At 35.7% G+C, this 144,179-nt stretch overlaps 3 protein-coding genes and 2 long non-coding RNA genes across 5 annotated transcripts; all 5 read left to right on the top strand.

The window, feature by feature from the left end:
* Positions 1 to 19,104: 19,104 nt before the first annotated feature.
* LOC116410338 lies at positions 19,105 to 20,227 on the top strand. The gene is made up of 3 exons (XR_004222300.1): positions 19,105 to 19,173; positions 19,698 to 19,823; positions 20,160 to 20,227. It is a non-coding gene; the product is annotated as an uncharacterized LOC116410338 (long non-coding RNA).
* Positions 20,228 to 20,991: 764 nt separating this feature from the next.
* Positions 20,992 to 31,014, top strand: LOC101732541 (kielin/chordin-like protein). Its single transcript, XM_031901310.1, has 14 exons — positions 20,992 to 21,166; positions 21,513 to 21,578; positions 22,099 to 22,224; positions 22,561 to 22,626; positions 23,469 to 23,600; positions 23,947 to 24,012; positions 24,533 to 24,658; positions 24,995 to 25,060; positions 25,862 to 25,993; positions 26,340 to 26,405; positions 26,701 to 26,826; positions 27,173 to 27,238; positions 28,298 to 28,426; positions 30,926 to 31,014. Exons 1-14 carry the CDS (start codon positions 20,992 to 20,994, stop codon positions 31,012 to 31,014), a joined length of 1,431 nt encoding a protein of 476 aa, XP_031757170.1.
* A 3,094-nt stretch (positions 31,015 to 34,108) lies between these two features.
* On the top strand, positions 34,109 to 35,773 carry LOC116410337. The gene is made up of 3 exons (XR_004222299.1): positions 34,109 to 34,174; positions 35,039 to 35,167; positions 35,703 to 35,773. It is a non-coding gene; the product is annotated as an uncharacterized LOC116410337 (long non-coding RNA).
* Positions 35,774 to 49,926: 14,153 nt separating this feature from the next.
* On the top strand, positions 49,927 to 102,142 carry LOC101730562 (kielin/chordin-like protein). The gene is made up of 28 exons (XM_031901309.1): positions 49,927 to 49,933; positions 50,539 to 50,670; positions 52,101 to 52,166; positions 52,774 to 52,905; positions 53,662 to 53,727; positions 56,958 to 57,089; positions 57,846 to 57,911; positions 61,143 to 61,274; positions 62,030 to 62,095; positions 62,756 to 62,887; positions 63,634 to 63,699; positions 64,305 to 64,436; positions 65,198 to 65,263; positions 65,920 to 66,051; positions 68,397 to 68,462; positions 69,182 to 69,313; positions 70,079 to 70,144; positions 71,259 to 71,390; positions 72,156 to 72,221; positions 72,833 to 72,964; positions 73,883 to 73,948; positions 92,791 to 92,922; positions 96,550 to 96,615; positions 96,859 to 96,990; positions 97,942 to 98,007; positions 99,982 to 100,107; positions 101,291 to 101,356; positions 102,009 to 102,142. Exons 1-28 carry the CDS (start codon positions 49,927 to 49,929, stop codon positions 102,140 to 102,142), a joined length of 2,709 nt encoding a protein of 902 aa, XP_031757169.1.
* A 4,350-nt stretch (positions 102,143 to 106,492) lies between these two features.
* Positions 106,493 to 130,164, top strand: LOC108647331 (intestinal mucin-like protein). The gene is made up of 30 exons (XM_031901308.1): positions 106,493 to 106,499; positions 107,250 to 107,315; positions 107,545 to 107,673; positions 108,628 to 108,693; positions 109,344 to 109,472; positions 110,343 to 110,408; positions 110,654 to 110,779; positions 111,534 to 111,599; positions 111,788 to 111,919; positions 112,588 to 112,653; positions 113,643 to 113,774; positions 114,824 to 114,907; positions 115,597 to 115,832; positions 116,173 to 116,347; positions 117,964 to 118,208; positions 118,559 to 118,742; positions 119,201 to 119,381; positions 120,156 to 120,331; positions 120,463 to 120,532; positions 121,749 to 121,861; positions 122,154 to 122,185; positions 122,476 to 122,653; positions 123,194 to 123,298; positions 124,260 to 124,300; positions 125,547 to 125,657; positions 125,839 to 125,937; positions 126,105 to 126,233; positions 126,683 to 126,722; positions 128,217 to 128,340; positions 129,953 to 130,164. The coding sequence occupies exons 1-30, from the start codon at positions 106,493 to 106,495 to the stop codon at positions 130,125 to 130,127; spliced, it is 3,483 nt and encodes a 1,160-aa protein (XP_031757168.1). The 3' UTR covers positions 130,128 to 130,164.
* Positions 130,165 to 144,179: the final 14,015 nt, after the last annotated feature.

Genomic DNA, 144,179 nt, shown 5'->3' with positions numbered 1-144,179 from the left:
TAAAGGGGATCTTAAACCCCGAAAAAAGATTCTTTTGCATTTGTCAATTTACAATGCCATCATTCCCAATGGCATGCCTGTCCCGTCCTGTCCACAGCCATGGAGTGGTGAAGTCGTGTGAGTGAGCTTTTTTGTTGTGAAACTTGGATGATTGTTCTGTAAGCTGCACAGAATAATGCCGTTAGCTAGCATTTATATTACTAAGGCCAAGCAACTGAACAGAGAACAACTTCTTCTTGCAGATCAGGAAATAAGAAGCAGCCACAGTAGTGAAAGGGATGGAAGATGCTACAGTCTTGTATGTGACAGTAATTGTATGAAGACAAGAACTGAGATAACATGTGCTCCACCTGGACAACCTACTCCACCATGTAAGTACTTACCACTAAACAAGAGACATGTTAATAATGAGGGAGATCATAAGATGCTGGTAGCAGGAATAAGAGAAAACAATTGAATATGATATGAACATATCATATCATATTTGATTAACTAAACATGATCTCATTTTTATATGCAGATTATTATCATAATGCATCACTATATTGGTATATAATACAATGAAACATGAGAAAAGCTACATATGGACCTGGGGAAAAAGGAAAAAAAAAATATATATTACACATTGTCTTTATAAAATTCCCATTAGAAAATGACAAAAAGGGAAAAAAGAAAGTGAAGATACAGTGTCCCCTTCAGGCGACAGGCACAGGGAATGGCCTGTACTTGAGAGGGGGTGCATACATATTCCCTTCACATAGATTTATTAAAGTGTAAGAAATAGGGTTTTACGTTGTACTGAACATTATTTTGTATTCTTTTAGCAATGTCTAAATATTTTTTCTACTTTGTTTTTTATTCCAACAGCCACAACACAAGTTATAAGATGTGTCTGTCGTCATGGAGGAAGAGTGTATCTGCCAGGTAAAGCAGTCAGTGCTAGAATGCCTGTGTGCTCCTTAAAGGGGATCTTAACTCCAAAAGTTATCTACTCAAAACATACTTAGAGTGATCCTCTGAGCTCCTTTGCCGTTTTAATTCTTTTGCTATTTAAAGCGGCTTCTGAGTGTATAGCAGTTTAAGACAGTTTTCTTCTACTGGGCAGGCTTTCAGCTCAATGGCTTTTTGAAGTCCTATCGTATCGGAGACCCTAATTGTCCGAGGACTTTTTCTCTAAGCTTCCTTCGGTTCCTTTTTAGGGTTTAGATGCCAGTGGCATGCTTGTCCTGTCCTATCCTCAGCAGTGAAGACCAGCGAGTGAGCTGTTTTTTCTTTGAAATTTGGATAATTGTTCTCTAACCTGGACCCAGATTTTTTGGCATTTGTTTCTAGGCGGCATTGCTTGTACTGGCTAACTATTATATTGACATATACATACATATATACAGGTAGAGTAGGCTTTAAAAAAAAAAACATCCTAACACAGTGCCACATGACACCCACTTTCCCCCTTGAATGGAGTTTAGTATGACAGATAAATTAGCCACCTGAGTGCAGGTAAGATTTATTTATCACAGCAGATGCAGGAGAGGGATAGAGCAGTACTTTTAGATTAAAGCTATACAGAATAATGGAGTTACCTAGCACTTACTGTATATTAACAAGGGACAATTGACTAAACAGACAACTACTTTTTCTTGCAGATGAGGCCATTATAAGCAGCCACAGTAGTGAACGGGATGGAAAATGCTACAGTTTTGTATGTGACAGCAATTGTGAGAAAAAAACAAGTGAGATACCATGTACACCACCTGTACCACCTACTCCACCAAGTAAGTTCTTACCACTAAACAAGAGACGTGTTAATAATGAGGGAGATTTCAAGATGCTGGTAGCAGGGATAAACAAAAAGGATTCACTAAAAATGATCTTATCTTTATATGCAGATTATTATCATAATGCATCACTATATTGGTGTATAATACAATGAAACGTGAGAACAGTAACCTACACAGTAATCCACACAAAGAAAAGTCCCTTTACTATATTCTACTTTGTATGTGTATGCCGTGTTTAAGATAAATGACATAGGCAGGGGTATGATACAAATATATTTTTCTCCAAACATTGTTTTATATGGTATAAAACTTCCAGCGTTGCTGCTCTCCTTTTTTGCGTTACCTTAGATATCCCCTTATCTACCTAAAGACTCTTCTGAAGAAAAAAAATAGGACACTTTGTCTTAGCTTCTGTTAGTAAATGACAAAGTGGAAAAAGGTGAAGTGAATGTCCCTTTAAGGCAATGGGCTCAAGGAAATGGCTTACATTTAAGAGCGGGAAGATGCATATTCCCCTCACATAGATTTACTACAATGTGAGGAATAGGGTTTTGTTTTGCACCAAACATTATTTCCTATCCTGTTAGCAATGTGGTCTAACTAATTTTTATTTTTTCAGCCACAACACACATCAGAAGATGCGTCTGTCATCATGAAGGAAGAGTATATGTGCCAGGTAAAGCAGTCAATACTAGAATGTTCCTTTAAAGGGGATCTTAAACCCCGAAAAAAGATTTAAGCAAAAGATACTCCGAGTGATCCTCTGAGTTCTTTTGCATTTGTCAATTTACAATGCCATGATTCCCAATGGCATGCCTGTCCCGTCCTGTCCACAGCCATGGAGTGGTGAAGTCGTGTGAGTGAGCTTTTTTGTTGTGAAACTTGGATGATTGTTCTGTAAGCTGCACAGAATAATGCCGTTAGCTAGCATTTATATTACTAAGGCCAAGCAACTGAACAGAGAACAACTTCTTCTTGCAGATCAGGAAATAAGAAGCAGCCACAGTAGGGAAAGGGATGGAAAATGCTACAGTCTTGTATGTGACAGCAATTGTATGAAGACAAGAACTGAGATATCATGTACACCACCTACTCCACCATGTAAGTACTTACCACAAAACAAGAGACATGTTAATAATGAGGGAGATTTCATATGATACATATGAGATTTCATGCATACATATTCCCCTCACAAAGATTTATTCAAGTGTGAGGAATAGGGTTTTACTTTGTACCGAACATTATGTTGTATTCTTTTAGCAATATCTAAATTGTTTTCTACTTTCTTTTTATTCCAACAGCCACAACACATGTGATAAGATGTGTCTGTCGTCATGAAGGAAGAGTGTATCTGCCAGGTAAAGCAGTCAGTACTAGAATGCCTGCGTGTTCCTTAAAAGGGATCTTAACCCCAAAAGTTACTTACTCTAAACAGACTCAGAGTGATCCTCTGAGCTCCATTGCCGTTTGAATTCTTTTGCTATTTAAAGGAAAAGGAAAGTTAAAATCTATTAAGCACACTATTAAATAGTACTACTATTGCTGTGTAAAAACGCTATATTCCTGGCTTGCCTAATGAAAGATTTACAGAGAAACACATACTAGAACTTACATACTTGTTTCAGTGAACGGCACCGCCATCTTGTCCAGCATGTCTTTATGGGCTAAAAAGCACAAGGCAGCTTCCCGCTCCTGTCACAAAAATTCTGCAGCTCCCTGCTCCTGCCACAATCCCCCCAAGCTCCACAACCCCCCCAAGCTCAACAAACCCCCCCGCTCCTGCCACAAACCCTCGCCGCTCGCAGCACCTGCCCCCCGCTTCCCCCACCTGCTTGTCACAGAATTCGCCGACGCTGCATCACCATGGCAACCGGATGCTCCTGCCCTGTGCGCATGCGCCACCTGCAGTAACAAGTCGCCAAGTCTTGCAGGAGCGATGCATTATGGGAATCTTCTCTACCCAGCTCAGCATTTTTTTTTCTGTTTGGCTTCTGATCTTCTGAACGGGTGAAGTATGGGGAGACTTAAGGGCACTATTGAGAAAACTGAAGGTATGCCTGCAGCTTGGGATTAACTCTTTATTAGTGTTTCCTTCTCCTTTAAAGCGGCTTGTGAGTGTATAGCAGTTTAAGACAGTTTTCTTCTACTGGGCAGGCTTTCAGCTCAATGGCTTTTTGAAGGTCTAGAGTATCGGGGACCCTAGTTGTCCAAGGACTTTTTCTCTAAGCTTCCATCGGTTCCTTTTTTGGGTTTAGATGCCAGTGGCATGCATGTCCTGTCCTATCCCCAGCAGTGAAGAGCTGCGAGTGAGCTGTTTTTTCGTTAAAATTTGGATAACTGTTCTCTAACCTGGACCCAGATTTTTTGGCATCTGTTGCTGGACTGCATTGCTTGTACTGGCTAACTATTATATCTACATATACATACATATATACAGGTAGAGTAGGCTTTACAGAAAAAAACATCCTAACACAGTGCCACATGACACCCACTTTCCCCTGTGAATGGAGTTCAGTAGGACAGATAAATTAGCCACCTGAGTGCAGTTAAGATTTATTTATCACAGCAGATACAGGAGGGAGGTAGAGCAGTACGTTTAGATGAAAGCTATACAGAATAATGGAGTTACCTAGCACTTACTGTATATTAAAAAGGGACAAGTGACTAAACAGACAACTACTTTTTCTTGCAGATGAGGCCATTATAAGCAGCCACAGTAGTGAACGGGATGGAAAATGCTACAGTTTTGTATGTGACAGCAATTGTGAGAAAACAACAAGTGAGATACCATGTACACCACCTGTACCACCTACTCCACCAAGTAAGTTCTTACCACTAAACAAGAGACGTGTTAATAATGAGGGAGATATCAAGATGCTGGTAGCAGGGATAAACAAAAAGGATTCACTAAAAATGATCTTATCTTTATATGCAGATTATTATCATAATGCATCACTATATTAGTGTATAATACAATGAAACGTGAGACCAGTAACCTACACAGTAATCCCCACAAAGAAAAGTGGGCTCAAGGAAATGGCTTACATTTAAGAGGGGGAAGATGCATATTCCCCTCACATAGATTTACTACAATGTGAGGAATAGGGTTTTGTTTTGCACCAAACATTATTTTCTATCCTGTTAGTAATGTGGTCTAACTAATTTTTATTTTTTTCAGCCACAACACACATCAGAAGATGCGTCTGTCATCATGAAGGAAGAGTGTATGTGCCAGGTAAAGCAGTCAATACTAGAATGTTCCTTTAAAGGGGATCTTAAACCCCGAAAAAAGATTTAAGCAAAAGATACTCCGAGTGATCCTCTGAGTTCTTTTGCATTTGTCAATTTACAATGCCATCCACAGCCATGGAGTGGTGAAGTCATGTGAGTGAGCTTTTTTGTTGTGAAACTTGGATGATTGTTCTGTAAGCTGCACAGAATAATGCCGTTAGCTAGCATTTATATTACTACGGCCAAGCAACTGAACAGAGAACAACTTCTTCTTGCAGATCAGGAAATAAGAAGCAGCCACAGTAGGGAAAGGGATGGAAAATGCTACAGTCTTGTATGTGACAGTAATTGTATGAAGACAAGAACTAAGGTAACATGTACACCACCTGGACCACCTACTCCACCATGTAAGTACTTACCACTAAACAAGAGACATGTTAATAATGATGGAGATTTTAAGATGCTGGTAGCAGGAATAAGAAAAAACTATTGAATATGATATGAACATATCATATTATATTTGATAAACTAAACATGATCTCATTTTTATATGCAGATTATTATCATAATGCATCACTATATCGGTGTATAATACAATGAAATATGAGAAAAGCTACATATGGACCTGGGGAAATAGGGAAAAAAATATATATTACACATTGTCTTTATAAAATTCCCATTAGAAAATGACAAAAAGGGAAAAAAGGATGTGACGATAAAGTATCCCCTTCAGGCGACAGGCACAGGGAATGGCCTGTACTTGAGATGATGGGGTGCATACATATTCCCCTCACATTGATTTAATAAATTGTGAAGAATAAGGTTTTACTTTGTACCTAACATTAAGTTGTATTCTTCTAGCAATGTGAACATTTTTTTCTACTTTCTTTTTTATTCCAACAGCCACAACACACGTGATAAGATGTGTCTGTCGTCATGAAGGAAGAGTGTATCTGCCAGGTAAAGCAGTCAGTGCTAGAATTCCTGTGTGCTCCTTAAAGGGGATCTTAACTCCAAAAGTAACTTTCTCTAAACATACTCTTTTGCTATTTAAAGCAACTTCTGAGTTCAGCTCAATGGCTTTTTGAAAGTCTAGAGGATCGGACACCTTAATTGTCCGAGGACTTTTTCTCTAAGCTTCCATCGGTTCCTTTTTTTGGTTTAGATGCCAGTGGCATGTTTGTCTTGTCCTATACTCAGCAGTGAAGACCTGCGATTGAGCTTTTTTTTCTTTGAAATTTGGATAATTGTTCTCTAACCTGGACCCAGATTTTTTTGGCATCTGTTGCTGGGCTGCATTGCTTGTACTGGCTAACTATTACATCGACATATACATACATATATACAGGTAGAGTAGGCTTTAAAGAATAAAACATCCTAACACAGTGCCAAGTAATACCCACTTCCCCCTGAATGGAGTTCAGTATGACAGATAAATTAGCCCCCCGAGTGCAGGTAAGATTTATTTATCACAGCAGATGCAGGAGAGGGGTAGAGCAGTACTTTTAGATGAAAGCTATACAGAATAATGGAGTTACCTAGCACTTACAGTATTTTAACAAAACACAAGTAACTAAACAGACAACTACTTTTTCTTGCAGATGAGGCCATTATAAGAAGCCACAGTAGTGAACAGGATGGAAAATGCTACAGTTTTGTATGTGACAGCAATTGTGAGAAAACAACAAGTGAGATACCATGTACACCACCTGTACCACCTACTCCACCAAGTAAGTTCTTACCACTAAACAAGAGACGTGTTAATAATTAGGAAAATTTCAGGATGCTGGTAGCAAGGATAAAAGAAAAGGATTTACTAAAAATGATCTTATCTTTATATGGAGATTATTATCATAATGCAGCACTACATTGGTGTATAATACATTGAAACATGAGAAAAGTAACCTACACAGTAATCCCCACAAAGAAAAGTCCTTTTACTATAGTCTACTGTGTATGTGTATGCCATGTTTAAGATAAATGACATAAGCAGGGGTATGATACGGATATATTTTTCTCCAAACATTATTAGGAATAAATGTGATTCTCCTAAATATGGTATGAAACTTCCAGCGTTGCTGCTCTCCTTCTTTTTTGCGCTACCTTAGATATCCCCTTATCTACGTAAAGACTCTTCTGAAGAAAAAAAATAGGACACATTGGGCCTGATTCACTAAAGGGCGATAAAAATTATCGCATGCTTTTTCGCGTTAAAAAACGCAAAATAATTCGCGCGCGATTCACCATAGTATTATCGCGTGCGAAAAATCGCCATTTTCGCATGGGTTATTTCTCGCACTAGTTTTACCGTTTTGCGTTAATTTCCGCGCTGAAAAGAATACGATCGCATGATTCACTATAACTTTTGCACGCTAAATATCGCATTCGGCTATGTGAAAATTAACACCTACTACAGGCAGGCGAAAAATTATACAAAAGTACAGTAAATGATTTTTTGCAATAAAATATGGACTTACAGTGTTATTTATTCAAGTATGTGTTTCCCCTAGAGTGACGCAGCCGCCAGTTTGCAGCGAAATGTTCATTTTTAATACAGTAATTTTCTGCAAGTATTGGCGTGTATGGCTAACATGGCGTGCGTTTATTTGCGCGACTATTTCTATTTGGCTACAAGTGTTGAAATGCTTCGCCAGGCATGGATTCGCAGTGAATTTTTGGACGTGCGTTGAATTTTTTTCGCGGCGTTTTTTTTATGCGTTTCTCAAAACATTCCGCCAATGGCAAAACGCATGAAAAAATTTGCCACGCAAAAATTCACCGCACATCCAAAAATTTATACAAGCGTCAAAAAATAATAGTCACAGCAACAATTTTTCACTAAAGAAACCAGAACACATTTGCTCAACACTAGTGGCTACTATTTATAAGCATCTACTATTTATATGATACTATTTATATGCTACCATTTATATGTGGCTAATAATTATATACATCATTTATATGCGGCAACAATTTTTATACACTATTTATATGCCACCATTCATATGCGGCGATTATTCGCGTAATTTAGCGCATGTACCGGCAAATACCGCATTGAAATAGTCTTTTCGCAAGTTAAATAACGCATGCAATATCGCGCGTAAAAAAGCGCGAGTATGCTTATAGTGAATCGTGCGAAAAATCGCCAAAATTAAGACGCGGTAAAAATTTTAGCACACAATAAAAATAGCGCACGTTTTATCGCTCTTTAGTGAATCGGCCCCAACGTCTTAGCTTCTATTAGTAAATGACAAAGGGGAAAAAGGTGAAGTGAATGGCCCTTTAAGGCAATGGGCACAAGGAAATGACTTACATTTGAGAGTTGAAGATGCATATTCCCCTCACATAGATTTACTACAATGTGAGGAATAGGGTTTTGTTTTGCACCAAACATTATTTTCTATCCTGTTAGCAATGTGGTCTAACTAATTTTTATTTTTTTCAGCCTCAACACACATCAGAAGATGCGTCTGTCATCATGAAGGAAGAGTATATGTGCCAGGTAAAGCAGTCAATACTAGAATGTTCCTTTAAAGGGGATCTTAAACCCCGAAAAAAGATTTAAGCAAAAGATACTCCGAGTGATCCTCTGAGTTCTTTTGCATTTGTCAATTTACAATGCCATCATTCCCAATGGCATGCCTGTCCCGTCCTGTCCACAGCCATGGAGTGGTGAAGTCATGTGAGTGAGCATTTTTTTTTGCTGTGAAACTTGGATGATTGTTCTGTAAGCTGCACAGAATAATGCCGTTAGCTAGCATTTATATTACTAAGGCCAAGCAACTGAACAGAGAACAACTTCTTCTTGCAGATCAGGAAATAAAAAGCAGCCACAGTAGGGAAAGGGATGGAAAATGCAACAGTCTTGTATGTGACAGTAATTGTATGAAGACAAGAACTGAGATATCATGTACACCACCTACTCCACCATGTAAGTACTTACCACAAAACAAGAGACATGTTAATAATGAGGGAGATTTCATATCATACATATGAGATTTCATGCATACATATTCCCCTCACATAGATTTATTCAAGTGTGAGGAATAGGGTTTTACTTTGTACCGAATATTATGTTGTATTCTTTTAGCAATGTCTAAATTTTTTTCTACTTTCTTTTTTATTCCAACAGCCACAACACACGTGATAAGATGTGTCTGTCGTCATGAAGGAAGAGTGTATCTGCCAGGTAAAGCAGTCAGTACTAGAATGCCTTTGTGCTCCTTAAAGGGGATCTTAACCCCAAAAGTTATCTACTCAAAACATACTTGGGGGCTGATTTACTAAGACACGATTTCGAATCCGAATTGGAAAAATTCCGATTGGAAACAAACATTTTGCGACTTTTTCGTATTTTTTGCGATTTTTTCGGCGTCTTTTCGATTTTTGCGTAAAAACGTGAGTTTTTCGTAGGCATTACGAAAGTTGCGCAAAGTCGCGATTTTTTCGTAGCGTTAACACTTGCGCGCAAAGTCGCGCCTTTTTCGTAGCGTTAAAACTTAAAGGGCGCGACGTTTCGCGCAAGTTTTAACGCTACGAAAAAATCGCGACTTTGCGCAACTTTCGTAATGGCTACGAAAAACTCGCGTTTTTACGCAAAAATCGTAAAGACGCCGAAAAAATCGCAAAAAAATACGAAAAATTCGCAAAATTACCGATCATTACGAAAAAAACGCAATCGGACGCATTCGGCCCGTTCGTGGGTTAGTAAATGTGCCCCTTAGAGTGATCCTCTGAGCTCCTTTGCCATTGGAATTCTATTGCTATTTAAAGCGGCTTCTGAGTGTATAGAAGTTTAAGACAGTTTTCTTCTACTGGGCAGGTTTTCAGCTCAATAACATTTTGAAGGCCTAGAGTATCGGGGACCTCAATTGTCCAATTACTTTTTCTCTAAGCTTCCATCGGTTCTTTTTTCGGTGATGATGCCAGTGGCATGCTTGTCCTGTCCTATCCCCAGCAGTGAAGAGCTGAGAGTGAGCTATTTTTTCTTTAAAATTTAGATAATTGTTCTCTAACCTGGACCCAGATTTTTTGGCATCTGTTGGTTGGCTGCATTGCTTGTACTGGCTAACTTTTATATCTACATATACATACATATTTACAGGTAGAGTAGGCATTAAAGAAAAAAACATCCTAACACAGTGCCACGTGACACCCACTTTCCCCCGTGAATGGAGTTCAGTATGACAGATAAATTAGCCCTCTTAGTCCAGGTAAGATTTATTTATCACAGCAGATGCAGGAGAGGGATAGAGCAGTACTTTTAGATTAAAGCTATAAAGAATAATGGAGTTACCTAGCACTTACTGTATATTAACAAGGGACAAGTGACTAAACAGACAACTACTTTTTCTTGCAGATGAGGCCATTATAAGCAGCCACAGTAGTGAACGGGATGGAAAATGCTACAGTTTTGTATGTGACAGCAATTGTGAGAAAACAACAAGTGAGATACCATGTACACCACCTGTACCACCTACTCCACCAAGTAAGTTCTTACCACTAAACAAGAGACGTGTTAATAATGAGGGAGATTTCAAGATGCTGGTAGCAGGGATAAAAGAAAAGGATTAACTAAGAATGATCTTATCTTTATATGCAGATTATTATCATAATACATCACTAAATTGGTTTATAATCCAATGAAACTTGAGAATAGTAACCCACACAGTAATCCCCACAAAGAAAAGTCCCTTTACTATATTCTACTTTGTATGTGTATGCCGTGTTTAAGATAAATGACATAGGCAGGGGTTTGATACGAACATATTTTTCTCTAAACATTATTAGGAATAAATGTGATTCTCCTAAATATGGTATAAAACTTTCAGCATTGCTGCTCACCTTCTTTTTGGCTCTACCTTAGATATCCCCTTATCTACTTAAAGTCTCTTCTGAAGAAAAAAAATAGGACACATTAGGGCTGATTCACTAAAGTGCGTTAAAACGTGCACTATTTATAGCGTGAGATAAAAATTTTATCGCGTCTACATTTTCACCACTTAACGCACGACTCACTATAAGCATACTTGCGCTAATTTACGCGTGATATTGCGTGCGGCATTTACCGCATGTGCGCTTTTTAACGCCTATTATTATGTGCGCTAATAGTCGCCGCATTTAAATAGTAGCATAAAATAGTAGCCACATATAAATAGTGCATATAAATAGTAGCATATAAATACTAGCCACATATAAATAGTGCATATAAATAGTAGCATATAAATAGTAGCCACATATAAATAGTGCATATAAATAGTAGCATATAAATATTTATATGCGGCTACTATTTATATGCTACTATTTATATGTGGCAAACTGGCGGCTGCGTCACTCTAGGGCCAACACAGACTTGAATAAATAACACTGCAAAGTCCATATTTTATTGCCAAAAGCTCATTAACTGTACTTTTCTATAATTACCACCTGCCTCAAGTAGGTGTAAATTTTCGCATAGTCTATTGCGATATTTAGTGCGTCTAAGTGTTTGTGAATCATGCGTTGGTATTCTTTTCTGCGCTTATTAACGCATGCGTTAACATTACCGCATGTGGTTGCGCGCAAATTAACGCATGCGATAATACTGTAGTGAATCGCGCGCTAATTTTCGCGTCTTTTTTAACGCAAAAAAACATGCAATAAAAATTAACGCAATTTAGTGAATCAACCCTATTGTCTTGTAGCTTCTGTTAGTAAACGAGAAAGTGAAAAAAGGTGAAGTGAATGTGAAGGCAATGGGCTCAAGCAAATGGCTTACATTTAAGAGGGGGAAGATGCATATTCCCCTCACATAGATTTACTACAATGTGAAGAATAGGGTTTTGTTTTGCACCAAACATTATTTCCTATCCTGTTAGCAATGTGGTCTAACTAATTTTTATTTTTTTCAGCCACAACACACATTAGAAGATGCGTCTGTCATCATGAAGGAAGAGTGTATGTGCCAGGTAAAGCAGTCAATACTAGAATGTTCCTTTAAAGGGGATATTAAACCCCAAAAAAGATTTAAGCAAAAGATACTCCGAGTGATCCTCTGAGTTCTTTTGCATTTGTCAATTTACAATGCCATCATTCCCAATGGCATGCCTGTCCCGTCCTGTCCACAGCCATGGAGTGGTGAAGTCGTGTGAGTGATCTTTTTCGCTGTGAAACTTGGATGATTGTTCTGTAAGCTGCACAGAATAATGCCGTTATCTAGCACTTATATTACTAAGGCCAAGCAACTGAACAGAGACCAACTTCTTCTTGCAGATCAGGAAATAAGAAGCAGCCACAGTAGTGAAAGGAATGGAAAATGCTACAGTCTTGTATGTGATAGTAATTGTATGAAGACAAGAAGTGAGATAACATGTACACCACCTGGACCACCTACTCCACCATGTAAGTACTTACCACTAAACAAGAGACATGTTAATAATGAGGGAGATTTTATGATGCTGGTAGTAGGTATAAGAAAAAACGATTGGATATGATATGAATATATCATATAATATTTGATTAACTAAACATAATCTCATTTTTATATGCAGATTGTTATCATAATGCATCACTATATTGGTGTAAAATACAATGAAACATGAGAAAAGCTACATATGGACCTGGGAAAAAAGGAAAAAATATATATATATTAAACATTGTCTTCTCAAAATTCCTATGAGAAAATGTCAAAAAAGGAAAAAAGGAAGTGATGATAAAGTATCCCCTTCAGGCGACAGGCACAGGGAATGGCCTGTACTTGAGATGGGGTGCATACATATTCCCCTCGCATAGATTTATTAAATTGTGAGGAATAAGGTTTTACTTTGTACCAAACATTAAGTTGTATTCTTGTATTCTTTTAGAAATGTGTAAATTTTTTTCTACTTTCTTTTTTATTCCAACAGCCACAACACACGTGATAAGATGTGTCTGTCATCATGAAGGAAGAGTGTATCTGCCAGGTAAAGCAGTCTGTACTAGAATGCCTGTGTGCTCCTTAAAGGGGATCTTAACCCCAAAAGTTATCTACTCAAAACATACTAAGAGTGATCCTCTCAGCTCCTTTGTCATTTAAATTCTTTTGCTATTTAAAGCGGCTTTTGATTGTATAGAAGTTTAAGACAGTTTTCTTCTACTGGGCAGGCTTTCAGCTCAATGGCTTTTTGAAGGCCTAGAGTATCGGACACCCTTATTGTTCAAGAACTTTTTCTCTAAGCTTCCATCGGTTCCTTTTTTTGGTTTAGATGCCAGTGGCATGCATGTCCTGTTCTATACTCAGCAGTGAAGACCAGCAAGTGAGCTGTTTTTTCTTTAAAATTTGGATAATTGTTCTCTAACCTGGACCCAGATTTATTTGGCATCTGTTGGTTGGCTGCATTGCTTGTACTGGCTAACTATTACATCGACATATACATACATATATACAGGTAGAGTAGGCTTTAAAGAAAAAAACATCGTAACACAGTGCCATGTGACACCCACTTTCCCCCATGAATGGAGTTTAGTATGACAGATAAATTAGCCCCCCAAGTGCAGGTAAGATTTATTTATCACAGCAGATGCAGGAGAGGGATAGAGCAGTACTTTTAGATGAAAGCTATACAGAATTATGGAGTTTAGTATGACCTAGCACTTACTGTATATTAACAAGGGACAAGTGACTAAACAGAAAACTACTTTTTCTTGAAGATGAGGCCATTATAAGAAGCCATAGTAGTGAACGGGATGGAAAATGCTACAGTTTTGTATGTGACAGCAATTGTGAGAAAACAACAAGTGAGATACCATGTACACCACCTGTACCACCTACTCCACCAAGTAAGTTCTTACCACTAAACAAGAGACGTGTTAATAATGAGGGAGATTTCAAGATGCTGGTAGCAGGGATAAAAGAAAAGGATTCACTAAAAATGATCTTATCTTTATATGCAGATTATTATCATAATGCATCACTATATTGGTTTATAATCCAATGAAACGTGAGAACAGTAACCTACACAGTAATCCCCACAAAGAAATGTCCCTTTACTATATTCTACTTTTTATGTGTATGACGTGTTTAAGATAAATGACATAGGCAGGGGTATGATACAAATATATTTTTCTCTAAACATTATTAGGAATAAATGTGATTCTCCTAAATATGGTATAAAACTTCCAGCGTTGCTGCTTACCTTCTTTTTTTCCCCTTATCTACCTAAAGACTCTTCTGAAGAAAAAAAATAGAGCTTTAAAAAGAAAGAGCTTTAAAGTAATAAAAATATAATGCACTGTTGCCCTGCACTGGTAAAACTGGTGTGTTTGCTACAGTAACACTACTATAATTTATATAATAAGCTGCTGTGTAGCCATGGGGGCAGCCATTCAAGCTGGAAAAAAGGCACAGGTTACATAGCAGATAACAGATAAGCTCTGTAGAATACAATAGTGTTTTATCTGTTATCTGCTATGTGCCTGTGCCTTTTCGCCTTTGAATGGCTGCCTCCATGGCTACATAGCAGCTTATTTATATAAATTATAGTAGACACACAACTTTTTTAAATTATAGTAAACACACAACTTTTACCAGTGCAGGGCAGCAGCACATTATATTTTTGTTACTTTTATACTCTTTCATTTTTTGGTGTTACTGTTCCTTTAAGGCAATGGGCACAAGGAAATGGCTTACATTTGAGAGGGGGAAGATGCATATTCCCCTCACATAGATTTACTACAATGTGAGGAATAGGGTTTTTTATTGCACCAAACATTAATTCATATCCTGTTAGCAATGTGGTCTAACTAATTTTTATTTTTTTCAGCCACAACACACATCAGAAGATGCATCTGTCATCATGAAGGAAGAGTTTATGTGCCAGGTAAAGCAGTCAAAACTAGAATGTTCCTTTAAAGGGGATCTTAAACCCCCAAAAAAGATTTAAGCAAAAGATACTCCGAGTGATCCTCTGAGTTCTTTTGCATTTGTCAATTTACAATGCCATCATTCCCAATGGCATGCCTGTCCCGTCCTGTCCACAGCCATGGAGTGGTGAAGTCGTGTGAGTGAGCTTTTTGGCTGTGAAACTTAGATGATTGTTCTGTAAGCTGCACAGAATAATGCCACTAGCTTCCACTTATATTACTAAGGCCAAGCAACTAAACAGAGAACAACTTCTTCTTGCAGATCAGGAAATAAGAAGCAGCCACAGTAGGGAAAGGGATGGAAAATGCTACAGTCTTGTATGTAACAGTAATTGTATGAAGACAAGAACTGAGATATCATGTACACCACCTGTACCACCTACTCCACCATGTAAGTACTTACCACTAAACAAGAGACATGTTAATAATGAGGGAGATTTTAAGATGCTACTACCATTTTTAATAAGAAACAAATAACAATCTAACTTATCAACGCATATCACACTTAAGAAAAGTAAGCCACACAATAGTCCTTTTTCTATGTTTACATTGTTTGTGTTTGTCATGATAAATGACAATATTCATAGATGTCATACAAATATTTTTTGGATAAAAGAATAAAGGCAAAATGAATGAAAAAGTTTCAAATTTCTTTGTATTATTCCCATACAAAAATTACATATGAAAAAAGAAGGGAACATATAGGTCTACCTTAAAATAGTGCTTCAAGTAATAAATGTACATTACTTGAGATGAAAAAATGTATATTCCAAATGTAAATCTATTAAAATATGAGGAATATGGCTTGATATTGCACCAGACACTATTATACAGTATGTCCTGTTAGCAATATCTAATTTATATTTAATTTATTCTAACAGCAACACCAACTCCTCCAACCACCACATCATGTGCCTGTCATCACGAGGGAAGAATGTATATTCCAGGTAAAGCAGTCAATACTACTAGAATGTCTGTGAGTTCCTTGAAGGGCAACTTAACACCCTAAGAGGATTTACTGTAAACTTACAGTGACCCATTAAGCCTCTTTGCAATTTACACAAATTTTTTCTTTTAAGTTCCTTCTGAGATATAGAGGCATTGATTGTACTGTCTAACTCTAAGATACATATATAAATGGATGATTGATTGATAGATAGAATGATAGATAGATAGAGGTAGATAGATGTACTGATAGATTAGATCGATAGATGGACAGAGTCAGCTTTAATGGTGTTTTCATCTCAGTTATCTGCTACATTGCACAGTTATTTGTCCCATTGAATGAGTTCAGTATAGTAAATAAATGAGCCCCCTGAGCGCAGGTAAGATTTAGTTATCACAGAAATGCAGGAGAATAGTACTTTCATATAATAGCTATAAAGAATAATGCAGCTACTTAGAACTTATATAAAGAAAGAAAAGCAACTAAAGAGAGAACAACTTCTTGCAGGTGATGAAATATTAAGAAGTCACAGTAGAGAAAGGGATGGAAAATGCTACAGCTATATATGTGATGGCACTTGCAGGAATCCAACCCGAGTTGAGCAACCATGTGAACCTACACCACCACCACCACCACCAAGTAAGTACTTACAACTTAAAGAGGGATATGTTAACATTCAGGGAGATTTTGAGATATTAATAGCAGGAATAAGAAGAAACTATAAAATGAGGCAAAAAGGAAGAAAAATATTTTACATTGCCTAAGTAATATTCTTACACAAAAAATGGAACTTAACATACAGTGTTCCTTTATGACAGTAGGCCCAGTAAGAAATGGACATGCATTAACATGGGAAAAAATGTGTATTCCCCAACATTATGCTATTAAAATATGAGGAATTTGGCATAATTTTGAAGCAAATGTACTGTTAGCAACGTCTACTTTATTTTTTATTTATTCTAACAGCACCACCAACTCCTCCAACCACCACATCATGTGCCTGTCATCACGAGGGAAGAATGTATATTCCAGGTAAAGCTATCAATACTACTAGAATGTCTGTGAGTTCCTTAAAGGGCATCTTAACCCCCAAAAATGATTTAGTGTAAACTTAGTAAGGGTGACCCGCTAAGACTTTTTGCGGTTTAAGTTCATTTTTTCTTGTACGTGGCTTCTCAAATATAGTTGCATTGATTATACTGCCTAACTCTAATATACATATATAAATGGATGATAGATAGATAGATGGATAGTTAGATACATACATACATAGATTAATATTCTGATAAATTAGATCAATAGATGGATAGAGTCAGATTTTAATGGTGTTTTCATCTCAGAAAACTGCTACATTACACAGTCATTTGTCTCACTGAATGGAGTTCAGTATAGTAAATAAATGAGTCCCCTGAGTGCAGGTAAGATTTATGAATCACAAGAGATGCAGGTGTGGCTGGAGAACAGTAATTTCTTATAATAGCTATACAGAATAATGCAGCTACTTAGAACTTATATGAAGAAAGATTATCAACTAAATAAAAACAAATTTCTTGCAGGTGATGAAATATTAAGAAGTCACAGTAGAGAAAGAGATGGAAAATGCTACAGCTATATATGTGATGTCAGTTGCAAGCAACCAACCCGAATTGAAGTACCATGTGGACCTACACCACCACCACCAAGTAAGTACATACAACTTAACAAGGGATATGTTAACATTCATGGAGATTTTGAGATATTAATAGCAGGAATAAGAAGGAACTTTAAAATTGGGCATAAAGGAAGAAAAATTTTATAAATTGCCTAAGTAATATACCTATACAAAAACTACCTATGAAAAAAGGAAGTGAACATACAGTGTTCCTTTATGACATGGTCCCAGGAAGAAATGGACATTATTTGAAATGGGAAAATGTATATTCCCTGATGTAGAGCTATTAAAATATGAGAAACATAGGGCTTCATTTTGCAGCAGACATTATTTTATGTCCTGTTAGCAATGTCTAATTTATTTTGTATTTATACTAACAGCACCACCAACTCCTCCAACCACCACATCATGTGTCTGTCATCACGAGGGAAGAATGTATATTCCAGGTAAAGCTGTCAATACTACTAGAATGTCTGTGAGTTTCTAAAAGAGCATCTTAACCCCCAAAAGAATTTAGTGTAAACTTAGTCAAAGTTACCCGCTAAGCCATTTTTCAATTTAAAGTCATTTTCTCTTTTAAGTGGCTTCTAGGTTATTAGCAGTTTATCTCAGTTTTTTTCTACTGGGCAGGATTTTGGCCCAACCCTTTTTTAAGGGCCCAGAGTGTCAGTGACCCTAACTGTCCAAACACATTATGCACTTGCTGTATTCAAATGCAAATATATTTGAAACCGCTTAAAAAAGAAAATGTTATGTCACCTGCACTTGAGATATGAACAGCTGTTACTGGGTTGCATTGATGGTACTGTGTAACTCTAAGATACATGGATACATGGATGATAGATAGATAGATAAATGATAAATAGAGGTAGATAGATGTAATGATCGATAGATGGATAGAGTCAGCTTTAATGGTGTTTTCATCTCAGAAAACTGCTTCATAACACAGTCATTTGTCCCATTGAATGAGTTCAGTATAGTAAATAAGTGAGCCCCCTGAGTGCAGGTAAGATTTAGTTATCACAAGAGATGCAGGTGTGGCTGGAGAACAGTACTTTTATGTAATAGCTACACAGAATAATGCAGCTACTTAGAACTTATATGAAGAAAGACAAGCAACTAAAGAGAGAACAACTTCTTGCAGGTGATGAAATATTAAGAAGTCACAGTAGAGAAAGGGATGGAAAATGCTACAGCTATATATGTGATGGCAGTTGCAGGAATCCCACCCGAGTTGAGCAACCATGTGAACCTACACCACCACCATCACCACCAAGTAAGTACTTACAACTTAAAGAGGGATATGTTAACATTCAGGGAGATTTTGAGATATTAATAGCAGGAATAAGAAGAAACTATAAAATAAGGCAAAAAGGAAGAAAAATATTTTACATTGCCTAAGTAATATTCTTACACAAAAACTACTTTGAAAAAAGGAACTAACATACAGTGTCCCTTTATGACAGTGGGTCCAGGAAGAAATGACATTCATTAAGATGGATAAAATGTGTATTCCCCAACATAGAGCTATTAAAATATGAGGAATATGGCTTAATTTTGCAGCAGACATTATTATATGTCCTGTTAGCTATGTCTAATTTATTTTCTATTTATTCTAACAGCACCACCAACTCCTCCAACCACCACATCATGTGCCTGTCATCACGAGGGAAGAATGTATATTCCAGGTAAAGCTGTCGATACTACTAGAATGTCTGTGAGTTCCTTAAAGGGCATCTTAACCCCCAAAAAGGATTTAGTGTAAACTTAGTCAGAGTGACCCGCTAACCTTTTCTGCAGTTTACATTCATTTTTTCTTCTAAGTGGCTTCTGAGATATAGTTGCATTTATTGTACTGCCTAACTCTAATATACATATATAAATGGATGATAGATAGATAGATGGATAGCTAGATACATACATACATAGATTAATATTCTGATAAATTAGATCAATAGATGAATGGAGTCAGATTTTAATGGTGTTTTCATCTCAGAAAACTGCTACATTACACAGTCATTTGTCTCACTGAATGGAGTTCAGTATACTAAATAAATGAGCCCCCTGAGTGCAGGTAAGATTTATGAATCACAAGAGATGCAGGAGTGGCTGGACAACAGTAATTTCATATAACAGCTATACAGAATGATGCAGCTACTTAGAACTTATGTTAAGAAAGATAAGCAACTAAAGAGAGAACAACTTTTTGCAGGTGATGAAATATTAAGAAGTCACAGTGGAGAAAGGGATGGAAAATGCTACAGCTATATATGTGATGTCAGCTGCAAGCAACCAACCCGTATTGAACAACCTTGTGGACCTACACCACCACCACCAAGTAAGTACTTATAACTTAACAAGGGATATGTTGACATTCAGGGAGAATTTGAGAAATTAATAGCAGGAATAAGAAGGAACTATAAAATGCGGCAAAAAAGAAGAAAAACTTTTTAATTTGCCTAAGTAATATTCCTATTCAAAAACTACCTATGAACATACAGTGTTCCTTTATGACATGGGCCCAGGAAGAAATGGACATTATTTGAGATTGGAAAATATATATTCTCTGATGTAGAGCTATTAAAATATGAGAAACATAGGGCTTGATTTTGCAGCAGACATTATTTCATGTCCTGTTAGCAATGTCTAATTTATTTTCTATTTATACTAACAGCACCACCAACTCCTCCAACCACCACATCATGTGCCTGTCATCACGAGGGAAGAATGTTTATTCCAGGTAAAGCTGTCAAAACTACTAGAATGTCTGTGAATTTCTAAAAGAGCATCTTAACCCCCAAAAGGATTTAGTTTAAACTTAGTCAGAATGACCTGCCAAGCCATTTTGCAATTTAAAGTAATTTTCCCTTTTAAGTGGCTTGCAGATTTTAGCAGTTTATCTCAGCTTTATTCTATTGGCAGGATTTTAGCCCAACCATTTTTTTAAGGCTCAGAGTGTCAGTGACCCTAACTGTCCAAACACTTTATGCACTTGCTGTATTCAGTTAACCCTTGGCATGCTGACTCTCAGTTGAGTCAAATGCCTACTGTAAGCAGTCTCAAATGCAAATATATTTGAAACCGCATAAAGAGAAAATGTTATGTCACCTGCACTTGAGATGTTAACAGCTGTTACTGGGTTGCATTGATGCTACTGTGTATCTCTAAGATACATAGATAAATTGATGATTGATTGGTAGAAAGATAGATAGAGAGACCAATGATATATAGATAGATAGATGATAGATAGAAAGATAGATAAAGGTAGTTAGATGTACTGATAGATTAGATCGATAGATGGATAGAGTCAGCTATAATGGTTTTTTCATCTCAGAAAACTGCTTCATAACACAGTCATTTGTCCCATTGAATGAGTTCAGTATAGTAAATAAGTGAGCCCCCTGAGTGCAGGTAAGATTTAGTTATCACAAGAGATGCAGGTGTGGCTGGAGAACAGTACTTTTATGTAATAGCTACACAGAATAATGCAGCTACTTAGAACTTATATGAAGAAAGACAAGCAACTAAAGAGAGAACAACTTCTTGCAGGTGATGAGATATTAAGAAGTCACAGTAGAGAAAGGGATGGAAAATGCTACAGCTATATATGTGATGGGAGTTGCAGGAATCCAACCCGAGTTGAGCAACCATGTGAACCTACACCACCACCATCACCACCAAGTAAGTACTTACAACTTAAAGAGGGATATGTTAACATTCAGGGAGATTTTGAGATATTAATAGCAGGAATAAGAAGAAACTATAAAATGAGGCAAAAAGGAAGAAAAATATTTTACATTGCCTAAGTAATATTCTTACACAAAAACTACTTTGAAAAAAGGAACTAACATACAGTGTCCCTTTATGACAGTGGGTCCAGGAAGAAATGACATTCATTAAGATAGATAAAATGTGTATTCCCCAACATAGAGCTATTAAAATATGAGGAATATGGCTTAATTTTGCAGCAGACATTATTATATGTCCTGTTAGCTATGTCTAATTTATTTTCTATTTATTCTAACAGCACCACCAACTCCTCCAACCACCACATCATGTGCCTGTCATCACGAGGGAAGAATGTATATTCCAGGTAAAGCTGTCGATACTACTAGAATGTCTGTGAGTTCCTTAAAGGGCATCTTAACCCCCAAAAAGGATTTAGTGTAAACTTAGTCAGAGTGACCCGCTAACCTTTTCTGCAGTTTACATTCATTTTTTCTTCTAAGTGGCTCCTGAGATATAGTTGTATTTATTGTACTGCCTAACTCTAATATACATATATAAATGGATGATAGATAGATGGATAGCTAGATACATACATACATAGATTAATATTCTGATAAATTAGATCAATAGATGAATAGAGTCAGATTTTAATGGTGTTTTCATCTCAGAAAACTGCTACATTACACAGTCATTTGTCTCACTGAATGGAGTTCAGTATAGTAAATAAATGAGCCCCCTGAGTGCAGGTAAGATTTATGAATCACAAGAGATGCAGGAGTGGCTGGACAACAGTAATTTCATATAACAGCTATACAGAATGATGCAGCTACTTAAAACTTATGTTAAGAAAGATAAGCAACTAAAGAGAGAACAACTTTTTGCAGGTGATGAAATATTAAGAAGTCACAGTGGAGAAAGGGATGGAAAATGCTACAGCTATATATGTGATGTCAGCTGCAAGCAACCAACCCGTATTGAACAACCTTGTGGACCTACACCACCACCACCAAGTAAGTACTTATAACTTAACAAGGGATATGTTGACATTCAGGGAGAATTTGAGAAATTAATAGCAGGAATAAGAAGGAACTATAAAATGTGGCAAAAAAGAAGAAAAACTTTTTAATTTGCCTAAGTAATATTCCTATTCAAAAACTACCTATGAACATACAGTGTTCCTTTATGACATGGGCCCAGGAAGAAATGGACATTATTTGAGATTGGAAAATATATATTCTCTGATGTAGAGCTATTAAAATATGAGAAACATAGGGCTTGATTTTGCAGCAGACATTATTTTATGTCCTGTTAGCAATGTCTAATCTATTTTCTTATTATACTAACAGCACCACCAACTCCTCCAACCACCACATCATGTGCCTGTCATCACGAGGGAAGAATGTTTATTCCAGGTAAAGCTATCAAAACTACTAGAATGTCTGTGAATTTCTAAAAGAGCATCTTAACCCCCAAAATGATTTAGTATGATCTTAGAATGACCTGCCAAGCCATTTTGCAATTTAAAGTAATTTTTCCTTTTAAGTGGCTTCTAGACTTTTAGCAGTTTATCTCAGCTTTATTCTATTGGCAGGATTTTAGCCCAACCATTTTTTTAAGGCTCAGAGTGTCAGTGACCCTAACTGTCCAAACATTTTATGCACTTGCTGTATTCAGTTAACCCTTGGCATGCTGACTCTCAGTTGAGTCAAATGCCTACTGTAAGCAGTCTCAAATGCAAATATATTTGAAACCGCTTAAAAGAGAAAATGTTATGTCACCTGCACTTGAGATGTGAACAGCTGTTACTGGGTTGCATTGATGGTACTGTGTATCTCTAAGATACATAGATAAATGGATAATTGATTGGTAGAAAGATAGATAGAGAGACCGATGATAGATGATAGATAGATAGATAGATAGATAGATAGATAGATAGATAGATGATAGATAGAAAGATAGAGAGATAGAGGTAGATAGATGTACTGATAGATTAGATCGATAGATGGATAGAGTCAGCTTTAATGGTGTTTTGATCTCAGAAAACTGCTTCATAACACAGTCATTTGTCCCATTGAATGAGTTCAGTATAGTAAATAAGTGAGCCCCCTGAGTGCAGGTAAGATTTAGTTATCACAAGAGATGCAGGTGTGGCTGGAGAACAGTACTTTTATGTAATAGCTACACAGAATAATGCAGCTACTTAGAACTTATATGAAGAAAGGCAAGCAACTAAAGAGAGAACAACTTCTTGCAGGTGATGAAATATTAAGAAGTCACAGTAGAGAAAGGGATGGAAAATGCTACAGCTATATATGTGATGGCAGTTGCAGGAATCCAACCCGAGTTGAGCAACCATGTGAACCTACACCACCACCATCACCACCAAGTAAGTACTTACAACTTAAAGAGGGATATGTTAACATTCAGGGAGATTTTGAGATATTAATAGCAGGAATAAGAAGAAACTATAAAATAAGGCAAAAAGGAAGAAAAATATTTTACATTGCCTAAGTAATATTCTTACACAAAAACTACTTTGAAAAAAGGAACTAACATACAGTGTCCCTTTATGACAGTGGGTCCAGGAAGAAATGACATTCATTAAGATGGATAAAATGTGTATTCCCCAACATAAAGCTATTAAAATATGAGGAATATGGCTTAATTTTGCAGCAGACATTATTATATGTCCTGTTAGCTATGTCTAATTTATTTTCTATTTATTCTAACAGCACCACCAACTCCTCCAACCACCACATCATGTGCCTGTCATCACGAGGGAAGAATGTATATTCCAGGTAAAGCTGTCGATACTACTAAAATGTCTGTGAGTTCCTTAAAGGGCATCTTAACCCCCAAAAAGGATTTAGTGTAAACTTAGTCAGAGTGACCCGCTAACCTTTTCTGCAGTTTACATTCATTTTTTCTTCTAAGTGGCTCCTGAGATATAGTTGTATTTATTGTACTGCCTAACTCTAATATACATATATAAATGGATGATAGATAGATGGATAGCTAGATACATACATACATAGGTTAATATTCTGATAAATTAGATCAATAGATGAATAGAGTCAGATTTTAATGGTGTTTTCATCTCAGAAAACTGCTACATTACACAGTCACTTGTCTCACTGAATGGAGTTCAGTATAGTAAATAAATGAGCCCCCTGAGTGCAGCTAAGATTTATGAATCACAAGAGATGCAGGAGTGGCTGGAGAACAGTAATTTCATATAACAGCTATACAGAATAATGCAGCTACTTAGAACTTATGTTAAGAAAGATAAGCAACTAAAGAGAGAACAACTTTTTGCAGGTGATGAAATATTAAGAAGTCACAGTGGAGAAAGGGATGGAAAATGCTACAGCTATATATGTGATGTCAGCTGCAAGCAACCAACCCGTATTGAACAACCTTGTGGACCTACACCACCACCACCAAGTAAGTACTTATAACTTAACAAGGGATATGTTGACATTCAGGGAGAATTTGAGAAAGTAAAAGCAGTACTAAGAAGGAACTATAAAATGCGGCAAAAAAGAAGAAAAACTTTTTAATTTGCCTAAGTAATATTCCTATTCAAAAACTACCTATGAACATACAGTGTTCCTTTATGACATGGGCCCAGGAAGAAATGGACATTATTTGAGATTGGAAAATATATATTCTCTGATGTAGAGCTATTAAAATATGAGAAACATAGGGCTTGATTTTGCAGCAGACATTATTTTATGTCCTGTTAGCAATGTCTAATTTATTTTCTATTTATATTAACAGCACCACCAACTCCTCCAACCACCACATCATGTGCCTGTCATCACGAGGGAAGAATGTTTATTCCAGGTAAAGCTGTCAAAACTACTAGAATGTCTGCGAATTTCTAAAAGAGCATCTTAACCCCCAAAATGATTTAGTATGATCTTAGAATGACCTGCCAAGCCATTTTGCAATTTAAAGTAATTTTCCCTTTTAAGTGGCTTCTAGACTTTTAGCAGTTTATCTCAGTTTCTTTCTACTGGGCAGGATTTTAGCCCAACCATTTTTTTAAGGCTCAGAGTGTCAGTGACCCTAACTGTCCAAACACTTTATGCACTTGCTGTATTCAGTTAAGCCTTGGCATGCTCAAATGCAAATATATTTGAAACCGCATAAAGAGAAAATGTTATGTCACCTGCACTTGAGATGTGAACAGCTGTTACTGGGTTTCATTGATGGTACTGTGTAACTCTAAGATACATAGATAAATGGATGATTGATTGGTAGAAAGATAGGTAGATAGATAGATAGATAGATAGATAGATAGATAGATAGACCGATGATAGATAGATAGATAGATGATAGATAAAAAGATAGATAGAGGTAGATAGATGTACTGATAGATTAGATTGATAGATGGATAGAGTCAGCTTTAATGGTGTTTTCATCTCAGAAAACTGCTTCATAACACAGTCATTTGTCCCATTGAATGAGTTCAGTATAGTAAATAAGTGAGCCCCCTGAGTGCAGGTAAGATTTAGTTTTCACAAGAGATGCAGGTGTGGCTGGAGAACAGTACTTTTATGTAATAGCTACACAGAATAATGCAGCTACTTAGAACTTATATGAAGAAAGACAAGCAACTAAAGAGAGAACAACTTCTTGCAGGTGATGAAATATTAAGAAGTCACAGTAGAGAAAGGGATGGAAAATGCTACAGCTATATATGTGATGGCAGTTGCAGGAATCCAACCCGAGTTGAGCAACCATGTGAACCTACACCACCACCATCACCACCAAGTAAGTACTTACAACTTAAAGAGGGATATGTTAACATTCAGGGAGATTTTGAGATATTAATAGCAGGAATAAGAAGAAACTATAAAATGAGGCAAAAAGGAAGAAAAATATTTTACATTGCCTAAGTAATATTCTTACACAAAAACTACTTTTAAAAAAGGAACTAACATACAGTGTCCCTTTATGACAGTGGGTCCAGGAAGAAATGACATTCATTAAGATGGATAAAATGTGTATTCCCCAACATAGAGCTATTAAAATATGAGGAATATGGCTTAATTTTGCAGCAGACATTATTATATGTCCTGTTAACTATGTCTAATTTATTTTCTATTTATTCTAACAGCACCACCAACTCCTCCAACCACCACATCATGTGCCTGTCATCACGAGGGAAGAATGTATATTCCAGGTAAAGCTGTCAATACTAGTAGAATGTCTGTGAGTTCCTTAAAGGGCATCTTAATCCCCAAAAATGGTGTTTTTTCTCAGAAAACTGCTATATTACACAGTCATTTATCTCACTGAATAAGTTCAGTATAGTAAATAAATGAGCCCCCTGAGTGCAGGTAAGATTTATGAATCACAAGAGATGCAGGTGTGGTTGGAGAACAGTAATTTCGTATAATAGCTATACAGAATAATGCAGCTACTTAGAACGTATATGAAGAAAGATAAGCAACTAAACAGAGAACAACTTCTTGCAGGTGATGAAATATTAAGAAGTCACAGTAGAGAAAGGGATGGAAAATGCTACAGCTATGTATGTGACATCAGTTGCAAGCAACCAACCCGAATTGAACAACCATGTGGACCTACACCACCACCACCAAGTAAGTACTTACACCTCATCAAGGGATATGTTAATGTTCAGTAAGATTCTGAGATATTAATAGCAGGAATAAGAAGGAACTCTAAAATTGGGCAAAAAGGAAGAAAAACCTTTTAAATTGCCTAAGTGATTTTCCCATACAGAAACTACTTATGAAAAAAAGAAGTGAACATACAGTGTTCCTTTATGACATGGGCCCAGTAAGAAATGGATGTTATTTGAGATGGGCAAATGTATATGCCTTATGAAGAGTTATTAAAATATCAGCAATATGGCTTGATTTTGCAGTAGACATTATTTTTTTTCCTGTTTGCAATGTCTAATTTATTTTGTATTTATACTAACAGCACCACCAACTCCTCCAACCACCACATCATGTGCCTGTCATCACGAGGGAAGAATGTATATTCCAGGTAAAGCTGTCAATACTACTAGAATGTCTGTAAGCATCTTAACCCCCCAAAAGGATTTAGTGTAAACTTAGTCATAGTGACCTGCTAAGCCATTTTGCAATTTAAATTCATTTTTTCTTTTAAGTGGATTCTGAGTTATTAGCAGTTTACTTCTAATGGGCAGGATTTTATCCCATCCATTTAGAGTATCAGTGACCCTAACTGTCAAAGCACTTTATACACTTGCTGCATTCAGTTAACTCTTGGCATGTTTAAAATAGAAAATATTATGTAACTTGTATTTTCCTGTGAAATTTCAATCATTTTTTTCTATCCTGCACTTTTTAACACCTAGGGGCACATTTACTAATCCACGAATCCGAATCACGAATGGGAAAAAATTGTATTGGAAACGAAAATTTCGGAAGATCGCAAATATCACGAAAATGCTTACAAAAAATCGTATTAGTCATGATAATATCATATTGGCGATCCGAAAGTCACAAAATTTTCGTACCGAACAATTGTAAACAGCGGTAAAACCTTTCCGATTTTTTCGTGCAAACGTCCGAAAAAGTCGTGCGCCGTACGAAAAAGTAGTGCGCCGTACGAAAAAGTCGTGCGGACGCCCGAAAAAATCAGCAAAAATACGCTCGGAGTGTTCGCATGAACGCTCGAGCGTTCGTGCCTTTGCAAATGTGCCCCCTAGTATTGGATTGCATTGATTCTACTATCTAACACTTAAATAGCCCTTAAATTCATAGTTAAATGGATCATAGATAGAGTCAACTTTAATTCATCTTACAATCTGATAAATTTCTCTGGCACTTGTCTCATTGAATTGCATTCAGTACAATAAATAAATGTGCCCCATTAGCAGATAATATTTATTTATCACAGCAGATGCATAACTTTTTTTGGATAACTTTTTCTCTAGCCTGCATCCAAAATGATTGCAACTGTTACTGGACTGCATTGCTCATGCCTGATAACTTACAATTGCTACATACTAGGATATTACCATTAACTAAAACTGATTTTAATAAGGACAAGCAACTAACCAGATAATTTTTTTTGCAGGTCAGGAAATAGTAAGAAGTGATAGTAGAGAAAAGGATGGAAAATGCTATAGCTATGTATGTGATGGCACATGTAAGAAAACCACCCGAATTGAGAAACCATGTATACATACACCACCAACACCACCACGTAAGTACTTTCCAGTAAACAAGAGACATTGTAGCACTGAGGGAGATTTAAAATACTAATAGCAAAGATGAGGCTGTGAGTAGCCTCGGTATCTGGTCTTCAGTGACTACTACTATTGTTTGGCCCATTTATCTAATCAAATACCCAGAGATGATAGAAAGGCAGTAACATAGTAACAACCTTAAAGGAACAGTAACACCAAAAAATCAAAGTGTATAAAGGGAACTACAGTATAATGTACTGTTGCCCTGCACTGGTGCAACTGGTGTATTTGCTTTAGAAACATTACTATAGTTTAGTAAATGAAGCTGCTGTGTAGCCATGGGGGCAGCCATTTAAAAGAGAAAAGGCACAGGTTACATAGAAGATAACAGATAAGTTCTGTACAATACAATGGTGTTTTATCTGTTATCTGCTATGTAACCTGTGCCTTTTCTCCTTTTTCCAGCTTGAATGGCTGTCCCCGTGGCTACACAGCAGCTTTTTATATAAACTATAGAAGTGTTTCTAAAGCAAATGTCCAAATTTTACCAGTGCAGGGCAACAGTGCATTGTATTATGATTACTTAAAAACATTTTTATTTTTTGGTGTTACTGTTCCTTTAATGTCAATATATAACCTGCCTAATCTGCAGATCCAGAGGAAGGCAAAAAACCCTCTCTGAACCCTCTTTAATTTGCCGCAGAGGTGGAAAAAATTCCTTCCTGACTCCAAAATTGCAATCCACTCCTTGGATCAACTTGTACTAAGAGCTATATCCCATAACCCTGTATTCCCTCAATTGCTAAAAAGTTATCCTACTCCTTCTTGAAGCTATATAATGTGTCAGCCAGTAGGACTGGTTTGGGGAGGAAATTTCACAACTTCACAGCTCTCACAGTAAAAAATCCTTTCCAAATTTTTAAACAGAACCTCCTTTCTTCTAAATAGAGTGGGTGCCCTTCTGTCAGTTGGAAGGGCCTACTGGTAAATAAAGCATTAAAGAGATTATTATATGATTCCCTTATATATTTGTACATAGTAATGATATCACCTCTTAAGCACCTCTTCTCCAGTGTAAACAAAGGTAACTTGGCAAGTCTTTCTTCATAACTGAGAATTTCCATACCCTTTACCAGCTTAGTTGTCTTTCTCTGGACCCTCTCTATTTCAATAATGTCCCGTTTGAGCACTGGAGACCAAAACTGAACAGCATATTCCAGATGGGGCCTTACCAGTGCTCTGTAAAGGGGAAGAATAACACCCTCCTTCCATAAATCGATGCCCTTTAAATACAGCTCAAAACCTTGTTTGCCCTTGCAGCTGCTGCCTGGCATTGCTTGCTACAGCCAAATTTATTATCTACAAGGACTCCAAGGTCCTTCTCCATTATGGATTTGCCTAGTGCAGTCCCATTAAGGGTAAAAGTGGCTTGTAAATTTTGACATCCTAGGTGCATGACCTTACATTTATCCACATTAAATCTCATCTGCCACTTAGTCTCCCAGATTTCAAGTTTGTCAAGATCCTGCTGCAAGGATGCCACATCATGAATAAAAATGAGCATGCTGCAAAGTTTTGTGTCATTTGCAAACACTGATACATTACTTATAATACCCTCCCTTAAAGAGGACCTGTCACCCAGACATAAAAAGCTGTATAATAAAAGCCCTTTTCAAATTAAACATGTAACCCAAAGTCATTTTTTTATTAACACATCTATACCCATTATATAAGCATTTAAAAGTCCCAGCAGTCAATCATATATTGCCTGACCCGCCTCTATGCCTTAGGCATAGAGGTGGGGCAGACAGTTATTTTCACTTTCAATTCAGAACTTCTTAGATATCACTGCACTCCTCATATTCCCCCTCCCTCCTCACCATGTAACTGTGTAACCAGTGCATGGATATGGTTATCAGGTCCCCCCATACTGGCACAGAAACAAGATTTTAGCAGGATACACAACTTGCCTTAATAACAGTGTCCACAAAATGCCTGCCTGTTTTCTGCAATTGTGAATTCCAAGGCTGAAGGAAATAAGTTTAAAATAATTTATATAGTGTAATTGAAGTTTATTTTGCTTGATAAACACAATAGAAAAGAATTTGTAATTATTTCTTAGGGTGACAGGTCCCCTTTAAGACATTTAAGAACAAGTTAAACAACACGGGCAGAAAGTTTGTGGCCAACCAGCCAGCCTAAAGTTACAGGTTTGGCAAAACTTATTGATTAGCTAATCAACAACACCTGGGCAATCAGGAAAAGGAGAAAATAATTACACATTGTTTTAAAAATATTCCCATTAAAAAACTATAATGGCGCAAAGAGGAAGTAAACATACAGTGTCCCTTGAAGATAATGGGTACAGGGAAATGGATAGTATTTGCGATTGGGAAAATAGATAATTCCCTCACATAGATTTATTTAAATATGAGAAAGATGGTTTTATTTTGCACCAAACATTATTTCATAATTCTGTTACAAATGTCTAATTTATTTCTGATTTATTTCCACAGCAAAAACACCCCCTACAGTCACAGTCACAGAATGTGCCTGTCATCACGAGGGAAGAGTGTACATGCCAGGTAAATCACACCTCACTTGAATGTCTGCATGTTCCTTAAAAGAAATCTTAACACACAAACCGTTTTTCAGGCATATTTATAAAATTTGAATTTGTGATTCTTTAAGTATTTTATCTAAAACACTTGAAACTCACCAAACTTGAATGTGCTCTTATTTATTTAAAAAAATGTTAATCTTGATAAACATGCTCAGACAACTGCAGTGAGTAAGTTTAGTTGAATTCAATGTTTGGTTTAGATATCATTTTTTATTATTTTTTTGCAGTAATAAGATTTTGGAAGATTTTTGTTTGGATGATATCTTTGCACACATAGATAATGAATACTTCTACTCAGAGCAAGGGTCCAAAGCACCAGTGGTGCAGGAAGGGCTAGTATCCTGTTGTTAATTTACAATGCTATCATATGCAGTGGCATGCCTGTCAAGTTCTATCTATAACTGTAGAGTGTTCCCCTTGAAACTTGAATAACTTTAACTCTAGCCTGCACCCAAAATAATTGCAGCCATTACTTAACTTCATTTCTCATGCTTGATTACTTATGTAATCTAATGAAATCTATCATTTGTCTATTGATCTATCAATCTATCAATCTATCTATCTATCATCTATCTATATATCTATCTGTCTATATCAATCCAGATAGAGTAGGCTATATTAATATATTTTTCTGAACATGGTGTAACATTACATACCCTTTTCCAAGTGAATGGATTCAAGTAGGATAAATAGATCAGCCCCCTGAGTTCAGATAATATTTATTTATCACATCAGATGGAGGAGAGGCAGTGGAACAGTACTTTTATAGAATAGCTATATACAAGGATAATGCCATTAACTAAAACTAATATTAACAAGGACAAGCAACTAACCAGAGAACTTCTTTTTGCAGGTCAGGAAATAGTAAGAAGTGACAGTAGAGAAAAGGATGGAAAATGCTATAGCTATGTATGTGACAGCACATGTAAGAAAACATCCCGAATTGAGAAACCATGTATACATACACCACCAACAGCACCACGTAAGTACTTACCACTAAACAAGAGACATGGGCAGAATGTTTGTGGCCAACCAGCCAGCCTAAAGTTACAAGTTCGCAAAACTTGGCAAGATAATCAACAAGATCTGGGCCAGTGATCCCCAACCATTGGCTCAGGGGCAACATATTGCTCACCAACCCCTTGGATGTTGCCTCAAAGCAGATGCTTATTTTTCAATTTCTGGTAAGGAGGCAAGTTTTGGCTGCATAAAAACCAAGTATAATGACAAACAGAGCCTTCTGTAGGCTGCCAGTCCACATAGGGTCTATTAAGTAGCCAATTATAGCTCTTATTGGCACCACAGGAACCTTTTTCATGCTTGTGTTGCTCTCCAACAATTTTTCTATTTAAATGTGGCTCACGGGTATTAAAGGTTGGGGATCCCTGACCTGGGCAATCAGGAAAAGGATAAAATAATTACAGATTTTTTTAACAATATTCCCATTAGAAAAGTACAAGGTGCAAAGAGGAAGAAAAACATACAGTATCCCTTGAAGACAATGGGTACAGAGAAATGGACAGTATTTGTGATTGGGAAAATAGATATTACCCTCACATAGATTTATTTAAATGTGAGAAAGAAGGTTTTATTTTGCCCCAAACATTATTTTATAATTCTGTTACAAATGTATAATTTATTTCCACAGCAAAAACACCCCCTACAGTCACAGTCACAGAATGTGCCTGTCATCACGAAGGAAGAGTGTATATGCCAGGTAAATCACATCACAGTCTAATGCCTGCATGTTCCTAAAAGAAATCTTAACACACACAATGTTTTTGGGGTATATTTATAAAAATTCAATTTTATGATTCTTCAAGTTTTTTTATTTAAAACACTTGAAAACTCAACAAACTTGAATGTACTCTTATTTATTTAAAAAAATGTTAATCTTGATAAACATGCTCACAAAACCACAGTGAGAAAGTGTAGATGACTTCAATGTTTGGTTTAGATAATTTGCAATTATAAGATTGTGGAAGATTTTTGTTCTAGTGATATATTGACACACATGGATATTGCATACGTCTACTCAGAGCAAGGGTACAGGGAACTAGCGGTGCAGGAAGGGTTAGCATCCTGACTGTTGATAATTTACAATGATATAATTTGCAGTGGCATGCCTGCCAAGTTCTATCCATAGCTCTAGAGTGTTAAATACCTTTAAGTGAGCTTTTTCCCCTATGAAATTTGGATAACTTTTTCTCTAGCCTGCATCCAAAATGATTGCAACTGTTACTGGACTGCATTGCTCATGCCTGATAACTTATGTAATCTAATAAAATCTATCTATCTAATTATCTATCAGTCTAATTGATCATCTATCTATATATTTATATCAATCCAGATAGAGTAGGCATTATCGATATATTTTTCCGAACATGGTGTAACATTATACACACTTACAAAAAAATGGGTTCAAGTAGGATAAACAGATCAGCCCTCTGAGGGCAGTTAATAATTATTTGTCACAGCAGACGGAGGAGAAGCAGTGGAACAGTACTGTTATACAATTGCTATATACTAGGATATTACCATTAACTAAAACTAATATTAATAAGGACAAGCAACTAACCAGATAATTTTTTTTGCAGGTCAGGAAATAGTAAGAAGTGACAGTAGAGAAAAGGATGGAAAATGCTATAGCTATGTATGTGACAGCACATGTAAGAAAACATCCCGAATTGAGAAACCATGTATACATACACCACCAACACCACCACGTAAGTACTTACCACTAAACAAGAGACATATAAGCACTGAGGGAGATTTAACATACTAATAGCAGGGATGAGAACAGACTTAAGCAAACTGTGAGGAGCCTAGGTATCTGGCCTTTGGTGACTACTACTATTGTTTGGACCATTTATCTAGTCAAAGCCCCAGAGATAAAAAGACAGTAGAACATGAGCAGAACAATGGGTACAGGGAAATGGACAGTATTTGCGATTGGGAAAATAGATATTCACCTCGCATAGATTTATTTAAATGTGAGAAAGATGGTTTCATTTTGCACCAAACATTATTTCATAATTCTTTTACAAATGCCTAATTTATTTCTGATCTATTTCCACAGCAAAAACACCCCCCACAGTCACAAAATGTGCCTGTCATCACGAGGGAAGAGTGTATATGCCAGGTAAATCACACCTCACTTGAATGCCTGCATGTTCCTTAAAGGAAATCTTAACACACAAAATGTTTTTGGGGCATATTTCTAAAAATTCAATGTTGTGATTCTTCAAGTTTTTTTTATTTAAAACACTTGAAAACTCAGCAAACTTGAATGTGCTCCTATTTATTTAAATAATGTTAATCTTAATAAACATGCTAAGATAACTGCAGTGAGTAAGTTTAGATGACTTCATTGTTTGGTTTTGATATCATTTTTAGTTATTTCTTTGAGTGATATCTTGACACAAATGTATGTTATATACTTCTACTCAGAGCAAGGGTCCAGGGCACTAGTGGTGCAGGAAGGGTTAGGATCCTGACTGTTGATAATTTACAATGCTATCATTTGAAGTGGAATGGCTGTCAGTTTCTATCCATAGCTGTAGAGTTTTCACCATGAAATAAGGATAACTTTTTCTCTAGCCTGCACCCAAAATGATTGCAGCTGTTACTGGACAGCATTGCTCATGCCTGATAACTTAAACAATCTAATGAAATCTATCTATCTATATATCTAATCTATCATCTATTTATTTATCATCTATCTATCTATATATCTATCTATCATCTGTCTAATCTATCCTCTATCTATTTATCTATCTATTTATATCAATCCAGATAGAGTAGGCTTTATTAATATATTTATCTGAACATGGTGTAACATTACATACCCTATTCCAAGTGAATGGATTCAAGTAGGATAAATAGATCAGCCCCTGAGGGCAGATAATATTTATTTAGGCAGTGGATCACTACTTTCATACAATAGCTATATACTAGGATAATGCCAACAAGGAAAAGCAACTAACCAGAAAACATTTTTTTTCAGGTCAGGAAATAGCAAGAAGTGACAGTAGAGAAAAGGATGGAAAATGCTATAGCTATGTATGTGACAGCACATGTAAGAAAACATCCCGAATTGAGAAACCATGTATACATACACCACCAACAGCACCACGTAAGTACTTACTGCTAAACAAGAGACATGTAAGCAATGAGAAAGATTTAACATACTAATAGCAAGGATGAGAAAAGACTTAAGCAGGCTGTGAGAAGCCAAGGTATCTGGCCTTCGGTGACTACTACTATTGTTCAGTCCATTTATCTAGATAAAGCCCCAAAAATGATAGAAAGACAACAGAACATGAGCAGGAAGTTTATGGCCAACCAGCCAGCCTAAAGTCATAGGTTTGGCAAAACTTAAGGGTTAGCTAATCAACAACACCTAGGCAATCAGGAAAAGGAGAAAATAATTACACATTGTTTTAAAAATATTCACATTAGAAAAGTACAAAGGTGCAAAGAGAAGGTAAACATACAGTGTCCCTTGAAGACAACGGGTACAGGGAAAAGGACAGTATTTGCGATTGGGAAAATAGATATTACCCACATAGATATATTTAAATGAGAGAAAAATGTTTTTTATTTTGCACCAAATGTTATTTCATAATTCTTTTACAAATGTCTAATTTATTTCTGATCTATTTCCACAGCAAAAACACCCCCTACAGTCACAGTCACAAAATGTGCCTGTCATCACGAGGGAAGAGTGTATATGCCAGGTAAATCATACCACACTCATATGCCTGCATGTTCCTTAAAGGAAATCTTAGCACACAAAGAATTTTTGGGGCATATTTATAAAAATTAAATTTTGTGATTCTTCACCTTATTTATTTAAAACACTTGAAAACTCACCAAACTTGAATGTGCTCTTATTTATTGAAAAAATGTTAATCTTAATAAACATGCTCAGATAACTGAAGTTACTAAGTTTAGATGACTTCAATGTTTGGTTTAGATATCATTTTTAGTCATTTCTTTGTAATAATAAGTTTGTGGAAAATTTTCGTTTGAGTTAATTCTTGACACACATGGATATTGTATACTTCTACTCAGAGCAAGGGTCCAGGGCACTAGTGGTGCAGGAAGGGTTAGGATCCTGACTTTTGATAATTTACAATGCTATCATTTGCAGTGGCATGCCTGTCAATTTCTATTCTTAACTGTAGAGTGTTAAAGAACATTTAGTGAGTTTTTTTTAATGAAATGTTGATAAATGCCTGATAACTTATGTAATTTAATTAAATCTATTTATCTAACTATCTAACTATCATCTATCTATCTATCTATATCAATCCAGAGAGAGTAGGATTTAATAATATATTTATCTGAACATGGTTCAACATTACATACCCTTTTCCAAGTGAATAGATTCAAGTAGGATAAATAGATCAGCCCCTGAGGGCAGATAATATTTATTTATCACAGCAGATGAAGGAGAGGCAGTGGAGCAGTACTTTTTTACAATAGCCATATACCAGGATAATGCCATTAATTAAAACTAATGTTAACAAGGACAAGCAACTAACCAGAGAACTTATTTTTGCAGGTCAAGAAATAAGAAGAAGTGACAGTAGAGAAAAGGATGGAAAATGCTATAGCTATGTATGTGATAGCACATGTAAGAAAACATCCCGAATTGAGAAACCATGTATACATACACCACCAACACCACCACGTAAGTACTTACTGCTAAACAAGAGACATGTAAGCACTGAGGGAGATTCAACATACTAATAGCAGGGATGAGAACAGACTTAAACAGGCTGTGAGGAGCCTAGGTATCTGGTCTTTGGTGACTGCTACTATTATTTAGTCCATTTATCTAGTCAAAGCCCCAGAGATGATAGAAAGACAGTAGAACATAAGCAGAAGACAATGGGTACAGGGAAATGGACAGTATTTGCAATTGGAAAAATAGATATTCCCCTCACATAGATTTATTTAAATGTGAGAATGATGGTTTCATTTTGCACCAAACATTATTTCATAATTCTATTACAAATGTCTAATTTATTTCTGATCTATTTCCACAGCAAAAACACCCCCTACTGTCACAGTCACAAAATGTGCCTGTCATCACGAGGGAAAAGTGTATATGCCAGGTAAATCACACCTCACTTGAATGTCTGCATGTTCCTTAAAGGAAATGTTCACACACAAAATGTTTTTGGGGCATATTTATAAAAATTCGATGTTGTGATTCTTCAAGTTTTTTATTTAAAACACTTGAAAACTCACCAAACTTGAATGTGCTCTTATTTATTTTAAAAATGTTAATCTTAATAAACATGCTCAGATAACTGCAGTGAGTAAGTTTAGATGACTTCATTGTTTTGTTTAGATATCATTTTTAGTCATTTCTTTGAGTGCTATCTTGACACACATGGATATTGTATACTTCTAATCAGAGCAAGAGTCCAGGGAACTAGTGGTGCAGGAAGGGTTAGGATCCTGGCTGTTGATAATTTACAATGCTATCATTTGAAGTAGCATGCCTGTCAATTTCTATCCATAGCTGTAGAGTTTTTTCCCCATGAAATGTGTATAACTTTTTCTCTAGCCTGCACCCAAAATGATTGCAGCTGTTACTGGACTGCATTGCTCATGCCTGATAACTTATGTAATCTAATGAAATCTATCTATCTATGCATCGTATCTATCATCTATCTATTTATCATCTATCTATCTATCTATCTATCTATCTATTTATCTATCTATTTATATCAATCCAGATAGAGTAGGCTTTATTAATATATTTATCTGAACATGGAGTTACATTACATACCCTCTTCCAAGTGAATGAATTCAAGTAGGATAAATAGATCAGCCCCTGAGGGCAGATAATATTTATTTAGGCAGTGGATCACTACTTTCATACAATAGCTATATACTAGGATAATGCCATTAACTTAAACTGATATTAACAAGGACAAGCAACTAACCAGAGAACTTCTTTTTGCAGGTCAGGAAATAGCAAGAAGTGACAGTAGAGAAAAGGATGGAAAATGTTATAGCTATGTATGTGACAGCACATGTAAGAAAACATCCCGAATTGAGAAACCATGTATACATACACCACCAACAGCACCACGTAAGTACTTACTGCTAAACAAGAGACATGTAAGCACTGAGAGAGATTTAACATACTAATAGCAGGGATGAGAAGAGACTTAAGCAGGCTGTGAGGAGCCAAGGTATCTGGCCTTCGGTGACTACTACTATTGTTCGGTCCATTTATCTAGATAAAGCCCCAGAGATGATAGAAAGACAATAGAACATAAGCAGAAAGTTTATGGCCAACCAGCCAGCCTAAAGTTACAGGTTTGGCAAAACTTAAGGCTGATGCCACACGTGTTATTTTTACGCTGCGTATTTTCTCAGCCTAAAACCGACGCACAAGCCACACAGCCCCTGACTATGGCGTTTTTCTAGCCTAGTACTGGTGACGTAGCAAATCCCCTTTCCATGGTGCTAATAGTGCGAAATAGTAAAAAAAGCCGCATATTTTCGCAAGGTCTGGCAGCTGCCTTTGTGTATACATAGGAATAGCTTGCTGTGCAAATACTGGCATATTTCGGCAAACGCTTGAAAAATCCGTGGTAAGGCATTTTCTAGCGCATTTACACATTGTGTGGTTTGCTTCGAGTCTTTTCAAGTTATTTCTATGGATGATGATATTGTGCGTTTTTCAGCCGCCGAGAAAATTAGAAAATATGCAGTGTAAAAATGCAACATCTGGCATCAGCCTAAGGGTTAGCTAATCAACAACACCTGGGCAATCAAGAACAGGAGAAAATAATTACTCATTGTTTTAAAAATATTCCCATTAGAAAAGTACAAAGGTGCAAAGAGAAGGTAAACATACAGTGTCCCTTGAAGACAATGGGTACAGGGAAAAGGACAGTATTTGTGATTGGGAAAATAGATATTCCCCTCACATAGATATATTTAAATGTTAGAAAAATGTTTTTATTTTGCACCAAATGTTATTTCATAATTCTTTTACAAATGTCTGATTTATTTCTGATCTATTTCCACAGCAAAAACACCCCCTACAGTCACAGTCACAAAATGTGCCTGTCATCATGAGGGAAGAGTGTATATGCCAGGTAAATCATACCACACTCGAATGCCTGCATGTTCCTTAAAGGAAATCTTAGCACACAAAGAATTTTTGGGGCATATTTATAAAAATTAAATTTTGTGATTCTTCACCTTATTTATTTAAAACACTTGAAAACTCACCAAACTTGAATGTGCTCTTATTTATTGAAAAAATGTTAATCTTAATAAACATGCTCAGATAACTGAAGTTACTAAGTTTAGATGACTTCAATGTTTGGTTTAGATATAATTTTTAGTTATTTCTTTGTAATAATAAGTTTGTGGAAAATTTTCGTTTGAGTTAATTCTTGACACACATGGATATTGTATACTTCTACTCAGAGCAAGGGTCCAGGGCACTAGTGGTGCAGGAAGGGTTAGGATCCTGACTTTTGATAATTTACAATGCTATCATTTACAGTGGCATGCCTGTCAATTTCTATTCTTAACTGTAGAGTGTTAAAGACCATTTAGTGAGTTTTTTTAAATGAAATGTTGATAAATGCCTGATAACTTATGTAATTTAATGAAATCTATTTATCTAACTATCTAACTATCATCTATCTATCTATCTATATCAATCCAGAGAGAGTAGGATTTAATAATATATTTATCTGAACATGGTGTAACATTACATACCCTTTTCCAAGTGAATAGATTCAAGTAGGATAAATAGATCAGCCCCTGAGGGCAGATAATATTTATTTATCACAGCAGATGAAGGAGAGGCAGTGGAGCAGTACTTTTTTACAATAGCCATATACCAGGATAATGCCATTAATTAAAACTAATGTTAACAAGGACAAGCAACTAACCAGAGAATGTATTTTTGCAGGGCAGGAAATAGTAAGAAGTGACAGTAGAGAAAAGGATGGAAAATGCTATAGCTATGTATGTGACAGCACATGTAAGAAAACATCCCGAATTGAGAAACCATGTATACATACACCACCAACACCACCACGTAAGTACTTACTGCTAAACAAGAGACATGTAAGCACTGAGGGAGATTTAACATACTAATAGCAGGGATGAGAACAGACTTAAACAGGCTGTGAGGAGCCAAGGTATCTGGCCTTTGGTGACTGCAACTATTATTTAGTCCATTTATCTAGTCAAAGCCCCAGAGATGATAGAAAGACAGTAGAACATAAGCAGAAGACAATCGGTACAGGGAAATGGACAGTATTTGCAATTGGGAAAATAGATATTCCCCTCACATAGATTTATTTAAATGTGAGAATGATGGTTTCATTTTGCACCAAACATTATTTCATAATTCTATTACAAATGTCTAATTTATTTCTGATCTATTTCCACAGCAAAAACACCCCCTACTGTCACAGTCACAAAATGTGCCTGTCATCACGAGGGAAAAGTGTATATGCCAGGTAAATCACACCTCACTTGAATGTCTGCATGTTCCTTAAAGGAAATGTTCACACACAAAATGTTTTTGGGGCATATTTATAAAAATTCGATGTTGTGATTCTTCAAGTTTTTTATTTAAAACACTTGAAAACTCACCAAACTTGAATGTGCTCTTATTTATTTTAAAAATGTTAATCTTAATAAACATGCTCAGATAACTGCAGTGAGTAAGTTTAGATGACTTCATTGTTTTGTTTAGATATCATTTTTAGTCATTTCTTTGAGTGCTATCTTGACACACATGGATATTGTATACTTCTAATCAGAGCAAGAGTCCAGGGAACTAGTGGTGCAGGAAGGGTTAGGATCCTGACTGTTGATAATTTACAATGCTATCATTTGAAGTAGCATGCCTGTCAATTTCTATCCATAGCTGTAGAGTTTTTTCCCCATGAAATGTGTATAACTTTTTCTCTAGCCTGCACCCAAAATGATTGCAGCTGTTACTGGACTGCATTGCTCATGCCTGATAACTTATGTAATCTAATGAAATCTATCTATCTATGCATCGTATCTATAATCTATCTATTTATCATCTATCTATCTATCTATCTATCTATCTATCTATAATCTGTCTAATCTATCCTCTATCTATTTATCTATCTATTTATATCAATCCAGATAGAGTAGGCTTTATTAATATATTTATCTGAACATGGAGTAACATTACATACCCTCTTCCAAGTGAATGAATTCAAGTAGGATAAATAGATCAGCCCCTGAGGGCAGATAATATTTATTTAGGCAGTGGATCACTACTTTCATACAATAGCTATATACTATATTACATTAACTTCAACTGATATTAACAAGGACAAGCAACTAACCAGAGAACTTCTTTTTGCAGGTCAGGAAATAGCAAGAAGTGACAGTAGAGAAAAGGATGGAAAATGTTATAGCTATGTATGTGACAGCACATGTAAGAAAACATCCCGAATTGAGAAACCATGTATACATACACCACCAACAGCACCACGTAAGTACTTACTGCTAAACAAGAGACATGTAAGCACTGAGAGAGATTTAACATACTAATAGCAGGGATGAGAAAAGACTTAAGCAGGCTGTGAGGAGCCAAGGTATCTGGCCTTCGGTGACTACTACTATTGTTCGGTCCATTTATCTAGATAAAGCCCCAGAGATGATAGAAAGACAATAGAACATAAGCAGAAAGTTTATGGCCAACCAGCCAGCCTAAAGTTAGAGGTTTGGCAAAACTTAAGGCTGATGCCACACGTGGCGTTTTTACGCTGCATATTTTCTCAGCCTAAAAACGCCGTACAAGCCACACAGCCCTTGACTATGGCGTTTTTCAGCCTAGTACTGGTGACATAGCAAATCCCGTTTCCATGGTGCTAATAGTGTGAAAAAACGCCGCATATTTTCGCTAGGTCTGGCAGCTGCCTTTGTGTATACATAGGAATAGCTTGCTGTGCAAATACTGGTGTATTTCGGCAAACGCTTGAAAAATCCGTGGTAAGGCACTTTCTAGCGCATTTACGCATTGTGTGGTTTGCTTCGAGTCTTTTCAAGTTATTTCTATGGATGATGATATTGTGCATTTTTCAGCCGCCGAGAAAATTAGAAAATATGCAGTGTAAAAATGCCACGTCTGGCATCAGCCTAAGGGTTAGCTAATCAACAACACCTGGGCAATCAAGAACAGGAGAAAATAATTACTCATTGTTTTAAAAATATTCCCATTAGAAAAGTACAAACGTGCAAAGAGAAGGTAAACATACAGTGTCCCTTGAAGACAATGGGTACAGGGAAATGGACAGTATTTGCGATTGGGAAAATAGATATTCCCCTCACATAGATATATTTAAATGTTAGAAAAATGTTTTTATTTTGCACCAAATGTTATTTCATAATTCTTTTACAAATGTCTGATTTATTTCTGATCTATTTCCATAGCAAAAACACCCCCTACAGTCACAGTCACAAAATGTGCCTGTCATCACGAGGGAAGAGTGTATATGCCAGGTAAATCACACCACACTCGAAAGCCTGCATGTTTCTTAAAGGAAATCTTAGCACACAAAACATTTTTGGGACATATTTATAAAAATTCAATTGTGTGATTCTTCACCTTATTTATTTAAAACACTTGAAAACTCACCAAACTTGAATGTGCTCTTATTTATTGAAAAAATGTTAATCTTAATAAACATGCTCAGATACCTGAAGTTACTAAGTTTAGATGACTTCAATGTTTGGTTTAGATATCATTTTTAGTTATTTCTTTGTAATAATAAGTTTGTGGAAAATTTTTGTTTGAGTTTATTCTTGACACACATGGATATTGTATACTTCTACTCAGAGCAAGGGTCCAGGGCACTAGTGGTGCAGGAAGGGTTAGGATCCTGACTTTTGATAATTTACAATGCTATCATTTGCAGTGGCATGCCTGTCAATTTCTATCCTTAACTGTAGAGTGTTAAAGAGTTTTTTTTAAATAAAAGATAATATTTATTTATCATAGCAGATGGAGGAGAGGCAGTGGAACAGTACTTTTATACAATTGCTATATACCAGGATAATGCCATTAACTACAACTAATATTAACAAGGTCAAGCAACTAACCAGAGAATTTCTTCTTGCAGGTCAGGAAATAGTAAGAAGTGACAGTAGAGAAAAGGATGGAAAATGCTATAGCTATGTATGTGACAGCACATGTAAGAAAACATCCCGAATTGAGAAACCATGTATACATACACCACCAACAGCACCACGTAAGTACTTACTGCTAAACAAGAGACATGTAAGCACTGAGAGAGATTTAACATACTAATAGCAGGGATGAGAAAAGACTTAAGCAGGCTGTGAGGAGCCAAGGTATCTGGCCTTCGGTGACTACTACTATTGTTTGGCCCATTCATCTAGTCAAAGCCCCAATGATGATAGAAAGAAAATAGAACATGAGCAGAAAGTTTGTACCAGCCTAACGTTAAAGGTTTAGCAAAACTTAATGGCAAGCTAATGAACAACACCTGGTTATATTTTGCACAAAACATTATTTCATCATTCTGGTGTCTAATGTCTAATTTATTTCTGATCTATTTCCACAGCAAAAACACCCCCTACAGTCACAGTCACAAAATGTGCCTGTCATCATGAGGGAAGAGTGTATATGCCAGGTAAATCACACCTAACTTGAATGGCTGCATGTTCTTAAAGGAAGGCTTAACCTAAAGAAAATTTCATAACCCAACCTGTCTTAGCACTTATTAAGCACTTCCTGTATCCAGTTATTCTCAGTTTAGATAAAGGCCTGACTGTCTTAAACTCCAAAAATCCTGATTAAAACAGAAACTATATGCAATTTTCAAAAAAGTTTAGAAATGCAAACTAAGTTTTGATCAATTCAATTTTTGGCTTTAAATCTTCTTTACATAAATAGTAAATCAGTCTTATTTAACATTAGTAACTATAAAAATCACTTTATATATATATATACAGTATATATATATATATATGTATATATATATATATATATATATATATATATATATATATATATAAAAGATATATAGATATATAGATGTAAAGATACAAATGTATTTAACAACTAGTAATAACAATAGGTTGTGAATAATCTTTCTTTGATTTGTCACAGTAGATGCAGGGGAATAGTAGTTTTCTACAATATCTAATTAGGCAGCTACTTGGAACTTTTATAAAAATAGACAAGCAACTAAATAGACAACTACTTCTTGTAGGTGATGAAATAGCAAGAAGCAACAGCAGAGAGAGGGATGGAAAATGCTACAGCCATGTATGTGATGAGACTTGTAAGAAGACATCCCGAATTGAGACACCATGTGAACGTACACCACCACCAAGTAAATACTTATTACTAGACAAGTGACACATTAACAGTGAGGGAGATTAAAGGTTCTAATAGAAGGGATGAAAAAAATCTACTATATACAAAGGGTCTAATCTTTCTGTACATATTTTTTTATAATGAACCACTAAATTGTTGTGTAGTACAATAACATGTAAAAAAGTAAACCACATAATCATTGTTACACAGAATAAAAATTCTTTCATAACAACTTAGTTAATTGGTGTTAAGCTGTGCAGAACAGTGGGGTGTAGTTTCCCTTTATTTGCAAATTGTCTTAGAATACTGCTCTCTTCAATACACCGAAAGTCAATTTTAAAGGAATACTGTCATGGGAAAACATTTTTTTCCCCAAAATGCACCAGTTAATAATGCTTCTCTATCTGGATCCTGCATTGAAATACATTTGTTGGTTCATGAATAAACTTTGAAATGGTAGAGTGAATTTGTTGCTATGTAAACAAAGTAATTTAGAAATAAAAAGTGCACCATAAAAATTATAACAAAATACCACAATATTAATGGGCAGCGTTGTGTCCTGCAAGGTTGCATTAGAAATATTAAGAAAGACTATAGAACCATAATAGAAATGTTGTGGCCGGCCAGCCAGCCTGATAGACAATTATAGGTAAGGAAAAAACACAACTAAAAAAATGAAAAATGATTACATATCGTCTCACAAATATTGCAATTAGAAAAAATGCATATTCCTCTAACATATATTAATTAAAATATGAGAAGTATGGCTTTACTTTGCTCCAAATATCATTTCATATCCTGTTAGCAATGTCTAATTTATCTCTCATTTATTCTAACAGCAACAACACCCCCACCAACCACCACAACATGTGCCTGTTATCACGAGGGAAGAGTGTATATGCCAGGTAATGCAGTCAATACTAGAATGTCTGCATCTTCCTTAAAGGGAGGGTTAACATAAACAAATTTTGTTTAAAATTACTCAGAGTTACCCTCTGACCCCATTGGCAATTTACATTCAATTTTCTGGGATAATAGCAGTTTAAGAAGGTTTTCTTCTACTTGGTGGGCTTTCAGCTCAAGAGATTTTAAAAGGCCCAGAGTGTTAGTCACCCAACCTGTCTTAGCACTTTTTATGCACTTCCTGTATGCAGTTATTCTCAGTTTAGCTGTGGGCCTGCCACAAACAGTCCAAAACTGCAAATATCATGCTTAATACAGAAAATGTATGCAACTTTAAAAAATGTTCAGAGATACACACTGAGTAAGTTTTGATCAATCAAGAAATCATATAAAATTAGAAAATTGAGAAATTACTTTATATATATATATATATACTACTTCTTGCAGGTGATGAAATAGCAAGAAGTGACAGCAGAGAAAGGGATGGAAAATGCTACAGCCATGTATGTGATGAGACTTGTAAGAAGACATCCCAAATTGAGACACCATGTGAACGTACACCACCAACACCACCACCAAGTAAATACTTATTACTAGACAAGAGACATAGTAACAGTGAGGGAGATTTAAGGTACTAATAGCTGGGATAAGAAAAATCTACTAAATACAAAGGGCCCGATTCACTAAAGTGCGATAAAATGTGTACTATTTATAGCGTGCGCTAAAAATTTTATCGCGTCTTAATTTTCGATTCACTATAAGCATACTTGCGCTATTTTACGCGTGGTATTTCATGCAATATTTTTGTTGCGACAAATAGCGTGCGCAGTATTTTTCACATGCACGCTATTTATCGCATGCGCTAATTGTCGCGACATTACGTACGCGACAATCGGCAGCATAAAACTGGCAACATTTTGCCCTGGGAGAGCACAGAGTGCTAGAGAGGTGCTGTATAAATGTTTATTTGCAACCCCCCCGCCCTAAAAACCAATAAATATATAAGTAAGAAAAAAAAAGAAGTGCTAGAGTTATCACACTCGGCAGAAAATACGCTACGTACTAATTAACGCAAGTTATTGCCCACGACTATTATTTTTTGAAGCCTTTGTCAATTTCTGGACGTGCAGGGAATTTTTGTGTGGGGAATTTTTTTATGCGTTTTGCCATTGGCGGATTGTTTTGCGAAACGCATGAAAAAATTTGCTGGAGAAAAATTCGCTGCACGTCCCAAAATTTGCTGCGAATCCATGCCTGGTGAAACATTTCATCACTTGTAGCCGCATATAAATAGTCGTGCAAATGAACGCACGCCATGTTAGCCATACACGCCAATACTTTCGTAAAATTACTGTATTAAAAATGACCATTTCCCTGCAAACTGGCGGCTGCATCACTCTAGGGGAAACACATACTTGAATAAATAGCACTGCAAAGTCCATATTTTATTGGCAAAAGCTCATTTACTGTACCTTTCTATAATTATTATACCTAGTAATGTATTTTGTGCAACTAAAGATTTACCGCTATTGTACTGTATAATATCGCGACGAAATATTCACCGCTATTATACTGTATATTTTGGCGACAACATATTCACCGCTATTATACTGTATATTTTGGCGACAACATATTCACCGCTATAGTACTGTATATTTTGGCGACAACATATTCACCGCTATAGTACTGTATATTTTGGCGACAACATATTCACCGCTATAGTACTGTATATTTTGGCGACAACATATTCACCGCTATAGTACTGTATATTTTGGCGACAACATATTCACCGCTATAGTACTGTATATTTTGGCGACTAAATATTTACCACTATTGTACTGTATATTTTGGTGACAAAATTTTTACTACTATTGTACTGTATAATACTAGCGAAATTCCATACATGCCAAGACTTTAGTAAAATTGAGTAAAAAGACACATACTTAAATAAATAACACTGTAAGTCCATATTTTATTGGCAAAAACTAATTTACTGTACTTTTCTATAATTTTTCGCCTTCTTGTAGTAGGTGTTAATTTTCGCATAGCCGAATGCGATATTTAGCACGCCTAAATTATAGTGAATCATGCGATCGTATTCTTTTCAGCGCGGAAATTAACGCATGCATTAAAACTAGCCCGAGAAATACTGCATGTGAAAATGGCGACTTAACGCACGCGATAATACTATGGTGAATCGCGCGATAATTATCCCGACTTATTTAACGCAAAAAAGCATGCAATAATTTTTATCGCACTTTAGTGAATCGGGCCCAAAGGGTCTAATCTTTCTGTACTTATTGATGTTATACTGAACCATTAAATTGCTGAGTAGTACAATAACATGAAAAAAGTCAGCCACATAATCATTGTTACCCAGAAAAAAAATCCCTTTTTAATAACAGCTAAGTTAATTATGGTCAAGCAGTGCAGTAATTTGGGGTTTAGTGTCCTTTTATTTGCAAATTGTCTTAGAATACTGCTGTCTTCATCACACCAAAGTCAATTTTATAGGAATACTGTCATGGGAAAAGATTTTTTTTTTTTTTAAATGCAGCAGTTAATAATGCTTCTCTATTACAAATATGAAGAAAGACTATAGAACCATGACAGAAATGTTGTGGTCAGCCAGCCTGAATAGCAGTTATAGATTAGGAATAAAACACAATAAAATAATGAGAGGAATAAGCTAAAAATGAAAAATTATTACATATCATCTCACAAATATTGCAATTAGAAAACTACAAAGGAATTAAAGGAAATTAAGACACAGTGTCGCTTTAAGATAAATGGTACAGGGAAACAAACCATATCTAAGAGGGGGAAAATGCATAATCCCTTAACATAGATTGATTTAAATTAGTGAATTATGGTTTTACTTTGCACTGAACATTATTTCATATCCTGTTAGCAATGTCTAATTTTTCTCTCATTTATTCTAACAGCAACAACACCCCCTCCAACCACCACAACATGTGCCTGTTATCACGAGGGAAGAGTGTATATGCCAGGTAATGCAGTCAATACTAGAATGTCTGCATCTTCCTTAAATGGAGGCTAAACATAAAAAAAGTTGTTTAAACTCACTCAGAGTGACCCTCTGAGCCCTTTGTCAATTTACATTCATTTTTAATTTTAAGTGGCTTCTTGCATAATAGCAGTTTAAGAAAGTTTCCTTCAACTGGGTGGGCTTTTAGCTCAAGAGATTTATAATGGCCCAAAGTATTAGTGACCCAACTGTCTTAGCACTTTTTATGCTCTGTCTGTATCCAGTTATTCTCAGTTTAGCAGAAGGCCTGCTACTACAGATGGTTTAAAACTGCAAATATCATGCTTAAAATGGAAAATATATGCAACTTTCAAAAATGTTCAGAGATGCACACTCAATAATTTTTTATAAATCAAGAAATCAGTCTAATATAAAATTAGAAACTTTAGAAATCCCTTTATACACACACAGATATATATATATATATATATATATATATACACGGATACAAATGATTTTAACAAATTATGATAACAAGAGGCTGTGAATAATCTTTTTTTTATTTGTCACAGTAGATGCAGGGGAACAGTACTTTTCTACAATATCTAATTAGGCAGCTACTTGGAACTTTTATGAAAATAGACAAGCAACTAAATAGACAACTACTTCTTGCAGGTGATGAAATAGCAAGAAGTGACAGCAGAGAAAAGGATGGAAAATGCTACAGCCATGTATGTGATGAGACTTGTATAAAGACATCCCGAATTGAGACACCATGTGAACGTACACCACCAACACCACCACCACCAAGTAAATACTTATTACTAGACAAGAGATATATTAACAGTGAGGGAGATTTAAGGTACTAATAGCAGGGATGAGAAAAATCTACTAAATACATAGGTTCTAATCTGTCTGTACTTATTTGTGTTATAATGAACCACTAAATTGCTGTGTAGTACAATAACATAAAAAAGTCAACCACATAATCATTGATGCACAGAATAAAAATCCCTTTTTAATAACAACTGAATTAAATGGGTTTGAGCAGTGCAGTACAGTGGGGTTCAGTGTCCCTTTATTTGCAGATTGTCTTAGAATACTGCTCTCATCATCACACCAAAAGTAAATTTTAAAGGAATACTGTCATGGAAAGGCATGTTTTTTTTTTTTTTTTAATGCATCAGTTAATAGCGCTTCTCTTTTAGAAATATGAAGAAAAACTATAGAACCATGACAGAAAGATTGTGGCCAGACAGCCTGAAAGACAGTTATAGGTTAGGAATAAAACACAATTAAAAAAAATGAGAGGAATAAGCTAAAAATGATTACATATTATCTCACAAATATTGCAATTAGAAAACTACAAAGGAATAAAAGGAAGTTAAGACACAGTGTCACTTTAAGATAAATGGTACAGGGAAACAAACCATATCTAAGAGGGGGACATGCATAATCCCTTGATTTAAATTAGTGAATTATGGTTTTACTTTGCACTGAACATTATTTCATATCCTGTTAGCAATGTCTAATTTATCTCTCATTCATTCTAACAGCAACAACACCCCCTCCAACCACCACAACATGTGCTTGTTATCATGAGGGAAGAGTGTATATGCCAGGTAATGCAGTCAATAGTAGAATTTTTGTTTCTTCCTTAATGGTGTGCTTAACATTACAAAAATTATTGTAAACTCACTCAGAGTGACCCTTTGAGCCCTTTGTCAATTTACATTCATTTTTAATTTTAAGTGGCTTCTGGCATAATAGCAGTTTAAGAAAGTTTCCTTCAACTGGGTGGGCTTTTAGCTCAAAAGATTCATAATGGCCCAGAGTATTAGTCACCACACCTGTATTAGCACTTTTTATGCACTTCCTGTATCCAGTTATTCTCAGTTTAGCTGAGGGCCTGCTACAGTCTAAAACTGCAAATATCATGCTTAAAACAGAAAATGTATGCAACTTTCAAAAATGTTCATAGATACACTAAATTTTGATCAAACAAGAAATAATTCTTATATAAAATTAGAAACTCTAGAAATCACTTTTTATGTATATGGATACAAATGCATTAAACAACTTGTAATAATAGGCAGTGAATAATGTTTCTTTGATTTGTCACAGTAGACACAGGGGAACAGTACTTTTATACAACATCTAATTAGGCAGCTTCTTGGAACTTATATAAATATAGACAATCAACTAAATAGACATCTACTTCTTGCAGGTGATGAAATAGCAAGAAGTCACAGCAGAGAGAGGGATGGAAAATGCTACAGCCATGTATGCGAGGAGAATTGTAAGAAGACATCCCGAATTGAGACACCATGTGAACGTACACCACCAACACCACCACCAAGTAAATACTTATTACTAGACAAGAGATATATTAACAGTGAGGGACATTTAAGGTACTAATAGCAGGGATGAGAAAAATCTACTAAATACAAAGGGTCTAATCTTTCTGTACTTATTGATGTTATACTGAACCATTAAATTGCTGAGTAGTACAATAACATGAAAAAAGTCAGCCACATAATTATTGTTACCCAGAAAAAATCCCTTTTTAATAACAGCTAAGTTAATTATGGTCAAGCAGTGCAGTAATATGGGGTTTAGTGTCCTTTTATTTGCAAATTGTCTTAGAATACTGCTGTCTTCATCACACCAAAGTCAATTTTATAGGAATACTGTCATGGGAAAAGATTTTTTTTTTTTTTTTTTTTAAATGCATCAGTTAATAATGCTTCTCTATTACAAATATGAAGAAAGACTATAGAACCATGACAGAAAGGTTGTGGTCAGCCAGCCTGAATGACAGTTATAGATTAGGAATAAAACACAATAAAATAATGAGAGTGTAGCCCTCTTTTGCTACTGCATGAGATCTAGCACGCATTCACTGGCGTGTGGTGCTACAGGAGTCCTGTGCCTCCGCTATATAGAAGGGCAGGTACACTGATAAATGGCGTGCCTCCACCCAGGGCCGGGACAGGTTGGACTGCGGTACCCCTCCCTTGGAAACTTCTCTGATCCACAACACACAAACACAGGAAAGGTTGATGGATTTATTGGCAGGACGCTATACCTTTAAATTAGCAGAGATAGATACAGCCTGCCAGCAGGGGCAACCTCACTCACATAACATACAGTAGGTGGTACTTTCTGAACCGCTGAGGGGATTCCCCCACTTATGTGGCAAGTGCTTCAGAGTCTTAGAACTCCCTTTGGCTTTCCATGCCCTGAGAAGAGCACGCTTTGTTCTTCAGAGCCCTGTACAGGACCCCCTTTCCTTCCGCACCCTAAGAGAGCACGCTTTCTGCCACTGGGGGGTTCCCAATTACTTTATTATACAGAGCACTGTGTGAGCTACCAACACCTTGCTTGTCTATCTGCTTCCTCGTTCCCAGCAGCATCCTCTTCTCTCACTTCCTTCCTGTCAGCTCACACAGGGGGTGGGGGCTCCTCCTCCTTGCACAGTAACAACACAGAGGAGAGACAAGTATACACAGCTCCCCTACAAGAGGAATAAGCTAAAAAGGAAAAATGATTACATATCATCTCACAAATATTGCAATTAGAAAACTACAAAGGAATAAAAGGAAGTTAAGACACAGTGTCGCTTTAAGATAAATGGTACAGGGAAACAAACCATATCTAAGAGGGGGAAAATGCAAAATCCCTTAACATAGATTGATTTAAATTAGTGAATTATGGTTTTACTTTGCATTGAACATTATTTCATATCCTGTTAGCAATGTCTAATTTTTCTCTCATTTATTCTAACAGCAACAACACCCCCACCAACCACCACAACATGTGCCTGTTATCACGAGGGAAGAGTGTATATGCCAGGTAAAGCAGTCAATAGTAGAATTTTTGTTTCTTCCTTAATGGTGTGCTTAACATTACAAAAATTAGTGTAAACTCACTCAGAGTGACCCTCTGAGCCCTTTGTCAATTTACATTCATTTTTAATTTTAAGTGGCTTCTGGCATAATAGCAGTTTAAGAAAGTTTCCTTCAACTGGGTGGGCTTTTACCTCAAAAGATTTATAATGGCCCAGAGTATTAGTCACCCAACCTGTCTTAGCACTTTTTATGCACTTCCTGTATCCAGTTATTCTCAGTTTAGCTGAGGGCCTGCTACAGTCTAAAACTGCAAATATCATGCTTAAAACAGAAAATGTATGCAACTTTCAAAAATGTTCATAGATACACACTAAATTTTGATCAAACAAGAAATAATTCTTATATAAAATTAGAAACTCTAGAAATCACTTTTTATGTATATGGATACAAATGCATTAAACAACTTGTAATAATAGGCTGTGAATAATGTTTCTTTGATTTGTCACAGTAGACACAGGGGAACAGTACTTTTATACAACATCTAATTATGCGGCTTCTTGGAACTTATATGAATATAGACAATCAACTAAATAGACAACTACTTCTTGCAGGTGATGAAATAGCAAGAAGTGACAGCAGAGAGAGGGATGGAAAATGCTACAGCCATGTATGCGAGGAGAATTGTAAGAAGACATCCCGAATTGAGACACCATGTGAACGTACACCACCAACACCACCACCAAGTAAATACTTATTACTAGACGAGATATATTAACAGTGAGGGACATTTAAGGTACTAATAGCAGGGATGAGAAAAATCTACTAAATACATAGGGTCTAATCTTTCTGTACTTATTGATGTTATACTGAACCATTAAATTGCTGAGTAGTACAATAACATGAAAAAAGTCAGCCACATAATCATCGTTACCCAGAAAAAAAATCCCTTTTTAATAACAGCTAAGTTAATTATGGTCAAGCAGTGCAGTAATTTGGGGTTTAGTGTCCTTTTATTTGCAAATTGTCTTAGAATACTGCTGTCTTCATCACACCAAAGTCAATTTTATAGGAATACTGTCATGGGAAAAGATTTTTTTTTTTTTAAATGCATCAGTTAATAATGCTTCTCTATTACAAATATGAAGAAAGACTATAGAACCATGACAGAAAGGTTGTGGTCAGCCAGCCTGAATGGCAGTTATAGATTAGGAATAAAACACAATAAAATAATGAGAGGAATAAGCTAAAAATGAAAAATGATTACATATCATCTCACAAATATTGCAATTAGAAAACTACAAAGGAATAAAAGGAAGTTAAGACACAGTGTCGCTTTAAGATAAATGGTACAGGGAAACAAACCATATCTAAGAGGGGGAAAATGCAAAATCCCTTAACATAGATTGATTTAAATTAGTGAATTATGGTTTTACTTTGCACTGAACATTATTTCATATCCTGTTAGCAATGTCTAATTTTTCTCTCATTTATTCTAACAGCAACAACACCCCCACCAACCACCACAACATGTGCCTGTTATCACGAGGGAAGAGTGTATATGCCAGGTAATGCAGTCAATACTAGAATGTCTGCATCTTCCTTAAATGGAGGCTAAACATAAAAAAAGTTGTTTAAACTCACTCAGAGTGACCCTCTGAGCCCTTTGTCAATTTACATTCATTTTTAATTTTAAGTGGCTTCTTGCATAATAGCAGTTTAAGAAAGTTTCCTTCAACTGGGTGGGCTTTTAGCTCAAGAGATTTATAATGGCCCAAAGTATTAGTGACCCAACTGTCTTAGCACTTTTTATGCTCTGCCTGTGTCCAGTTATTCTCAGTTTAGCAGAAGGCCTGCTACAGATGGTTTAAAACTGCAAATATCATGCTTAAAATGGAAAATATATGCAACTTTCAAAAATGTTCAGAGATGCACACTCAATAATTTTTTATCAATCAAGAAATCAGTCTAATATAAAATTAGAAACTTTAGAAATCACTTTATACACACACAGATATATATATATATATATATACGGATACAAATGATTTTAACAAATTATGATAACAAGAGGCTATGAATAATCTTTTTTTCATTTGTCACAGTAGATGCAGGGGAACAGTACTTTTCTACAATATCTAATTAGGCAGCTACTTGGAACTTTTATGAAAATAGACAAGCAACTAAATAGACAACTACTTCTTGCAGGTGATGAAATAGCAAGAAGTGACAGCAGAGAAAAGGATGGAAAATGCTACAGCCATGTATGTGATGAGACTTGTATAAAGACATCCCGAATTGAGACACCATGTGAACGTACACCACCAACACCACCACCACCAAGTAAATACTTATTACTAGACAAGAGACATATTAACAGTGAGGGAGATTTAAGGTACTAATAGCAGGGATGAGAAAAATCTACTAAATACATAGGTTCTAATCTGTCTGTACTTATTTGTGTTATAATGAACCACTAAATTGCTGTGTAGTACAATAACATAAAAAAGTCAACCACATAATCATTGATGCACAGAATAAAAATCCCTTTTTAATAACAACTGAATTAAATGGGTTTGAGCAGTGCAGTACAGTGGGGTTTAGTTTCCCTTTATTTGCAAATTGTCTTAGAATACTGCTCTCATCATCACACCAAAAGTAAATTTTAAAGGAATACTGTCATGGGAAGGCATGTTCTTTTTTTTTTTTAATGCATCAGTTAATAGCGCTTCTCTTTTAGAAATATGAAGAAAAACTATAGAACCATGACAGAAAGATTGTGGCCAGACAGCCTGAAAGACAGTTATAGGTTAGGAATAAAACACAATTAAAAAAAATGAGAGGAATAAGCTAAAAATGATTACATATTATCTCACAAATATTGCAATTAGAAAACTACAAAGGAATAAAAGGAAGTTAAGACACAGTGTCACTTTAAGATAAATGGTACAGGGAAACAAACCATATCTAAGAGGGGGACATGCATAATCCCTTGATTTAAATTAGTGAATTATGGTTTTACTTTGCACTGAACATTATTTCATATCCTGTTAGCAATGTCTAATTTATCTCTCATTCATTCTAACAGCAACAACACCCCCTCCAACCACTACAACATGTGCCTGTTATCACGAGGGAAGAGTGTATATGCCAGGTAATGCAGTCAATACTACAATTTTTGTTTCTTCCTTAATGGTGTGCTTAACATTACAAAAATTAGTGTAAACTCACTCAGAGTGACCCTTTGAGTCCTTTGTAGAGATGTAGCGAACTGTTCGCCGGAGAACTAATTCGCACTAAAATCGGGTGTTCGCAAGTTCGCGAACTTTTAGCGAAGTTCGCAATTTTGGGTTCGCCTTAGCTGGAGCCAAATTTTGACCTCTCACCCCAGAGCCAGCAGATACATGGCAGCCAATCAGGCAGCTCTCCCTCCTGGACCACCCCCAGACCACTCCCTTCCATATATAGACCGAAGCCCAGCAGCCATTTTACATTCTGCCTGTGTGTGCTTGATGAGTTAGCATAGGGAGAGAGCTGCGCAGGGGTTTGAGGGACAGTTTAGGTAGCTTTGCTGACTAGTAATCTACTTTCTACTGCTCTGTATGTAGCTGCTGTGGGCAGCTGTCCTGCTGATCATCTGCTATAACCCAATAGTCCTTGTAAGGACTGCTTTTATTTTCTGATTACTGTTACTCTAGTCTTCTTTTCATTGTGTACTGCAGCTCCGTCTGTGTGTGTTGGAGACAGGTGTGCTGCTCATAGTAGTGCACCAGCACCAACCACACATTCACATCATTTTTTTTATTTGTGTTTTTTTACTTTGCTACTGTAATTTATAGAGCCCAGCGATGTTTTTCCACCAGCAATAATATATTCCGTATCCAGTACTGCGGCGTTTTGTCTTTGCATGTGAACCGGCTGTAACCTTTACACGACTTGATTGGCATGTAGACGCCGGACGTTTTAAAGCAGTTTATTACACAAGTTTAGAAATGTAGTGTGATTTCTGCCCTTTACAGCATTAAACGCAACTCTGTGTCAACAACGTATTTTTCAGAGAAATTTTTGCCCTTGATCCCCCTCCTGCATGTCACTGTCCAGGTCGTGGCACCCTTTAAACAACTTTAAAATCCGTTTTCTGGCCAGAAATAGCTTTTCTAGGTTTTAAAGTTCGCCTTCCCATTGAAGTCTATGGGGTTCGCAAAGTTCGCAAAAGTTCGCACTTTTTGGTGGAAGTTCGCGAACGGGTTCGCGAACTTTTTTTGTGAGGTTCGCTACATCTCTAGTCCTTTGTCAATTTACATTCATTTTTAATTTTAAGTGGCTTCTGGCATAATAGCAGTTTAAGAAAGTTTCCTTCAACTGGGTGGGCTTTTACCTCAAAAGATTTATAATGGCCCAGAGTATTAGTCACCCAACCTGTCTTAGCACTTTTTATGCACTTCCTGTATCCAGTTATTCTCAGTTTAGCTGAGGGCCTGCTACAGTCTAAAACTGCAAATATCATGCTTAAAACAGAAAATGTATGCAACTTTCAAAAATGTTCATAGATACACACTAAATTTTGATCAAACAAGAAATAATTCTTATATAAAATTAGAAACTCTAGAAATCACTTTTTATGTATATGGATACAAATGCATTAAACAACTTGTAATAATAGGCTGTGAATAATGTTTCTTTGATTTGTCACAGTAGACACAGGGGAACAGTACTTTTATACAACATCTAATTATGCGGCTTCTTGGAACTTATATGAATATAGACAATCAACTAAATAGACAACTACTTCTTGCAGGTGATGAAATAGCAAGAAGTGACAGCAGAGAGAGGGATGGAAAATGCTACAGCCATGTATGCGAGGAGAATTGTAAGAAGACATCCCGAATTGAGACACCATGTGAACGTACACCACCAACACCACCACCAAGTAAATACTTATTACTAGACGAGATATATTAACAGTGAGGGACATTTAAGGTACTAATAGCAGGGATGAGAAAAATCTACTAAATACATAGGGTCTAATCTTTCTGTACTTATTGATGTTATACTGAACCATTAAATTGCTGAGTAGTACAATAACATGAAAAAAGTCAGCCACATAATCATCGTTACCCAGAAAAAAAATCCCTTTTTAATAACAGCTAAGTTAATTATGGTCAAGCAGTGCAGTAATTTGGGGTTTAGTGTCCTTTTATTTGCAAATTGTCTTAGAATACTGCTGTCTTCATCACACCAAAGTCAATTTTATAGGAATACTGTCATGGGAAAAGATTTTTTTTTTTTTAAATGCATCAGTTAATAATGCTTCTCTATTACAAATATGAAGAAAGACTATAGAACCATGACAGAAAGGTTGTGGTCAGCCAGCCTGAATGGCAGTTATAGATTAGGAATAAAACACAATAAAATAATGAGAGGAATAAGCTAAAAATGAAAAATGATTACATATCATCTCACAAATATTGCAATTAGAAAACTACAAAGGAATAAAAGGAAGTTAAGACACAGTGTCGCTTTAAGATAAATGGTACAGGGAAACAAACCATATCTAAGAGGGGGAAAATGCAAAATCCCTTAACATAGATTGATTTAAATTAGTGAATTATGGTTTTACTTTGCACTGAACATTATTTCATATCCTGTTAGCAATGTCTAATTTTTCTCTCATTTATTCTAACAGCAACAACACCCCCACCAACCACCACAACATGTGCCTGTTATCACGAGGGAAGAGTGTATATGCCAGGTAATGCAGTCAATACTAGAATGTCTGCATCTTCCTTAAATGGAGGCTAAACATAAAAAAAGTTGTTTAAACTCACTCAGAGTGACCCTCTGAGCCCTTTGTCAATTTACATTCATTTTTAATTTTAAGTGGCTTCTTGCATAATAGCAGTTTAAGAAAGTTTCCTTCAACTGGGTGGGCTTTTAGCTCAAGAGATTTATAATGGCCCAAAGTATTAGTGACCCAACTGTCTTAGCACTTTTTATGCTCTGCCTGTGTCCAGTTATTCTCAGTTTAGCAGAAGGCCTGCTACAGATGGTTTAAAACTGCAAATATCATGCTTAAAATGGAAAATATATGCAACTTTCAAAAATGTTCAGAGATGCACACTCAATAATTTTTTATCAATCAAGAAATCAGTCTAATATAAAATTAGAAACTTTAGAAATCACTTTATACACACACAGATATATATATATATATATATACGGATACAAATGATTTTAACAAATTATGATAACAAGAGGCTATGAATAATCTTTTTTTCATTTGTCACAGTAGATGCAGGGGAACAGTACTTTTCTACAATATCTAATTAGGCAGCTACTTGGAACTTTTATGAAAATAGACAAGCAACTAAATAGACAACTACTTCTTGCAGGTGATGAAATAGCAAGAAGTGACAGCAGAGAAAAGGATGGAAAATGCTACAGCCATGTATGTGATGAGACTTGTATAAAGACATCCCGAATTGAGACACCATGTGAACGTACACCACCAACACCACCACCACCAAGTAAATACTTATTACTAGACAAGAGACATATTAACAGTGAGGGAGATTTAAGGTACTAATAGCAGGGATGAGAAAAATCTACTAAATACATAGGTTCTAATCTGTCTGTACTTATTTGTGTTATAATGAACCACTAAATTGCTGTGTAGTACAATAACATAAAAAAGTCAACCACATAATCATTGATGCACAGAATAAAAATCCCTTTTTAATAACAACTGAATTAAATGGGTTTGAGCAGTGCAGTACAGTGGGGTTTAGTGTCCCTTTATTTGCAAATTGTCTTAGAATACTGCTCTCATCATCACACCAAAAGTAAATTTTAAAGGAATACTGTCATGGGAAGGCATGTTCTTTTTTTTTTTTAATGCATCAGTTAATAGCGCTTCTCTTTTAGAAATATGAAGAAAAACTATAGAACCATGACAGAAAGATTGTGGCCAGACAGCCTGAAAGACAGTTATAGGTTAGGAATAAAACACAATTAAAAAAAATGAGAGGAATAAGCTAAAAATGATTACATATTATCTCACAAATATTGCAATTAGAAAACTACAAAGGAATAAAAGGAAGTTAAGACACAGTGTCACTTTAAGATAAATGGTACAGGGAAACAAACCATATCTAAGAGGGGGACATGCATAATCCCTTGATTTAAATTAGTGAATTATGGTTTTACTTTGCACTGAACATTATTTCATATCCTGTTAGCAATGTCTAATTTATCTCTCATTCATTCTAACAGCAACAACACCCCCTCCAACCACTACAACATGTGCCTGTTATCACGAGGGAAGAGTGTATATGCCAGGTAATGCAGTCAATACTACAATTTTTGTTTCTTCCTTAATGGTGTGCTTAACATTACAAAAATTAGTGTAAACTCACTCAGAGTGACCCTTTGAGTCCTTTGTAGAGATGTAGCGAACTGTTCGCCGGAGAACTAATTCGCACTAAAATCGGGTGTTCGCAAGTTCGCGAACTTTTAGCGAAGTTCGCAATTTTGGGTTCGCCTTAGCTGGAGCCAAATTTTGACCTCTCACCCCAGAGCCAGCAGATACATGGCAGCCAATCAGGCAGCTCTCCCTCCTGGACCACCCCCAGACCACTCCCTTCCATATATAGACCGAAGCCCAGCAGCCATTTTACATTCTGCCTGTGTGTGCTTGATGAGTTAGCATAGGGAGAGAGCTGCGCAGGGGTTTGAGGGACAGTTTAGGTAGCTTTGCTGACTAGTAATCTACTTTCTACTGCTCTGTATGTAGCTGCTGTGGGCAGCTGTCCTGCTGATCATCTGCTATAACCCAATAGTCCTTGTAAGGACTGCTTTTATTTTCTGATTACTGTTACTCTAGTCTTCTTTTCATTGTGTACTGCAGCTCCGTCTGTGTGTGTTGGAGACAGGTGTGCTGCTCATAGTAGTGCACCAGCACCAACCACACATTCACATCATTTTTTTTTATTTGTGTTTTTTTACTTTGCTACTGTAATTTATAGAGCCCAGCGATGTTTTTCCACCAGCAATAATATATTCCATATCCAGTACTGCGGCGTTTTGTCTTTGCATGTGAACCGGCTGTAACCTTTACACGACTTGATTGGCATGTAGACGCCGGACGTTTTAAAGCAGTTTATTACACAAGTTTAGAAATGTAGTGTGATTTCTGCCCTTTACAGCATTAAACGCAACTCTGTGTCAACAACGTATTTTTCAGAGAAATTTTTGCCCTTGATCCCCCTCCTGCATGTCACTGTCCAGGTCGTGGCACCCTTTAAACAACTTTAAAATCCGTTTTCTGGCCAGAAATAGCTTTTCTAGGTTTTAAAGTTCGCCTTCCCATTGAAGTCTATGGGGTTCGCAAAGTTCGCAAAAGTTCGCACTTTTTGGTGGAAGTTCGCGAACGGGTTCGCGAACTTTTTTTGTGAGGTTCGCTACATCTCTAGTCCTTTGTCAATTTACATTCATTTTTAATTTTAAGTGGCTTCTGGCATAATAGCAGTTTAAGAAAGTTTCCTTCAACTGGGTGGGCTTTTACCTCAAAAGATTTATAATGGCCCAGAGTATTAGTCACCCAACCTGTCTTAGCACTTTTTATGCACTTCCTGTATCCAGTTATTCTCAGTTTAGCTGAGGGCCTGCTACAGTCTAAAACTGCAAATATCATGCTTAAAACAGAAAATGTATGCAACTTTCAAAAATGTTCATAGATACACACTAAATTTTGATCAAACAAGAAATAATTCTTATATAAAATTAGAAACTCTAGAAATCACTTTTTATGTATATGGATACAAATGCATTAAACAACTTGTAATAATAGGCTGTGAATAATGTTTCTTTGATTTGTCACAGTAGACACAGGGGAACAGTACTTTTATACAACATCTAATTATGCGGCTTCTTGGAACTTATATGAATATAGACAATCAACTAAATAGACAACTACTTCTTGCAGGTGATGAAATAGCAAGAAGTGACAGCAGAGAGAGGGATGGAAAATGCTACAGCCATGTATGCGAGGAGAATTGTAAGAAGACATCCCGAATTGAGACACCATGTGAACGTACACCACCAACACCACCACCAAGTAAATACTTATTACTAGACGAGATATATTAACAGTGAGGGACATTTAAGGTACTAATAGCAGGGATGAGAAAAATCTACTAAATACATAGGTTCTAATCTTTCTGTACTTATTGATGTTATACTGAACCATTAAATTGCTGAGTAGTACAATAACATGAAAAAAGTCAGCCACATAATCATCGTTGCCCAGAAAAAAAATCCCTTTTTAATAACAGCTAAGTTAATTATGGTCAAGCAGTGCAGTAATTTGGGGTTTAGTGTCCTTTTATTTGCAAATTGTCTTAGAATACTGCTGTCTTCATCACACTAAAGTCAATTTTATAGGAATACTGTCATGGGAAAAGATTTTTTTTTTTTAAATGCATCAGTTAATAATGCTTCTCTATTACAAATATGAAGAAAGACTATAGAACCATGACAGAAAGGTTGTGGTCAGCCACCCTGAATGGCAGTTATAGATTAGGAATAAAACACAATAAAATAATGAGAGGAATAAGCTAAAAATGAAAAATGATTACATATCATCTCACAAATATTGCAATTAGAAAACTACAAAGGAATAAAAGGAAGTTAAGACACAGTGTCGCTTTAAGATAAATGGTACAGGGAAACAAACCATATCTAAGAGGGGGAAAATGCAAAATCCCTTAACATAGATTGATTTAAATTAGTGAATTATGGTTTTACTTTGCACTGAACATTATTTCATATCCTGTTAGCAATGTCTAATTTTTCTCTCATTTATTCTAACAGCAACAACACCCCCTCCAACCACCACAACATGTGCCTGTTATCACGAGGGAAGAGTGTATATGCCAGGTAATGCAGTCAATACTAGAATGTCTGCATCTTCCTTAAATGGAGGCTAAACATAAAAAAAGTTGTTTAAACTCACTCAGAGTGACCCTCTGAGCCCTTTGTCAATTTACATTCATTTTTAATTTTAAGTGGCTTCTTGCATAATAGCAGTTTAAGAAAGTTTCCTTCAACTGGGCGGGCTTTTAGCTCAAGAGATTTATAATGGCCCAAAGTATTAGTGACCCAACTGTCTTAGCACTTTTTATGCTCTGCCTGTGTCCAGTTATTCTCAGTTTAGCAGAAGGCCTGCTACAGATGGTTTAAAACTGCAAATATCATGCTTAAAATGGAAAATATATGCAACTTTCAAAAATGTTCAGAGATGCACACTCAATAATTTTTTATCAATCAAGAAATCAGTCTAATATAAAATTAGAAACTTTAGAAATCACTTTATACACACAGAGATATATATATATATATATATATATATATATATATATACACACACAGATACAAATGATGAACAAATTATGATAACAAGAGGCTGTGAATAATCTTTTTTTTATTTGTCACAGTAGATGCAGGGGAACAGTACTTTTCTACAATATCTAATTAGGCAGCTACTTGGAACTTTTATGAAAATAGACAAGCAACTAAATAGACAACTACTTCTTGCAGGTGATGAAATAGCAAGAAGTGACAGCAGAGAAAAGGATGGAAAATGCTACAGCCATGTATGTGATGAAACTTGTATAAAGACATCCCGAATTGAGACACCATGTGAACGTACACCACCAACACCACCACCAAGTAAATACTTATTACTAGACAAGAGACATATTAACAGTGAGGGAGATTTAAGGTACTAATAGCAGGGATGAGAAAAATCTACTAAATACATAGGTTCTAATCTGTCTGTACTTATTTGTGTTATAATGAACCACTAAATTGCTGTGTAGTACAATAACATAAAAAAGTCAACCACATAATCATTGATGCACAGAATAAAAATCCCTTTTTAATAACAACTGAATTAAATGGGTTTGAGCAGTGCAGTACAGTGGGGTTTAGTGTCCCTTTATTTGTAAATTGTCTTAGAATACTGCTCTCATCATCACACCAAAAGTAAATTTTAAAGGAATACTGTCATGGGAAGGCATGTTTTTTTTTTTTTTTTAATGCATCAGTTAATAGCGCTTCTCTTTTAGAAATATGAAGAAAAACTATAGAACCATGACAGAAAGATTGTGGCCAGACAGCCTGAAAGACAGTTATAGGTTAGGAATAAAACACAATATAAAAAAATGAGAGGAATAAGCTAAAAATGATTACATATTATCTCACAAATATTGCAATTAGAAAACTACAAAGGAATAAAAGGAAGTTAAGACACAGTGTCACTTTAAGATAAATGGTACAGGGAAACAAACCATATCTAAGAGGGGGACATGCATAATCCCTTGATTTAAATTAGTGAATTATGGTTTTACTTTGCACTGAACATTATTTCATATCCTGTTAGCAATGTCTAATTTATCTCTCATTCATTCTAACAGCAACAACACCCCCTCCAACCACCACAACATGTGCCTGTTATCACGAGGGAAGAGTGTATATGCCAGGTAATGCAGTCAATACTAGAATTTTTGTTTCTTCCTCAATGGTGTGCTTAACATTACAAAAATTTGTGTTAACTCACTCAGAGTGACCCTTTGAGCCCTTTGTCAATTTACATTCATTTTTAATTTTAAGTGGCTTCTGGCATAATAGCAGTTTAAGAAAGTTTCCTTCAACTGGGCGGGCTTTTAGCTCAAGAGATTTATAATGGCCCAAAGTATTAGTCACCACACCTGTCTTAGCACTTTTTATGCACTTCCTGTATCCAGTTATTCTCAGTTTAGCTGAGGGCCTGCTACAGTCTAAAACTGCAAATATCATGCTTAAAACAGAAAATGTATGCAACTTTCAAAAATGTTCATAGATACACTAAATTTTGATCAAACAAGAAATAATTCTTATTTAAAATTAGAAACTCTAGAAATCACTTTTTATGTATATGGATACAAATGCATTAAACATCTTGTAATAATAGGCTGTGAATAATGTTTCTTTGATTTGTCACAGTAGACACAGGGGAACAGTACTTTTATACAACATCTAATTAGGCAGCTTCTTGGAACTTATATGAATATAGACAATCAACTAAATCGACAACTACTTCTTGCAGGTGATGAAATAGCAAGAAGTGACAGCAGAGAAAGGGATGGAAAATGCTACAGCCATGTATGCACTGAGAATTGTAAGAAGACATCCCGAATTGAGACACCATGTGAACGTACACCACCAACACCACCACCAAGTAAATACTTATTACTAGACAAGATATATTAACAGTGAGGGAGATTTAAGGTACTAATAGCAGGGATGAGAAAAATCTACTAAATACAAAGGGTCTAATCTTTCTGTACTTATTGATGTTATAATGAACCATTAAATTGCTGTGTAGTACAATAACATGAAAAAAGACAGCTACATAATCATTGTTACCCAGAAAAAAAATCCCTTTTTAATAACAGCTAAGGTAATTATGGTCAAGCAGTGCAGTAATTTGGGGTTTAGTGTCCTTTTATTTGCAAATTGTCTTAGAATACTGCTGTCTTCATCACACCAAAGTCAATTTTATAGGAATACTGTCATGGGAAAAGATTTTTTTTTTTTTTTTTTAAATGCATCAGTTAATAATGCTTCTCTATTACAAATATGAAGAAAGACTATAGAACCATGACAGAAAGGTTGTGGTCAGCCAGCCTGAATGGCAGTTATAGATTAGGAATAAAACACAATAAAATAATGAGAGGAATAAGCTAAAAATGAAAAATGATTACATATCATCTCACAAATATTGCAATTAGAAAACTACAAAGGAATAAAAGGAAGTTAAGACACAGTGTCACTTTAAGATAAATGGTACAGGGAAACAAACCATATCTAAGAGGGGGAAAATGCAAAATCCCTTAACATAGATTGATTTAAATTAGTGAATTATGGTTTTACTTTGCACTGAACATTATTTCATATCCTGTTAGCAATGTCTAATTTTTCTCTCATTTATTCTAACAGCAACAACACCCCCACCAACCACCACAACATGTGCCTGTTATCACGAGGGAAGAGTGTATATGCCAGGTAATGCAGTCAATACTAGAATGTCTGCATCTTCCTTAAATGGAGGCTAAACATAAAAAAAAGTTGTTTAAACTCACTCAGAGTGACCCTCTGAGCCCTTTGTCAATTTACATTCATTTTTAATTTTAAGTGGCTACTTGCATAATAGCAGTTTAAGAAAGTTTCCTTCAACTGGGTGGGCTTTTAGCTCAAGAGATTTATAATGGCCCAAAGTATTAGTGACCCAACTGTCTTAGCACTTTATATGCTCTGCCTGTATCCAGTTATTCTCAGTTTAGCAGAAGGCCTGCTACTACAGATGGTTTAAAACTGCAAATATCATGCTTAAAATGGAAAATATATGCAACTTTCAAAAATGTTCAGAGATGCACACTCAATAATTTTTTATCAATCAAGAAATCAGTCTAATATAAAATTAGAAACTTTAGAAATCACTTCATACACACACAGATATATATATATATATATATATACATATATATACGGATACAAATGATTTTAACAAATTATGATAACAAGAGGCTGTGAATAATCTTTTTTTTATTTGTCACAGTAGATGCAGGGGAACAGTACTTTTCTACAATATCTAATTAGGCAGCTACTTGGAACTTTTATGAAAATAGACAAGCAACTAAATAGACAACTACTTCTTGCAGGTGATGAAATAGCAAGAAGTGACAGCAGAGAAAAGGATGGAAAATGCTACAGCCATGTATGTGATGAGACTTGTATAAAGACATCCCGAATTGAGACACCATGTGAACGTACACCACCAACACCACCACCAAGTAAATACTTATTACTAGACAAGAGACATATTAACAGTGAGGGAGATTTAAGGTACTAATAGCTGGGATGAGAAAAATCTACTAAATACATAGGTTCTAATCTATCTGTACTTATTTGTGTTATAATGAACCACTAAATTGCTGTGTAGTACAATAACATAAAAATGTCAACCACATAATCATTGATACACAGAATAAAAATCCCTTTTTAATAACAACTGAATTAAATGGGTTTGAGCAGTGCAGTACAGTGGGGTTTAGTTTCCCTTTATTTGCAAATTGTCTTAGAATACTGCTCTCATCATCACACCAAAAGTAAATTTTAAAGGAATACTGTCATGGGAAGGCATGTTTTTTTTTTTTTTAATGCATCAGTTAATAGCGCTTCTCTTTTAGAAATATGAAGAAAAACTATAGAACCATGACAGAAAGATTGTGGCCAGACAGCCTGAAAGACAGTTATAGGTTAGGAATAAAACACAATTTAAAAAATGAGAGGAATAAGCTAAAAATAAAAAATGATTACATATCATCTCACAAATATTGCAATTAGAAAACTACAAAGGAATAAAAGGAAGTTAAGACACAGTGTCACGTTAAGATTAATGGTACAGGGAAACAAACCATATCTAAGAGGGGGAAAATGCATAATCCCTTAATATAGATAGATTTAAATTAGTGAATTATGGTTTTACTTTGCACTGAACATTATTTCATATCCTGTTAGCAATGTCTAATTTTTCTCTCATTTATTCTAACAGCAACAACACCCCCTCCAACCACCACAACATGTGCTTGTTATCACGAGGGAAGAGTGTATATGCCAGGTAATGCAGTCAATACTAGGATTTTTGTTTCTTCCTTAATGGTGTGTTTAACATTAAAAAAAAATTGTGTAAACTCACTCAGAGTGACCCATTGAGCCCTTTGTCAATTTACATTCATTTTTAATTTTAAGTGGCTTCTGGCATAATAGCAGTTTAAGAAAGTTTCCTTCAACTGAGCGGGCTTTTACCTCAAAAGATTTATAATGACCCAGAGTATTAGTCACCCAACCTGTCTTAGCACTTTTTATGCACTTCCTGTATCCAGTTATTCTCAGTTTAGCTGAGGGCCTGCTACAAACAGTCTAAAACTGCAAATATCATGCTTAAAACAGAAAATGTATGCAAATTTCAAAAATGTTCATAGATACACACTAAATTTTGATCAAACAAGAAATAATTCTTATATAAAATTAGAAACTCTAGAAATCACTTTTTATGTATATGGATACAAATGCATTAAACAACTTGTAATAATAGGCTGTGAATAATCTTTCTTTGATTTGTCACAGTAGACACAGGGGAACAGTACTTTTATACAACATCTAATTAGGCAGCTTCTTGGAACTTATATGAATATAGACAATCAACTAAATCGACAACTACTTCTTGCAGGTGATGAAATAGCAAGAAGTGACAGCAGAGAAAGGGATGGAAAATGCTACAGCTATGTATGCGAGGAGAATTGTAAGAAGACATCCCGAATTGAGACACCATGTGAACGTACACCACCAACACCACCACCAAGTAAATACTTATTACTAGACAAGAGACATATTAACAGTGAGGGAGATTTAAGGTACTAATAGCAGGGATGAGAAAAATCTACTAAATACAAAGGGTCTAATCTTTCTGTACTTATTGATGTTATACTGAACCATTAAATTGCTGAGTAGTACAATAACATGAAAAAAGTCAGCCACATAATCATTGTTACCCAGAAAAAAAATCCCTTTTTAATAACAGCTAAGGTAATTATGGTCAAGCAGTGCAGTAATTTGGGGTTTAGTGTCCTTTTATTTGCAAATTGTCTTAGAATACTGCTGTCTTCATCACACCAAAGTCAATTTTATAGGAATACTGTCATAGGAAAAGATATTATTATTATTATTTTTTTTTTTTTTTAAATGCATCAGTTAATAATGCTTCTCTATTACAAATATGAAGAAAGACTATAGAACCATGACAGAAAGGTTGTGGTCAGCCAGCCTGAAAAGCAGTTATAGATTAGGAATAAAACACAATAAAATAATGAGAGGAATAAGCTATAAATGAAAAATGATTACATATCATCTCACAAATATTGCAATTAGAAAACTACAAAGGAATAAAAGGAAGTTAAGACACAGTGTCGCTTTAAGATAAATGGTACAGGGAAACAAACCATATCTAAGAGGGGGAAAATGCAAAATCCCTTTACATAGATTGATTTAAATTAGTGAATTATGGTTTTACTTTGCACTGAACATTATTTCATATCCTGTTAGCAATGTCTAATTTTTCTCTCATTTATTCTAACAGCAACAACACCCCCACCAACCACCACAACATGTGCCTGTTATCACGAGGGAAGAGTGTATATGCCAGGTAATGCAGTCAATACTAGAATGTCTGCATCTTCCTTAAATGGAGGCTAAACATAAAAAAAGTTGTTTAAACTCACTCAGAGTGACCCTCTGAGCCCTTTGTCAATTTACATTCATTTTTAATTTTAAGTGGCTTCTTGCATAATAGCAGTTTAAGAAAGTTTCCTTCAACTGGGTGGGCTTTTAGCTCAAGAGATTTGTAATGGCCCAAAGTATTAGTGACCCAACTGTCTTAGCACTTTTTATGCTCTGCCTGTATCCAGTTATTCTCAGTTTAGCAGAAGGCCTGCTACTACAGATGGTTTAAAACTGCAAATATCATGCTTAAAATGGAAAATATATGCAACTTTCAAAAATGTTCAGAGATGCACACTCAATAATTTTTTATCAATCAAGAAATCAGTCTAATATAAAATTAGAAACTTTAGAAATCACTTCATACACACACAGATATATATATATATATATATATATATATATATATATATATATATATATATATATATATATATATATATATATATATATATATATATATATATATATACGGATACAAATGATTTTAACAAATTATGATAACAAGAGGCTGTGAATAATCTTTTTTTTATTTGTCACAGTAGATGCAGGGGAACAGTACTTTTCTACAATATCTAATTAGGCAGCTACTTTGAACTTTTATGAAAATAGACAAGCAACTAAATAGACAACTACTTCTTGCAGGTGATGAAATAGCAAGAAGTGACAGCAGAGAAAAGGATGGAAAATGCTACAGCCATGTATGTGATGAGACTTGTATAAAGACATCCCGAATTGAGACACCATGTGAACGTACACCACCAACACCACCACCAAGTAAATACTTATTACTAGACAAGAGACATATTAACAGTGAGGGAGATTTAAGGTACTAATAGCAGGGATGAGAAAAATCTACTAAATACATAGGTTCTAATCTGTCTGTACTTATTTTTGTTATAATGAACCACTAAATTGCTGTGTAGTACAATAACATAAAAAAAAGTCAACCACATAATCATTGATACACAGAATAAAAATCCCTTTTTAATAACAACTGAGTTAAATGGGTTTGAGCAGTGCAGTACAGTGGGGTTTAGTGTCCCTTTATTTGCAAATTGTCTTAGAATACTGCTCTCATCATCACACCAAAAGTACATTTTAAAGGAATACTGTCATGGAAAGGCATGTTTTTTTTGTTTTTTTTATGCATCAGTTAATAGCGCTTCTCTTTTAGAAATATGAAGAAAAACTATAGAACCTTGACAGAAAGATTGTGGCCAGACAGCCTGAAAGACAGTTATAGGTTAGGAATAAAACACAATTTAAAAAATGAGAGGAATAAGCTAAAAATGAAAAATGATTACATATCATCTCACAAATATTGCAATTAGAAAACTACAAAGGAATAAAAGGAAGTTAAGACACAGTGTCACTTTAAGATAAATGGTACAGGGAAACAAACCATATCTAAGAGGGGGAAAATGCATAATCCCTTAATATAGATAGATTTAAATTAGTGAATTATGGTTTTACTTTGCACTGAAGATTATTTCATATCCTGTTAGCAATGTCTAATTTATCTCTCATTTATTCTAACAGCAACAACACCCCCTCCAACCACCACAACATGTGCCTGTTATCACGAGGGAAGAGTGTATATGCCAGGTAATGCAGTCAATACTAGGATTTTTGTTTCTTCCTTAATGGTGTGTTTAACATTAAAAAAAATTTGTGTAAACTCACTCAGAGTGACCCATTGAGCCCTTTGTCAATTTACATTCATTTTTAATTTTAAGTGGCTTCTGGCATAATATCAGTTTAAGAAAGTTTCCTTCAACTGAGCGGGCTTTTACCTCAAAAGATTTATAATGGCCCAGAGTATTAGTCACCCAACTGTCTTAGCACTTTTTATGCACTTCCTGTATCCAGTTATTCTCAGTTTAGCTGAGGGCCTGCTACAAACAGTCTAAAACTGCAAATATCATGCTTAAAACAGAAAATGTATGCAAATTTCAAAAATGTTCATAGATACACCAAGGGGCTGATTTACTTACCCAAGAACAGGTCGAATGGAGTCCGATTGCGTTTTTTTCGTAATGATCGGTACTTTGCGATTTTTTTCGCATGTTTTGCTATTTTTTCGGATTCTTTACGAATTTTTCGGATCCAATACGATTTTTGCGTAAAAACGCGAGTTTTCCTATCCATTACGAAAGTTGCGTAAAAAGTTGCGCATTTTGCGTAGCGTTAAAACTTACGCGAAAAGTTGCGCATTTTTCGTAGCGTTAAGTTTTAACGCTACGAAAAATGCGCAACTTTTCGCGTAAGTTTTAACGCTACGAAAAATGCGCAACTTTTTACGCAACTTTCGTAATGGATACGAAAAACTCGCGTTTTTACGCAAAAATCGTATTGGTAACGAAAAATTCGTACAGAATCCGAAAAAATCGCAAAACATACGAAAAAGTCGCAAAATGTTCGTTTTCAAGTCGGAACTTTTCCAATTCGGGTCGGATTCGTGGGTTAGTAAATCAGCCCCTAAATTTTGATCAAACAAGAAATAATTCTTATATAAAATTAGAAACTCTAGAAATCACTTTTTATGTATATGGATACAAATGCATTAAACAACTTGTAATAATAGGCTGTGAATAATGTTTCTTTGATTTGTCACAGTAGACACAGGGGAACAGTACTTTTATACAACATCTAATTAGGCAGCTTCTTGGAACTTATATGAATATAGACAATCAACTAAATCGACAACTACTTCTTGCAGGTGATGAAATAGCAAGAAGTGACAGCAGAGAAAGGGATGGAAAATGCTACAGCCATGTATGCGAGGAGAATTGTAAGAAGACATCCCGAATTGAGACACCATGTGAACGTACACCACCAACACCACCACCAAGTAAATACTTATTACTAGACAAGAGACATATTAACAGTGAGGGAGATTTAAGGTACTAATAGCAGGGATGAGAAAAATCTACTAAATACAAAGGGTCTAATCTTTCTGTACTTATTGATGTTATACTGAACCATTAAATTGCTGAGTAGTACAATAACATGAAAAAAGTCAGCCACATAATCATTGTTACCCAGAAAAAAAATCCCTTTTTAATAACAGCTAAGGTAATTATGGTCAAGCAGTGCAGTAATTTGGGGTTTAGTGTCCTTTTATTTGCAAATTGTCTTAGAATACTGCTGTCTTCATCACACCAAAGTCAATTTTATAGGAATACTGTCATAGGAAAAGATATTATTATTTTTTTTTTTTAAATGCATCAGTTAATAATGCTTCTCTATTACAAATATGAAGAAAGACTATAGAACCATGACAGAAAGGTTGTGGTCAGCCAGCCTGAATGGCAGTTATAGATTAGGAATAAAACACAATAAAATAATGAGAGGAATAAGCTATAAATGAAAAATGATTACATATCATCTCACAAATATTGCAATTAGAAAACTACAAAGGAATAAAAGGAAGTTAAGACACAGTGTCGCTTTAAGATAAATGGTACAGGGAAACAAACCATATCTAAGAGGGGGAAAATGCAAAATCCCTTAACATAGATTGATTTAAATTAGTGAATTATGGTTTTACTTTGCACTGAACATTATTTCATATCCTGTTAGCAATGTCTAATTTATCTCTCATTCATTCTAACAGCAACAACACCCCCACCAACCACCACAACATGTGCCTGTTATCACGAGGGAAGAGTGTATATGCCAGGTAATGCAGTCAATACTACAATTTTTGTTTCTTCCTTAATGGTGTGTTTAACATTAAAAAAATTAGTGTAAACTCACTCAGAGTGACCCTTTGAGCCCTTTGTCAATTTACATTCATTTTTAATTTTAAGTGGCTTCTGGCATAATAGCAGTTTAAGAAAGTTTCCTTCAACTGGGTGGGCTTTTAGCTCAAGAGATTTATAATGGCCCAGAGTATTAGTCACCCAACCTGTATTAGCACTTTTTATGCACTTCCTGTATCCAGTTATTCTCAGTTTAGCCGAGGGCCTGCTACAAACAGTCTAAAACTGCAAATATCATGCTTAAAACAGAAAATGTATGCAACTTTCAAAAATGTTCATAGATACACACTAAGTTTTGATCAAACAAGAAATAATTCTTATATAAAATTAGAAACTCTAGAAATCACTTTTTATGTATATGGATACAAATGCATTCAACAACTTTTAATAATAGGCTGAGAATAATCTCGCTTTGATTTTTCACGGTAGACACAGGGGAACAGTACTTTTATACAACATCTAATTAGGCAGCTTCTTTGAACTTATATGAATATATACAATCAACTAAATAGACAACTACTTCTTGCAGGTGATGAAATAGCAAGAAGTGACAGCAGAGAAAGGGATGGAAAATGCTACAGCCATGTATGCGATGAGGATTGTTTGAAGACATCCCGAATTGAGACACCATGTGAACGTACACCACCAACACCACCACCAAGTAAATATTTATTACTAGACAAGAGACATAGTAACAGTGAGGAAGATTTAAGGTAATAATGGCAGGGATGAGAAAAATCTACTTAATACAAACAGTCTAGTTTTTCTATACTTATTTCGGTTATAATGAACCACTAAATTACTGTGTAGTACAATAACATGTAAAAAAGTCAACCACATAATTATTGTTACACAGAATAAAAATTCCTTTTTTTTAGTTAATTAGGCTCGAGCAGTGCAGTATAGTGTGTTTAGAGTCCTTTAATTTGCAAATTGTCTTAGAATACTGCTCTCTTCAACACACCAAAAGTCAATTTTAAAGGAAAACTGTCATGGGAAGGCATGTTTTTTTTTTTTCAAAATGCATCAGTTAATAGCGCTTCTCTAGCAGGATCCTGCACTGAAATACATTTGTTGGTTCACAAATAGTATTTGAAATGGTAGCCTGAATTTTTTGCTATGTAAACAATGTACTTTAGAAATAAAAATTGCACTATAAAAATTATTACCACAATATTAATGAGCAGCACTGAGGTCCTTCAAGGTTGCATTAGAAAAATTAAAAAAGACTATAGAACCATGACAGAAACATTGTGGACAGACAACCTGAAAGATATTTATAGATCCAGAAAAAAAATGCAATTAAAGAAAAGGGGGAATAAGGCAAAAAGGAAAAATGAATACATATCGTCCCAAAAATATTGCAATTAGAAAACTACAAAGTAATATAAGGAAGTTAAGATACAGTATCCCTTTAAGACAAATGGTATAGAGAAACAGACCATATATAAGAGGGGGAAAATGCATATTTCCCTAACACAGATTGATTAAAATATGTGAAGTATGGTTTTACTTTGCTATAAATATCATTTCATATCCTGTTAGCAATGTCTAATTTATTTCTCATTTATTCTAACAGCAACAACACCCCCTCCAACCACCACAACATGTGCCTGTTATCACGAGGGAAGAGTGTATATGCCAGGTAAAGCTGTCAATACTAGAATGTCTGCATCTTCCTTAAAGAGATTCTTAAAGTAATCATTTTTTGTGTAAACTCACTCAGAGTAACACTCTAAACCTTTTGGCAATTTACATTCATTTTTAATTTTAAGGGGCTTCTGGGATAATAGCAGTTTAAGAAAGTTTTCTTCTACTGGGTGGGATTTCAGCTCAAGATATTTTTAAGGGCCCAGAGTATTACTCACCCAACCTGTCTTAGCTGATCAATCAAGAAATCATTCTTATATAAAATTAGAAACTATAGCCATCAACTATATATATATATTTATATGGACACAAATGCATTCAACAACTTGTAATAACAAGAGGTTGTGAATAATCTTTCTTTGATTTGTCACAGTAGATGCAGGGGAACAGTACTTTTATATAATATATAATTAGGCAGCTACTTGGAAAATAGACAAGCAACTAAATTGACAACTACTTCTTGCAGGTAATGAAATAGCAAGAAGTGACAGCAGAGAAAGGGATGGAAAATGCTACAGCCATGTATGTGACGAGACTTGTAAGAAGACATCCCGAATTGAGACACCATGTGAACGTACACCACCAACACCACCAAGTAAATATTTATTACTAGATAAGAGACATATTGATGAACAACATGAACAACTAAATTGCTGTGTAGTACAAAAACATGTAAAAAAAGTCAACCACATAATCATTGTTACACAAAATAAAAATTCTTTTTTAATTACAACTGAGTTTCTTGTGGTTGAACAGTGCAGTACAGTGGGGTTTAGTGTCCCATTATTTGCAAATTGTCTTACAATACTGCTCACTTCAACACACCAGAAGTCTATTTTCTAAATTTTTTTTCAAAAAGGCATCAATTAATTGCACTTCTCTAGCACAATCCTGCATTGAAATACATTTGTTGGTTCACAAATAAAATTTGAAATGGTAGCCTTAATTTTTTGCTATGTAAACAATGTAATTTAGAAATAAAAATTGCACTATAAAAATTATGACAATGTACCACAATATTAATGGGCAGCACTGAAGTCCTGCAAGGTTGCTTTAGAAATATTAAGAAAGACTATAGAACCATGACAGAAAGGTTGTGGCCAGCCTCAAAGACAATTACAGGTTAGGAAAAAAACACACACAAAAATATAGCAAAAAAGAAAAATGATTACATATTGTCTCACAAATACTGACATTAGTAAACTACAAAGGAATAAAATGAAGTTAAGAAACAGTGTCCCTTTAAGACAAATGGTACAGGGAAACAGACCATATCTAAGAGGGGGAAAATGCATAATGCCCTAACATAGATTGGTTAAAATATGTGAATTATGGTTTTACATTTTACCTAATATTATTTCATTTCTTGTTAGCAATGTCTAATTTATCTCTCATTTATTCTAACAGCAGCAACACCCCCTCCAACCACTACATCATGTGCCTGTCATCACGAGGGAAGAGTGTATATGCCAGGTAATGCAGTCAATACTAGAATGTCTGTTTCTTCCTTAACGGTGTGCTTAACATTACAATATTTTGTGTAAACTCACTCAGAGTGACCCTTTGAGCCATTTGGCAATTTAGATTAATTTTTAATTTTAAGGGGCTTCTGGCATAATAGCAGTTTAAGAAAGTTTTCTTCTACTGGCCGGGCTATCAGCTCAAGAGATTTTTAAAAGCCCAGAGTATTCGTCACCCAACCTGTCTTAGCACTTTTTATGCACTTCCTGTATCCACTTTTTCTTAATCTAGCTGAGGGCCTGCTACACAAACTGCAAGTATCATGGTTAAAACAAAAAATGTATGCAACTTTCAAAAATGTTCAGAGATGCACACTGAGTAAGTTTTGATCAATCAAGAAATCATTCTTATATAAAATTAGAAACAATAGAAATCACTTTATATATATATATATATATATATATATATATATATATATATATATATATATATATATATATATGACTACAAATGCATTCAACAACTTTTAATAACAATAGGTTGTGAATAATATTTCTTTGATTTGTCACAGTAGATGCAGGGGAACAGTACTTTTATACAACATCCAATTAGGCAGCTACTTGGAACTTATATGAAAATAGACAAGTAACTAGACAACTACTTCTTGCAGGTGATGAAATAGCAAGAAGTGATAGTAGAGAAAAGGATGGAAAATGCTACAGCCATGTATGCGATGAGACTTGTAAGAAGACATCCCGAATTGAGACTCCATGTGAACGTACACCACCAACACCACCACCAAGTAAATATTAATTACTAGACAAGAGACATATTAACAGTAAGGGAAATTTAAGGTACTAATAGCTGGAATGAGATAAATCTACTAAATATAAATGGTCTAATTTATCTATACTTATTTTTGTTATGAACCACTAAATTGCTGCGTAGTCCCATAATATGTAAAAAAGTCAACCACATAATCATTGTTACACAGAATAAAAATTCCTTTTTAATAACAACTGCATTAATTAGTGTCGAGCAGTGCAGTATAGTGGGGTTTAGTGTCCCTTTATTTGCAAATTGTCTTAGAATACTGCTCTCTTCAACACACTAAGGGGCTGATTTACTTACCCACGAACGGGTCGAATGGAGTCCGATTGCGTTTTTTTCGTAATGATCGGTACTTTGCGATTTTTTCGTATGTTTTGCGATTTTTTCGGATTCTTTACGAATTTTTCGGATCCAATACGATTTTTGCGTAAAAACGCGAGTTTTCCTATCCATTACGAAAGTTGCGTAAAAAGTTGCGCATTTTGCGTAGCGTTAAAACTTACGCGAAAAATGCGCAACTTTTCGCGTAAGTTTTAACGCTACGCAAAATGCGCAACTTTTTACGCAACTTTCGTAATGGATACGAAAAACTCGCGTTTTTACGCAAAAATCGTATTGGATCCGAAAAATTCGTACAGAATCCGAAAAAATCGCAAAACATACGAAAAAGTCGCAAAATATTCGTTTTCAAGTCGGAACTTTTCCAATTTGGGTCGGATTCGTGGGTTAGTAAATCAGCCCCTAAAAGTCAATTTTAAAGGAATACTGTCATGGGAAAACATGTTTTTTTTTAAATGCATCAATTAATAGCACTTTTCTAGCAGGATTCTGCATTGAAATATATTTGTTGGTTGATGAATAAAATTTGAATTGGTAGAGTGAATTTGTTGTTATGTAAACAATGTAATTTAGAAATAAAAAGTGCACCCTAAAAATTAGGACAAAATACTACAATATTAATAGGTAGCACTGAGGTCCTGCAAAGTTACATTAGAAATATTAAGAAATACTATAGAACCATGACAGAAAATTTGTGTCCAACTAGCCTTAAAGACAGTTACAGCTTGGGAAAAAAAGACAATTAAAAAACATACAAAAAAAGGCAAAAATAAAAAATTACACATTGTCTCATGAATATAGACATTAGAAAACTACAAAGTAAAGGAAAACTACAAAGTAAGGAAGTTAAGTGTTCCTTTGGCTCAGTGATACAGGCCATATTTAAAAGAGGGAAAATACATATTTCCCTTCCCCTAATTAAAATGAAAATGTGAGAAATTTGGTTTTACTTTGCTCCAAACATTATTTCATATCCTTTTAAAATGTCTAATTTATTTATAATTTTTTTTCTAACAGAAACAACACACCCTCTAACCACCACAACATGTGCTTGTCATCATGAGGGAAGAGTGTATATGCCAGGTAAAGCAGTAAATACTAGAATGTCTGCATGATCCTTAAACGGAGTCTTAACCCAAAAAAAGATTGTGTAAACTCACTCAGAGTGACTCTCTGAGCAATTTAGCAATTTTCATTCATTTTCAATTTTAAGGGGCTCCTGGGATAAAAGCTATTCAAGAAAGTTTTCTTCTACTGGGAGGTCTTTCAGCTCAGGTTTTTGTAGGCCCAGAGAATTAGATGCCCTACTTGTCTAAGAACCTTTTATACACTTCCTGTATCTGGTTAACCCTTGACTGGCTGACTCTCGGAACAGTCTAAAAATTCAAATATTTTTCTGAAACCTCTTAAAAAAGAAAATGTATGCAACTTGCAAAAAATGTTCAGGCAAGCAGTGAGTAAGTTTTTATCAGTTACAGTTTTCACTTCAGTTCTGCCTTATATAAATAGAAATCAGTATATATGGGTAAAAATGTATTAAACAATTTGTAATAACAATAGGTTGTGAATAATCTGTCATTGATTATCTTGTCATTTATTGCTATTGTATACTTTTAGTCAATGCAAGTGTCTATAGCAGCAGTGGAGCAGTTAGACAGAGGATCCTAACTGTTTCTCTATCTGTCTATCATCTATCTATCTATCTATTTATCTGTCTGTCTAACTATCTCAATCCGGATAGCGTAGGCTTTAATAAAATATTTATCTGAACAGAGTATAACATTACATACCCTTTTCCAAATGAATGGATTCAAGTAGGATAAGTAGATCAGCCCCCTAAATGCAGATAATATTTATTAATCACAGCAGATGGAGGAGAGGCAATGGAACAGAACTTTTATACAATTACTATATACTAGGAAAATGCTATTAACTAAGATTAATATTAACAAGAACAAGCAACAAACCAGAAAACATCTTCTTGCAGGTCAGGAAATAGCCAGAAGTGACAGTAGAGAAAAGGATGGAAAATGCTATAGCTATGTATGTGACAGCACATGTAAGAAAACATCCCGAATTGAGAAACCATGTATACATACACCACCAACACCACCACGTAAGTACTTACTGCTAAACAAGAGACATGTAAGCTCTGAGGGAGATTTAAAATACTAATAGCAGGGGGAGAAGAGACTTAAGCAGGCTGTGAGGAGCCTTGGTATCTGGCCTTCGGTGACTACTATTATTGTTTATTATTTAGTCAGAGATTAATTAGCCCCAGAGATGATAGAAAGACAATAGAAGACAATACAAGCTAATCAAAATTACCTGGACAATCAGTAAAAGTAGAAAATAATTACACTTTATTTTAACAAAATTCCCATTAGAAAAGTACAAACTCGCAAAGAGGAAGTAAACATAGAGTGTCCCTTGAAGACAATGGGTACAGGGAAATGGACAGTATTTCCAATTGGGAAAATAGATGAATAAATGTCTAATTTATTTCTGATTTATTTCCACAGCAAAAACACCCCCTACAGTCACAGTCACAGAATGTGCCTGTCATCACGAGGGAAGAGTGTATATGCCAGGTAAATCACACCACACTTGAATACCTGCATGCTCCTTAAAGGAAATCTTAATACCCAAAACGTTTTTGGGGCATATTTATAAAAATTTAATTTTGTCATTCTTCAAGTTTTTTATTTAAAACACTTGAAAACTCATCAAACTTGAATGTGCTCTTATTTATTTTAAAAATGTTAATCTTGATAAACATGCTCGACAACTTCAGTAAGTTTAGATGACTTCAATGTTTGGTTTAGATAACATTTTTAGTTATTTTTTTTGCAAAAATAAGATTGTAAAAGATTTTTGTGATATCTTGACACAAATTGATATTGCATACTTCTACTCAGAGCAAGAGTCCAGAGAACTAGCAATGCAGGAAGGGTTAGGATCCTGACTGTTGTTAATTTACAATGCTATCATTTTCAGTGGCATGCCTGTCAAGTTCTATCCATAGCTGTAGAGTGTTAAAGACCTTTAAGTGAGCTTTTTTCCCCTTCAGACCTTTAAGTGAGCTTTTTTCCCCTTTAGCCTGCACCCAAAATGATTGCAGCTGTTACTGGACTGCATTGCTCATGCCTGATAACTTATGTAATCTAATACAATCTGTCTATTTATCTGTCTAATCTATCATCTATCTAGCTATTTCAATCCAGATAGAGTAGGATTTAATAATATATTTATCTGAACATGATGTGATATTACATACCCTTTTACAAGTGAATGGATTCAAGTAGGATAAATAGATCAGCCCAGAGTGCAGATAATATTTATTTATCATAGCAGATGGAGGAGAGGCAGTGGAACAGAAGTTTTATACAATTGCTATATACTAGGATAATGCCATTAACTAAAACTAATATTAACAAGGACAAGCAACTAACCAGAGAACTTCTTTTTGCAGGTCAGGAAATAGCAAGAAGTGACAGTAGAGAAAAGGATGGAAAATGCTACAGCTATGTATGTGACAGCACATGTAAGAAAACATCCCGAATTGAGAAACCATGTATACATACACCACCAACAGCACCACGTAAGTACTTACCCTTAAACAAGAGACATGTAACCACTGAGAGAGATTTAACATACTAATAACAGGGATGAGAAAAGACTTTAGCAAGCTGTGAGGAGCCTAGGTATCTGGCCTTCAGGGACTACTACTATTGTTTGGCCCATTTATCTAGTGAAAGCCCCAGAGATGATAGAAAGACAAAAAAAAATGGGCAAAAAGTTTATGGCCAACCAGCCAGCCTAAATTTAAAAGTCTGGAAAAACCTAATGGCAAGCTAATCAACAAGACCTGGGCAATGGGAAAAAGAATAAAATATTTACACATTGTTTTAACAACATTCCCATTTAAAAAGTACAAAGGTGCAAAGAGGAAGTAAACATGCAGTGTCCCTTGAAGACAATGGGTACAGGGAAATGGACAGTATTTATGATTGGGAAAATAGATATTCCCCTCACATAATTTATTTAAATGTGAGAAAGATGGTTTTATTTTGCACAAAACATTATTTCATTATTCTGTTACAAATGCCTAATTTATTTCTGATTTATTTCCACAGCAAAAACACCCCCTACAGTCACAGTCACAAAATGTGCCTGTCATCACGAGGGAAGAGTGTACATGCCAGGTAAATCACACCACACTTGAATGTCTGCATGTCCCTTAAAGGAATTCTTAACACACAAAAAGTTTTTTGGTCATATTTATAAAAATTCAATTTTGTGATTCTTCAAGCTTTTATTTAAAAAACTTGAAAACTCACCAAACTTGAATGTGCTCTTATTTATTTAAAAATCTTAATCTTTATGAACATGCTCAGATTAAAACTAATATTAACAAGGACAAGCAACTAACCAGAGAACTTCTTTTTGCAGGTCAGGAAATAACAAGAAGTGACAGTAGAGAAAAGGATGGAAAATGCTATAGCTATGTATGTGACAGCACATGTAAGAAAACATCCCGAATTGAGAAACCATGTATACATACACCACCAACAGCACCACGTAAGTACTTACTGCTAAACAAGAGACATGTAAGCACTGAGTGAGATTTAACATACTAATAGCAGGGATGAGAAAAGACTTTAGCAAGCTGTGAGGAGCCCAGGTATCTGGCCTTCAGTGACTACCACTATTGTTTGGCCCATTTATCTAGTCAAAGCCCCAGAGATGATAGAAAGACAAAAAAAACATGGGCAAAAAGTTTATGGCAAACCAGCCAGCCGAAATTTAAAAGTCTGGAAAAACCTAATGGCAAGCTAATAAACAAGACCTGGGCAATGAGAAAAAGGATAAAATAATTACACATTGTTTTAACAACATTCCCATTAGAAAAGTATAATGGCACAACGAGGAAGTAAACATACAGTGTCCCTTGAAGACAATGGGTACAGGGAAATGAACAGTACTTGTGATTGGGAAAATAGATATTCCCCTCACATAATTTATTTAAATATGCGAAAGATGGTTTTATTTTGCACAAAACATTATTTCATTATTCTGTTACAAATGTCTAATTTATTTCTGATTTATTTCCACAGCAAAAACACCCCCTACAGTCACAGTCACAAAATGTGCCTGTCATCACGAGGGAAGAGTGTACATGCCAGGTAAATCACACCACACTTGAATGTCTGCATGTCCCTTAAAGGAAATCTTAACACACAAAAAGTTTTTTGGTCATATTTATAAAAATTCAATTTTGTGATTCTTCAAGTTTTTTATTTAAAAAACTTGAAAACTCACCAAACTTGAATGTGCTCTTATTTTTTTAAAAATCTTAATCTTTATGAACATGCTCAGATTAAAACTAATATTAACAAGGACAAGCAACTAACCAGAGAACTTCTTTTTGCAGGTCAGGAAATAGCAAGAAGTGACAGTAGAGAAAAGAATGGAAAATGCTACAGCTATGTATGTGACAGCACATGTAAGAAAACATCCCGAATAGAGAAACCATGTATACATACACCACCAACAGCACCACGTAAGTACTTAACGCTAAAAAAGAGACATGTAAGCACTGAGTGAGATTTAACATACTAATAGCAGGAAGGAGAAGAGACTTAAGCAAGCTGTGAGGAGCCTAGGGATCTGGCCTTCGGTGACTACTACTATTGTTTGGCCCATTTATCTACTCAAAGCCCCAGGGATGATAGAAAGACAATAGAACATGGCAGAAAGTTTGTGGCCAACCAGCCAGCCTAAAGTTTCAGGTTTTGAAATACTTAATGGCAAGATAATCAGCAAGACCTGAGCCATCAGGAAAAGGAGAAAATAATTACAATTTGTTATTAACAACATTCCCATTCAAAAAGTACAACGGTGCAAAGAGGAAGTAAACATACAGTGTCCCTTGAAGACAATGGGTACAGGGAAATGGACAGTATTTGCGATTGGGAAAATACATATTCCCCTCACATAGATTTATTTAAATGTGAGAAAGATAATTTTTTATTTTGCACCAAACATTATTTCATAATTCTGTTACAAATGTCTAATTTGTTTCTGATTTTTTTCCCACAGCAAAAACACCCCCTACAGTCACAGTCACAAAATGTGCCTGTCATCACGAGGGAAGAGTGTATATGCCAGGTAAATCACATCACACTCAAATGCCTGCATGTTCCTTAAAGGAAATCTTAACACACAAAATGTTTTGGGGGCATATTTATTTTAAATTAAATTTTGTGATTCTTTAAGTTTTTTATTTAAAACACTTGAAAACTTACCAAACTTGAATATGCTCTTATTTATTTTAAAAATGTTAATCTTGATAAACATGCTCAGACAACTGTAGTAAGTTTAAATGACTTCAATGTTTGTTTTAGATATTATTTTTAGTTATTTTTTTGCAACAATAAGATAGTGGAAGATTTTTGTTTGATTGATATGACACACATGGATATTGCATACTTCTATGGCACTAGAGGTGCAGGAAGGGTTAGAATCCTGACTGTTGTTAATTTACAATGCTATCATTTGCAGTGGCATGCCTGTCAAGTTCTATCCATAGCTGTAGAGTGTTAAAGACCTTTAAAATGATACTGACACAAAAAAAAATTCTTATAAAAAATTATGAACCTACTTCTAAACTTACCTATAGGTCATGTTGACTGTTTTTTCCTAAAAGTCCTTTTTCTCTACATAAATCTTACTGAAGATCCTGAACCCGACTGTCTGGCAGCCTGACTGTAGCTTCTCAATCTGTCAAAATGACTACATTATAAACTAGGAGGATTCAGCTTGCCGTTTGCTTCAAAGAGTTCCCTCTCCCTCCCTCCCACCCTTGCATCTCATTGTGAACTAGATAGCAGGCAGGCTTGATCTTTATGTTGCCTGCCTGCTTCAAAGGGCTGCCCCCTCTCTGCTCTTTGCACAAAAAATTTAAATAGCAGGCCAGCTTAAGCATTCCCGTGCTTGCCTGCCTGCTTCTAAGGGCTCTCCCTCCCCCTCCCCATTACACATAGATAACGGAGCTGAGCTTGTCACACACCGGCTGAAAGCAGAATGGGCATTGCAGGTTTGTGATTGGGCATATTTATTGACTTGGGAGGCATTTAAATTAAAACCCAAAAGAAGGGAACAAACATGGCTGCTCTGTGGGTCTGTAATTCGTGCTACCATAATTATGAAGTGAAAAAACTTTGCAGACTTAGTTTATAAGGAATTTAAAGCTGATACAAATTAAAACACAACAGGTGTAAAAAAAAATAAATTTAGTGGCTGTCAGTATCACTTTAAGGGAGCTTTATTCCCCATGAAATGTGGATAACTTTTTCTCTAGCCTGCACCCAAAATGATTGCAGCTGTTACTGGACTGCATTGCTCATGCCTGATAACTTTTGTAATCTAATTAAATCTATCTATCTATCATCTATCTATCTATCTATCTATCTATCTGTCTGTCTATCTATCTATCTATCTATCTATCTATCATCTATCTATCTATCTATCTATCTATCTATCTATCTATCTATCTATATCAATCCAGATACAGTAAGCTTTCATAATATATTTATTTGAGCACGGTTTAACATTACATACCCTTTCCAAGTGAATAGATTCAAGTAGAATAAATAGATCAACCCCCTAAGTGCAGATAATATTTATTTGTGACAGCAGATGGAGGAGAGGCAGTGGAACAGTACTTTTATACAGTTGCTATATACTAGGAAAATGTCATTAACTCAAACTAATATTAACAAGGACAAGCAACTAACCAGAGAACTTCTTTTTTCAGGTCAGGAAATAACAAGAAGTGATAGTAGAGAAAAAGATGGAAAATGCTATAGCTATGTATGTGACAGCACATGTAAGAATACATCCCGAATTGAGAAACCATGTATACATACACCACCAACAGCACCACGTAAGTACTTACTGCTAAACAAGAGAGGGAGTTTTAACATACTAATAGCAGGGATGAGAAGAGACCTAAGCAGGCTGTGAGGAGTCTAGGTATCTGGCCTTCGATGACTACTACTATTGTTTGGCCCATTTATCTAGTCAAAGCCCCAGAGGTGATAGAAAGACAATAGAACATGAGCAGAAACTTTATGGCCAACCGACCAGCCTAAAGTTACAGGTTTGGCAAAACCTAATGGCAAGCTAATCAACAACACCTAGGCAATGAGGAAAAGGAGAAATTAATTACACATTGTTTTGACAATATTACCATTAGAAAAGTACAAAGGCGCAAAGAGGAAGTAAACATGCAGTGTCCCTTGAAGACAATGGGTACAGGGAAATGGACAGTATTTGCAATTGGGGAAATAGATATTCCCCTCACATAGATTTATTTAAATGTGAAAAAGATGGTTTTATTTTGCACCAAACATTATTTAATTATTTTGTTACAAATGTCTAATTTATTTCTGATTTATTTCACAGCAAAAACACCCCCTACAGTCACAGTCACAATCACAAAATGTGCCTGTCATCACGAGGGAAGAGTGTATATGCCAGGTAAATCACACCTCACTTGAATGCCTGCATGTTCCTTAAAGGAAATCTTAACACACAAAACTCTTGAAAACTCACCAAACTTGAATGTGCTCTTATTTATTTAAAAAATGTTAATCTTAATAAACATGCTCAGACAACTGCAGTGAATAAGTTTAGATGACGTCAATGTTTGGTTTAGATATTATTTTTAGTTATTTTTACATACATATAGATATTGCATACTTCTACTCAGAGCAAGGGTCCAGGGCACTAGCAGTGCAGGAAGGGTTAGGAAGAGCCCTCTATGCAGACCATGAATTACTCTTGCGTTACTGATGATAGCAGGAAACAAACCTCTGAGATTAGATGTATTGGCACTTATAATAATCAATGGACAAGTATAAAGGCCATCATGGGCAAATTTTGGGATGTGATTAGAGGTGACCAAGACCTACATAAGATACTACCAAATCAACCATCCATAGTGGCCCAGAGAGCAGTGAGCCTAGCTGACCTTCTAATTCACAAACGAAGTTCACCAACACATTTCCTCACCCCAACAATAGGCTCTTACAAATGCCACAAATGCGAGGCCTGTCAGTATATGCTACCAACAAAAAACTTTCCGAATACTGCATATACTTATAAAATTAGACAATTTATTAATTTCTGTACATCAGGGTAATTTATGTGGGTCTATGCAGCTGCTCTAAGATGTATGTAGGAAATACTTTCAGATAACTATGTAAGAGGGTCCTAGAGCATATTGGGACCATTATACACAAAAAGGATACCCCCCTAGATAGACATGTATGTGACTTCCATCAATCAGACTCAAGAGCAATCTTATTTTTTGGCATTGAGAAAATTAAATTAGGTTCAAGTAAAGGTGATATAGACAAATTGTTATTTAAAAAAGAGTGCCAATGGATATACAGACTCAGGACAAAGTCTCCATTTGGCCACAACGAAGGTTTTACGTTTACCCCCTTTATAACAAACACCTAGTGACAATCAGAATGCTGGCAGTGCATCCTTCTGATTTAATGTGAGGGCAAAATTTTGATAGAGGCTAAGACTCACAGTTTTTTATATAAATTCTATTCTTTCCTAATCCTATGTAATCAATAATGTATGCATTTATTCATTTATTATTGATATAGTGGGGTTTGCAAACTCTGAAGCATAATAAAATTCATGTAATGATATCCAGGGTTTAATTAGTGGTATTCATTAGTCCGTAACGACTTACAGAGGGCACAGGACAAGTTCCATTAGCATAATGTAGATGTCACAAGCAGCAGAGTACTTATAGGTCTAATAGAATGAGACCGCAGATCCCCTGATGAAGTCATGCGAGAACGTGATGGAACACATTGGGTTACACTAGGTAGAACGCAGGAAGGAGCCTCAGTTACATAGTGATCGGGCTGGTGGGACGCGACTCGTGATAGACTCTCTAGGCAGGGGGATTGCTTGGTGTTTGTGCAGGAGGAAAGGGGCGCCAGAGATTTAGAAGGACAGCGCAGTGCGACATAGCAACGGCTCCTGATAGCCGATTGTTTAATTAGCAGCGGTATTGGCTGCCGTCTTCCCGCGCTTCCTCTTGTGCATGTGCAGCTTTTGATAGCTGTGGGAGAATGGTAATGGGGCGCTGAGGTGGCTCTTGATAGCCACACCGTTTGTTTTATACACACAGAGATCAGAGCTGAAAAGCTCTCATTAACGGTCCTGACTTTGAGTAATTGTAAGTGCCAGAAACCATGCGTGCACAGCCTGTGACTTAGGTGAGAAAGCTGTGGGGCAGCTAATTGGGGAGTAGGGATCAAGCTGTGCACTGTGTGTGACCAGTAGTTTACTAAGGCACTGTGTTTCTCTCCTACTATTATCCTCTCAAGTTTTGATAGGATATTTGGGGTTTGTCCCTCAATGTACATAGAGTGTAATATAAATTAAATTAGCTCCTGTGCATTCTAAACTGGATCAAGCTCTTAGGTAAATGAACTCCAAACACTGAGATATACTGTAAAGTATATCGCAGTGTCCAGTACTTACTTAATTGTGTTTTTAATTTTAAATATTTATATTTATCATTAATTAATTCAGGTCTCATGAGGTTTGTGTAATTTGATTTTATGAATTTAACAATAAAAGTTAAGTCTTAAAAGCACTAAATTTAACTTACTTTGGTTTTAATATTTATTTATGCAGATGGAGGAGAGGCAGTGGAACAGTACTTTTATACATTTGCTATACTCTAAGATAATGCTATTAACTAAAACAAATATTAACATGGACAAGCAACTAACCAGAGAACTTCTTTTTGCAGGTCAGGAAATAGCAAGAAGTAATAGTAGAGAAAAGGATGGAAAATGCTATAGCTATGTATGTGACAGCACATGTAAGAAAACATCCCGAATTGAGAAACCATGTATACATACACCACCAACAGCACCACGTAAGTACTTACTGCTAAACAAGAGACATGTAAGCTCTGAGGGAGATTTAACATGCTAATAGCAGGGATGAGAAGAGACTTAAGCAAGCTGTGAGGAGCCTAGGTATCTGGCCTTCGGTGACTACTAATATTATTTGGCCCATTTATCTAGTCAAAGAACCAGAGGTAATAGAAAGACAATAGAACGTGAGCAGAAACTTTATGGCCAACCAGCCAGCCTAAAGTTACAGGTTTGACAAAACTTAATGGCAAGCTAATCAACAACACCCGAGCAATAAAGAAAAGGAGAAAGTAATTACACATTGTTTTAACAATATTCCCATTAGAAAAGTATAAAGGCGCATAAAGAGGAAGTAAACATACAGTGTCCCTTGAAGACAATGGGTACAGGGAAATGGACAGTATTTGCAATTGGCAAAATAGATATTTCCCTCACATAGATTTATTTAAATATGAGAAAGATGGTTTTATTTTGCCCAAAACTTTATTTCATAATTCTGATTCTGATTTATTTCCACAGCAAAAACACCCCCTACAGTCACAGTCACAAAATGTGCCTGTCACCACGAGGGAAGAGTGTATATGCCAGGTAAATCACACCACACTCAAATGCCTGCATGTTCCTTAAAGGAAATCTTAACACCCAAAACGTTTTTGGGGCAGATTTATAAAACTTCAATTTTAGGATTCTTCAAGTATTTTTTTAAAACACTTGAAAACTCACCAAACTTGAATGTGCTCTTATTTATTTTAAAAATGTTAATCTTGATAAACATGCTCAGACAACTGCAGTGAGTAAGTTTAGTCGAATTCAATGTTTGGTTTTGATTAAATTTTTAGTAATTTTTTTGCAATAATAAGATTATGGAAGAGTTTTGTTTTAGTGATATCTTGACACACATGGATATTACATACGTCTACTCAGAGCAAGGGTCCAGGGCACTAGGGGTGCAAGAAGGGTTAGGATCCTGACTGTTGTTAATTTACAATGCTATCATTTGCAGTGGCATGCCTGTCAAGTTCTATCTTTAACTGTAGAGTGTTAAATACCTTTAAGTGACCTTTTTTCCCCATAAAATTTGGATAACTTTTCCTCTAGCCTGCACCCAAAATGATTGCAGCTGTTACTGGACTGTATTGCTCATGCCTGATAACTTGTGAAATCTAATGAAATCTATTTATCATCTATCATCTATCTATCTATCTATCTATCATCTATCTATATCAATCCAGATAGAGTAGGCTTTATTAATATATTTATCTGAACATGGTGTAACATTACATACCCTTTTCCAAGTGAATGGATTCAAGTTGGATAAATAGATGAGCCCCCTGGGTAGATGATATTTATTTACCATAGCAGATGGAGGGGAGGTTAGTGGAACAGTAATTTTAAACAATTGCTATATACAAGGATAATGCCATTAACTAAAACTAATATTAACAAGGACAAGCAACTAACCAGAGAACTTCTTTTTGCAGGTCAGGAAATAGCAAGAAGTGACAGTAGAGAAAAAGATGGAAAATGCTATAGCTATATATGTGACAGCACATGTAAGAAAACATCCCGAATTGAGAAACCATGTATACATACACCACCAACAGCACCACGTAAGTACTTACTGCTAAACAAGAGACATGTAAGCACTGAGGGAGATTTAACATACTAATAGCAGGGATGAGAAGAGACTTAAGCAGGCTGTGAGGAGTCTAGGTATCTGGCCTTTGAAGACTACTACTATTATTTGGCCCATTTATCTAGTCAAAGCCCCAGAGGTGATAGAAAGACAATAGAACATGGGCAGAAACTTTATGGCCAACCAGCCAGCCTAAAGTTACAGGCTTGGCAAAACTTAATGGCAAGCTAATCAACAACACCTACGCAATGAGGAAAAGGAGAAATTAATTACTCATTGTTTTGACAATATTCCCATTAGAAAAGTATAAAGGCGTAAAGAGGAAGTAAACATACAGTGTCCCTTGAAGACAATGGGTACAGGGAAATGGACAGTATTTGTGATTGGGAAAATAGATATTCCCCTCACATAGATTTATTTAAATGTGAGAAAGATGGTTTTATTTTGCACAAAACATTATTTCATTATTCTGTTACAAATGTCTAATTTATTTCTGATTTATTTCCACAGCAAAAACACCCCCTACAGTCACAGTCACAAAATGTGCCTGTCATCACGAGGGAAGAGTGTACATGCCAGGTAAATCACACCTCACTTAAATGCCTGCATGTTCCTTAAAGGAAATCTTAACATACAAAACCTATGAGGGACATAATAATAAAAATTCAATTTTGTGATTCTTCAAGTTTTTAATTTCAAACACTTCAAAATTCACCAAATGTTAATCTTGACAAACATGGGCAGACAACTGCAGTGAGTAAGTTTAGATGACTTCAATGTTTCATTTAGATATCATTTTTAATTATTTTTTAGCAATAATAAGATTGTGGAAGATTTTTGTTTGAGTGATTTCTTGACACACATGGATATTGTATACTTCTACTCAGAGCAAGGGTCGAGGGCACTAGTGGTGCAGGAAGGGTTAGGATCCTGACTGTTGATAATTTACAATGCTATCATTTTCAGTGGCATGCCTGTCAAGTTCTATCCATAGCTGTAGAGCGTTAAAGACCTTTAAGTGAGCTTTTTTCCCACGAAATGTGGATAACTTTTTCTCTAGCCTGCACGCGAAATGATTGCAACTCTTACTCATCTGCCTAATCTATCATCTATCTATCTATTTATATCAATCCAGATAGAGAAGGCTTTAATAATATATTATATTACATACCCTTTCCCAAGTGAGTGGATTAAAATCGCACAAATAAATCAGCCCCGAGTGCAGATAATATTTATTTATCACAGCAGATGGAGAAGAGGCAGTAGAATATTGCTTTTATACAATTGCTATATACTAGAACAGTACTGTCCAACTTCTGTGGTACCGAGGGCCGGAATTTTTTTGGCCTACATGGTGGAGGGCCGATAATGGAAGCCAGTTTTGACCACTCCCCTTTTTTAAACCCCACCCACTTCAAACTACACCCATGTTATCACAAGAGCTTTTAAGACTATCCCCACATTAATGGTGGCAACACAGCAAAAACCCAATGGTTGGTGCTCACTGAAGGGATATCACCCTTTATTCATATGTGAAAGAATTATATTAAGCCATATTAAGAAATACGCTTAAATTTATATGCCTCCTCCTCCTCTTTGGATAGCATAGCAACCCCCAGCATATATTTACACACCTTAGGGACCATATAATGACTATTTACAAATGCTAACAAACGTCCAGAATAAACCCTTGCCAGGTTCACCTCCCACAGGCAGCATAGGGCAGGCAGAGTAAGGCACACACAGGCAACATAGGGGATGCATAGGGCAGGCAGAGTACTGCCTGCCCTACTCTGCCTGTGTGTGCCATACTCTGCCTGCTCTATGCTGCCTGTGTGTGCCATACTCTACCTTCCCTATGCTGCCCATGTATGCCATACTCTGCCTTTCCTTATGTTGTCTGTGTGTGCCTTACTCTACCTTCCCTGTGCAGCATACACAGGCAGCATACAGTGACACAATGCTGGATGTGTCAGAGGCAATGTCTGAGGTGTGAACAATGTGGGTGATTACAGCCTGAGGCGTGAACAATGCAGTCATTAAAAGGTGTGAACAACACAGGGGATTACATGTTTAAACAATACAGGGGGATTACAGCCTGAATCCATGCAGGGGGCCACTTAATCTCAATACTGATACCATTTAAATCTTACACAAATGTAAGACATCAAAGCAGCCAGACAGGTGGGGGGCTACACAGAGAGGGGTCACGGCTGCATGTGGCCCACAGGCCGCCAGTTGGACAACCCTGTACTAGAATAATTCCATTAACTAAAACTAATATTAACAAGGACAAGCAACTGACCAGACAACTTTTTTTGCAGGTCAGGAAATAGCAAGAAGTGATAGTAGAGAAAAGGATGGAAAATGCTACAGCTATGTATGTGACAGCACATGTAAGAAAACATCCCGAATTGAGAATCCATGTATACATACACCACCAACACCACCACGTAAGTACTTACCGCTAAACAAGAGACATGTAAGCAATGAAGGTGATTTAACATACTAATAGCAGGGATGAGAAGACACTTAAGAAGGTTGTGAGGAGCCTTGGTATCTGGCCTTCGGTGGCTACTACAATAATGTGCCCCATTTATCTAGTCAAAGCCCCAGAGATGAAAGAAAGACAATGAAACATGGGTAGAAAGTTTGTAGCCAACGAGACAGCCTAAAGTTATAAGTTTGGCAAAACATAATGGCAACAAAATCAACAACAACTAGGCAGTGAGGAAAAGGATAAAATAATTACTCATTGTTTTAACAATATTCCCATTAGTAAACTACAATGGTGCAAAGAAAAGGTAAACATACAGTGTCCCATGAAGACAATGGGTACAGGGAAATGGACAGTATTTAGGATTGGGAAAATAGATATTCCCCTCACATAGATTTATTTATATGTGAGAAAGATGGTTTTATTTTGCACAAAACATTATTTCATAATTATGCTACAAACGTCTAATTATTTCATATTTATTTCAACAGCAAAATCACCCCCTACGGTCACAGTCACAAAGTGTGCCTGTCATCACGAGGGAAGAGTGTATATGCCAGGTAATGCAGTCAATACTAGAATGTGTGCATCTTCCTTATAGGAAGGCTTAACGTAAAAAAAATTGTATAACCCAACCAGTCTTACCACTTTATATGCACTTCCTGTATCCAGTTATTCTCAGTTAAGATGAAAGCCTGCTATAGACAGTTTAAAACAAAAATCCTGATTAAAACAGAAAATGTATGCAACTTAAAAAAATGTTTACAGATACAAACTGAGTAAGTTTTGATCGCTATGATTTTTAGCTTTAAATCTTCTTTAAATCAGTTGAAATCAGTCTTATAAAACATTAGAAACAGAAACAGAAAAAATCACTTATTTGATATATATATATATATATATATATATATATATATATATATACAAATGTATAGAACTACTTGTAATAACAAGAGCTTGTGAATATTCTTTCCTTGATTTGTCACAGTAGATGCAGGGGAACAGTACTTTTATACAATATCTAATTAGGCAGCTACTTGGAACTTATATGAAAATAGGCAAGCAACTAAATAGACAACTACTTCTTTTAGGTGATGAAATAGCAAGAAGTGACAGCAGAGAAAGGGATGGAAAATGCTACAGCCATGTATGTGATGAGACTTGTAAGAAGACATCCCGAATTGAGACACCATGTGAACGTACACCACCAACACCACCACCAAGTAAATACTTATAAGTAGACAAGAAACATATTAACAGTGAGGGAGATTTAAGGTACTAATAGCAGGGATGAGAAAAATCTACTAAAAACATAGGGTCTAATCTTTCTGTACTTTTAATTGTTATAATGAACCATTAATTTACTGTGTAGTACAATAACATAAAAAATGTCAACCACATAATCATTGTTACACAAAAATAAAAAATTGAAAGTCACTTTTAGAGGAATACTGTCATGGGAAAACATGTTTTTTTTTCTCCAAAATGCATCAGCTAAAGATGCTTCTATAGCAGGATCCTGCATTAAAATACACTTGATGTATTTACAAATAAAATGTGCTATGTAAACAGTGGGATTTAGAAATTAAGGCATGCAAAATCGATTTAAGAAGAACTACCCCTTTAATACCACAATATTATTGGGCAGCACTGAGGTCCTGCATTACAAATATTAAGGAAGACTATAGAACCGTAACAGAAAGGTTGTGGCCGGCCAGCCTGAAAGCCAGTTACAGGTTGGGAAAAAAACACAATTAAAGGAACATGGAGAAGAAGGCAAAAAGGAAAAATTATTACTTATTGTCTTAGAAATATTGCCATTAGAAAACTACAATGGTAAAAAGGAACTAAAGATACAGTGTCCCTTTAAGAGAAAGGGCACAGGGAAACAGGCCATACTTAAAGCGGACCTGTCACCTTAAGAAATAATTTCAAATTGTTTTCTATTGTGTTTGGCAAGCAAAATAAACTTTACTTACACTATATAAATTATTTTAATCTTATTTTCTTCAGCCTTGGAATTCACAATTGCAGCAAGCAGGCAGGGGCCATTTTGTGGACACTGTTATCAAAGCAGGCATTGCATCCTGTCAAAATCTTTTTTCTGTTCCAGTATGGGGGACCTGATGTCCATGCACTGGTTACACAATTAGATGGTGAGGATGGAGGAATGTGAGGAGAGCAGCAACATCTAGAAGTTCTGAATTGAAAGTGAAAGTAACTGTCTGCCCCACCTCTATGCCTAAGGCATAGAGGCGGGGCAGGCATTATATGATTGATATGAAATTCTTTTATAATGGGTTTGGATGTGGTAATAAAAAAATATTTTGGGTTTCATGTTTAATTTGAAAAGGACTTTTATTATACAGCTTTTTATGTCTGGGTGACAGGTCCACTTTAAGAAAGGGATTTATTTGCAAATTGTCTCAAAATACTGCTCTCTTCAACACATCGAAAGTCAGATTTAAAGAAACACCATCATGGGAAAACATGTTTTTCCCCCCAAAATGCATCAGTTAGAAATGCTTCTCTGGCAGGATCCTGCATTGAAATACTCTTGTTGTATTTATGAATACAATTTGAAATGGTAGAGTCAATTTGCTGCTGTGTAAACAGTGTAATTTAGAAATGAAAGGGCACGATAAAAATTATGACAAAATCCGTTTAAAAAGAACTACCCCTTTAATTCCACAATATTAATGTGCAGCACTGAGGTTCTGTAATGTTGCATTAGAAATATTAAAAAAAAAACTATAGAACTGTAACAGAAAGGTTTGTGGCCTGCTATCCTGAAAGCCAGTTACAAGTTGGGAAAAAACTGAAAAAATGGGGAAGAAGGCAAAAAGGAAAAATTATTACATATTATCTCAGAAATATTGCCATTAGAAAACTACAATGGAAAAAAGGAAGTTAAGATACAGTGTCCCTTTAAGACAAAGGGCACAGTGAAAAAGGCTGCATTTAAGAGAGGGAAAATGCATATTCCCCTAATATAGATTGATTAAAATGTGAGAAATATGGTTTTACTTTGCTCCACACATTATTTCATATCCGTTTAGCAATGTCTAATTTTTCTCTCATGTATTCTAACAGCAACAACACCCCCACCAACGACCACAACATGTGCCTGTTATCACGAGGGAAGAGTGTATATGCCAGGTAAAGTAGACAATACTAGAATTTCAGTGTCTTTCTTAAAGGGAGGCTTAACCTAAAAAAAGATTGTGCAAACTCACTGAGTGACCCTCTGAGCCCTTTGGCAATTTAGATTCATTTTTAATCTTTAGGGACTTCTGAGATAATAGCAGATTAAGAAAGTTTCTTCAACTAGGTGGGCTTTCAGCTCAAGAGTTTTTTTAAAGGCCCAGAGTATTAGTTACCCAACCTGTCTTAGAACTTTTTATGCACTTCCTGTATGCAGTTATTCTCAGTTGAGCCAAAGGCCTGCTACAAACAGTTTAAAATTGCAAATATCCTGCTTAAAACAGAAAATGTATGCAATCTTCAAAACAATGAGACACACCCTGAATAAGTTTTGATCAATTTGATTTTTGGCTTTAAATCTCCTTTAAATAAATAGAAATCAGTCTTTTATAAAATTAAAACTATAGAAGTTACTATATATATATATATATATGGATACAAATGCATCCAACAACTTGTTAGAACAAGAGGTTGTGAATAATCTTTCATTGATTTGTCACAGTAGATATAGGGGAACAGTACTTTTATATAATATCTAATTAGGCGGCTACTTGGAACTTATATGAAAATAGACAAGCAACTAAATAGAAAACTACTTGTTTTAGGTGATGAAATAGCAAGAAGCGACAGCAGAGAAAGGGATGGAAAATGCTACAGCCATGTATGTGATGAGACTTGTAAGAAGACATCCCGAATTGAGACACCATGTGAACGCACACCACCACCACCACCACCACCAAGTAAATAGTTATTACTAGACGAGAGACATATCAACAGTGAGGGAGATTTAAGGTTCTAATAGCAGGGATGAGAAAAATCTACTAAAAACAAAGGGTCAAATTTTTCTGTACTTGTTGTTATAATGAACCATTAAATTGCTGTGTAGTACAATGACATGTAAAAAAAAAAGTCAACCACATAATCATTGTTACACAATATAAAAATGCCTTTTTAATAACAACTGAGTTAATTGGGGTCGAGCAGTGCAGTACACTTGGGTTTAATGTCCCTTAATTATTTGCAAATTGTCTCAGAATACTGCTCTCTTCAACACACCGAAAGTCAGTTTTAGAGGAATACTATCATGGGAAAACATGTTATTTTTTCCAAAATGCATCAGCTAAAGATGCTTCTATGGCAGGATCCTGCATTAAAATACACTTGATGTATTTACAAATAAAATTTGCTATGTAAACAGTGTGATTTAGAAATTAAGGCATGCAAAATCCCTTTAAGAATAACTAGCCCTTTAATACCACAATATTAATGGGCAGCACTGAGGTCCTGCATTAGAAATATTAAGGAAGACTATAGAACCGTAACAGAAAGGTTGTGGCCGGCCAGCCTGAAAGCCAGTTAAAGGTTGGGAAAAAACCACAATTAGAAAAACATGGGGAAGAAAGAAAAAAGGAAAAATTATTACATATTGTCTCAGAAATATTGCAATTAGAAAACTACAAAGGTAAAAAGGAAGTTAAGATACAGTGTCCCTTTAAGAGAAAAAGCACAGGGAAACAGGCCATATTTAAGAGAGGGCAAATGCATATAGATTGATTAAAATGTGAGAAATATGGTTTTACTTAGCTCCAAATATTATTTCATATCCTGTTAGCAATGTCTAATTTATCTCTTATTTATTCTAACAGCAACAACACCCCCACCAACCACCACAACATGTGCCTGTTATCACGAAGGAAGAGTGTATATGCCAGGTAAAGCAGTCAATACTCGAATATCAGAAAAAAAACACTTATAATAAATATATATATATATATATATATATGGATACAAATGCATCCAACAACTTGTAATAACAAGAGGTTGTGTATAATCTTTCATTGATTTGTCACAGTAGATGCAGGGGAACAGTACTTTTATATAATATCTAATCAGGCAGCTACTTGGAACTCATATGAAAATAGACAAGCAACTAAATAGACAACCACTTCTTTTAGGTGATGAAATAGCAAGAAGCGACAGCAGAGAAAAGGATGGAAAATGCTACAGCCACGTTTGCAACGAGAATTGTAAGAAGACATCCCGAATTGAGACACCATGTGAACGTACACCACCAACACCCCCACCAAGTAAATACTTATTACTAGACAAGAGACATATTAACAGTGAGGGAGATTTAAGGTACTAATAGCAGGTTGAAGAAAAATCTACTAAATACAAAGGTTCTAATCTGTCTGTACTTATTTGTGTTATAATGAAACATTAAATTGCTGTGTAGTACAATAACATGTAAAAAAATTCAACCACATAATCATCGTTACCCCAAATTAAAATCCCTTTTTAATAAAAACTGAGTTAATTGGGGTTGAGCAGTGCAGTACAGTTGGGTTTAGCGTACTTTTATTTGCAAATTGTCTCAGAATACTGCTCTCTTCAACACATCAAAAGTCAGTTTTAAAGAAACACCGTCATGGGAAAACATGTTTTTCCCCCCAAAATGCATCAGTTAGAAATGCTTCTCTGGCAGGATCCTGCATTGAAATACACTTGTTGTATTTATGAATGCAATTTGAAATGGTAGAGTCAATTTGCTGCTATGTAAACAGTATAATTTAGAAATGAAAGGGCACAATAAAAATCATGACAAAATCCCTTTAAAAAGAACTCCCCCTTTAATACCACAGTATTAATGTGCAGCACAAAGGTTCTGTAATGTTGCATTAGAAATATTAAGAAAAACTATAGAACTGTAACAGAAAGGTTGTGGCCTGCTATCCTGAAAGCCAGTTACAAGTTGGGAAAAAACTGAAAAAATGGGGAAGAAGGCAAAAAGGAAAAATTATTACATATTATCTCGGAAATATTGCCATTAGAAAACTACAATGGTAAAAAGGAAGGTAAGATACAGTGTCCCTTTAAGACAAAGGGCACAGTGAAAAAGGCTGTATTTAAGTGAGGGAAAATGCATATTCCCCTAATATAGATTGATTAAAATGTGAGAAATATGGTTTTACTTTGCTCCAAACATTACTTCATATCCTGTTAGCATTGTCTAATTTATCTCTCATTTATTCTAACAGCAACAACACCCCCACCAACCACCACAACATGTGCCTGTTATCACGAGGGAAGAGTGTATATGCCAGGTAAAGCAGTCAATACTAGAATGTCTGTGTCTTACTTAAAGGGAGGCTTAACCTAAAAAAAGTTTGTGTAAACTCACTCAGAGTGACCCTCTGAGCCCTTTGGCAATTTAAGATTCATTTTTAATCTTTAGGGACTTCTGCGATAATAGCAGATTAAGAAAGTTTCTTCTACTAGGTGGGCTTTCAGCTCAAGAGTTTTTTTAAAGGCCCAGAGTATTAGTCACCCAACCTGTCTTAGCACTTTTTATGCACTTCCTGTATCCAGTTATTCTCAGTTGAGCCAAAGGCCTGCTACAAACAGTTTAAAATTGCAAATATCCTGCTTAAAACAGAAAATGTATGCAATCATCAAAAAAACGAGACACACCCTGAATAAGTTTTGATCAATTTGATTTTTGGCTTTTAATCTCCTTTAAATCAATAGAAATCAGTCTTATATAAAATTAAAAATATAGAAGTTACTATATATATATACATGGATACAAATGCATCCAACAACTTGTAATAACAAGAGGTTGTGAATAATCTTTCATTGATTTGTCACAGTAGATGCAGGGGAACAGTACTTTTATATAATATCTAATTAGGCGGCTACTTGGAACTTATATGAAAATAGACAAGCAACTAAATAGAAAACTACTTGTTTTAGGTGATGAAATAGCAAGAAGCGACAGCAGAGAGAGGGATGGAAAATGCTACAGCCATGTTTGCAACGAGAATTGTAAGAAGACATCCCGAATTGAGACACCATGTGAACGCACACCACCACCACCACCACCACCAAGTAAATAGTTATTACTAGACAAGAGACATATTAAAGGTTCTAATAGCTGGGATGAGAAAAATCTACTAAAAACAAAGGGTCAAATTTTTCTGTACTTGTTGTTATAATGAACCATTAAATTGCTGTGTAGTACAATAACATGTAAAAAAAAAAGTCAACCATATAATCATTGTTACACAATATAAAGATGCCTTTTTAATGACAACTGAGTTAATTGGGGTCGAGCAGTTTAGTATAGTTGGGTTTAATGTCCCTTAATTATTTGCAAATTGTCTCAGAATACTGCTCTTTTCAACACACTGAAAGTCAGTTTTAGAGGAATACTATCATGGGAAAACATGTTATTTTTTTCCAAAATGCATCAGCTAAAGATGCTTCTATGGCAGGATCCTGCATTAAAATACACTTGATGTATTTACAAATAAAATTTGCTATGTAAACAGTGTGATTTAGAAATTAAGGCATGCAAAATCCCTTTAAGAAGAACTAGCCCTTTAATACCACAATATTAATGGGCAGCACTGAGGTCCTGCATTAGAAATATTAAGGAAGACTATAGAACTGTAACAGAAAGGTTGTGGCCGGCCAGCCTGAAAGCCAGTTAAAGGTTGGGAAAAAAACACAATTAAAAAAACATGGGGAAGAAGGCAAAAAGGAAAAATTATTACATATTGTCTCAGAAATATTGCCATTAGAAAACTACAAAGGTAAAAAGGAAGTTAATATACAGTGTCCCTTTAAGAGAAAAAGCACAGGGAAACAGGCCATATTTAAGAGAGGGCAAATGCATATAGATTGATTAAAATGTGAGAAATATGGTTTTACTTAGCTCCAAACATTATTTCATATCCTGTTAGCAATGTCTAATTTATCTCTTATTTATTCTAACAGCAACAACACCCCCACCAACCACCACTACATGTGCCTGTTATCACGAAGGAAGAGTGTATATGCCAGGTAAAGCAGTCAATACTCGAATGTCAGAAAAAAAACACCTATAATATATATATATATATATGGATACAAATGCATCCAACAACTTGTAATAACAAGAGGCTGTGAATAATCTTTAATTGATTTGTCACAGTAGATGCAGGGGAACAGTACTTTTATATAATATCTAATTAGGCAGCTACTTGGAACTCATATGAAAATAGACAAGCAACTAAATAGAAAACTACTTCTTTTAGGTGATGAAATAGCAAGAAGCGACAGCAGAGAAAGGGATGGAAAATGCTACAGCCATGTATGTGAAGAGAATTGTAAGAAGACATCCCGAATTGAGACACCATGTGAACGTACACCACCACCACCAAGTAAATACTTATTACTAGACAAGAGACATATTAACAGTGAGGGAGATTTAAGGTTCTAATAGCTGGGATGAGAAAAATCTACTAAAAACAAAGGGTCAAATTTTTCTGTACTTGTTGTTATAATGAACCATTAAATTGCTGTGTAGTACAATAACATAAAAAAGTCAACCACATAATCATTGTTACACAAAATAAAAATGACTTTTTAATAACAAAGTTAATTTGGGTTGAGCAGTGCAGTACAGTTGGGTTTAGTGTCCCTTTATTTGCAAATTGTCCCAGAATACTACTCTCTTTAACACACCGAAAGTCAGTTTTAAAGGAATACTGTCATGGAAAAACATGGTTTTTTTTTTCAAAATGCATCAGTTAGAAATGTTTCTATGGCAGGATCCTGCATTAAAATACACTTGGGGGCGTATTTATTATGCTGTGTAAAACTAATTCGCCAAAAAAACGGAGTAAAAAGCTGTGTTAAATTAAATCGAAAAGATTGCCATCTGAACGCTGGATATTACGCCGGATATTACGCTGTTATTTTCCAAAAAACGTGTAAAACAATTACGCCGATTTTATTCCGTTTTCACGCCATTTTTACATGGCGAAGTCTAGCGATGTGTGGTGAATTTTCTCGCCGTTTTTTACACAGCATAATAAATATGCCCCTAGATGTGTTTACAAATAAAATTTGAAATGTCAGAGTAAATGTGTTGCTATGTAAACAGTGTGATTTAGAAATTAAGGCATGCAAAATCCCTTTAAGAAGAACTACCCCTTTAATACTACAAAATTAATGGGCAGCACTGAGGTCCTGCATTAGAAATATTATAGAAGGCTATAGAACCATAACAAAAAGGTTGTGGCCGGCCAGCCTGAAAGCCAATTACAGGTTGGGAAAAAACACAATTAAAAAAACATGGGGAAGAAGGCAAAAAGGAACAATTATTACATATTGTCTCAGAAATATTGCCATAAGAAAACTACAAATTTAAAAAGGAAGTTAAGATACAATGTCCCGTTAAGAGAAAGGGCACAGGGAAACAGGCCGTATTTAAGAGAGGGAAAATGCATATTCCCCCAACATAGATTGATTAAAATGTGAGAAATATGGTTTTACTTTGCTCCAAACATTATTTCATATCCTGTTAGCAATGTCTAATTTATCTCTCATTTATTCTAACAGCAACAACACCCCCACCAACCACCACAACATGTGCCTGTTATCACGAGGGAAGAGTGTATATGCCAGGTAATGCAGTCAATACTAGAATGTCTGTGTGTTACTTAAAGGGAGGCTTAACCTAAAAAAAGATTGTGTAAACTCACTCAGAGTGACCCTCTGAGCCCTTTGGCAATTTAAGATTCATTTTTAATCTTTAGGGACTTCTGCCATAATAGCAGATTAAGAAAGTTTCTTCTACTAGGTGGGCTTTCAGCTCAAGAGTTTTTTTAAAGGCCCAGAGTATTAGTCACCCAACCTGTCTTAGCACTTTTTATGCACTTCCTGTATGCAGTTATTCTCAGTTGAGCCAAAGGCCTGCTACAAACAGTTTAAAATTGCAAATATCCTGCTTAAAACAGAAAATGTATGCAATCTTCAAAACAATGAGACACACCCTGAATAAGTTTTGATCAATTTGATTTTTGGCTTTAAATCTCCTTTAAATAAATAGAAATCATTCCTATATTAAAATTAAAAATATATAAGTTACTATATATATATATATATAGATACAAATGCATCCAACAACTTGTAATAACAAGAGGTTGTGAATAATCTTTCATTGATTTGTCACAGTAGATGCAGGGGAACAGTACTTTTATATAATATCTAATTAGGCGGCTACTTGGAACTTATATGAAAATAGACAAGCAACTAAATAGAAAACTACTTGTTTTAGGTGATGAAATAGCAAGAAGCGACAGCAGAGAAAGGGATGGAAAATGCTACAGCCATGTATGTGAAGAGACTTGTAAGAAGACATCCCGAATTGAGACACCATGTGAACGCACACCACCACCACCAAGTAAATAGTTATTACTAGACGAGAGACATATTAACAGTGAGGGAGATTTAAGGTTCTAATAGCAGGAATGAGAAAAATCTACTAAAAACAAAGGGTCAAATTTTTCTGTACTTGTTGTTATAATGAACCATTAAATTGCTGTGTAGTACAATGACATGTAAAAAAAAAAGTCAACCACATAATCATTGTTACACAATATAAAGATGCCTTTTTAATGACAACTGAGTTAATTGGGGTCGAGCAGTTTAGTATAGTTGGGTTTAATGTCCCTTAATTATTTGCAAATTGTCTCAGAATACTGCTCTTTTCAACACACCGAAAGTCAGTTTTAGAGGAATACTATCATGGGAAAACATGTTATTTTTTTCCAAAATGCATCAGCTAAAGATGCTTCTATGGCAGGATCCTGCATTAAAATACACTTGATGTATTTACAAATAAAATTTGCTATGTAAACAGTGTGATTTAGAAATTAAGGCATGCAAAATCCCTTTAAGAAGAACTAGCCCTTTAATACCACAATATTAATGGGCAGCACTGAGGTCCTGCATTAGAAATATTAAGGAAGACTATAGAACCGTAACAGAAAGGTTGTGGCCGGCCAGCCTGAAAGCCATTTAAAGGTTGGGAAAAAACCACAATTAAAAAAACATGGGGAAGAAGGCAAAAAGGAAAAATTATTACATATTGTCTCAGAAATATTGCCATTAGAAAACTACAAAGGTAAAAAGGAAGTTAAGATACAGTGTCCCTTTAAAAGAAAAAGCACAGGGAAACAGGCCATATTTAAGAGAGGGCAAATGCATATAGATTGATTAAAATGTGAGAAATATGGTTTTACTTAGCTCCAAACATTATTTCATATCCTGTTAGCAATGTCTAATTTATCTCTAATTTATTCTAACAGCAACAACACCCCCACCAACCACCACAACATGTGCCTGTTATCATGAAGGAAGAGTGTATATGCCAGGTAAAGCAGTCAATACTAGAATGTCAGAAAAAAAACACTTATAATATATATATATATATGGATACAAATGCATACACCAACTTGTAATAACAAGAGGTTGTGAATAATCTTTCATTGATTTGTCACAGTAGATATAGGGGAACAGTACTTTTATATAATATATAATTAGGCAGCTACTTGGAACTCATATGCAAATAGACAAGCAACTAAATAGACAACTACTTCTTTTAGGCGATGAAATAGCAAGAAGCGACAGCAGAGAAAGGGATGGAAAATGCTACAGCCATGTATGTGAAGAGAATTGTAAGAAGACATCCCGAATTGAGACACCATGTGAACGTACACCACCACCACCACCAAGTAAATACTTATTACTAGACAAGAGACATATTAACAGTGAGGGAGATTTAAGGTACTAATAGCAGGTTGAAGAAAAATTTACTAAATACAAAGGTTCTAATCTGTCTGTACTTATTTGTGTTATAATGAAACATTAAATTGCTGTGTAGTACAATAACATGTAAAAAAATTCAACCACATAATCATTGTTACCCCAAATTAAAATCCCTTTTTAATAAAAACTGAGTTATTTGGGGTTGAGCAGTGCAGTACAGTTGGGTTTAGCGTACTTTTATTTGCAAATTGTCTCAGAATACTGCTCTCTTCATCACATCGAAAGTAAGTTTTAAAGAAACACCATCATGGGAAAACATGTTTTTCACCCCAAAATGCATCAGTTAGAAATGCTTCTCTGGCAAGATCCTGCATTGAAATACACTTGATGTATTTATGAATACAATTTGAAATGGTAGAGTCAATTTGCTGCTATGTAAACAGTATAATTTAGAAATGAAAGGGCACGATAAAAATCATGACAAAATCCCTTTAAAAAGAACTCATATTTAGTTACATAGTTACATAGTTACATAGGGTTGAAAAAAGACCAGTGTCCATCAAGTTCAACCCATCCAAGTAAACCCAGCACACCTAACCCACACCTACCAATCTATACACTCAAGTACATAAACTATAAATACAACCACTAATACTAACTGTAGATATTAGTATCACAATAGCCTTGGAAATTCTGTTTGTTCAAGAACTCATCTAGGCCCCTCTTAAAGGCATTAACAGAATCTGCCATTACCACATCTCTAGGAAGGGTATTCCACAACCTCACTGCCCTTACCGTGAAAAACCACCTACGCTGCTTCAAATGGAAGCTCCTTTCCTCTAATCTATAGGGGTGACCTCTGGTGCATTGATTGTTTTTATGGGAAAAAAGAACATCCCCATCTTCCTATAATTCCCTCTAATGTACTTGTACAGAGTAATCATGTCCCCTCGCAAGCGCCTCTTTTCCAGAGAAAACAACCTCAACCTCGACAGTCTCACCTCATAGTTTAAATCTTCCATCCCCTTTACCAGTTTAGTTGCACGTCTCTGCACTCTCTCCAGCTCATTAATATCCTTCTTAAGGACTGGAGCCCAAAACTGCACTGCATACTTAAGGTGAGGCCTTACCAGGGACCTATAAAGGGGCAAAATTATGTTCTCATCCCTTGAGTCAATGCCCTTTTTTATACAAGACAGCACTTTATTTGCTTTAGTAGCCACAGAATGACACTGCCTGGAATTAGACAACTTGTTATCTACAAAAACCCCTAGATCCTTCTCCATTAAGGAAACCCCCAACACACTACCATTCAGTAGATAGTTCGCGTTTATATTATTCCTACCAAAATGCATAACTTTGCACTTATCAACATTGAACCTCATTTTCCAGTCTGCTGCCCAGTTTTCTAATTTTGTCAAATCGCTCTGCAAAGCGGCAGCATCCTGCATGGAACTTATAGTTTTGCACAATATTGTGTCATCAGCAAAAATAGAAACAGTACTCTCTATGCCCACCTCCAGGTCATTAATAAACAAGTTAAAAAGCAAAGGACCAAGAACTGACCCATGCGGTACTCCCCCTTTAATACCACAATATTAATGTGCAGCACTGAGGTTCTGTAATGTTGCATTAGAAATATTAAGAAAAACTATAGAACTGTAACAGAAAGGTTGTGGCCTGCTATCCTGAAAGCCAGTTACAAGTTGGGAAAAAACTGAAAAAATGGGGAAGAAGGCAAAAAGGAAAGATTATTACATATTATCTCGGAAATATTGCCATTAGAAAACTGCAATGGTAAAAAGGAAGTTAAGATACAGTGTCCCTTTAAGACAAAGGGCACAGTGAAAAAGGCTGTATTTAAGAGAGGGAAAATGCATATTCCCCTAATATAGATTGATTAAAATGTGAGAAATATGGTTTTACTTTGCTCCAAACATTATTTCATATCCTGTTAGCATTGTCTAATTTATCTCTCATTTATTCTAACAGCAACAACACCCCCACCAACCACCACAACATGTGCCTGTTATCACGAGGGAAGAGTGTATATGCCAGGTAAAGCAGTCAATACTAGAATGTCTGTGTGTTACTTAAAGGGAGGCTTAACCTAAAAAAAGATTGTGTAAACTCACTCAGAGTGACCCTCTGAGCCCTTTGGCAATTTAAGATTCATTTTTAATCTTTAGGGACTTCTGAGATAATAGCGGATTAAGAAAGTTTCTTCTACTAGGTGGGCTTTCAGCTCAAGAGTTTTTTTAAAGGCCCAGAGTATTAGTCACCCAACCTGTCTTAGCACTTTTTATGCACTTCCTGTATGCAGTTATTCTCAGTTGAGCCAAAGGCCTGCTACAAACAGTTTAAAATTGCAAATATCCTGCTTAAAACAGAAAATGTATGCAATCTTCAAAAAAATGAGACACACCCAGAATAAGTTTTGATCAATTTGATTTTTGGCTTTAAATCTCCTTTAAATAAATATAAATCAGTCTTATATAAAATTAAAAATATAGAAGTTACTATATATATATATATATGGATACAAATGCATCCAACAACTTGTAATAACAAGAGGCTGTGAATAATCTTTCATTGATTTGTCACAGTAGATGCAGGGGAACAGTACTTTTATATAATATCTAATCAGGCGGCTACTTGGAACTTATATGAAAATAGACAAGCAACTAAATAGAAAACTACTTGTTTTAGGTGATGAAATAGCAAGAAGCGACAGCAGAGAAAGGGATGGAAAATGCTACAGCCATGTATGTGAAGAGACTTGTAAGAAGACATCCCGAATTGAGACACCATGTGAACGTACACCACCACCACCACCACCAAGTAAATAGTTATTACTAGACGAGAGACATATTAACAGTGAGGGAGATTTAAGGTTCTAATAGCAGGAATGAGAAAAATCTACTAAAAACAAAGGGTCAAATTTTTCTGTACTTGTTGTTATAATGAACCATTAAATTGCTGTGTAGTACAATGACATGTAAAAAAAAAAGTCAACCACATAATCATTGTTACACAATATAAAGATGCCTTTTTAATGACAACTGAGTTAATTGGGGTCGAGCAGTTTAGTATAGTTGGGTTTAATGTCCCTTAATTATTTGCAAATTGTCTCAGAATACTGCTCTTTTCAACACACCGAAAGTCAGTTTTAGAGGAATACTATCATGGGAAAACATGTTATTTTTTTCCAAAATGCATCAGCTAAAGATGCTTCTATGGCAGGATCCTGCATTAAAATACACTTGATGTATTTACAAATAAAATTTGCTATGTAAACAGTGTGATTTAGAAATTAAGGCATGCAAAATCCCTTTAAGAAGAACTAGCCCTTTAATACCACAATATTAATGGGCAGCACTGAGGTCCTGCATTAGAAATATTAAGGAAGACTATAGAACCGTAACAGAAAGGTTGTGGCCGGCCAGCCTGAAAGCCATTTAAAGTTTGGGAAAAAACCACAATTAAAAAAACATGGGGAAGAAGGCAAAAAGGAAAAATTATTACATATTGTCTCAGAAATATTGCCATTAGAAAACTACAAAGGTAAAAAGGAAGTTAAGATACAGTGTCCCTTTAAGAGAAAAAGCACAGGGAAACAGGCCATATTTAAGAGAGGGCAAATGCATATAGATTGATTAAAATGTGAGAAATATGGTTTTACTTAGCTCCAAACATTATTTCATATCCTGTTAGCAATGTCTAATTTATCTCTTATTTATTCTAACAGCAACAACACCCCCACCAACCACCACAACATGTGCCTGTTATCATGAAGGAAGAGTGTATATGCCAGGTAAAGCAGTCAATACTAGAATGTCAGAAAAAAAACACTTATAATATATATATATATGGATACAAATGCATACACCAACTTGTAATAACAAGAGGTTGTGAATAATCTTTCATTGATTTGTCACAGTAGATGCAGGGGAACAGTACTTTTATATAATATATAATTAGGCAGCTACTTGGAACTCATATGAAAATAGACAAGCAACTAAATAGACAACTACTTCTTTTAGGCGATGAAATAGCAAGAAGCGACAGCAGAGAAAGGGATGGAAAATGCTACAGCCATGTATGTGAAGAGAATTGTAAGAAGACATCCCGAATTGAGACACCATGTGAACGTACACCACCACCACCACCAAGTAAATACTTATTACTAGACAAGAGACATATTAACAGTGAGGGAGATTTAAGGTACTAATAGCAGGTTGAAGAAAAATCTACTAAATACAAAGGTTCTAATCTGTCTGTACTTATTTGTGTTATAATGAAACATTAAATTGCTGTGTAGTACAATAACATGTAAAAAAATTCAACCACATAATCATCGTTACCCCAAATTAAAATCCCTTTTTAATAAAAACTGAGTTAATTGGGGTTGAGCAGTGCAGCACAGTTGGGTTTAGCGTACTTTTATTTGCAAATTGTCTCCGAATACTGCTCTCTTCATCACATCAAAAGTCAGTTTTAAAGAAACACCGTCATGGGAAAACATGTTTTTCCCCCCAAAATGCATCAGTTAGAAATGCTTCTCTGGCAGGATCCTGCATTGAAATACACTTGATGTTGTATTTATGAATACAATTTGAAATGGTAGAGTCAATTTGCTGCTATGTAAACAGTATAATTTAGAAATGAAAGGGCACGATAAAAATCATGACAAAATCCCTTTAAAAAGAACTCCCCCTTTAATACCACAATATTAATGTGCAGCACTGAGGTTCTGTAATGTTGCATTAGAAATATTAAGAAAAACTATAGAACTGTAACAGAAAGGTTGTGGCCTGCTATCCTGAAAGCCAGTTACAAGTTGGGAAAAAACTGAAAAAATGGGGAAGAAGGCAAAAAGGAAAAATTATTACATATTATCTCTGAAATATTGCCATTAGAAAACTACAATGGTAAAAAGGAAGTTAATATACAGTGTCCCTTTAAGACAAAGGGCACAGTGAAAAAGGCTGTATTTAAGAGAGGGAAAATGCATATTCCCCTAATATAGATTGATTAAAATGTGAGAAATATGGTTTTACTTTGCTCCAAACATTATTTCATATCCGTTTAGCAATGTCTAATTTATCTCTCATTTATTCTAACAGCAACAACACCCCCACCAACCACCACAACATGTGCCTGTTATCACGAGGGAAGAGTGTATATGCCAGGTAAAGCAGTCAATACTACAATGTCTGTGTGTTACTTAAAGGGAGGCTTAACCTAAAAAAAGATTGTGTAAACTCACTCAGAGTGACCCTCTGAGCCCTTTGGCAATTTAGGATTCATTTTTAATCTTTAGGGACTTCTGCGATAATAGCAGATTAAGAAAGTTTCTTCTACTAGGTGGGCTTTCAGCTCAAGAGTTTTTTTAAAGGCCCAGAGTATTAGTCACCCAACCTGTCTTAGCACTTTTTATGCACTTCCTGTATCCAGTTATTCTCAGTTGAGCCAAAGGCCTGCTACAAACAGTTTAAAATTGCAAATATCCTGCTTAAACAGAAAATGTATGCAATCTTCAAAACAATGAGACACACCCTGAATAAGTTTTGATCAATTTGATTTTTGGCTTTAAATCTCCTTTAAATAAGTAGAAATCAGTCTTATATAAAATTAAAAATATAGAAGTTACTATATATATATATATATGGATACAAATGCATCCAACAACTTGTAATAAGAAGAGTTTGTGAATAATCTTTCATTGATTTGTCACAGTAGATGCAGGGGAATAGTACTTTTATATAATATCTAATTAGGCAGCTACTTGGAACTCATATGAAAATAGACAAGCAACTAAATAGAAAACTACTTCTTTTAGGTGATGAAATAGCAAGAAGCGACAGCAGAGAGAGGGATGGAAAATGCTACAGCCATGTATGTGAAGAGAATTGTAAGAAGACATCCCGAATTGAGACACCATGTGAACGCACACCACCACCACCACCAAGTAAATAGTTATTACTAGACGAGAGACATATTAAAGGTTCTAATAGCTGGGATAAGAATAATCTACTTAAAACAAAGGGTCAAATTTTTCTGTACTTGTTGTTATAATGAACCATTAAATTGCTGTGTAGTACAATGACATGTAAAAAAAAAAAGTCAACCACATAATCATTGTTACACAATATAAAAATGCCTTTTTAATGACAACTGAGTTAATTGGGGTCGAGCAGTTTAGTATAGTTGGGTTTAATGTCCCTTAATTATTTGCAAATTGTCTCAGAATACTGCTCTCTTCAACACACCGAAAGTCAGTTTTAGAGGAATACTATCATGGGAAAACATGTTATTTTTTTTTCCAAAATGCATCAGCTTAAGATGCTTCTATGGCAGGATCCTGCATTAAAATACACTTGATGTATTTACAAATAAAATTTGCTATGTAAACAGTGTGATTTAGAAGTTAAGGCATGCAAAATCCCTTTAAGAAGAACTAGCCCTTTAATACCACAATATTAATGGGCAGCACTGAGGTCCTGCATTAGAAATATTAAGGAAGTCTATAGAACCGTAACAGAAAGGTTGTGGCCAGCCAGCCTGAAAGCCAGTTAAAGGTTGGGAAAAAACCACAATTAAAAAAATATGGGGAAGAAGGCAAAAAGGAAATATTGCCATTAGAAAACTACAAAGGTAAAAAGGAAGTTAAGATACAGTGTCCCTTTAAGAGAAAAAGCACAGGGAAACAGGCCATATTTAAGAGAGGGCAAATGCATATAGATTGATTAAAATGTGAGAAATATGGTTTTACTTAGCTCCAAACATTATTTCATATCCTGTTAGCATTGTCTAATTTATCTCTTATTTATTCTAACAGCAACAACACCCCCTCCAACCACCACAACATGTGCCTGTTATCATGAAGGAAGAGTGTATATGCCAGGTAATGCAGTCAATACTAGAATGTCAGAGAAAAAACACCTATAATATATATATATATATATATATATATATATGGATACAAATGCATCCAACAACTTGTAATAACAAGAGGTTGTGAATAATCTTTCACTGATTTGTCACAGTAGATGCAGGGGAACAGTACTTTTATATAATATCTAATCAGGCAGCTACTTGGAACTCATATGAAAATAGACAAGCAACTAAATAGACAACTACTTCTTTTAGGTGATGAAATAGCAAGAAGCGACAGCAGAGAGAGGGATGGAAAATGCTACAGCCATGTATGTGAAGAGACTTGTAAGAAGACATCCCGAATTGAGACACCATGTGAACGTACACCACCACCACCAAGTAAGTACTTATTACTAGACAAGAGACATAGTAACAGTGAGGGAAATTTAAGGTTCTAATAGCTGGGATGAGAAAAATCTACTAAAAACAAAGGGTCAAATTTTTCTGTACTTGTTGTTATAATGAACCATTAAATTGCTGTGTAGTACAATAACATAAAAAAGTCAACCACATAATCATTGTTACACAGAATAAAAATGACTTTTTAATAACAACTGAGTTAATTTGGGTTGAGCAGTGCAGTACAGTTGGGTTTAGTGTCCCTTTATTTGCAAATTGTCCCAGAATACTACTCTCTTTAACACACCGAAAGTCAGTTTTAAAGGAATACTGTCATGGAAAAACATGTTTTTTTTTTTCAAAATGCATCAGTTAGAAATGTTTCTATGGCAGGATCCTGCATTAAAATACACTTGGGTGCGTATTTATTATGCTGTGTAAAACTAATTCGCCAAAAAAACGGAGTAAAAAGCTGTGTTAAATTAAATCGAAAAGATTGCCATCTGAACGCCGGATATTATGCCGGATATTACGCTGTTATTTTCCATAAGTTCCGGTGGAAGAAAAAACGTGTAAAACAATTACGCCGATTTTATGCCGTTTTCACGCCATTTTTACACGGCGAAGTCTGGCGATGTGTGGTGAATTTTCTCGCCGTTTTTTACACAGCATAATGAATATGCCCCTAGATGTGTTTACAAATAAAACATATCATGTTAGCAATATCTCATTTATCTCTCATTTATTCTAACAGCAACAACACCCCCACCAACCACTACAACATGTGCCTGTTATCACGAGGGAAGAGTGTATATGCCAGGTAAAGCAGTCAATACTACAATGTCTGTGTCTTCCTTAAAGAGACGCTTAACCTAAAAAAAGATGTGAATAATCTTTCATTGATTTTTCACAGGGAAAACAGTACTTTTATACAATATCTAATTAGGCAGCTACTTGGAACTTATTTGAAAATAGACAATCCACTAAATAGACAACTACTTCTTTTAGGTGATGAAATAGCAAGAAGTGACAGCAGAGAAAGGGATGGAAAATGCTACAGCCATGTATGCGAGGAGAATTGTAAGAAGACATCCCGAATTGAGACACCATGTGAACGTACACCACCAACACCACCACCAAGTAAATACTTATTACTAGACAAGAGACATATTCACAGTGAGGGAGATTTAAGGTACTAATAGCAGGGATGAGAAAAATCTACTAAATAGAAAGGGTCTAATCTTTCTGTACTTATTTTTTTATAATGAACCACTAAATTGCTGTGTAGTACAATAACATGTAAAAAAGTCAACCACATAATCATTGTTACACAAAATTAAAATCTCTCTTTAATAAAACCGAGTTAATTGGGGTTGAGCAGTGCAGTACAGTTGGCTTAGTGTCCTTTTATTTGCAAATTGTCTTAGAATTCTGTTCTCTTTAACACACTGAAAGTTAATTTTTAGGAGAACTACCCCTTTAAGACCACAATTTTAATGGGCAGCATTGAAGTCCTACAAGAGTATACCCTGAAAGACAGTTACAGTATGGGGAAAAATACAATTAAAAAACACCTTTTCTCATTTATATAGATATTAGAAAACTACAAAGTAAAAAAGGAAGTTAAGATACAGTGTACCTTTAAGACAAAGGGTACAGGGAAACAGGCCATATTTAAGAGAGGGAAAATACATATTTCCCTTCCCTTAATTAAAATGATAATGTGAGATGTTTGGTTTGACTTTCCTACAAACATTATTTTTTATCCTTTTTATAATGTCTAATTTATTTATATTTTTTTCTAACAGAAACAACACCCCTTCTAACCACCACAACATGTGCCTGCCATCACGAGGGAAGAATGTATATGCCAGGTAAAGCAGTAAATACTACTAGAATGTCTGCATGATCTTTAAATGGAGTCTTAACCCCCAAAAAAGATTGTGTAAACTCACTCAGAGTAACTGTCTGAGCCCTTTGACAATTTTCATTCATTTTAAGGGGTTTCTGGGATTGAAGCAGTTTAAGAAAGTTTCCTTCTACTGGGAGGGCTTTCAGCTCAGGTTTTTGAAGACCCAGAGAATTAGATGCCCTACTTGTCTAAGCACTTTTTATGCACTTCCTGTATCCAGTTAATCCTTGACTCTCAGTTGAGCCGAATGCCTGTTACAGTCTAAAAATTCAAATACCTTTCCGAAACTGCTTTATACAGAAAATGTATGCAACTTGCAAAAAATATTCAGACAAGCAGTGAGTAAGTTTTTATCAGTTACATTTTTGGCTTCAGTCCTGCCTTATATAAATATAAATCAGTATATATGGGTAAAATGTATTCAACAACTTGTAATAACAATAGGTTGTGAATAATCTGTCATTGATTATCTTGTCATTTATGGCTATTGTATACTTTTAGTCAAAGTTAGAGTCTAGGGCATGAGTGGAGCACTTAGGCAGAGGATCCTGTTTCTCTATCTATCTATCTATCTATCTATCTATCTATCTATCTACTATCTATCATCTATCTATCTATCTATCATCTATCTATCTATCTATCTATCTATCATCTATCATCTATCATCTATCAACTATCTATCTATCAACTATCTATCTGTCTGTCTATCTATATTTATACACAGATAGAGTAGGCTTTAATTATGTTTTTATCTCAACACTCTGCTACATTACATAGTCCCTTTCCCCAGTGAAAAGAGTTTAGTAGGATAAATAGAGTCCCCCTGAGTGAAGTTATGGCTTATTTGCAACATGCAGGTGAACAGAACTTTTATATAATAGTTAACAATGCAGCTACTTAGAACTTATTTGAAAATAGACAAGCAACTATATAGACAATTTCTTCTTGCAGGTGATGAAATAGCAAGAAGTGACAGTAGAGAAAGGGATGGAAAATGCTACAGCCATGTATGTGATAAGACTTGTAAGAAACCAACCCGAATTCAGACACCATGTGAACGTACACCACCAACGCCACCATCAAGTAAATATTTATTTATTATTTATTAAAAAAAAGACGCAGGTGACTAGAAAAAAACACGGGCGACGAAAACAATCGCATGACAAATGCGTTTTGCGAATTTTTCGCTGTTTCACGAATTTTATGGCCAGTTCGCGAATTTTATGGCGAAGCGAAACTAGTGATAGTGATAATGTATTAAAGTATGTTGGAATTTGTAGACCAGCCATAACTGAGTAAAGTGGTCTTGAGCGCACTGCGCAGTAGAGTTTAGTGTCCCTTTATTTGCATATTTTTTTACAATACTGCTCCCTTCAACACACTAAAAGTTCATTTTAAGGAGAACTACCCCTTTAATGAAACAACATTAATGGCATGTGTTGAGGTCCTGCAAGGTTCCATAAGAAATAATAAGATTTTGCTATCTGGGAACTGGCAAAAAATTTTCGTGAAATTTTGGCAGAAGAGGAAATTCTTTACAAATGCAGTTACTTGAAGTTGCTAGAATTACTATGAAAATTCCTGTGAGTGCCGTCACATCTTCTGTATATTATATATTTTAACGTATGCTGGTATCTGTAGTCCAGCAACATTAGGGCCTACATTTTCTTGCATCTATAATTTAGTTTTTGGTTATTAAAATTGATGCATTGTTTTCCATGTGTAATTAAGCTTTATGTCAACCAATATAGATAACTAGGGAGTGCAGTGGGGAAGCTTTGCAGTAGGAATTAGTGTCCCTTTAAGGCACACTCATTTATTATGAAGTTTTACTTACTATGACACTTTCCTCACAGCCTTCCTATATAAAATGTGTGTAGTTCAGCAGAATACCATGGTTGCCATATTTTTATTGTATCTCTTTTGCGCAGGTTGTGAGGAGCATAGGTAATTTTTCCTCCTGTGACCCGTACTGTTTATTGGCCCATTTATCTAGCCAAAGCCTGAGGGACTATAGAAAGACTATAAAACCGTGAAAATTATTACAATCCAATGAATATGGGTTTATCTTACATCATTTTATCCTTGTAGCAGTCTCTAAAGTGTTTATATTTTGTAATTCATTCTAACAGCAAAATCTGTGACAACAACCCCTCCAGTCACAACACACGGCACAAAATGTTCCTGTCATCATAATGGAAAAGTGTATATGCCAGGTAAATTAGCTAAATATATGGAAAGCTGTGGTATACATACATTTAGCATTATGTCATAATGAGTTGTCTTAAATGATTTTTGTTTGGTTGATTGATGCTTCTAGTCAGAGCACTTGTAGTGCAGGAAGGTTCTCATTTGTTAAGAAAAGAGTTTTCTACAAATATTATATCTGTGACATTTAAGCTAGTTAATTTACTCTGTAAAGAGAGAGTAGGCTTTAATAATTTATTTATCATAGCAGATGCAGAAGAGGCAGTATAAAAGTATTTTTTATACAAGAGCACTAGATCATCTGTAATCACCTATCATAATATGTAGGCAAACTTTTTTACAATTCTGCTGAAGACAGTCATTTTTTGACACCAGAAAAAAATCCAGAGATCATTATTATGTTCCCATTGTCTTTTACATCTACCAACCCAATTTAAAGCCTCCTCTGTCTGATAAGAAGTCCTCTGGTTGCCTTGTTTGAAATAATTTGGTAATATGGACTTTTTTATAACTAGATAGCTTTGTAGCAGAGCTAAAAGGGCTGCAACTGCAATGTCATTTTACTTCCTATTGAATCTACTGCATTTGGCTTAAATTTTAACATTTCACAATATTTTCAGCAAAGTTAAGTTGGCCAGTTTTACTTACTTTTACTAGTAACAAAGACAAGCAACTAATAGAAGGACATATTTTGCAGGTGAGGAAGTAACAAGAAGTACAGTTCTTGGTAAATGCTACAAAGTCATATGTGACGGCAGTTGTGGGGAGATACCGGCAATTGAGATACCTTGTACAACAACACCAACAACTACACCAACTACAACTAAAACAACTACACAAACTACAACACCATCAAGTACTCCTAAAACAACCACCAAGCCAACCACCAAGCCCACCACCATCACTACAATAAGTACAGCTACGCCATGTGTGGTAAGATTTGTATACTGATATCCAAAACCATCATATGAGTGACTGTATTTAAGTTGGATTGCAGAATAATGAATGCAGCTGCTACTTGCTAATCTGCTGCTACATATATATATATATATATATATATATATATATATATATATACACAGTATATATATATATATTAAATGTGGTGCCCATGTAAACTTAGAAACAAAGAGAGGACAAAATCATAGATGGTAAATTTGTGGTAGCTAGAACATGCTCTTTCCATTACAAGTTGATCCAACTAGTAAGTGATAGGAGTGTTTAAAATGCTGTTATGCTAATTTCTTTGTACTCACTTTTCTTACATCTACAGCCACATACAAGCTGGCAGGTTTTTAATTGCACCAAAGCAGTATGCAATTCAGCGGGTCATCTAGACATTGTTCAGAAATCTTGCACACCTCCACCAGCAATTACCTGTGCCAATAAAATGAAGCCAATTGCTGTTCCTGATGATGACTCCTGTTGCTGGCATTGGGAGTGTCCTTGTGAGTATATACCTAAATGATAAAAGTCAAAACCTTGGGGGTGTATTTAAAAGGCCATTTTATTATGATTTAGATGGTAAAATAGAAAATAATGTTATCAAGTTCATCACACTAAAATAAAATAATGTCAACATTTATTTAAAAATTATTTTTAAACATTTTCAAATTGTTGAAACAAAAATGTGGCAGAATTATTATTATTATTATTATTATTATTATTATTATTATTATTATTATTATTATTATTTTTTTTTTTTTTTTTTTTTTTTTTCTTGGGGTGTAGAAATATGTACATCAACCAAACAATCTATTTTTCTATTTTGATAATTAATAGAATAGGTTCCAAGATATGCTCCTCATAAACACTGTATAAATTGCAGCTTTCTTAAGGTATTCATTTGCCTACTGAAACCATGTTTACCATATTTAATGCTGGCATAACCACACTAGAAAGAGGAAAAGCACAGGCAGCATATGAGGTTCAGATGGAGTCCATTATTACAATTAAGCAAAATGTTAATCTTTTATTTATATGAAAGGATTCTTATTTTCTGTTTAAATAATAAAGGATATTATTATGCCCTGAAAAGTCTACTGCCCACAAACCAGGGAGCCAGTGTTCGGAACATTCAAGGAAAGGATTCTTTTTAAAATTTTAAACATCTAAAATCCCCCCCCCAAGATTTTCCTATAGAAATACTGGTGCCTTAATTCATTTTTGGGGCAAATATATATAAATACAGGGAGTTCCCAGTACACGTGGCATACATTTTTTCAAAATCCTGCCACTTTGCTCATTAATTTCATGGTTTGAATTTATTGTACTTCACAAGTCAATGTCAATTCCATAACTGATAAAAGCTACCAAGATATTTGCACTCATGTACAATTTCAGGGCAGATCTATATCCAAGGTACCAAGTGAAATGCAAATAACCTGTTTCTACTAGTGTACTGTATTTTTGAGATATATTTTCGTAATAAAATCTGAGCAGAAATGGTTTTTGTTGACCCCCAAGAAAAATTTGCTTGGTTGATTGGCCACATCCTTCCTTAAAGTGTAGTAAAATGACAGTTGTGAAGAAGGGAAGTAGAGTTGTATGAAGAAGAAAACAATATAAGTTAGTCTTTTAGAATATAAAAAATTCAGCAACACCTCTGCATAAAATAATGACACGCTCAAGTTCAAATTCAAAATTGTTCATTCCTCTATTAATATTACCATTAAGAAAGTACACATTTAAGTTCTGCATTCATTTTGAATGATTAACATGCATTTGTTATGAGTGCTGAAATATGAAAAGTGCATAAATCCATAAATTAGGGATGTACCAAGTTCAGGATTCAGCTACGATTTGGCCTTTTTCAGCAGGATTCGGGTTTGGCTGAACCGAATCCTGAAAATCGCATGACTTTTTGTTAAATAAACACGAAAGTTGAACATTTTTCATGACGCACAAAGCGCGGTTCTCTTTAACCCTTACTTAAACAGGATTTGGTATTGGGCTGAATCTTTTGCAGAAGAGTAGATTTGGTGCATCCCTACCATAAATCTCACATTAGACCTCTGATAATTTGTCAGCTTTCCAACTTATCTAAATCAGTATTTTTTTTTAGGCGTGTGTAGTGGTTGGGGAGATCACCATCTTACCTTTGATGGAACCTATTATGCATACCAAGGAAGTTGCTCCTACGTTCTTATGGAAGAAATTGTGAAAACAGTTGATAACTTTGGCATTTACCTCGACAATTATGACTGTGGAGATAAATCTGGTATTAACTGTCCACGCAAACTAACTGTACGTCATAAAACTCGGGAAATTACAATTTCACCCAAAACAGTCTCGCCTATAAGCTTAGAGGTAAGCAATAGCTATATTCCTCTTTAGGAACCCGGTGACAATGTAGCCACTCAGTTGTACACAAAAAAAATGTTGGATATGCCCAAACATTGTACCACATATGCATCCATTAAATAAATATTTAAACTCATATGCTTAAGGGCTAATGTAGGAATATCATTTCATGGCCAAATCATTGAGCTAAAAAAAAAATTGTAAAACTAATTTAGCAAATCCTGCCAGGCACTTAGCACACACCCTTAGCTCTTTGCAGTTCTGCTTTCAATCAGTAGTAAATGACCACTTGTGGCTTTTGTGTGGATATTTTATGGGATAACATGATTTTACAGCATTTTAATTTTCTATCCTAGACTCATGTAAATGGAAATCTTGTATTGCTTCCATACACAAAATATGGAGTAAACATTTACCAATCTGGAGTATATTTAGTAGTTGAAATACCAGAGCTGCACACCAATGTCACTTATAATGGTTTGACCTACACTGTTGAGATGCCATATGGAAAGTTTTATAACAACACACATGGACAATGCGGTAAGTAACAGCATAAAGTTGAAGCTATAACACCAGAGACTGGTAAATATTTACCATCCTTAATGGTATTACAGCCTTGTTCACAAACACACAGTGGGTGTGTAAATTCTGTTCAAACTCATTTAAACTTTGTGAGTTCTCCTTGTTAATTTGTTTCTGAGAGATTTACCACATTTGTTATAGATCTTCATTTTCCATTTCTTTTTCTTGTTATATAAATTGTATAACATAATGCAGTATTGGCCACACTGAGAATGTGTGATGTGGCCATCAGCAGTTGTGCATTTTGTACTCAGTAAATGCCTCAGTAAACTCACCTATGCCTGTATATGCAGAATTCACTGTTGTGCAATGCCGCTGTGATATATGGTTAAAATAAATGTATTGTAAATGATGGTTTATCAAGAATGTGCATTTTCCAAAATAGTGTAACATAATTTCACTGTTTTTTTTCTTAGGTACTTGCACCAACAACCAAGCTGATGATTTTATGATGGCTAATGGTAAAATTACAACTAATGCTGTAGCTATGGCTGATTCTTTTATGGTGCATAACCCAGACAAGCCTCGATGCAAGAGCATTCCTCCAGTACATCCTAAAATTTGCAAATCTACTCTCTGCGATCTTATCATGGGACCGTAAGAATTGTTTTGAGATTCATTTATAATTAGTTTCTTAAATAATAAGAGCATTGTGATTGTACCCTTAGCTATTAAGTGGTAATAGGAAAAAAAATGTATTGTGAAAGGTTACTGAGTAAAGAAAATATCTTCCCAAGTTTTATGGAACCTGGAACATATTGAAATTTTAAAAGATGCTTATTGTTTGTTTTTGCTGGCTCTTAGGAACAAAAACAGTTTTAGTATTTGTGTTTGGGAAGCCTACTAGCTATAAGTAGTTCTTAGGCAACCAATAACTTTAGAATTGCTTTTTTTTTTTTTGCTCTCTAGCAATTCAGACTGTCCCTGTTTATCCATTTTAGTCTATGGAAACACCATGAGATAATCTTTGTGTTCAACTCTTGGTCCTTCCTGTTCACCCTATACACAAATTAACCTTGTATTATGGTTGCCTCTTCCAGTATGAGGGGGAAAGGGGGGTTGAAGGTAAAAAGAGGGGGGACTGAATGAAAAATAGAAAGATGAAGATAAATGGGAAAGGAGGGAGAAATGTAAAGATCCAAAAGACAGGGTAAAGACAAAATGATATTTAAATCAGGCCAGTGAACAAAGAAGATAAAGGGCCATTGAATAGGATAAGAAGGCATTTGAGTTGAGTTAGAACATTATTTTGAAGATTAAACCTGTGGTCTAAGGTTTTACAGCAGGCAACCCTTTCCAGATGAACAATACTAATTAAACATGATTGCACATTTTCGGGTGAACTAAATCTATTTGGTATTTTTTTTAAAGGGTTTTCCAAAAATGCCATGCGTTCCATTCACCAGAACCTTTCTACCAAGCCTGCCTTTTGGACAACTGCAATAAGGCCAACTCAAACAATGAATGTACAAGTTTACAACATTATGCTTCAATCTGCGGTGATCAAGGTGTCTGTATTCAGTGGAGAAGCCATGCCTCAACTTGTCGTAAGTTTCCTATTCAGCTCTTGCTCATTAGGTCAAAACCCATCACTAAATATGGTTAAAGTGTACAAATATTCAGTAGAAGCATCTACTTCATGATAAGAGCAATAATTTATACCTCTCTCTTGTTCTAGCATTTACTTGTCCTTCTAACAAAGTGTATGATGCATGTGGCCCGGCTCTCCCCATAACCTGCCAAACAATGTAAGTAGCCATTTCTGTGTGATAGATTCTGGAAATAAAATGGTAAAACCTTCCATTTTGTATAATGTAATTTATGAAGTTCTATAAATATCCTAAATGACACTGCATCAATAAGAAATTGTTTTTTCGGCAAGTTTTCAAAGCAGTGTATAAAACAGCTTTATAAAACAGTTAGAACTGTCTGACCTCTATAACTTCTTACATGTTCCTAACTGTTCAAAAGCAACAACAATAACACACATGAAAGATGAAATTATCAAAGTGAAAAAAACAGTGAAGAAAAAAATTATCTGACCTTTGCTTCTTTACAAATGTATCCATAGAGTGCAGTTTATTGATGTTGCCCACATTAAAGGAATACTGTCATGGGAAACCATGGTGTTTTTCAAAACGCATAATAGTTAATAGAACTTCTACCAATCCTGCATTGAAATCTGTTTTTCAAAAGCACAAAAAGATTTTTTTATATTTATTTTTAAAACTACACATGGGGCTAGCCATATTCTTCATTTTTCCAGGGTACAACAGCCATGTGACCTGTGCTCTAATACACTTCAGTCACACTTTACTGCTAAGCTGCAATTTGAAGTGATATCACCTCTCCCTCCCTTCCCCCCCCCCCCAGCAGCCGATAAGCAGAGCAGTGGGAAGGGAGCAATATTGCAGCTCCCAGTAGATATCAAAATTGCACTCAATAGTAAGAAATCCAAGTCCAGCTTGGGACTCCTCCAGTTACATAGTATAACATAGTATAGAGTATGAGAAACAATAAGTTTCCTTAAAGCAGTTCTTATGTGTGGCGCTGGCTCCTTTTGAAAGCTCAGACTCATACACAATGCACTGCCTACACATCAATATTACAGCTAATAAAAATATATATTTGTTGGATCAAAAATAAAATTTTAAATTGTAGAGTAAATTATTTGCTATGTAAACTGTAATTTAGAAATCAAAAGTACACTATAAAAATCATGACAGTAACCCTTTAAGAACAGGTGAACTGATTTATTGTTAGACATAATTAGCAAAGAGTTATTCTAATTTTTTTTTCTACATAATTGATCCCATTAGTATTTTTGGGGCAATAGGAGTCAGATTTGTGCCCATCATTGTCTTAATGCATATGCCATCAGGAGCATTACTTCACCAACCCACTGCCTTTAGTTTAGGGTAAAATATTCTGCTGCATTTCTGAATCTGTGTGATTTTTTTTCAGGCCAGCAGATGCGATAGCACAGCAAAATGATATACGTGTTGTGGAAGGATGCTTCTGTGCCAAAGGCAGCATGCCATTTACCACGTCAACTGATGTCTGCGTAAGCGACTGTGGTGAGTATATGTACTGTCTTATTCAAGCAGGTTAACCTATCTAGAGGACTCAATGTACAGGAAACAGGTTCATATCTTATTTGTAGTGTAAAAATATGGGTACAATCCACCATATTTTTTAAAGTTTTTGCCATGCCCTGTACATAAAAGAATTGTAGGCTTTCCCCTAATGAATAAAACATTAAATGTGTTTGGCAAAGCTGTAAGGGGTGAGGGAGTCTGGTAGGCACTATTTCCTGTCCCCTACTTGGATATTCCTTCATTGTTGTAAACTGTTTTTTTTGTCTTCCAGGGTGTATTGGGCCAGACAATGTTCCCCGCAAGGTATTCATTTTTAACTTTTGGATGCATACATAAGAAAACACGTACGCCTGTTTTATGGGCATTTGCCATCATTTTGCTGAGCCAGGTGGTAATATAGAGTCAGATAATAATATAAACTGTGTAGAAGTGTATACTTTATACTATATTTACTTAAACTGCTCCTATTAATCTGTAAAGAGAAATTACCTAAACTACATGTCAATATTCTGACCTGGCTTTGTTTGCAAAAGTTTTAGAGTTGTACCTTTTTAATAGTTATAAGTGTTAAATACTGTTCTCACTCTTTGCAGTATGGAGAATCCTTTGAGTTTAACTGTGAAACCTGCACATGTTTGGAGGGTGGTAGTGGAATAACCTGCGAGAGACAACAGTGTCATCATGTACGAAATGAGGAGTGTACTCGGGAAGGTTTCTACCGAGTGACTGAAATCAGTCCTACAAACAAGTGTTGCGAAGAAACTGTATGCAGTAAGTATTCAGTACACTATTATCCTGTTATGTCCAGCAAACATTTGGCAATCCTGTAATCTGCAGGATTACAGTTAATCCAGAAATAGAGAAAACACATTGATCAGTTATACAAATGCTGCAAATTTGATTGGCCAGTTTGGTCAGTTGTGACCATGCTGCCCATTCACCTGGTCATTAATACTACCCCAGAGTTTTGGTTTCAGAAGACCCCTTTCTAGTGTTTTACCTGCCAATGCGCATTGTTGGTGGATGGATTGTGTAGTGGCAGATAAGGACAGGAAGAGGACCAGGAAAGCAGTTTCTGTCTGTCCTTTGCTATTGCCTACTCAGTTTGCAAGATAATAATGTTCTGAAACAATGTATTAAAACTCAGCTCCCCTCTAATCAAGACTCCAGATCCTATTATTTATTTCTTAATGTTCTTATTTTTAATTAAAATAAGTATATGTGAGGTTTGAAATTCAGTGCAGATTATACCAAATTCATATCAAACCAATATGCTTTAAAACATAATTTTTCTAATAATCTTGTTTGAAGGATGTGACCCAAGTCGGTGCCGAAATGCCTTCCCAAAATGTGGACCTGGATTTGAACTTAAGGGTGGCATCAAAGAAGGGCACTGTTGTCCTACTTATGTTTGTGGTAAGTTTATTGTAAAATGAATGCACGTTATTGAAAGTAAATAAACTGTATCTTTGGAATCAACTATATATCCAGTAATAGAAGACAAATAGGGAAAAAAAACATAACATTTAATCAGTTTTGCACTCTGAACTACCAGTCATGGTCTGATTTGTGTAGCAATCTAGTCTTAAAATCAAGGCAAACACCATAGCTGAGGGCTTTGAGTCTAGAAAGGGGAACAGTAGAATCAGTTCGGAAGAGCAGTGGATGAGAAAGTAGAGAAAATAGGGGGAGAAGTGGGTGAGGATGGGGAGGAGGAAATTCAGTCAAAATATGGGAAATGGGTATATGGGGAAAATAGATAAGATTTCTGTGAAGGATATATGAAATAGGCTCGAAGAAGCTGTGGGGAGAAAATGACAGATTTTTTTTAAAAAAGTGGGAATATGTTGGGAATAAATAATGGAAAGTTTTGTAGCTAAAGAAACACTAGTAGAAACAATTGTGAAAATAAGTGAAGAAGAATGTTTTGGTATAGAATAGAGGATAGAAGATCGTAGGGATTTAGGGAAAATGCAGGGAGAAGGAAGTGTGGCGCCTTTTTGTAAATTCTTTTGTTACTATAGTGAAGTTTTTGGTCAGAAGAAATCTTATTGCTGAATTATCTTCCATGTGTATGTAATTAAGTTTTTCATTAACTTATAAAGATAATTTTATACAGCTGTGAGACAGTTTTATAGTTGGGTTAAGATCCCCTTTAATATAAGAGGGATATCATTATTTATAGATCAAGAAAAGAACATTGATTTAAAGGTTTTAAATATAGCCTGTGAACACTAGATATTCTTTCTAGTGTGTCCTATAACAACTTTATGCCACTTCATGCCACTGTATTTGTGGGACACCACATGTTTGGACTTATGTAACGTATAAAAGTAAAATCAAACAACTAATGCATTCATGCATGTATTTCTTCCAGAACCAAAACAAGTTTGTGTTAGTGGAAACGCTGAATACTTGGTAAGTGATAAGTAAAAAAAAAACTAAGCCCACTAAAGTTAAGACATCTATCATAGCTTTTGGCAAACCAATTTCAGTGTGAAATTGGGAGTTTATACAAGTAAAGATCCTGGACAAAACTAAAGGCATACTACCACATCCAACATATTATGGTCCTTGCAGGTGAGATCATTAGAATACCAGTACACAACCAGTGTCGGAATGGGACCCCAGGTGCCCCCCAGAAAACCTTAGACCATGTGCCCACTCTCCAAACTATTTTTCCTTCTTTCCTCACTCACCATCTTTATTCTCCTATTATTTTTTAATTACATGCTAGCACCTTCCATCTACAGTATTTTTCCTCTTTGTTCCCATTCTGAAATAGGGAATGACCATGAAGTAGGAAAAATGGTTAGCAGCAGGAGGGCCCACTGACACCTCGGACCACCGGGAGTTATCCTGGTTTGCCAGTCCGACACTGTACACAACCCTTTTCCTTCAACACCAGTTGTGACACATTTTTCAGCAGAAATGCTTTATGCGGTACTGTTTTTCTGTGCACTGATAATCTAATCATCTACCTTGCAAGAATGACCTTCAATTTTCCTGTTTAGCTCCAGAAATAACAAAACCAGAGTTAAGTTAAGTTAAGAAGCATGACTTGACTGAAAGTGTAAACTCCAGTTTAACAGTAGCAATTTGGCTAAATGACATACAATAATATAAAATGTGGTTTTAAAATATACAAACCCTTTCATTTTGGCTGTTACATATCATCATACAATCCTGTAAAACATTATACGGCCCAGAAGTGCAAAATCTAAGGCACTAGGGCTTATGCACTTGAGTGTCAGCACTGTAGTTCCTATGCCCTATGGCCCTATGGCAGAAAAGCATTCAAAATCATTTTTTTTATTTAACTGATGGCAATTATTTTTAAAGTTGCAATGAGTAAACATTTACTAAAGAAGCATTATTTTTTTTCATTTATAAAACACCATAATATTTTGCTGTTGTACAATAGATTAGATTTACATACAAAAACAACCAATACAAGAGGTAAAGCGGCCCTTAAGTATCATATTATTTTATTGTACTTCTTTAGTAATTTTTAGGCATTTGGTAATATAGTTACATTTTTAAGCTGTAATGTGGTGCATTATGGGTGTTTTAAGAGTCAATGTTTCACTACCGTGGCCTGAAAATATATATGTATATTTGCACCAGATCTGATGTTTTCTATTTTTTTTTTGTTTTCCTACAGCCTGGGTCTCATGTTTACTCAGATAACTGTGAGAACTGTATCTGTGCACAAGATGGAAACAACTTTACAATAGCCTGCAACCCAATTGTCTGCAACATACACTGCCCAGCTGTAAGTAGCATGCAATGAGCATTACAATGTTTTCGTAATGGCAAGGGCCATCCCTGTCCTGTTGTTATACACTATTTACTGTATTAAAGTAATGGAAGTAATCTCTCTCATACAAATGAATACTATAATGGAAATGTGAAAAGTGTACATGTTTATTAATAGTGTTGATTTATTTCAACAGGGTTTTAAGGTGAAGAAAAACTCCCCATCTGACTGTTGTGGTACCTGTCAGCAAACCAATTGTGTGGTGAATTATGATGGCTCCTACAGGCTTATGAATGTAAGATTGTCATAGCTTGTTCCATTGTAGCAAAATTACCTGCCCATAATGTATATGTAATTAAAGTTTGTTTGTTTGTATTCATTATTTTTTTCATTGTCAAGTAAAAATGTATCATCATCAAAATCATACAATTTATCCTACTTTATTTTTGTCTTATAATTTAGCCTGGAAATGAACTGCCTTCAATGAATGATAACTGCACAATGTACAAATGCTCATTAATCAATGATCAGTTCATCACCACTGTCTCACAAATCTCTTGCCCCTCATTAAATGAAGAAGACTGTGAGCATGTAAGTAATCTATATTCGCCATGAGCCATAATACATAATTACACTTAAGACTTCACAAATTAAGCTAGTTGGTTAAAGAACATATCACAAATCATATCACATATCATATTTAAATGCAATAGGAACAAGCATTCATTATATGTAGCATACCTAAATGAATATTTTCTGTAAGCTGCCAGCATTCCTATATTGGACTGTATTTTGTCCAGCTGAAAAGCCAGGCATTATGAGGCACTTTTGTAAATAATGACTGCATTAGTATTAAGAATTTTTTTAACAATCTGGCCTTTATTCTGTGTGGTTTGTGAATCTGATGTTCTCTTTAGTCAGAAGGCCGTAACTTTAATTCACTTACTTATAATCCACAATTGTAAGGCCATTGTAAAAAATATTGCACGTGATAAATGTTATAAATGTTATTCACACTAATATTTTTCCCCCAATACCAGGGAAGCATTCATCTTTCACCCAATGGATGCTGTCAAACATGTAAGTTCTTTATAAATTTATTGTATGTGATTTTATATGTTTCCATACCTTTTCATTTTTTTTAACATCCTTTGTAAAATGATTTTATTAAAAAAAAGTGCCTTGAACAAAGCAAAGGGCAATAACATGTCTTTGTGGTTACGTGACTTGCAGTCTCCAAACAAATTAAGAGCACTCTATGAAAATCATAGTAAAGGGTCTAATATGTCTGGAATCTGAGCATCAGTTTGCCCCCATGAGAGTGCATTCTATTAACTTTATTATTTTTTTATTTATTAAAAAAGGCAAGATCTTACAGCTTTCTTGAAAATTAATGAAACAATGACCTTTTTCACAATGGCAATTATTCAGTTCAAGTTGGTTAGCAAGTGTGAAAAGAACAGATTTTTCCCATGTTTTTGAAAATGATAAATTATTTTGCCCTTGTAATAAATGAAGTAAATCACTTTTCCCTTGTTCTCTCTGAGAACTCTACACTAACAGAAACAATACATTTTGCCGCACACGGGCAAGTTTCCCCAATATTGGACTAATTGCCTCGAATGTGGCTAATCATTTTGCACTCATCTGATTAGCTTACAAGTCAATACAAATAACGTTTCACTCTATGTTATCTGTTTGTGTAGGTAGTCAACAGCTAAGACAAGAAAAGCTGTGTTATCATTTTTAGCTGCATTTACATGAGAGATTATTGTCACAAAATATTTCTTTAGGAGCTCACAAACTATCCTTTGGAATGTATAACTGGACAATTTGTGTGGCCAACTAAAACATGACAGGATATCAGTCATGGAGTACTGGAGGGTCCAATGTGGCTCCCAGTATTCTCTGTTTTCTAATTGCCAATGCGTGACTCAATGGACAGTAGACAACTTTATCTTATATTATTTGAATGAAACAAAGCAAAGCAAGCATGAATTGCAAAGTAAAAATAAATAAAAAGTAAGACTGTCAGCCTTCTATTATGGACTAAAAGAGAAACCATATTAAATGGTTGTGAAGTGAATAACAGGGAGATTAAGAATATAGTACAGGTATAGGACCCATTATCCAGAATGCTCGGGACCAAGGGTATTCCGGATAAGGGGTCTTTCCGTAATTTGGAACTCCATACCTTAAGTCTACTAAAAAATCTACAAAACATTAATTAAACCCAGTAGGATTGGTTTGCATCCAATAAGCATTATTTATATCTTAGTTGGGATCAATTGCAAGTTACTGTTTTATTTTTACAGAGAAAAAGGAAACCAGTTTTAAAATTCTAAATTATTTGATTAAAATGGAGTCTATGGGAGACAGGCTTTCCGTAATTCGGAGCTTTCTGGATAACGGGTTTCCGGATAAGGGATCCCATACCTGTACTACAAAATGTATATAAGCTGTTTGTTACACTTAGTTAAATATAAGCTGTTTGTTACACTAAATATCATATATAATGTTGGATGCAATAAATACAGTAAGTCCTTCTTTAAATGTAATGTAACCATACTACAGGTATCCAAAAGAGAAGCTCCTGCAAGATACAGGCAGTTGATGATTACTTGACCTACCAAGGGTGCACATCAGTGAGAAGACTCAGAATGTCTCGCTGTGAAGGATCCTGTGGAACCTTTTCAATGTAAGATGAAATTGTTACATAAACTGAATATAGACTATGATTAGATACATATATGGTGTCAATGACTTTGGAGCAAATTTATCATCATTTTAATTTTTACTTTTAACAGCTTCGAAATTTTCAAATTTTCAATATTTATTAAACACAAAAAAAACTTTGAATATGAAAAATGTGGCATCTAAAAGTTTTCAACTTCATGTAAAAATCAATAGAAGTTGTATTAGCAAAATTCAAGCTATTTTATTTTTTAATTTGAGTTTTCGAGATCAATTTAAAATTTGTCAAATTCATTGAAAATGATGGGGAAATATGATTCTGGGTTCAAATTGTTTTATCTCATTTTTACACAAATGAGTTTTTTTAATTCATTTTACATTTTTGAGTTATTTTAAATTGGCCTCCCCATGTCCAGCTGTTTGGCATTATTACCAAGTTCGTAATGATTTTTTTAGACCTATTTGTGGCTCTTGCATTCACCAAATTCATTGCAAATGAGGTTAGATTTATTATTTTTGCTAATTGTACATTACCTTATATTCAGGAGTTATTTTCTTGTCTTAGTAAATATACCCTTGTCTATCCCTGGCATGACCTGCCTGTTAAAGGAACAGTAACACCAAAAACTGAAAGTGTATAAAAGTAATTACAGTATAATGTACTGTTGTCCTGCACTGGTACAGCTGGTGTGTTTGCTTCAGAAAAACTACTATAGTTTATATAAATAAGCTGCTGTGTAGCCATGGGGGCAGCCATTCCAAGGAGAAAAGGCACAAGTTACTGTAAGATATAACAAGCCAGTGTCGGACTGTCCTGCTGGGGTTCTGGGACATTTCCCTAGTGGGCCCTGGTCTTATTGAACCCTTTGCCCTTTCTGGAGCACAGAGTTAATCTTTCCAGCTCTTTTTGCCTTTAATTTATTCCTGAGAGTGAGAAAGCTATGAATGAATTCGTTTTGGAGTCTGTGATGGGGGTCAGGGAAATGACTGAGGCTAAATTTATCACCACAGATAAGCAGGAGATTCCAAGTTGGCCATTAAATACATAGAGCTGGCATGTAGTATTTCACTGGCTGTTGGGGCCTTGATATCAGGTTCTGGTTGGCCCATGGTGTCCTAATCTGACACTGTGACAAGTTTATGCAACATAGGAAATTCCCTTTATTTTTTACAATTCTGCTGGAGGGTATAAAAGACCCTTAGTTGTTGAAGATGCTGAGGCAAATGCGTAAAAATGTGCCATTTTTGCCACACAGAGCAATAGAAGGATAATTTTTTAAAAAGTCTTAAGTTTGCCCACATCCAGTAACCCACAGCAACCAATCAGAACAACTGACCACTAAATTGTACCTGTTGGTTTGTCTTTAAGGCTTACACAAGTAACAAACTTGAGACTATTTATTACAGTCCCCCTTAAGTGGCTGTCATTGCATACTGTAGGTTAGTTAGTAAGTAATTTAGTAGAGGCAGAAGATATTTGTTTATGCAGAGGGGTTTGCAAATATCCCATGAGCTGTTTTTAAAATAAAAAGTGAACAACGGGGATATGGAAGAGAACATGTCTGTGTAAGACCATGGTGATTTGAGAGTAACATCAATGTATGTCCTCTGTATAGGTACTCTTCTGAACAACGGGCTATGTCCAAAAAGTGTTCTTGCTGCCAAGAGGTTCAGACTGCAAGAAATAAAGTCAAGCTGCAGTGCCCCGATGGAAGAATAATTGATCATGAGTACATTGATGTGCTGGAGTGCAAGTGTGCTGGCACCAAATGTCATGATGGAAACGTCTAGTATAAACATTTAAATCTTTAAGGAGGTATTTAAATTATATAGAAAAAAAATTAAATTATTCAATAATTACTTTACTTTCAAATAAATTTATTGTTAATTTGTAAAATGATGAATAACTTTGCCTCCTAAAATAAAGTACATTCTGATGCATTGCAAACAAGAGTCTGAAAGATTTATTCTTGTGCTTCTTGTAACACTGGTATAACTGTAATCTTCTAGGTCAGTCCTTATACATATATGAAATGGAGGGTTAAGAGTTGTGCAAAGTTTATGTATGGGAAGTGACCATTCTTGGAGAAGGCAGTTGTATCCTATCAGGAGCTTGTTGCTAGGTTGTTGCCATGAGGTAGAAGATGCTAAGGTGCTTCCTACTCCTAAATAGTACTGAGTGGACGCTGCTTTCATCCCAGCTGACCATGCATAACTCGCAGAAAAGTTATTGACTTGCTGGAGTTGCCATTCTGTTCACTAACATGCTATGTGAGTGGTTTTCTATTAAAAGAAGTGAAATGTGATCTTATTGGAGAACAACTGAAAAAGATTCAATATGAAAGAGAGCACAAAAAAGAAGGAGGGACAGTTCAGGCAGAAATTTTACTGGAGTAAATGAGAGTGCATAATAGTAAAATTGTGGGGAATTAGAACAATACAGTATATATTCACCTTTCCACCCCTAATATATATATCTCTGGCAGAGCACAGCATGCAGGGGAATAAAAGACAGAGGTATCGCTGATCCGTTCATAAAATCTAGCAGACATTTAAAAGGGGCCCTTATAAGTTTGGGAACCTTAGGCTGGCCTTGTTAACATGGCTAGAAATTCTAGTGGTACATTAATATTGTTTTGCTTTCAACTGATTAAGAATGGAAGGAAATAACATAAATTTATGTACCACTGGAATTGGCCCTGTTTATAACTTTGGAAAATGCACAGAACTGTTGGCATGTCTGTTAATTGATATGCCCTTTATCAGTTTCATTTAGTAATTTTACTGGCATGTCTGGGGTTAATATGCCCTTTATCAATTTAATGTAGTCATACTGGCATGTTTTAAGTTAATATGTCCTTTATTCTCTATTTAGTGATTATACTGGCACATCTGGGGCATGTAAAGTGGGTGTGGCATGTGTGGACTTGGTCACAAAGCAGGCGTGGCCAAAAAAATTTGCCACAGTACCCGCGTCACATATGTTTGTCCCTCTTTCTCTTAATGAAATGTTGGGAGGTATGGAGTCATCAGGCACAGCAGCTGCAGTCGGGTCAGATGTGTGGGCGGTGCAGGAAGTGAGGGGGGAGCTCAGGAAGGGAGAGGAAGAGCAGCAAAAGCCTGACACATAGAATCTACGTGTTTGGCTTTTCCCATGGGGCCCCTGGGTGATCGCGTCCCAGGGGCCACTATTTATCCCCATCTGCTCATTCTCTAGGGGGTTCTTTACCGTGCACTCATTCTCTGCACTCAGATTAAGCGGCGAGCGCAGAGAACAAGCGCAAGATAAAGAAAACGTAGCTCCTACGCGTTTGGCGCTTAACATCTTTTTATGCCAGCATGTAGGAGCTACGTGCTTGGCAGGGAAATGGTTAATAAAAACCTGTTCCAACCCTTTGTTCTAAACTCTTCACTACCTCTGTGAGGTGCCCCAACACTTACCATTTGGTAAACTCCTCTCCTGATTGCGGTGCTCTCCACCCACCCTGATAGCACAGCTGCCTACCCAAACACCATCCTTGATTGCATAGCTGCCCACCCCTGATCATACACTTTAAACTTTGCAATTTCTCAGCATGTTTGGCATTTTTAACCCACAACTGAACTGCTTACTTGCTGTCATTCCACTGTTTCTGTGTGCAGTTCCAACACCTAATGTGCCTGCTAGGTAACAACATTATACAGTGTTTTGCTGCTCAGTAATTCCTTATGCTTTTTATTATTCAAATTAATTATAAATTGCTGTTTACCTCCAACCTCATATTTCTGTATATATAACTATAATAGAGGAAATGGACCCTGAGACTTATGGGAGGAGATAAAGGGCACAAAAATTAAGTACACACATATCTATATATGAATTCTAGTGTATTTATTTTTAATATCAGTTAGTGGGAGGTATCTTTAGCTTTTCTATGATGAACAATGACTTTTGTTTATATCTCACTACCGTGCATCAGTAAAATCTTTACCAAGCCCAACTTTTAGCCACACCCCAAATACAATTACCAAAAAAATAAAAACCAAGCCATTAAAATGTAGACATAAATAAGATTGCTGCAGAAATGGGCAATGAGTACTCCAGTAACCCCACACATGCCAATAAGATCACTGCATAAATGGAATGATTAAAAGTATTCCCTCACCTAGACTTGCACAAGCAGAATACCACAAACTTGTTCTTGTTTCCCAGTGTTCCAGTGTTTGCTTTCCTACCTTTGCTGAGCTAAAACTTCTGTAAAACATTCTGTAAGAAGTTGCTACTTACAACTTCTGATCACTCTGTCACAGTCAAATCTAGTGTGACTGGAAGGTTCAAGCAGCAGCGGACGGTGGGCAGTGGCACATTTACACTACAATCTGGGACTGTGGATTCTGAAGTGAAAATCAAGACTGTATGGGGTTCCACTTATCCCAAGTATATTTTGTCTACAAAAATGCAAAAAACAATTCCTAGTGCACAGAATTAATGCGTGGTTATATAAACTGGTAAAAAAAATCAATTTAGTGAACAAAAGGTTATCATTATACTACAAACTCTATTCTGACAGCTATTCCCATTATGATAATAGGCGTAATATCCCCTCCCCTAAAGAATATACACACATATCATATGAATGATGCACCCAGAATAAGAAAAGCACTACTGCATCTGATTAGCATCCACACACACAAACATACAACTGTACAGATTTTAGTGCATTAGCCGCAATTGTGTCAGGCACATCTCCTGCAATTTTGTCTTAAAATAACTGATGCAATATCACATAATAATAGGAGAAGGCCAAACACTGGAGCCTAACAATCATCTACAAAGCTTATTAGGTCACTACTATGGAAATGATATGGAAAAATTATGTAAACTTTTACAACTTTCTATTGTAGTGTAATGATGTAAATCAGCCGTTAGCCCTGGAGGTGGATCTTATGTTAGATGGGTATGTACTGTACTCATTTGTGTATTTATAAGTGTCTCACATATACGGAGTTACATTGCTACTATAAATATCTGTTTGGTATATTGTACTTTACCAAGGGCCCCCTTACCCATAAGTAGTTATGCTGCTAATGTTAGGGGGAGTTTAATATGATGCAGATCTTGTGTTTTATTGACTTGTCAATTGTTAATGAGGGGATATTAGGCCTATTAAAATTATGGGTTAAGAGATAATAGCGTCTTACCTCAACTAGTTATCATATAAATGTTTTTGGTTTTGTTTTCTTTAAAACTCATTGTCAGGAACAAAATCCCTAGAAACATCATTATATTAGTTGTGTGCCACAACATTAGTACAGCAATAGATTTTCCATGGACAGCTGTTGAATTGGGACTGCATTGGGACTGCAGACGTTAACTGTGTGTGTTTGAAGAGCTTGGGGCTGCAGGGGTTAAGTCTCTGTGCATGTTTGAAGAGCTTGCTGTTCAGCCTATGAGAGCCTTTTAGAATTTCTGCACCTTAGCCAGGGCCAATCAGCACACAGCATAGGTTTTAAGCCCAAACTATTCTTCCCTCCCTGCCAGATCAGTTTGGTTCCTATAGTGGGGGAGAAGGGGGAATCAACATATTGTATAGCACATATTAAAACAGTGGAAAGTGTAGCATGGTTGGGAACACCATAGAAGGAAAGTATATCCCTCCCAGAATCCTCTATGAAGCAGCACAAAGGGCCGTGAAATTAAGGGTCTGTGCAGCTGTGAGGGCTGATTAGCCTCACCTGTAGTTAAAAGGTGTGCTCCAAGGGTAGTGTCTACTCTGTTCTGGGGGAGAGGTGAGACACTGGAGATGCAGTATGGAACTTATCCTGTTTGGGGAAAATTGTGTTTGGGACCTGTTGGGGACTGTACAGTTACCTCTGAGAGCCTTAAGAAAATGTGTCCACAGAGGTGGATGGCCTAGTAGCAAGGACCAGTTACTGTATGCTGCCCTAAAGACTGAGGGACTGAAGTGCAGCTGCTTCTGAGAAAGCTCAGGAATCCTACAAAAGACTGTGAGTGTAGCCTGCATTTCCCTATATTGGCTTATTCTGCCCAAGTGTTATTCAGCAAGACTGCTACTTTTGGGTTGTATTTGGCATATCAGCTGTATGAACTTTTATTTGCTGTCAAGCCTGCTGTGTTAAATAAACTCACACCAGAATTCAGCTGGAACCTCTGTATACCTGCCTCTTACCTATGTGAAAGAAGTTGCCGCTTCTACCTAAAGAGCTAAATCCCCACAAAAGAAAGACCAGTAAATGGACTCAAATTAAAACCTGTGTGTTATTGGGTAATAAACCTACTTGCCTCTTACTGGTTCAGTAATTTGACTGACAGTGTTGTTTCACAGAACTGATATTTTATGTTATACCTTGCTCACATCTGGTGGGCCAGCTCAAAAAATGTAGGGTATTTTCTGTAGTTCAAATATCTAGAGGTTGCCCTCCTGCTGTTTGTAAACTACAGATTGATTAAAAATGAGACATAACTGTTTGTTGCATTATTATGGAGTTCATATAAAAAGTTTATTGGGGGGACGGCAAGCTTTTTTCAACACATATAATACATGAATACATAAACATTTCATAATTTTTTTTGTAACTGATACACAATTCACAGAAATCTATGGCAGCAGTAAACACATATGTTCAGGTTGGGAGTAGTGATGGGCAAAATGGTTCACCAGGAATGGATTTGAGGCGAATTTTGTCATTTCGCCATCGGCAGATTGTTTTGTGAAATGGGTGCAATAATTTGTTTTCCAAATTTACACAGTTTCAGTCACAGCAGTATTTCCCACAGCAGAAGACAGAATAGGACAGCATACACCTAAGCAGAGGGAAAGGAGCACTGGAGCAGGATACCTTGCTAAATGTAGCTCAGATTGAAATAAAGGCTGGAAGTGTCCTTTCATTCTCCCACAGGGAGTGATCATAGTACTGACTGACTCCATGTGTCGTTGTGCTCCTAACTAGTGATGAGCGAATCTGTCCCATGTTGCCTCGCCGAAAATTTTGGGAAACTTTAAAAAGATTAGCGAAATGGCAGAAAATGTGCAAATTGTGGAAAATGATGTGCGGAAAATAAATTGATGCGTGTCAAAAAAAAATTGCTGTGGCTGTAACTGTCTAAATTTGGAAAGCAAGCCAGAAAGAGTTAAGACTGAAGATGAGCAACTCAATTAAAGAGCAAGTGGGACATTTAATATGTAAATCTAAGATCATAGCACAATTAGGAGGTATGCATTATGTCCATTTAACTGTTGGGGCAACTACAGGCATCGTATCTATTATCCACAATGCTCAGTACCCAAGGTTTTAAAGGAAAGGCTAATAAAGAGTTAATCTCAAGCTGCAGGCATACTTTCAGTTGTCTCAATAGTGCCCTTAAGTCTCCCCATATTTCTCCTGTTCAGATGATCAGAAGCCAAACAGGAAGAAAAAACGCTGAGCTGTGTAAAGAAAGTTCCCATAATGCCTCACTCCTGCACCGAGACCAAGTGTACATGCTCAGTTTGTAAGACTACATTCCTAAGGGGGGGAGTGAGTTCTTAGCATTCTTGAGTGAGGGGGGAGAGAAGAGAAAGCTTTGTGTCTCTGGCACAGGAAAACAGACACAACACATCTTTTGACAGAGAACTCAGTGCAGCATTTCTGTGAGTGCTTATGGCTGTATTTACATAGACCTTTCTATGAACGTATAGCAAATGTGCAAGTGGTTGAACCCCTGGGTAATAGTGACCATAATGTTATTTCATTTGATGTTTAGTGCAGGAAACAAATTTACACGGGGGCAACAAAGACCATGAATTTTAGGAAGGCAAATTTTAGCTCCTTAAGGGCAGCGCTTCAGGGCATAGATTGGGGCATTATGTTTTCTGATAAAAACACAGAGCAGAAATGGTTGTCATTTAAAATGATATTAAATCATTACTGTTCTCAATTCATTCCATTAATAAGAAAAAGTAGAAGTGTTAAGAATCACCCTATGTGGCTTAACTCTGAGGTAAAGAAGTTAATAGGGGAAAAAAGGAAAGCTTTTAAGAAATAAAAAAAGGAAAAGCTTTTAAGAAATAAGTCAGAGGGGACAGTAGCTGCGTTTAATGATTATAAACACTATAACAAGTGTTGTAAAACAGCAATCCAGAAGGCAAAGATAGAAAATGAGGAGCGCATCGCGGCAGAGGCCAAGACTAACCCCAAAAAGTTTTTTAAGTTTATTAATAGAAAAAAATGCAGGTTGAGGGTGTGGCCCCATTGAGTTATAGTAACAATATTGTTACAGCGGATACAGAAAAGGCAGATGTGCTTAACCAGTTCTTTTCTTCTGTGTATACAGTAGAGGAGCCAGTGGGCCAAGTCCCACCCAATAGCTTCACTGTTGCCTCAGCTCCAACTACACAGTGGTTGGCACAGGATATGGTGCTTAAAGGGTTACACAAGATAAATGTAAACAAGGCACCTGGGCCAGATGGAATACACCCTCGGGTACTGAGAGAGCTAGGGTCAGAATTACAGTGGCCCTTGTTTCTGATATTCTCAGACTCTCTTTCATCAGGTATGGTACCTAGGGATTGGAAGAAGGCGAATGTCATTCCTATATTTAAAAAGGGAGTAAGATCTCAGCCTGGCAATTATAGGCCTGTAAGTTTGACATCCGTGGTGGGCAAGTTATTTGAAAGTTTGTTAAGGGATCACATACAAAATTATGTACTGGAGAATGCCATTATGAGCAGTAATCAGCATGGCTTTATGAAGGGCAGGTCATGTCAGCTTTTTATGATGAGGTAAGTAAGAAGCTGGACAGTGTGAGTGCAGTAGATATAATCTATTTGGATTTTGCCAAGTCGTTTGCACATGGATAGAAAACTGGCTACAGGATCGGGTACAGAGGGTGGTTGTTAATGGTACATTCTCTACTTGGAATAAGGTCCTCAGTGGGGTCCCTCAGGGTTCTGTACTGGGTCCACTTTTGTTTAATTTGTTCATAAATGACTTAGGGGAGGGTATTATAAGTAATGTATCAGTGTTTGCAGATGACACAAAACTCTGCAGACCTGTCAATTCTATCCAGGATGTGACATCCCTGCAGCAGGATCTTGACCAACTGGCAATCTGGGCGGCTAAGTGGCAGATGAGATTTAATGTGGATAAATGTAAGGTCATGCACCTGGGATGTAAAAATATGCAAGCCCCGTATACCCTTAATGGGACTGCACTAGGCAAATCCATAATGGAGAAGGACCTTGGAGTCCTTGTAGATAATAAACTTGGCTGTAGCAAGCAATGCCAGGCAGCAGCTGCAAGGGCAAACAAGGTTTTGAGCTGTATTAAAAGGGGTATAGATTCACGGGAGGAGAGGGTTATTCTTCCCCTTTACAGAGCGCTGGTAAGGCCCCATCTAGAATATGCTGTTCAGTTTTGGTCTCCAGTGCTTTACTGTTACCCAGGGGTTCAACCACTTGCACATTTGCTATACATTCTGTTTGACAGAGAACTCAGTGCAGCGTTTCTGTGAGTGCTTATGGCTGTATTTACATAGACCTTTCTGATAAAGCTTACTTAGTTTTTATCTTTCTTTCTCCTTTAATAACAGTGCCCAGAAAAGGACACCTGCCTGCTTGCTGTGACTGTGTAATTCCAAGACTGAAGGACACATTTTATTTATTTTATTATTTATATAGTGAAAGTGAAGTTTATTTTCCTTGACAAACACAATAGAAAAAAATTTGGAATTATATGTTATCCATTCTCATCGAAGGCTTTAACTAACTAAAGACAGTCCATGAAGCATATTATTTAAACTGAAATCCAAACTGCTCCTTTGAGGATGATACTTGGAGACCTCTAGTGGCCATAGCTGGTATTGTGCACTCCTAACTAAGCTAACTGCTATAAAAGCATTATGAAATTGCATGAGATAGCTCAATTATTGCCTCTTATCTTGAGTTACATCATGGCTTTATCAGCAGATTACCAAAGTATGTGGCCTCTAGTTACCTCAAAATGAAAATTGTGGTTATGAATTTTCTCAGTTGCCAATTCAGATTCTGCAAACAAAGGACCCTGACTGCACATTATGGGGTTGATTCACTAAAGGTCGATAACGCTTATTGCATGCTTTTTTGCGTTAAAAAGCACGTGATAATTAAGTACCGATTCATCAAAGTCATTTTGCATGTGTTGAAGCATATCGCATGCGCTAAAAAAACGCACTTGTTATTTCTATCGCAGTGCGTTAATTAGTGAATAGAAATAGTAATAACGCATGATTCACAAACACATATGAAGCATTAATTGCGCTAAATATCACATTAGTCCATGCGGATATTAACACCTACTTGGGGTAGGCGGTACTTAAAGAAATTGGGGTTCATGAGCTTTTGGGAACAAAACATGGAGTTTTCGGTGGGATTTTTTCAAGTATGTGTTGGCCCTAGAGTGATGCAGCCTCCAGTTTTCAGGGAAAAGGGTAATTTTCAGAACAGTAGTTTTCTGAAAGTAATGGTTATGTGCGTAATATCGTGCGCTAATATAGCACGCGGCGAAATATATCGCACGCAGTGGGAAATAACTCAAGAAAAATGTTCATCGTGAGTTAAATAACGCAAATAGCATCGCTTCTTAATTATGACATGTGTCCTTTTAGTGAACCGAGTCGCAAAAATTAAGAAGCAATAAAATTTTTAACGCATGCTATAACTAGCGCTCGTTTTATCACCCTTTAATGAATCAACCCCTATGTGTCAAAACTATTCTACACACTTAAACACACTAACATACATTTACACACATTTACAGCACATAATTTACCACTTTTTTTATTTTGCACACTTATAGACACTCGTATACATACTTACACACTGTCACTCATTTGAAATAAAGCGATACGGCGAAGGAAGGAGCAGCATCCACTATGCGACAATCGATTGATCGAGCCTAGCCTGACTCCTTCCTATACAGAAAGAAGGCTAGGCTTGATCAATCGATCGTCGCATAGTGGATGCTGCTCCTTCTTTCGCCGTATCGCTTTATTTCAAATGACCGGAAGCCAGGTTTTAGCAGGTATTTTCTAATAAAGCATTCAAAATACTAAATGGTTTGCAGGATAGGACAATTATTGGAGCAGGGTAGAATAGATTTTTTACTTAAAAAATGTTAGTGTTACTTTTCCTTTAATGCCCCACGTTCATATACATACCCAAAATAAATGTAGTGCGTATGAAATTTCTTGGCTGTCATTACAGCTTCAGCAAACAAAGCCCTCTGCCTGGATATCACATGTCGCAAAACCCCTTAACTGTATGAAGACCCCTCAAAAAATATATCTTTGAAACTCTTTTTATGTTTAACTACCAAACTGCAAATGCTATTCTAAATAAAACTTTTAATAAACAATAATGTAAGGATAAAAATGCATACATTTGCAAAAAAAATTTGTAAAAGAGTAAATTGTGTAAATCATTTAGGTCCTTGTACAGCTGCCTGTAAGTCAGATTGGAACCTTCTTCCAAATTCCTGCACAGAATTAAACTTTGAAGGAATAATCAGCATCATCCAAAGGATGTTTTACAGAGTGATGAAGGAGTAGGGGGTATTTAATTTATTAAAAAGGCTCCTGTTGCTGACTTCAGAGGTAATTACCCCCACCCTTAGGGCGAAGACAGATAGGGAGATTTTTTTAGAAGGTTTTTAGAAGACTCCGGTCGCGGCGACTAAAAACTCAGTCCAGGTGATTAATCGTGGTGACTAACCACTGTGTAAAATATACAAGTCACAGGGCCTCATGGTACAAGTTGCTGCTACCAATTTCCCCATCTGTCTTCACCCTTAAACAGTTGATGCAGTATTAGTGACCTTATGCAACAATCTGTGTCCCATTGTTTCTTAAACTGCTGTTTTATTTGCTCATCTGCTTCACTCCCCCCTTACAAAATACTGCTTTTATCTAGCGTAATCCTACAGCCCCTGTATAGTTATGGCTCTGCAGCATCTCCAAGAAAGCATTAACGCTTCTCTTGCCATCATATGTGAAATTTATACTCCATGTGGATTAAATACTGTAGGTGTTCCAATAAGCTGCACAGGCTTCAAAAGATAGATTGATACAGCAGAGTAAGGTGATGACACACAGCAGAACTGATGAGCAATTTTTTTTCAGCAGGTATGGATATGGCAAATTGTTTTGCAAAGCTGCAGTGACAAAAAAATTGTGAAAAAAACGCCCATTGACTTTAATGTATTTGGAGTGATAAAAACGTCTCTTAGATAAATAATGTTGCATATGTAACAAAAAAGTTGAGTGGTGAAGGTGAGAAAAAATGCCAAAAAAGTGGGAAAAAAAAGTCTTGCATGTAAAAAAAAAGTTGTTCGGTAGCCACAGAAAATGCATTTTGCTTCAAATCAACTAGAAATTAGCAAGAACCAGGGGGGCTGTCATGTCGGTCCTGCAATGCGATCATCTCATGACCGACCTTGAAGAAGCAAATGTGATTGCATTGCATCATTACGTCTGCAGCTTGTCCTGCTTCTTCTACCCCCCAGTGCCACCCACTCACTTCCTGCTGTACAGGACTCTGTAGAGATGACCCTCCAGGACCCCCAATTAATCCCTGCATCCATCTTGCTCCAGAACAGGTAAGTGACATTTATTTGCACTATTATATACACTTAAACACACTAACATACATTTACACACACTTACAGTGCACAATTTACCACTTTTTTTTGCCCACTTATAGACACTCGTATACATACAGTACTTACACACTGTCACTAGTGATGAGCAAATTTTTTTGGCAGGCATAGATTAGCAGAGAATTTCCGCAATTCGCCATTTGCGAATTGTTTTGTGAAAATTCACCGCTGAAAAATTTGTCATGCGTCAAACAAAAAATTGTGGTTGTGTCAAAATGGGCGTGGCCACATGGCAAAAGGGCTTTTGTTTTCCCCATAAAAACTGTTTATTTTACAGCGTGACTATTGGATCAGGTATTTTGACCACTAATTACGCTGGCATGTGACTTATTTTGTAATTTCATTGATTTTCACAATATTTGTGGTTTCATTACATTTTTATCCTGGTATTAGTGTTCCGGATCTGTTTTTAGCATATTTTTGCCATGTGGTACTTTCAATATAAGTAAAAGTCCTGCAGTAGCCTCCAATGTTATCAGTAGGTACTCCTCAACAGGTTACAGACCTCGTGCTGGCTGTACAACATTTCCAAATTCAGATATAAATGACCCGGAGAATACACATTTTCTCAGTGGATTTGTGTAAATTTTATTGCGACATCACAGCACTACATGTTTCAGCTAACAGCCTTCCTCAGGTACATACATGAGTGATATAAGCAAACATATTAAATACCCTACACCCTAACAATGAGTTTCACCAGCTCCACAGTGTGGCCAGGTGCATAGGTTATCATAAGAAAAAGATGTACTGCCACCTAGTGGCCTACCCTTTTAAGGCACCTTGGTAGCGAAATACCATTCAGAAGGTCATTATAAGTCAAGAACAATTTATACAAGTTTTAAGACAAGTATAATACATCAGGAAAAGTCATTTTCTACCAGATAATAGTATGGGACAGTAGTTATTCTTTTTTCAAGTCCATAGTTCAAAAGTAGTTCCAATAATGAAGTATTCATAGCTTTATAATCTGCAAATAAAAAGGCATGGTTACAGGAAACATTTAAAGCTCAGAGCTTCATTCATACCCATTGGCTCTAAGGTTTCATGTATATGTATCCATTGTGCTTTGCATTGCAACAGCAAGCGTGTTCTGTCTCCCCCTCTTTTTGGAACAATCACATCTTCTAACACCAGCCAGCGTAATGTAGCTGGGCTATGTTTGTGTTAATAAAAATGTTTGCCCACAGGTGTGTGTGTGTGTTTTCTTTTTTCGGAATCATAGGCTGTAATGGAATATTTATGTTCCCATATCCTTGTTTTAACGGGACTAGCAGTCTGGCCAATGTACATTTTTCCACATGGGTATTTTAATGCATACACCACAGATTCCGAGTTACATGTGTGGTACCCCCTAATAGGTATTTTATGTCCCTTAAAGGGGTGCATTAATGATAGAGTTGGAGTTGCTACAACCTAAGCAGGGGAAGGTCCCATGTTATGGAGGGCCAAAGAATTGAGTTTGTTTTTCTGTACCCTGTATGTCTGATTTAACCAATTTATCTGCCAGGTTACTGGCCCACTTGTAGGAAAACAATGGTGGTGATTTACAGAGTCTGCCCAGTGTTGGATCCTTTTGTAAAATGGACCAATGGTGTAAAACCAATTTTTCCAATTGTTTACTTAATGGGCCATATTGACTGACAAAGGGGATTTACAGTCCCATTGGGTTTTTAACATTTTTTTTTGTAAGCAAGCTGTTTCTATCAATTTTCTGCACATCATCTCTCAGCCTGAATAACATCATCATGTCATAACCTAGAAAGAAATATTCAGTCATTTTCGATTTGTCTGAATATGTATTTTTCAGAAATATATGGTTTTTAGGGGCCACCCTACCTTTCTGAAGCTTTTACCCCACATACAGCTGCCGTGTGTTTATGAATAGGTAAACATAAGCAATGAAATTAGTATGCACAAGGTATATTTTGGGGTCTCTAAGTGCCAAGTTCTTTGATAAACCTTTGTACAGTGAGCATCAAACTATTCAGTAGACCTCTGGGATTCATATTCAGGGTGTTTTATATAGCTACCTGTAGAAAATAAGATGGGAGCTTCACGGTGAGGGCAGTGAGGTTGGGGAATGCCCTTCCTAGTGATGTTGTAATGGCAGATTCTGTTAATGCCTTTAAGAGGGGCCTGGATGAGTTCTTGAACAAGCAGAATATCCAAGGCTATTGTGATACTAATATCTACAGTTAGTATTAGTGGTTGTATATATAGTTTATGTATGTGAGTGTATAGATTGGTAGGTGTGGGTTGTGTGTGCTGGGTTTACTTGGATGGGTTGAACTTTTTTCAACCCTATGTAACTATGTTATTTTGGAAAGCTTTGTGGCTTGGTACTTTGGAGTAGAAAGGCATGTGTACAGATTTTTAATTCAGGGGAATGTCAATTTTCTAAAAACAAATGGCTTTTGGGACTGAGCATTATTTTGTAGCTTTATCCCATATACAATGCAGTAAATGTGTTGATTTTGAGCTGAAACAACAGAAATGATAGATCATATAGAGGTATTTTCATTTTAGGGCCCCTATATCCCTTATACTTAAGTAAACCTATGTATATTGGGCATCAAACTGTTTATTGGACCCATGTCGTTCATATTTTGGATGTTTTATCTGGTTACCTTATTACCTGTAGGAGATAAGATGCTATAGGCTGAAAGCTTTGATGCATTTTTTGAAAATTTCACACATTTTGATAAAAACCAATAGTTTTAGGAAAGCATTGAACTTGGTAGTTTGGAGTAGACAGACCATTTTACCTATTCTAAACTCCCCAGAATCTGTTCTTGCCAAAACAGTATGATTTTCAGGGATAGTGGAATTTTTGGCCTTGAAATCTAAAGTATGCAGCTTTCTGAAGCGGTACTTTGAAAGGTTAGTAGTGTACTGCTGGGAGTTTTTGACCTATACAAGTGAGAAATCTCCATAAGGCTATATATATTTGGTATTGGTGCATGGAACTTTCAAATCAGTTGTATTTTTATCCATAAAATCATTTTTGTTTTTGATACATGTGTTTATATTATGGAAAATGTGATTTTTTTTCTCCTTTTTTAGACATTTAGAAGCATTTATCGTGTTACAGAATTGGAATTACACTAAAATTCTAGCATATTTTGAAAGCTTAGGTTGTCCTGAAAAAAAACGAAAAATTATTATTAT

Source organism: Xenopus tropicalis, chromosome 4 (assembly GCF_000004195.4).
Source record: "Xenopus tropicalis strain Nigerian chromosome 4, UCB_Xtro_10.0, whole genome shotgun sequence".
NCBI classification, from domain to species: domain Eukaryota; kingdom Metazoa; phylum Chordata; class Amphibia; order Anura; family Pipidae; genus Xenopus; species Xenopus tropicalis.
The sequence above is the reverse complement of the archived record's forward strand: the minus strand, read 5'-3'. Positions and strand labels throughout refer to the sequence as shown.

Excerpts from the sequence above, each read along its gene's own strand:
- LOC108647331 (XM_031901308.1), top strand. Across the intron at positions 112,654-113,642 it reads GGGAAGAATGTATATGCCAG|GTGATGAAATAGCAAGAAGT; the intron begins GTAAAGCAGTAA and ends TTCTTCTTGCAG. Across the intron at positions 113,775-114,823 it reads ACCACCAACGCCACCATCAA|CAAAATCTGTGACAACAACC; the intron begins GTAAATATTTAT and ends TCATTCTAACAG.
- LOC101730562 (XM_031901309.1), top strand. Across the intron at positions 57,090-57,845 it reads ACCACCAACACCACCACCAA|CAACAACACCCCCACCAACC; the intron begins GTAAATACTTAT and ends TTATTCTAACAG. Across the intron at positions 96,991-97,941 it reads ACCACCAACACCCCCACCAA|CAACAACACCCCCACCAACC; the intron begins GTAAATACTTAT and ends TTATTCTAACAG.
- LOC101732541 (XM_031901310.1), top strand. The coding sequence starts at position 20,992 with ATGAAGAAAGACAAGCAACTAAAGAGAGAACAACTTCTTGCAGGTGAT. Across the intron at positions 23,601-23,946 it reads ACCACCACCATCACCACCAA|CACCACCAACTCCTCCAACC; the intron begins GTAAGTACTTAC and ends TTATTCTAACAG. Across the intron at positions 26,827-27,172 it reads ACCTACACCACCACCACCAA|CACCACCAACTCCTCCAACC; the intron begins GTAAGTACTTAC and ends TTATACTAACAG.